General features: G+C 32.6%; 2 protein-coding genes across 5 annotated transcripts; one reads left to right on the top strand and one right to left on the bottom strand.

The window, feature by feature from the left end:
• Positions 1-61987: 61987 nt before the first annotated feature.
• Positions 61988-123089, bottom strand: LOC134725135 (uncharacterized). 4 transcript variants are annotated; one of them, XM_063588696.1, is made up of 20 exons: positions 122054-123089; positions 119815-119929; positions 114938-115152; positions 103454-103507; positions 100824-100959; positions 94687-96452; positions 93505-94653; positions 91850-91936; positions 90875-90943; positions 89557-89643; positions 88844-88930; positions 86341-86437; positions 84886-85004; positions 83916-84088; positions 81961-82054; positions 79520-80896; positions 78410-78511; positions 67255-67413; positions 66777-66818; positions 61988-66061 (listed from the first exon to the last, which is right to left on the bottom strand). In XM_063588696.1, exons 1-20 carry the CDS (start codon positions 123042-123044, stop codon positions 62835-62837), a joined length of 10146 nt encoding a protein of 3381 aa, XP_063444766.1. In that variant the 5' UTR covers positions 123045-123089; the 3' UTR covers positions 61988-62834. The 4 variants fall into 4 exon arrangements, with proteins under 4 accessions (XP_063444766.1, XP_063444765.1, XP_063444764.1 ...); XM_063588695.1 differs by having other exon boundaries at positions 83946-84088; positions 93505-96452; XM_063588694.1 differs by having other exon boundaries at positions 90875-90940; positions 93505-96452.
• LOC134726067 (uncharacterized) lies at positions 69156-70211 on the top strand. Its single transcript, XM_063590463.1, has one exon. It carries the CDS (start codon positions 69417-69419, stop codon positions 70209-70211), a length of 795 nt encoding a protein of 264 aa, XP_063446533.1. The 5' UTR covers positions 69156-69416.
• Positions 123090-124526: the final 1437 nt, after the last annotated feature.

Here is a 124526-nt window from a genome sequence, read left to right as displayed (position 1 = left end):
CACAGCTTCGATTTAAAATCAAAACAGATGAAACTCATTTTATCGTATGATTGAATGTATTATATTACCAATAAAATAATACATAGTATATATATATCCATATTTTCGTCTGAACCACGTGTGTTTATATTTGTATACTATGTCCCATTTAAAAACAATATCCTACAAAATATGGTCCAACAAAATCATAATTTCTTTTGTTTTCTAATACTATTAAAGTGTACTAGACAAAATTATAACTGCGATGAAACTGTGCCCTCATTTTGAAGCCGGTCACAGTCTTTTTAAAATGTTTTCATTAAATAACAGCCCTGGCATAATCTAAAAGTTGTACTTGTGAAAAATATGAACGGTGCTAATACTATGCCCTTGTTTTTAGGTCAAACATGTAGTACAAATTATAAACATTATAAACAATGATTTGCCAATTTGTAATGCATATCATTGTATCTTATATGAATATGCAAATGTAATGATTTTATTAGATCGGAATACTACTAAGGCTATACAAACTTGTATAGGTATGTTCTTTAGGTTCGCTCATCCGGATTTATTTAAGTTGGAGGTTTCCCCCTTTATATCCAAAAGGAGAAAAAGGGGGATGTCTACAGTATTTCAAAATTAGATTTGTATAAAATATATTGTGTGTTATAGTAGTCTCGGAACTTATATATTTATTAACATGACCTTGGTGGTCGAATGGTCTTAGGCACAGTTGGAGTTCACTCAGTATCTAAAAGGCATAAATAGATCCTCGTTGGCGAAAGAGAAACAATTGTATTTCAGATTTAACAATGTTAGGGGAGATTTAAGACAAAATATTTATAAATATATATGATCTATTAAGAGATATTATTGAAAATTTAATCTAAAACCAAACCAAATCATTTCTGGCCTAGCATTACGAACTTGTAGGAAGTATAGAAAGATTGAAAACAAATTTTAAACTGTTTTATTATTAATTGGTCATAATCTATTCATTGATAAGTTTAATAGGATTTTTTATTTCATCGCTTGAAAAACCGCACAAATTCAATAAAATAATATTGGTTTGACTGAATCTTTATTCTTGATAAAAAAAAAGAAGATGAAGAAGAAGCTCAAAGCAACAAGAACAAGAAAAACTTAACAGAAAAAAATAACTGTATGAGGAGTCAAATAAACAAGAGAACCATAAAAAAAAACCATTACATATAAGCTGGGACTATAAGTATTATATATAGTCCCAGATATAAACTGCACTTTGACTGAGTGAGGAAAGATCCAGTGACAAACGTATCATGCATATTCTGGCCAAAAACAAGTTAACAATATATACAATTGATAAAGGCTCTCCGAAGTGGGCCAAAATGCAACGAAAAAGAGTAATAATATGTTGGATAGCAACAAAATTTTGCTTTAAAACAGACCAAACTACATGCGGCATCTTACCAATGACGACCAGTGGCTGTATATATCGCGAGAACTAAACGCCACACATCTTTTAAATGTGTTTGACTATACTATTTGGGAGAGGTCATAGTGACCCTTTCTGGTCATGCCTTTCAAGGGGGTATTGTATAGTTTGCTTATGGACACCAAACTGGCATAGAAAACCTTTCAGGCCGTACTTATTGTTGTCCACATGTACGTTATATATACAATCATTCATCGTTTCCTTATTTTTTCAAACATCATACAATCTAGGATTGAGACTAAAGCTAAAAGAAAAACTGGCCATGCCAAAGATGATAGAGCCAGAATTGTTAGATATCAGTTGTATAACTGTTACAGTTTGCAAAGTTGGTGAAGCGGATCTTTGGGCTAGGCTGGATATGCAACTGTACAGATATACCTCCAATACACTTATATGTTTCATTCTTCTGTTGAACAAAGATTATTGATACATGGATATAACCTGCTACAGTGCACACTTAACGTTATTCTTTTTATCAGTTGTAAAGTGTTAAACACTCAAAAACCCTGTTATGGAGTGGTGGAGGTTTATTGTGCAATATTACCATTTTGTTATTTTGATAACGGTTGTTTTTGGTACAGTTAAATGTGAATCAGTAACTACAGATAGTAGAATATCAATATTTCTGCATTTCCCACTATGATAACATTCCGAATGAAATTTGACGACATTCTTTACTGTGAAGACTGAGTCTAAATGATCAAATGTAAGACAGTTATTAACTGTAAATTTATCCATCAACATGCCAGTTATTTTTTTCTATCACTATTTGTTTTTGTCTGGTCTTAATACACAATATAGTGATGCGATCGAGTTGGACTTTCAATTGACCTCATTTTAGTGCATTTTATCAGACAGTCTCTCGGGTGAGACTTTTATAATAGAGATTAATTAGTTTGTCGGTCAAATAAATATCGCTTTAATACTTAGACAATATTGGCTATCTTTTAAGAACATTAAATTACAATCAATTGTATTTATTTGTAATCGTGTCATATTTGGAACAATTAAATACCACAAGTTAACACGAAATCCCGGAACCAGCGCTAGTCTTGGAATTCTCTGTGTACATATACATCAAAGGAAAACAAAAGATCAAAGATGACGAACAACAATACACATAGATAATACACATACTGTACTTCTTCAACTAAACAAGGTCAGTTTATGCAAACGGAAAACCCCATTTGATTTCCCTCCTATGTAAAACACGTTTTGGTCCATACATTTGTTTGGGTTGTTGTCTCTGGGGCACATTTCTCATTCCCAATTTCCATTCTCAATTTTTATTTATACAGCGAATGTGTAACCAACAATACTGCATTTTTAGTTTCAAATTTAGGTCAACATCGACAAGTGTGCTAGTAACCTAGCTTATACTATATATATGAGCAAATATTTGGCAGCCAATGATGTACAAGAACCGAAACATTTGAAGTGCAATCAACATATGACAAACAAAAACTAAAATAAAAGCCAAATCTATCCAAGGTCACACCAAAGTTTCCCAATAATTTCTAAATGAATATTTAAGAATCACATTGCAAAGGAAACTTTGCCTCTGTTTTATACATCTGAGCGCACCAACACTTCAGACAGTCGGACCGCAACCTGGATGAGTAAACTGCAATATTGTTCCAGTGATTGTGCAGAACTTTCAATAAAATAATGCAAAATAGGAGAAAAGGAACAGATTCTGAGTAACAAAAAAATGTACATCTAAACAGAGTTTTTACAGATTAAGATGCATTCGCTAGTTCTATTTTTGGATGTTTAAGTTAGACACTTGCGCCTTCAGTATTGAGTTTTTAATTTTTTTTGAAGACGTCTAGAATTTAAGAATAACAGTTAAAATCACCTGTGTATATGAGCACTTTTACAAAATAAGGATTTCCATAATTCAAAAGTCATGACATGGTAACAATGTAATTTATGATAAACAAGAGGTGTCCATAGTACACGGATGCTACACTCACACTATATATTTTTATGTTCATTGGACCGTGAAATAGGGGTCAAAACTCTAATTTGGCATTAAAATTTGAAAGATCATATCATATAGGGAACATGTGTACTAAGTTTCAAATTAATTGGACTTCACTTAACTAGTACACATGATTTTCTAGGGATCAGCTGAAGCCTGACTCCGAGTGCGGGATTTTATTCCTGTGTTGAAGACCCACTGGTGGCCTTGGACTGTTTTCTGCTTTTGTCGGTTTTACATATGACCCATTCTCAATTTTATATATTCGTCTCAAAAGTGCAGAAAATCACAAACATTAAGTAAAATTAAATATCAAAGAACAAATGCAATTCAATAGACATTTCCGATAACAACTATCCTTCATCAGTATGAACTGCCTGGTGTAAATTGGTGTCGTTATCTTTTCTAATGGATAAACAAAATAACGAAAAGACGCCATTTTGCTTCAGATAGAACCATTTTGTATCTAAACATCGCGATCATGTTACTTTCACTACCCACTTTTGTGATAATACCATATGATATTTACTGCTTTAGAATTATTTGCTGTTTCTGCTTAAAGGTCAAGTAATGAAATTATACGGAATAAACAATTTGTCATATAGAATTTTCTTAGAATTGAGCGTCGGTGATGATTAAACCGAATATAATGGTTCTTAATGCACTATTAAATACTCGAAACTAGCCCTAAAATTAGTCAATATTGCATGTTTTCTCATAATGGACATAATATCTATTTTAATTCGATTATCATGTTGTTTACTTTGTTATGGATATTAGCAACGACAACAGCAAAGCCAAACATTACACAAATCAAACACTGCCATTCAAGGAACTCATTAGATGACGTTTCCAAATTTGTTGCGTCATTTTTAGTTTTACTCCCTCGCGTACTCTTATTTCCGATGAAAACTGAGGAATGGGATGACGGAATGTTTAGATACGGAAGCATGATACATGAATATTCTAAAAAAAATCAAAATATTGGCTATGTAAGAAGAAACACCAATCAATTAATTTACAAATGCATTAAAATAATATTTTTAGCAATACAACCATCAAGGAGCCGACAAAATGTTCGTGACCAAAATGACGTCAACACTAATGCTTTCATCGATGAATTCCACCCTGTTTAATGAATGAATGGAATAATGTTATATGAATGAATCTCCGATATTGACTTAAGGTTTATATGTACAAAAATCAAATTAAAACTAATTAATAATCTAATAATTCAATGCGATTTATATGGATACATTCCACATTATAATGAGACAATGAAGGAAACGTGAATTTAATAGCAATTGGCAAACCTTCAAAGTAAAGATTGAAGTCACCCGGAAGTGAAACCTATCCTACGCGATTTCCAACAATTTAAACATTATTAGAATTTACGTAACACATCAGATGCTATAAATGGTATCAAAATGATTTAGCAAATCAACATCAAAAGACTTAAAACACTTCTGAAAAAAGAACATATCTCCTTAATGACAAAAGTCTTCTAAATCTAGTTTAAAATAACAAAAACTTAAAAGACACAGACATTTGTCGCCTACTTTTTTCTCGAATTCATGCAATAATAGCTGGGTAATTATCCGTCAGCTTCGTTCACTGAAGTCATCATTTATATAACAACTGCAGGAAAAAATGCATCGGTAAATAAGAGGTGTAAAAGGTTATCGATGATCAAAGTTTGTTATACAAAACAAGAGAACAAAAGTTCGGGAAGCGTATGAACTGCAATGGAAAGACATATTCTTGAATATTATTTCAGAGTGGAAAAGCATATTCATATATATAGCTTTTCGTTAGAAGACATATTTCAGTACTGTTTCGAATCAACTACCATATTTAAACGATAAGCCACTCTATTTAGATGCGCACTTTATTTAAATGCGCATCATATATAAAACGCGCGAAAAAAAATGATTGATGGTTATTTGTTCTACATCCAGTGGCAACTATTTCATGTTCATATATCATTTGTTGAATCATTTTGGGTTCTGTTATCTGTAAGGTAGTGATCGACTGAAAGGAATCGCAGAACATGTTGGTGTCCACTGAAAAAATGAGGGTGTGTTGTAACCCGAATTGCTTTTCTCTCAATCGATCAGTTATGACTTTTGAAACAGCAGTATACTATTGTTGCCTTTATTTCGTCTGGACAGCAAATATGCTTTGCATCAGACCAACTTTGAAACCAATATAAAAGTTTGAGAAGCGGATCTTAGGTGTAAAATTTCTGCCGAGACCAAATTAAGTGTTTAAAGTAGCAGTGAATCAGATTTAACATCACATTCGGACTGGACGTGACTGCGTATTTCTATATCCCACAAACTGAAAATTAACGTCCCACAGATTAGGAGGTTTCAACTACCTGAACGGATTAAGTGTTGTTATTATAGATTTATTGAGGAAACATTTTTTTTTCTGTTGGTGTAATGTTGATTGCTTTTTTAATACTTTAGGGACCTCGGTAAGTGATATTGTTGGGTTTTTTCAAAACTACCTCTTCCCTTTTTTATTGGGAAAATATGCGTCATTTTTATCAAATTAGGAAAATTATAACAAAGCATGAATTTGACTGGAACTTCAATTTGCAGACCCCCTTTCAAGAGGTAAACCCTCATTTGAAATAAGACCCCCTTAATGTCAGTGATGATACATAAATAGACCTTCAAATCTGCACACATATAGTCATTTTAGGCATGAAGAATGTTAAAATGAGTGTTTTTTCAGTTTGTATTCATGCACAATTACCACTGAGACTACATTGTTTGGGAAAAAAGTTGTCTTTTTATGAATAATTTTAAGCCATTTTATTTTCTAATTGGGATCCTTCTCCAGGGGAAAAAGCCTTTATTCTCTGGTAATTTGAGGCAAACAATATCACTGTCGGTAGTTTTAGTATTTCACCTGCAGTATCACTATCCTGTCAACACTGTGGTCATAAGTTGGACTGAACCCCCACACGTGGTAGGTGTGTTCGACTTAATTAGTTAGGATAGCCAGTTTTCACATTGAAGATCAACCATTGAGTTCTAGTCGCATATATAAAGCCATGAGAACTGAAATTGGCGCTGAACACCAACAATCATTTATTTGGTTTGAAAGGAGATGTCATGTCTGACGGAGAGTCTTCATAGATGTTGCATTTTATCGGGAAATAAGACATCCCTTCAGATCATCATCTGAAATTTGCTTTAAGAATTCCTTATCAAACTGTTTGAAAACTATATGGAATCAGGATTAAGATTTTGGAATTGTTGCAATCATTCCAAATCTAAAACCGTTACGTCCAATTGCATTTTATTATGACTGTTGGCTAGATTTTATTCGAATATGGTTGGCCAATATTGGAATAAAATAAAACGTTTTTTATTTAATAGTTTAATAGTTAGTCTTGGGGAGTTTGTTTTTTTTGGTTATAATTATGATTGTTCAATGCATTTTGTTTAACAATGTTCAATTACAACAAAGGTGGATAATTATTTGGGAATCGTGATACTTAATCTTCTGTGTTTGCTTTTATTATTTTTACCTGCACGTTTCTCCAAAAGTAGACTAAGGTATATAACTATTATATCAATATAATCTCAGGAATTCGTCAGTTAAAACCAATCATGACGCTGAATACGTTTTGCTGTTGCGTATGTATAAATACACAGAAGCGCCCAGTCGGAATGCGGTCGTGTTAAATCCGAATTTTCTTGTAGTGGAAGTACCAGTAATGAAATGATTTTTGTCCTGGAACTTAAATTGAGAAAGGAAATGGGGAATGTGTCAAAGCGACAACAACTCAACCATAGAGCAGACAACAGCCGAAGGCCACCAATGGGTCTTCAATGTAGCAAGAAATTTCAGCTGGCCCCTTAAAAAATATGTATACTAGTACAGTGATAATGGACGTCATACTAAACTCCGAATTATACACAAGAAACTAAAATTTAAAATCATACAAGACTAAAAAAGGCCAGAGGCTTCTGACTTTGGACAGACGCAAAATTGCGGCGGGGTGAAACATGTTTTTGAGATCTCAACCTTCCCCCTATACCTCTAGTCAATTTAGAAAAGTAAACACATAACAATATGCACATTAAAATTCATTCCAAAGAAGTCCGAGTCCGATGCCAGAAGATGTTACCAAAGAAAATAAACAAAATGACAATAACACATAATTAATATCAGACTACTAGCAGTTAACTGACATGCCAGCTCCAGACCTCAATTAAACTGATTGAAAGATTATGTCTTCATCATATGAATATCAGACACAATCCCTCCCGTTAGGGGTTTAGTGTCATACTATCATAAAAAATATGAGAAGAACATAACCCGTGTCACGACAAAAACTTTTTTTTAATAAATGTGTTTAGGTCCGATGCAAAGACCCTATAAGTGAATCAATATAAAGCCAAAATATGCAATCTTTAATGAATTGACAACAGTATCGCATCTATATCCCTTCTGAATAGGTATATGTAAAGGTTTTGTAAGCTTTTGAGGAGAATACTGACATTTTTGCGCTTTGTAAAGAATATTATCATAAAATATTGGATGTGAAATACCTGAACGTATAAGATGTCTGCATGTTGAGTTATATTTAAGAATTAGTTCCTTATACCGATGATAAAATTTAGTAAATGTTTTGACTAGTTTGTGATATCGAAAACCCTGGTGTAATAATTTTTCAGTAATACATTTCTCTCGCTAAAATCTCATACGTTGTTACATACACGAGCGAATCGTACAAATTGAGATATATATACACCATAAGATTGTGACAAAGGAACGTCACCTTAAGCTTCCCGTTAATGATATAGATATGAAGATCGAAGAAATGGCAGTGGTCATATTTAGTATTAGCTTTATTTAAAAAAAAGTTAGTTCAACAGGATAAATTTCTTCTGTATACATACTGAAGTCGTAATTATTGAAAGCTTATATATCATTCAAATATCTAAAAGTATTGCTAAATTTTTGTATTAAATGTTGTTTCGATGGGTCTTTGCTAATTTTAGTCATAAATTGTAACTCATAACAATACAAAACAGGTCCATCATAAGTGGTGCACAAGTAGTCCCCATTCGAATTCCAATAACTTGACCATATACGGAATCTCCAAAAATATATATATGTAATAATAATGAGTTTTACCGTATTACAGATTGAAAGGTACATCCTATTTGTTGATTCCTCGATCTTTTATTAAACCGACTGAGCGTGATATGAAAACCAAGTTCGTTAATGCAGATAGTGCGAGTATACTTATTATATTATTCTTTTATTTGTCTTTAGGAATATTACTTTTACTTTGTAGTATGGTTTATTTTGTTAATGTGCTTCGTCTATTTGCCTTATTATGTTACTTTGATTCATATGACGTGGCTCTGTACTTATACATCACCTCATTATGTTACTGTGCTATTATAAAAGTTTGGTATTTTTGTCTTTCACCTTTGCTTATGTGCTTTGACTATGTGAAGGCAACAGTAGTATATTGCTGTTCAAAATTCGTAAATCGATTGAGAAAAAAACAAATCCGGGTAACAAACTAAAATGCATTTTTTTGTTTCTTTTTCATATATGTTTGTTTTTATAATGATTAAGATTAAAACATATTATTTTAGTCATTTATTTTAACGGACAAATTGTCATGTACTTTTATGGCAGGAGACTCCGAGTTGGCGTTTGAAACGAAAGAATTGACATTTATTAAATAAATGTAGTTTTTACGTCATTTTAAATTTGATTCTATGCTAGACTATTAAATACGGCATCATCTCGAATAGGGATTTATCTGAAATTTGACTTCAAAATCGTCGGATAGGTTCATCTATCTTGCAGTAATATAAAACTGCAGTAAAACTAAATATACTAGTCTATAGTTCAATGTTATAAAATAAAGGTAAGAAAATCAAAATCCGTTTAAATTAAAACAACACGTTATGATATTTCATGCGTCCGAAATGCTCAGTTTTTTCTGGATTTACCTTCATCAGAAACAGTCAGTTTTACCTTCATCAGGAACAGTCAGTTTTACCTTCATCAGGAACAGTCAGTTTTACCTTCATCAAGAACAGTCAAAGCCGATTTATTATAAGGATGCTTAAAACTACGTCAAGAAAGTCCATGTCTATGGAAAGGAATATGCGACTTTAGCTTTTGTTGTAACATTGGGTGGCAAGTATTTGCATATTCAACATGAATGAACAACTAAAAAAAAATCAAAGATACCAGGCTTATAATTTTAATCGCGTGTTTAGTCTTCATAAGACTCATCAGTGACACTGAAATACATCAAATAAAACAAGTTGTAAGGCCAACTGAAGTACGAATTTGAACAGCACCAAGGACCTAACAGATACATTAATATAGATAAGTTAATGTACTTGAAGAAGTCAGAAAATGAGATTAATAGACATTGAGTAGAATCTAAACGAAAAAAGGATCCAAACTGATAAGAATGTGTTATTTTTTACTTTTAATTATTGCCAAACATTTTGATGTTGAATTTATACACATTCGTGTTACACTGAATTTTTATTTTCCTGCGTAGTGATTGGGTTTTGATTTTTGTCTTTTCGTCTTTTACACCTTCTTTTTTACAATGGCGTTGTTTATATCTATATCTAATAATAAATTACTGGACCTTCAGCTTCATATATTATTATAATAAAAAATAAGAAATATAACAAAGAAATTTGAAAAGCAATTATTTTGCTGCACGACAAAAACAGGCTTGACTTTTCTCAAAATATAATCTACTTTCTTCTGAGCACATGAATTCATCCCATTTTCAGTAGTATTGTCGGTTAAAATTATCAATGGCTACTTTTCTCTTTTGACAATACGTTATTTAATTCCATTCTTAAAAACAAATGTTGATTTTACTAAAACATTTTCAAATTATCTCAAAAGTGTTAAAACGTGCATGTATGCTCATGTTCTATACAGAAACCGTGATGTTGTGTTTGGCATTTGCAGCAATAATATTAAAACAACACTTGCACAATTAGATCACCTCTTGCTATTCATGCGTGCTGCAGCCCTGATTCGATCTAAATTTAGCAACTTTTCAATAAGGGAGATGCATGTTTAACACAACATTAATTTAAGCCGTTAAAACTAGCATCGTGTCCACCTGTTTTGAAATAAACATTTCTAGCTTACATTGTATATATAAAGTGCATACCTGGTGCAATTTAACAGCACATCTTGAAGTTTTAAGAATAAATCTGACAAAATTATAAAATTGTCTTAAAACAAAATTATCGTTGAATAATCATGGTCATTTCGAATAAATTTCAAGGATGTCTTATCTCAATATCGATATAGAATCATTTTCATAGCAGCGTAGACAAGACCATTTCTTTGCGCGCTCAGGTTATCAATTGACTGGTTCAGAATAGGTGAACGTATGTCTCTTACACCCATTGTCGTATATCGTTCGTGTTATAGACGTCAAAAGTTCTAAACGCCTAAATCAAATACTAGTAATACGAATAACTAGCAGAGGACTAAACCTTGTGTGTTGATTAAAATGTTGAATACTTTTTTAAACTTTCTTTTTTTTTCTCGTGCACCTGCATGTAGTTTACTCTATTATTCTTTTTAAATTTCTATCCTGACAGACTGGGTGAGCGTGCAATTACTGTTATCGATAGCCGATGACAAACAAGTTCAATGTAAATGATTCAGTATAATTACCAACATAAGTATTGCGGTTGTACACGTAGTTTTGAAAATGATTATATTTTGATGGTCATAGATCTTTTTACCAGAGATTTCACTATTGCAATATTTTTTAATGAGGGTGTTCTCATAACGAGATGGACGCATAGAAAACTGGAAGACGTTTCCGTACTCTGTCTAGCTCCACTACGAGTTCATGCGATCCCATCCGGTTGATATTGATTTGACTTGTATGTTTCAAAACATTCACGGGAATAGGAAATGGGCAAACTACTGTTACTTCAAATTTAAATTTAAATTAGGCATATATGAACAATAGATTTACAGATTAATGTCCCTAATCAACGTCAAAATAACGAAAAGAAAAAGACATCGAGTATATATCAGAAGAAAGGCAATTCAACAACACACTCAACCAAAAAAAAGACAATGTCAGGAGCATGTAATTCAGTGGTTGTCGTTTGTTTGCTAGTATGCGTTACATGTTTGTTTTTCGTTCATTGTTTTAACATAAATAAGGCCGTTTGTTTTCTCGATTGAATTGTTTTACATCGTCTTATCGGGGCCTTTTAATGCTGACTATGCGGTATGGGGTTTGCTCATTGTTGAAGGTCGTACGGTGAACTATAGTTGTTGATTTCTGTGTCATTTTGGTCTTTTGTGGATAGTTGTCTCATTGGCAATCATACCACATCTTCTTTTTTTATAATGACAGGTAAATAGTCTTCTTTTGAAATGTACCAATACCAAATGTCAGTGTTGTATTTCAGATTAACAGGTAAATCAACAATATATTTGTTTTCGAAAAAGAGATTAAAATGTATCTAGGAATTTTATTTATATGTAAAGAATATTATGTCTGCCGCGTTATACAAGGAGCCATAATTAAAGATTTGAAGGGTTTAATTAACTCCTAGTAAGTATGACACTGTAGTTAATGGAAGCCTTCAATTGATTATTTTTACTTAACGCCACTTAAAGCACTATTGGCTATTTCGTACCGATAATTTTTTATTGGTGGAGGACCCAAAGATAACGACCAACCGCCGGCAGGAAAACTGAAAATCCTAGTCAATAAAGATTGGATACGATCGTGCTTACCATGTGCTGGCTTCGAGTGTTGGCAGTCTTGTAATACAGAAATTGAACTACTTTATATAAATCATTTGGACACCGAGGCCCTGGAGGCTTCGAGTGTTGGCAGTCTTGTAATACAGAAATTGAACTCCTTTATATAGATCATTTGGACACCGAGGCCCTGGATGCTTCAAGTTTGCACGGAATACATCGGATTAAACTACATTTACTTCGCCAAACTGTCAAACTCTACAATTTTATTGAAATTGCATTGATCATGCTGTGAGCATAAACTACCTACGATAAATGATATATCACTAACTCAACTATGTTAAGTGTAAAATATTTGAAAGAAATGATATCCAAGATTGGAAAAATCACTAGTCATAATGACATAAGTGTCAAATATATTGACTTATCTTTTATGACGAGTTAAGATATTTCCTCGTTTAATACATGTAGGTAAACTTGTTAAAAGGAATTCAAGAGCGAAAATAAAAATATGAAATAGTTTTCCCGTATAATTTACAACTTGGTGTAACTTTGTGCGATGATAACAAGAGTATTTACTAATAATCTGTGTTAATATAACAAAGTTTTATTGCAGTTATTTGACATAAAAGTATGTTTACCATATAATTTCAAACAAATCACTTAGGACTGTCGGTAATTTGGTAGACAAAGAATCCTTCCAGGGGGTCATCCGATAAGCCAGGTAAGTCCCATCTTCATTCGGACATGCTGGGTTGCTCTGTGTATGTCGAGTTAAACTACTTAAAAGTAGGAAGCCTATGTAATAACTTGTGTATTTTTGGATTAGGCCCGAACGTTGAACTATCCGGCAAAGGTGATTTATTACAAATCGAGACGTTCTCTAAAGAAGTCAGCGAAATCAACAATTGTTAAAATAAGAGATACGTAAAGTTCACAGTTCTCGAGTACAAATTGTTAGTAAATCCTTCCTATGGGGTAGCTATATTAGACTTTAGCGAACTTCAATCAAGGCGAAAGTTTTGTTGTACCTTCCTACACGGGATTAAATAAGACATTCTTGAAATTTTGGAAGATTTATTGGGTTTTAACTTTTTAAAGTTTTATTGAAATTTAATTGAAAATTGACGCAATTTCACCCAAATCATCTTTGTCATTCCATTAATGCATAATGTTATCAGAGCTTCTAAAATCATATTTATATTTGAAAAGGATATTAAAGTCATACTTCAACTTCTATTTATGTTTTACGTTAATCTTTGTTTTGATACTTACGTTCCTGACTTTCATTTCAAATTATTTGTTTTCATTACTCTTTTTATCACTATTGTCGACATATTATAGATAGCATATATCCCCATCTTGAAATAAGAGGGTTAATGTGTATGCATTGCTTGGCAGCAGTTGTATTAATTGTAATAAAACCTACTATAACTATACCAATGCACATGTTTCTAGAATTGTTTTCATCAGGTAAACACTCGAGACAAGGAGTTTGGAAATTCAAATACAAGGGTGAACGAAATCAACAAGGATTAGATAGAACAGTCGACATTGACATTCTTCCTCTTATTGCATTGACAATACATAAGCGCAGCATTTGTTGGATTGCAGCTACGAGGTGCGATAGTCCACTACAACGGCACCTAACAAATTGAGGCTTTACATTAAAGATGTATGTGCTGTTTGCTAAACGTCCAATGTCAAATATTTTATTAATCTTTAGGACGGAATTAAATTAATAATGCAGTTCACGAGATAGTTTTTTTTAGTGTAGTCCACGTTGACTCGAGGTCGAGAAAATTAAAATGTTGCTGGAAAACGGTCATATTTTTGTATTGGGGGAACCTAATGCAACACATCACTAGTCTAGTAGAGTTGTTTCTTAGACGTACGGGGAGCAAGATGTTCTCCCTACACGAGTCATCGGTTTAATATTCCAATTCTATCGTACGTGGCTCCATTACCAAAGCCTAATAGTCTCCCCTAATCACTATTCTCGGCACTACAGGACTCAAGAAGTTGAGGTTACTGTATATACCCCCTATCAACCCCGAAATTGCACTCGTGAGTTCTGCTTAATGAAAGTTTCTTTAGTTCATTTTTCTCGTCTCAGATTTCGATTATTATCGAAAGTGACTGAATTAAGCAGCACGCACAACCAATCGGTTGCTCTTGCAGTATTATAAACGACATTACTGTCGAATGGTAAAAATTACGGATACTGTTTTTCTATAATCCAATTGCAATTAACCTTTGTGAGTTCGAAATTCTAGTAGATACTTGTGATAATCTTTATATGGATTATGATATTCGGTTTTTTTTAATAACTGCTTTTTTCTCACTCCTTAAACAGATTGTTTATTAAAACGACTTTGAAGCTTATCTTTTTTTTCTTTTAAATATATGACTCCAAAAATCTCCTGTTTAATGGCGTCACACGTATAAATTCCAACTCAGTTCTGTTAGTGTTGAAGTTAATGATTTGGGTATAAGTTTTAAACAGAAAAAACAAAGGATATTATTGAAGTATCTATCCGACACAAAATTAATACATGCAACACTAAAGGCAAAGGAACAGCGCTTTCTATATCTAGAAGTTCTAATAAGGCCTTCAACACGGAGCAAACATACCCTTACCTCAAGACAGTCACAAGCACCAGCTTCAGCAGGATTATTCGCAAAAATAATTTGGATAGACTTTTTTATATATGAAACACCACCTTATCAGGCCCGGTCAAAAAAGAACATGCATATCCTTTCAATGTATACATGAAGTACAATGCAAAACTGAACAAATGAATTAGTTTTATTTAACAAAATTAAAGTGAATGGAAAATTTTTGACATATTAAGATGTTTGCTTTACATTGAAACCACTCGAAGATACTTTATGCGGCAAAGTGTTCTCTAAGAAGACTCCTTATCGATCTGCAACTCGTTCATGCTGATCATTTTTCAGATTCAAACTTACAAATGTGGAGTATGCGGAACAGCTGGCATTTGTAATCTAGTAGAATAGCAAGAAGTAAATGAAGCATTGTGTTGAAATCTTTTTTAGGAAAAGTGTGGTCGTAAAGAATTTTGTGGTTTAAGGATTTTCGCTTCTCTGTTTCAAAATAACAAGCTTTTATAAAGACTGATATAAATTGATTGTTTGGAATAAAGGAACTAAAAAAGCATAGAAAAAGATAGGGTCGATGTTATAAAAAAGTAGATGTGGTATAATTGCCAATGAGACGACTGTCCACAAGAGACCAACATGACATAGGCATTAACAACTATAGGTCACCGTACGGCCTTCAACAATGAGCAAAGCCCATACCGCATAGTCAGCTATAAAAGGTGCCGATAAGACAATGTAAAACAATTCAAATGAGAAAACTAACGGCCTTATTTATATATAAAAAAATGAACGAAAAATTAATATGTAACATATAAACAAACGACAACCACTGAATTACATGCTCCTGACTTGGAACAGGCACATACATAAATAATGTGGCGGGGTTAAACATGTTAGCGAAATTCCAACCCTCCCCTAACCTTGGACAGTGGTATAACAGTACAACAAAAGATCGAACTAGTAAAATCAGTTGAAAAAGGCCTTTTTAAAACACTATGTCAATTGGACATGCTTTGATATTATATCTGCCCTTGAATTTTTACTAGATAACATTTTTGTTCGCTTTGGAGATTCTGTATATCGTCAGGTTATCAGTCGGAATTCCAATGGGGACTAACTGTACACCACTTATTCCGTACCTGTTTTTGTATTGCTATGAGTTACAATTTATGACAAAAATCAGCAAAGACCCATTGAAACAACATCTGATACACAAATTTAATAATACTTTTAGATATTTGGATGATATTTTGGCTCTCAATAATGACGACTTCAGTATGTATACTAAAGGGATTTATCCTGTTGAACTTACTTTAAAAAAAAAAGCGAATACTAACAATGACAACTGTCCATTTCTCGATTTTGATATCTGTATCATTAACGGAAAGCTTAATACTATTTATGATAAAAGAGATGATTTCTCATTTCCTATCGTTAATTATCCATTTTTAGATGGTGACGTTCCTTTGTCACCATCTTACGGTGTTTATATATCTCAACTTGTACGATTCGCTCGTGTATGTAACAATGTTTTAGATTTTAACGAGAGAAATTTATGTATTACTGAAAAATTATTAAACCAGGGTTTTCGATATCACAAACTTGTCAAAACATTCACTAAATTTTATCATCGGTATAAGGACATCATTCGTAAATATAGCTCAACATGCAGACTTCTTATACGTTCAGGTATTTCACATCCAATATTTTTTGGAAATTCACCTCAAATACTAACAAAACCTTTAAATAGACTTATTAAGAAGAGATATAGTTACGATACTGTTGTCAGGTGATTAAAAATTGCGTATTTTGGCGTAAAAATTGATTCACTTATAGGGTCTTTGCATCGGAACTAAACACATTTATTTAAAAACCAGTTGTTGGCATGACACGGATTATGTTCTTCTCGTATATGTTATAATGGTATGATACTAAACCCCTCACGGGAAGGATTGTGCCTGATATTCATATGATGAAGACATAATCTTTCAATCAGTTTAATTGAAGTCTAGAGCTGGCATGTCAGTGAACTGCTAGTAGTCTGATGTTTTTGAATGTATTATTGTCATTTTGTTTATTTTCTTTAGTTACATCTTCTGACATCAAACTCGGACTTCTCTTGAGCTGATTTTTAATGTGCGTGTTGTTACGCGTTTACTTTTCTGCATTGGCTAGAGAAATAGGGGGAGGGTTGAGATCTCATAAACATGTTTAACCCCGCCGCATTTTTGCGCCTGTCCCAAGTCAGGAGCCTCTGGCTTTTGTAAATCTTGTTTTATTTTAATTTACATTTCTTGTGTACAATTTGGAGTTTGGTATGGCGTTCATTATCACCGAACTAGTATATATATTTGTTTAGGGGCCAGCTAAAGGACGCCTCCGGGTGCGGGAGTTTCTCGCTGCATTGAAGACCTGACGATGACCCTTTGCTGTTGTCTGCTATATGGTCGGGCTGTTGTCCTCTTTGACACCCGATGATTCCCCATTTTCATTCTCAATTTTATTAACTCATCAGAAGGACAAAAATACCAGTGGACGTGGCCGGGTACTTATACATCCCGACACAAAAAGACACAATGAACATATCTGAGAGTACTCGCATTTATCTGACAGCTAGTTCAAAGCCACTAACTTTACATTGGTGCGTTTTTTCTTTCAAAACTGATGAAAAATTATCAAAGATTTTATAAGATTTTCATAGAAGACCTTTTAAACTATATGTTATCAAATTGTGAAAAAAAAAAAGTAGAGGTCAGTGGGCAAAATGTGTTAATGGTACGACATGGATAAAACCAGAGAATTCCGGAAATCCGACATAAAATCAAGAGCAAGAGGAGTGAACATCCTAAATATACAGTAACTCACACTATCTCCGACCTATATGAGACACGTGCTAAGATGTAGCTCGTTTGGCTGTGCATGATGTATAAAGACGCAGTGATGCATATATCCAAATTCAATTGGAATACAATTGAGAATGGAAATGAGGAATGTGTCAAAGAGACAACAACCCGACCAAAAAGCAGAAAACTGCAGAAGGAACAATCAATCAACTGTCACGTACTGGTACATTGTCATTGGCTCTGTAATTTGGGAATTAATGCACTTATGCTTTGACGGACCCGAAGGTAACCAACTATTGCTACATGCAACTTTTCTGTCACTAGATAACCAACATGCATGCCCTACTTCCCTGTTAACTTTCCGGCTTACCCGTCTCCTAGGTCGTTCGTATCATTTAACCGAACCTATTTTGTTAACTGTTTGATCTCGTTTTAAATATGCATTGCATATTTGTCAATTGATGTTAAACATACTAACAGTAATTATCATACTTTTGAATTTTAAAGGACTTTCCTTTGACTCTAGTTTCAGTCATTTTCTCAGCTTGAATTCCATATATTTTATTGTATATTAAGAAAATTAGGTCACACTTACCTAACATAGTGTTGTTGTGTCGTCTGTTGTATGTTTGATATCATATATTTCCATAAGTATAGAAAGACTATTACCGATTCACAATTATGCAAACTGTTAACTTTTTGAATATGTTAAAACTAACATATTAAACTTTCCCACAAACTTTCACAGAAATTAAAGATATTCTGTATGTGGTTGTTTTCTTATTTTTACTACCCATTTATGCCGCCAAATTTTTAAAACTCTTGAAATTTTTAAACGCCTTCAATCACGATATGTTAGTCTTTAGGGTAATAACGATGTGATTATTTACAGAAAGTGTATAAGTATAAAATGCAAGTTGCAAAACAAATGTTACCAGGCGTCATCTTTTAGATAAATCGGTAGAGATAATTTAATATCAAAGTTTTCTGTGCAAGCTTTAGGCACTATGTGATGAAAATTAATGAAGCCGAAAATTGTGAATTGTCATTCATGTTTTGATTGCACACGATAAAATAAATAAAAAATAAGGAACAGTTTATACTTTAAACAGTCTTTTCTCATAGGTCATGCTCATATAAATAAATAGAGTGTTTACTTATATGAACCTACATCTGGTCAACACAATATTGATGCACAAACATATGCACCGGAAGACACCTCAAACACGTGACATAGCACTTTCATTGAAATAATTTTAAATGAGAAGGTGGACTGTAAAACGGTTAGGGTCAGAGGGTTGAGGAAATACGGAGGCAAATAACAACGAGATTAGCGAACTAAATGTTTTGCGGTAGTTACTAATCCCTTGAGACATACATATGCACGAAATAACGCATAAAAGGTTAGGGGTCGCATAAATCATGTTACAAGGATTGAAAGCAGTATCATTATACACCCCCTCTCAAATCAGACAAATTTATAGCGAACAGGAAATCTCACATGTACATTGATTTATACAGAAACTGCATTTAATTCACATAAAACATGATACGTCAAATGTTAATATAAGTTCGACATACTGCTTTATACATTTTGTTCTTGTCTACTGGTTTGAAGTTTGTTTCAATTTAAATGTCGGTCTAGTCTTATTGTGTTTCTAATTTTCAGTGGTTATTACTATTCCGGGGCTTCTCACATCACCAACCTTTACTTTTCTATGTAACTTATTTATAAATTGTCCATTTATAGTTTAGTTTCTTTTTCATTAGCAAACTTGACCTAAGATTGATTTGGCTATTATTTTAGGTCATTTAGGTATTCAACTGTTTCGGTTCTTACGTATCATTGGCTCTCATATTTTCGGCTTTGAGGGTATATTCCGCTTCTCTTAGATAGCTGCATAATTATGCATCGCGTGGGCGAAAGTCGGAAACGGAGATGGATTGAATTTTCCGAGTTACAAGTTGCATTGAAATAACCATTGACCTTTGTATTGATACGAAAGACTAAAATACAACAGCAAATATTTAGTAATACTAATTCATCAATTATGCGACAGTGCAATGATTGAACATACAAATGAAGATACCTGTATCAATTCAATACTATAAAAGAAACACCCTTAATCAAATATCGCCTACGTGTGATATACACATCAATTTTCATGACTGTTTTACATTTTTAGGAACAGATTTACATATATATTTTATTTTATTTGCGCTGCATTCGATCTATCAGAATTTAAATTCGAACTCTTATTCATAACTTCAAATGTTATTCATTATACTAATTTTGTAATTTCTGATAGAAATTGCTGCAATAAATTATATTTTTTTAGATTTTATTTAATAAGAATGAGTGCAATAATAATATCTGATGATCGTCTGCTGTCTGTGAGGTAATTAATTGTCGTAAAATAAAATCAGATATTACTTGCACCAAATGTACTTGCAAATATATATAGAACATACTATGGAGCATGGGGAAGTCAAGATGTAAACAGGAATTGGGAAATTGACACATTTAGATAAATGATTTTAAAAAAACCCTTTTATTATGTGTGACCTCTATCCTATTTTGTTTCCAACATTAAAATGTTTTCACTGTTATTTTTAACCTAGTTTCACCTGAAACTCGGATGTCTCAATTCTATTGAATTTGTTTCACTGCAATTTTGCAGATATCAAACTGGAATTTAGCGCTACATATTGCTAAATATCAAAATCAAATTTAGCGCTACACATTGCTATATATCAAACTGAAATTTAACGCTTCAAACTGTTGTAAGTCAAACTTGCATTAGCGCTTTATATCGGACTGGAAATTGTTATATATCATATATATATAAAAAAATTATACCAAACTAGAATATAGCGCTTGACATTCTATACATCGGTCTGAAACTTATACACATTAGTCTAAATTATAAAATATTGCACACAAGTACACCTGGCTAAAAAAATAGCTAATTGTTCAAAAACATGCATAACCATAAAAATCGCATTTTCCCCCATCATTCGGCGTATGAATGTTTATTGTATATTGTATATATAGCGTGGAACAAGCTCTTCCCTATAGGCTCGCCAAGAGAAGAGAAAAATACCAATCATTTCTAAGATAGATTGCAGACGGAATTCTAAACTAAGAAATACTATTGCTGTTTATGAGCCTTCTGCTGAGGATTGAAAAACTGTTAAACATTCCTTCATTTTGTTTTAGAAGTATCCTCAATTGAGGCTATTATTTATTTTACCTTGAATCTATTTATATACATTCGAGTGATTGACAGATTGAACATCTAATAGACTCTAAATAAGATCATTTTCACGTTGAATTTTAATATATGTGTACATAGTACATACATATCATTTTTCCTTTATCATTCCGTTGTATAATCACGGTTATTGGAATGTTTGTTTTAATTTGATAAGCACTTTAAATCAAGATTAAAATAACTACTGTTTAATGTTTTTATTAGGGATAAACAGAAATGTCGAGTCATGATTAATTGTATTCTATCACACGCTTATATAGAAGTTCATATTATATAATACCCAAATAAAAATACCTTTAAGATAGTTTTCAACACTTTAAGGCCTTGGTATGTTCTTTTGAAAATATATACAAGAAAGATTCAAATCTTTAAATTTTACGATACACAGAATTGATGGAATATGTACTCTAATAAATCATAAATGCTTGTCATAACTGTATTTACCTCCAAACTGAAGACCACTGGGGAGGGTTCACAAGTGCTTGGAAGTATAAACATAGGTTTTAAGGTGAAAAACTGCTTTGTCTTTTTTTGAAACTCTGTTGCAACTTTTGCATACTTTTAAATGACTTCTAAATGTGCATGTTTAATGTACATGTACTAGCTTTACTAGGTCAAATAATACAAATAAGTTATACATGTATATATAAAAATAAGTTTTAACTTAAAAATTAAGGTTTTGTAAGACATTTTTTTAACGAAAGTTTAGATCTCTTAACAATTTGTTTACTCGTCAAATTGGTTACAATTTCAGAAACATAAAGAAGACAATGTTACAAAATTCTAAAAAAAGGAGAACAAAAAGCAATCACCTAAACAAAGAAACGTTGACTACGTTAGAAACAACGGCCGGCCCAAATGTGGAGGAAATTATCCAGTAATCTATAAGATAGAAACTGAATACAATATCACATCTGTATGACAAGACTCAATCAAAAGGTATATAATTGTTAAATTAAAGTTATGGTTTGTTTTTATTTCGTTTTTCTTTATTTTTACTGTTTGTGGAGCAGTTATCCTCTTTAAACTATTTTTCGTTTGATTCGTCTCGCCTTCGCTTCGTCTGTTTGTTTTTGGCCGTTAGTGTTATTTTTGCTTGACTTTTGTTTTTGGTTTATGATAAATCTTGTTTTCTATGATCGGTCATGGTCTTTCTGTTAATCATTTGTTCTAAAAAAGACATTATTTTCCAGCGTTCATATTTGGTAATATGCTTTACTTTTACCAGTTCGTAAATGAATAATGTGTTGTCATCCTTTACATGTATTATGATACAGGGTCGAATAGAATATTTATTTTTTTGAATATATACAAGCTTAAGCAACTGCTTAACAAACCAAACCAGTAAAACATTGTTAATTGTGGACCCGAGTTTAATCATTCTGCTAGTTAAGTAAGCTGGAAAGGAAGTTAGTGACTATACAAAAGATAAAAGATAACAAAAGGAAACCAACATCATTATATAAAAAAAACAGACAATATCATTATTAAAAAAGGCCCCCCTACCCCCCCCAAATAAAAAACAAAATGCTCATACGTAACTAAAACTTCACACAAATAATCAAACAAGAAACAAGGCGGACTCAATGCCCCGGAGTGTAAAAAATTAAGGTTCCACCAGCGGCAACTATCCGATTCTTATTGCTCATGCGGCAAGTAAAAATTCATATTACATTGTATTAAGTAATTTGTATATCATTTCTCAGTAATCGTGATGCCAATTCTCATAAATAAGGTTATATATACCTTTAGTCTCTTAAAAAAAAGTTCGACTGTTTTAAGGAGTCGTAAAAAAAGTGATCCCCAATTTGATGAAAAAAATATTCTGGCCAAGCAGATGACAATTTTTCTTTATGAAAATTTCACCCATATCTTATAATGGAAAACTAAATAAATTGGTTTGCGCATAGCAAGAAAAAAAACACAACCTTACGTTAAATGGTTGCTGACTTACTGATGATTGCCTCGAGATCTAGCTATCCAGTGCTGGATGAATGAAAAAAACACTTTTATAAATTTTGTGATTTCGAAAGTATTTTCTTGATAAAACTTCATCAGGAACCTTGAACCAGAATGTTTATAATGTCAGTGATATATAAACACGTAGAATTGGTAGGGCCATAATACCAATACGTAACTAAAAAGAAAAAGAGCTTCATCTACGACTCACTTTGCATGAGTGAGTTGGTTAAATATAGATACATATATGACTTCGACATCGATATACTTAATAACGATTGACAACTGACATGTATTTATTGTAAAAACAAACTGTATTAAGTAACTTTAGATCATACCATTTTACTCTTTTCATATTAATGCTTTTAAAAAGTAAACGAAATTGTATAAGTTTATTTTTTATTATGAAATAAAATCTGAAAGTTGAATAAAAGATCAACTATGCACATAGTTTACATTTTCTCCGTGATACGAATTGCAGTTAAATTTATTGTATATATGCTGAAGGATTACTTTTCTCTAAATTCAAAGCAAATGAAACTTGACCTTTCATCATTTCTCGCATACTAAATTGAAAGTCTATTATGAGTCAATATAATAAAATATTCGAACTCCACCCAAACCCACACAATGCAAGACGGAATGGTACGCATACACTGTTTTAAGTACTAGCGTTTTATTTTTTTATATTTTTTTGTGTATCAAATTACTTGTGAAGTAATCGTACGATATGTCTTAACTGACATTACATTAAAAAACAAACAAATTATACAGTTGCGCTGACAACAGATAAGATGAAACGAGAAACAGACCATATCGCTGCTTTTGCGTGGTTAAATCAGAAATGGGGCTTCGGAAATAAATTAGAAATACGCTATCAAATTCGGTAAATCGGTTGGATCGGAATCCGCAAACATTGACAAATACCACATGAAATTCTAAAGTAGGCAACATATCCCACATTTTGTCAAATGTTAAAATCGCCAATGACAATACTTGTTTTCATTATTTGGCTGTTAAAACTGTTGGTATGTGAGATAAACAATTTTTGGAAAAACCTACCATCTGTATCTTTGGTTTCATTTTAAATAGAAAAATTGAAGGTTAAGGAGCTCTAACAAAATTGGTTCGCAATAGGAAATATTCGATTCTATTATATGTTTGTTTGAGACTGAGTTCTTGGTGATGGTAACACTTCTGACGCTATTTTCATTGTCATTACCTAATTTAGACTGATGGTATATCCTAAATTCTATAATGAATCAGTAAATCATCAAAATATTTTAAAAACCTGTTATCCCAAGGGATTTCCTGGTTTATACATTTTGATACAAGCAACACATAAGGACTAACTTTTGACAATTAAAAAACCTGTTATCCCAAGGGATTTCCTGGTTTATACATTTTGATACAAGCAACACATAAGGACTAACTTTTGACAATTAAAAAACCTGTTATCCCAAGGGATTTCCTGGTTTATACATTTTTATACTAGCAACACATAAGGACTAACTTTTGACAAACATACGTTATAATATAATGATGTGTTTTACTCACAGTACTAAGTCTTCCCAATTGTCATGGCTATGTTTCAATCAGTTATCAATGAGCACTCAAAGTTCCAGTGTCAATATTTTAGACCTATAAGCCATTGCACTTGTAATATAATCATGAATCCCAAGTATATTCCACTTAAACCGATATAAAACTGGCACGAATTTTTTTTTATCGTTAAAAAATTCAAAGCATTCCATATACATCGATTATGTAACTGTGAGTTCAAAAACTATAGTACTAATACAAATATTATAAAGAACACCGTCAAGGATTCTCCAAATTCCATCGTCAACTTTGTAAACAGTTGAACATTTTAATATACGGCTATGAAAATGGTCCTCCACTTAAGAAATACCGATATATTGTACATATACAATTTTCAAATTTTTTATTTTATTTTTTACAAGATGTAAATAACGTGATTGTAAAATAAATATTTGTAAACATATGATTTCACAGACCCAATACACCAATCTTCAAAATCAAAGTGTATTCGAGCCGTTTAATAGATAAATAAATATTATAACAACTTCATGTTTAAAGTCTAGATACATTTACAATAGAAAAGTAAATAACACAAAATTGTAATATAGCTAATGCGATATGATCCGCCTTCAAGTTCATATGTTTGGATTTCGGATTTAAAACTAGACAACAAAAGTAGAGTATTAATATTAAAATTTTCTCGTAGCAACTTAATGCCCGAGATTTGAAGATCTTCAGTTTTTAGGTATTTTATATTCAATTCATTATATAGGGGGAACAGTGATTGTATAAATTATCTTAAAGATGTATTTAATTTATTTGTGCATTTAGTTTTTTCCTATCAATTGCAAAATTTTGTATTAAAAATAGGTGCATTTACGCGTTTGTTCACATATTTGCATGTCATAAAAAGGAGTAGGTCCGTTAAGAGCCCTTTTTGGCCCCAAAATATAGCAGTTTTTAAAAATTGTTAAAATGTAAACTTTTAGTTATCTATTGGATAGTAGAATGGTTATACTACATAAATAATGGCTGTTTTTGTCAATACAATGCACATATATTGAGTACTATCACCATTAAGTCATGCTAAATTACTGAAATCATCAAAATTCAAGCATTTTAGTTAAATTTTAGACGGTTTTCGTGTAAAACGAAAGTGGCCGCATTCGTGTTCATCCAAAATATTAAAATGGAAGTTGTAATTGATGATAATACATAACATATATAAAGATTGAGGATGAACACGGATGCGGCCACTTTCATTTTTGACAAAAACCATCTGAAAAGTGACATTTTTTCGCATATTTGGTAGATTTTTCATATTTTAGCTTGAATCGGATCGTCTTTTATGACTAAATGAGTTAAAATCTTTCACAAAAAATAATTGAATCAAATGAAAAAGACACTTAAGTGTTTAAAAAGTGGTCAAAATCTTTCGTCAGATGAAACTGAAATTTGAGGCCAAAATCGGTCCTTACCGGACCTACTCCTTTACTATATTGTAAAAAAACATAGAGGCCATCACTTTGGTTTCATAAAAAATAAAGTGATTGTCTATGGTGATAAGATAAGCTCCATCTATGCTAGGAGGAAAGTCCATTTTGCTGAGCTGGATGTAAAGTAGACATACCTTCCAATTGATATTTTATAGTGTATTTTTCTATTTTGTGATGCTATACTATTGTTTCAGAAAAGGGAGAAGGTTTGATACTATCAAAATGTTTGCACCTGTCCTAAGTCAGGAATCTGATGGACAGTAGATGTCGTTTGCTTATAAATGTAGTTAATAAAATTGAGAATGAAAATGGGGAATGTGTCAGAGACAACCCGACCATAGAGCAGACAATAGCAGAAGGTCACCAACAGGTCTTCAATGCAGCGAGAAATTCCCGCACCCGGAGACGTCCTTCAGCTGGCCCCTTAACAAAAAAATAAACTAGTTCATACTAGACTGTTGGTTTTCCCGCTAGAATGGTTTTACAATTTACTAATTTTTGGGGCCCTTTAGAGCTTGCTGTTCGGTGTAAGTCAAGGCTCCGTGTTTAAGTCCGTACTTTGACCTATAATGGTTTACTTTTATAAATTGTTATTTGGATGGAGAGTTGTTTCATTGGCACTCATACCACATTTTCTTATATCTATATACGCAGGGTCATTCAGTCGAAAGAGGGGAGTTGAATCCGATGCCACGTAAAATAAGGTAGGTACTGAGCTCTCTATTCCAGAAAATGCACTCGAAACATCTCTGTGAGTGTTCGTTAGTTGAACTGCTGCAAGGCAAACATTCGTTCTCTTGTCTAAAATATAATCTGTTCTTGCTTTAGATTATTTGTGGCAGTTGAACTTCTTTTTGTATCTCTATCAATTTGTACTCATGATTATGTATGAAATATTTGCCACTAGGTGTTAATCAAACAACAACAACCAATCGTAAAGATGTCTGGATCACACTTTGTCTAAAATTTAGCTCAACAATGTGGGATATAGCTAATTTACAAGTCATGTATATTGATATACTTAAAAAACCCACAATTCAACTAGACTAAGAGCGTCAGAAATTTAGTACTATCCGGTGACAAAAAAAAAGTAGATTTTGCACCAGCAAAAAGAAGGAGATAATGCGCGGGAAATGTTTCCCACTATTGGGAACAGATGGAGTGATGAGGATGTCAACAACTGACAGATTTACAAAAAAGGAGTTATTGCGAGGCCCAGGTTATTCGTTTATTTTATATTTAAATGTGCATTTATGTTTCTACTCTATAAAATGATTTTAATATATGCTATGAACAGACAAACCACCGACTTTAAAATATGTCAAGGAATCCGTCTAAAAAAACGTAAAACTTTAACTTAGTATTAGTTCTCAAAGGTTGACGCATTCTAATAATAAATTCTGTCTGGTTTAATAATTTTGCTTTTTTTCATGGAGAAGTCTGTACTTGTGCGATGATATAAATGGAATTCACAAAATATTTGCAAATTGACAACTTCAAATTAATTAACAAAAAATTCATGTCATTCAACAGTTAGTAACTACCACAATTACAGATCAATCAATCAGTTTAAAAATATGCAACAAGAGACAAAACTATTTAGTATTTAATTACAAAGACATTCATTGTTTTAGACCCTATCTACAGACTTTTAAATTGAACCAAAACATATTTGTCGCACTTCAGACGAATTTTACATCGATAATTATATTTAGTTTTCCAGATGGCATTTCTAACTGAACTTCCAATTCTTGCAATAAAGGCATTATCGGGGCCTTTTATAGCTGACTATGCGGTATGGGCTTTGCTCATTGTTGAAGGCCGTACAGTGACCTATAGTTGTTAATATTTTTGTCATTTTTGTCTTTTGTGGATAGTTGTCTCATTGGCAATCATACCACATCTTCTTTTCTGTATTAAAATTTATTTGCTATCTTGTATGGATAACTGGTATTTGTTTTCTGTAAAACCACTTAGCCTCTGAATACAATAAAATCATTTGCCGATATTTGATTGACGTAATCATTTACACGTGTATGCAAATTTGTTTACATTACGTAAAGCTGGGACATGCATTAATATGTTTGTATAATAGTTCCAGCTTAAAGTCAAACAAGTTCCCATAAAATTTTGCGTCATAATTTAAATCATTTGACGTCATAATCAAAAGGTGATTGTTGCCTGACACTTGAAGGTAATTCTGAGACAGATCTCGGGTCATTTGGAGCAAATTCCTATAGTATATCTATAAAGTAACAAACTTATGTTGATAATTTTGCAAATATTATATATAACCAAAGTTCGTGACAGCAATAGTTTAATCCCCTAACGATTTACTATTTATGTTTTGTATCGCGTTTTTCAAAACAAATACAATGCATTTCATATCTTCTGATTTATCGCAAATCTAGCGCAATTTGGGCGTATGACGTTTGCGACGATTTTGAAATTTTTCATTCTTTCATTTGCGCCGATTTATATTTTCTTCTTATTGGATTTACAGGTAAGTTACAGGTTATACTTTCACATGAAAATTACAGGGAATACAAAGAAAGCCACAACAAAAGATAGAATACTAATGTGGGCCTACCTGTTACAAGCAACTAAAGCTATATTTAATATAGGATCTTCTTATATCTATTCACCTGTAATTTACCTGTGAAAAAAATCGGCGTAAATGGGGGGAAAAATCGGCGCAAATGAAATGCAGATCGGCGCAAATTCAAAACGCCGCGCAATTTATTTGACGTGGCTGGGTACTTGTACATCCAAACAACGAAAAGACACCAAGTACATATCTGAGAGTTCACAACCAATAACAACTAATAAAAAAGATCATGCATTTAAAATATCAAATTGTACACATCCAATAACTAGTGGATATAATGTAAAGACGTCATAAACAGTCAGGGAAAATCATAAACTTTTGCAATGCCAAAAAACAGGTATCGACAGTTTGTGGAGCCATGCATGTGCATACTTATATGACAATACTATTTAGTTTGCTTTTAATTTATTGATAACAAAATCAATATTAAATGGCAATTGCGCATGATTACTTAGTTCTTGATTAAAACATATATGACTTTACTCAAAGCAATATTTAGCATAATTATCATCTTTTCAAAATACAAAATATATTTTAGAAACCACTGTTGCTCATATCACAGAATCTCAAAATAAGTCTATTTTGACAGTGTGTGTTGTTTAACATAAATGCAAGAGATCAGAAGCCATAATGCCAACGTGTATTAAATCAGTATTCAAAAATATGAATACAGATATCCAATATGCTAATGTCTCTGAAGGATGTTATCAGGTATATTAATAATATTTTTTTTTCTTTATTTTTATCAAACTCAAGGTGTCATACCATCTCCATCCTAGCCTGCATAAACATGAACTTGTGTTGTTAAAATTTAGACTACCCAAAACGTGACCTATATAAATTAGACCTTATTAACGGGTGTGTGCTGACATGAGCAACACGACGGATGCCACATGTGGAACAGGATCAGCTTATCTTTCCGGAGCGCCTGAGATCATCACTAGTTTGTGGCGGGGTTCCTGAGACTTGGTCTTAAGTTTTCTATGTTGTAATACATGAAATAAGGTTCTGAAAAGTTCGTGTTTGATAAGGTAATTCAACAAAATACAAGAATAAATACAATTAATACAGTTCAAAATAAGAACAAATTATAAAAATCAGATGAAGAGGACTTAACTCATCAGATCGATACAAAGCAGAAAACATCTAAAAAAAATCATCACATTGAACGGACGTGGCTGTGTATTTATACATCCACACAACAAAAAATACTCTAAAGCACAGATCTGAGAGTGATCACAATTAGTTCAGAGCCAATTACAACTAATGAAAGAAAGAAAATCATCTAAAACTAAAATAGTAATCAGTACAAATCCATCCTTACATTCGAGTTGTAAGCAAAGGTACAAAATTGACATGCATATCTGTGGTATTATTTATTCATGTCTAGAAGAATATTCTTAACTTTTCATTTAAAAGAAATTATGATTTTTGCAGAATTCAAAACTAAATTTAAAACTAAATGGATTATACTGATGCCCTTTTTAGCTCACCTGACCTGAAAGGTCAAGTGAGCTTTTCTCATCACTTGGCGTCCGTCGTCCGTCGTCCTGCGTCCGTCGTCTGTCGTCCGTCGTCCGTAAACTTTTACAAAAATCTTCTCCTCTGAAACTACTTGGCCAAATTTAACCAAACTTGGCCACAATCATCATTGGGGTGTCTAGTTTAAAAAATTTGTCCAGTGACCCCGCCAACCAAACAAGATGGCTGCCATGGCTAAAAATAGAACATAGGGGTAAAATGCAGTTTTTGGCTTATAACTCAAAAACCAAAGCATTTAGTGCAAATCTGACATGGGGTTGAATTTTTTATCAGGTCAAGATCTATCTGCCCTGAAATTTTCAGATGAATCTCATTATCTGACTACTCGTTGTTAGGTTGCTGCCCCTGAATTGGTTATTTTAAGGAAATTTTGCAGTTTTTGGTTATTATCTTGAATACTATTATAGATAGAGATAAACTGTAAACAACAATAATGTTTAGCAAAGTAAAACCTACAAATAAGTCAACATGACAAAAATTGTCAGTCAACCCCTTAAGGAGTTATTGCCTTTTATAGTCAATTTTATAACAAATTTTCGTCAGTTTTTGTAACTTGTACAAAAATCTTCTTCTCTGAAACTACATGGCCAAATTAAACCAAACTTGGCCATAATTATCATTGTGGTATATAGTTTTAAAAATGTGTCCGATGACACCGCCTTCCAAACAAAATGACTGACATGGTAAAATGCAGTTTTTGATTTATATCTTTAAAACTAAGACATTTAGGGCAAATCTTTCAAGATTTAAATGTCAATCAGAATAAGATCTATCCCCTCGCAAATTTTCAGATGAATCTGACAACTCGTTGTTGGGTTGCTGCCCTTAAATTGGTAATTTTAAGGAAATTTTTCAGTTTTTGGTTATTATCTTGAATACTATTATAGATAGAGATAAACTGTAAACAGCAATTTTGTTCAGCAAAGTAAGATCTACAAGTAAGTCAAACATGATAAAAATACCCCTTAAAGAGTTATTGTCCTTTATAGTCAATTTTGAACAACTTTTTGTCATTTTTGTAACTTGAAATCTTCTTTTCTAAAACTATGGGTCATATTAAACTAAATGTGGCCATAATCATTACTATGGTATCTATTTAAAAAAAGTGTCTAATGACCCCACCTACTAACCAAGATGATCGACATCAGTAAATACAGTAACAGGTGAGCGACACAGGCTCTTGAGAGCCTCTAGTTTTATCATACGATTACAAGAGACAAGAGGCACACTTAGTACCAATGAAAAATCCGAATTTTTGTCTGAAAAAAAAAACCCAAACTAAAACGCCCTACAATACAATTAGAAATAATACTTTAGGTGGAATAATTTGTCGTAAGAGCAAAGAAAAATGCAATTAAAGATGTTTTTTTTCCATAAGAAAAAAATAATCTGTGAAATCAAATATTGTACATGTATTCATTGAACAACTACAGAATTTTTATACTCCCATTTATGAAGGCACAGGTTTTAACTTTAAAATCAATGAAATATTGTCTGATTATCAAATAAGCATAACTGTATAACACAAACTTCTTGAATTCTGTATTTGCGGTATCAAAAAAACGCGTATTTAGTACCACCATTGTGCAGTTTTGTTTGTTTGTTGTTCGTATCTGTTCTCCTTAGAAGTGCATTATACTTTAAGACATATGTCTGTAACAGTTGGTGTAATGAATGTTTGATATATCTTTCTCTCCTCTGAACATAAGAAAACGGAAATAATTATTGATATTCCTAAGGGAAATAACAAAATAAAAAGCAATGCAGACAATTTTTTCCTAGCTATAAAAGAAAGAGACAGATACTCAAGGGACATTTAAACTCAAAAGTCGAAAACAAACGGTCAACACCATGGGCAAAAACCAAAAATCAAAAACCAAAAAGACAAAGTATACAAAACACAACATAGAACACGTGAAATGTTGAACAAGTCTTACTTTTTGTCATATTTTTGAATTCCGCATGGCAAAATGTGACCGATGAACTTGGTATATATTTGGTATGTTCCTTTTAATCATAACACTCCTCAGCATATTTCAAGCATACACTTCTTTCAGATTATAGAATTCGAGCACCTCCAGTGAGCATAAATCAAGAAAAGCTCTGTGCACGAACGAATTTATGATATGTTATTTTTCTTTTTCGGAAAAAAAATATCTTTTTTTTCTTTTTGTTTTGTCTGTAGTAGTCCGACACGTGCAATCATATATATATATATATATATGTTACTATATAATGTTCTAACAAAGCAATACTTTATGAGACGTATTGTTAACAATTTACGCAATTTTTACGATCACATATAAGTGATTTACGACAATTTTATTACACAATCAATCAAATTTTAAGTATTTTAAAAATTTATCAGTTTTTTGTTTTGGTTAAAAAAAAATAAACTACTTTAATTAAGTATGATCTATTTGACATTGTATGTCATACCTAGAGAATATCTACTTTTTGTTTTTAAATTTATCAAGCTCGTGGTAAGAAAACCGTACTTCAAGGAAAAACCAAGATTCGTTTTTTCTAATTTATTTTCATTTTTTAAAGATGCTAAAGAATCAAGTGTTGAATTACAGATATTTGGTCTACAGTCATACTTCGTCATAATTAAATAGATTTTAGCAATACAAAAACTTTGTATTTTGAATATGAATGACTTTTTAATTATATATCTAAATGTCAATGACAAATTATATCCCAAAATGACCTTGCAGTATGGGTTTTCCTCTTTGATGAAGGCCATACGGTGACCTAAAATTACATATCTCCGTAATTTGTTCTCTGGTGGATAGTTGTCTTACACATCTCCTGATTTTTATATTTTCATGTTTAGATTATCACCCAAATAAAATACAATGCCAAGGTCTTTTTGTGGTATTTTTACTCTGACGTATTATATTTGTATATATAGATGATATTAACATTATTATAAATTTAAATGATATTCATATAAAAAAATAAGAAATCTAAAAGTCAAAATGCAAACCGACAGTAAGTTTAAACTCTGCCCAATCCTGTACAAAAATGGTTAAATGAAATCATTTAGGTTCTATTCCATATATTGTATGCATCTATTGTCTTTTTAAGTCATGTTGATTTTAAACTGTTTGTCATAGGTACCTGTGCATCATACGAAGTTAATCTTGAATTTTGGTTGAACCTCTATGAACGGATTCGGGTGTCTCCTGGTATGGTGTTTGCTTCGAGTTCAAGAGGTCGTGGATTTAAACCACGGTCGTGTCAATCCAAAGACTGCAGAATGGGTATTTCCTGCTTCTTCGCCAAGCACACGACATTAAATAGTTAGAGCAAAGACCGGTTTGCTATATATCTATATCTATATCTATATTCATGTTTATACCGCTTATATGACACTCGGAGGTTTTCGGAGGTCAACTTGATAGTTTATTTGATGGAGACAAGACTAAAATACACACGAAACAAGGCTACATATTACCGAGCCCATGCCCTATAAATAGGTTATTTTAGACTTTTCATAATTTGGATAAAGTATAATATGGTATGAATCAAATCGGGGAACATGAATCTGACAGCTATATATAGTGCCCCTTATCCATCTCTAGCTAAGGGACTAAATTGACTTTTACATCAATACGGATTAAATGAGGTCAAATTATTTACTGACAAGTGAATAGATATAGGAAGATGTGGTGTGAGTGCCAATGAGACAACTCTCCATCCAAATAACAATTTAAAAATTAAACCATTATAGGTTAAAGTACGGCCTTCAACACGGAGCCTTGGCTCACACCGAACAACAAGCTATAAAGGGCCCCAAAATTACTAGTGTAAAACCATTCAAACGGGAAAACCAACGGTCTAATCTATATAAAAAAACGAGAAACGAGAAACACGTATATATTACATAAACAAACGACAACTACTGTACATCAGATTCCTGACTTAGGACAGGTGAAAACATTTGAATAGTTCATATTAATGTTTCTTTGCTTACCTTGACAAAATTAAATCATACTGGCTGCTAAGACGTTTTTTTATTTCAATATTTCACTTTCATAACTGATTGAACAAAAACAAATTATATTTTAGATTTTTTTTACATAGATCTCGTAGCGTGTGCCCCTTTAAAATGTCAATGTACTTTCAAATTATATACATGTTTTATCTAAATGGCAAATTAGTGATACTAATATAATTATAACGACATATAAAATGTTATATAATATTCCATCCTGTTTCTTGAACATTATTTCTTGTTTCCTTGCTTATTTTATACAAAAAAGTTTTGTAAAGTACTTTTATAAGTTTTCTGTTTTCCGGTATTTACTAAGTATTTACATATCTTGATTTTTTTTTTCAAATTTCGTTCAAAAATTCAGCTAATGTTGAACTTCGTAATTTAACTTTTATGCAAATTAATCTAACTCCATTCTCTTTTTGTGCATGGATATCGGATTAATGCGTTTTTGATAATTCTGCAGAAAGTGTTTATGTCTCAAAACATGACGATTAATAATTAAACTTTTATTGTGAAAATGTATAATAAAGAAATAAATCTTTAACATTTCAAATTTAGTCATTACATATTTTGAAGATTAGATTTCAAAGACAATTTTCCAACTATAACAAACTATGAAGATATATATCAAACAATGTAAGCGACAGAAGAGCATGTTACGCGAGACTAATAAAGCCGTGAAAATACAAAAAGGGTTTTGTAAAAATATTTTTACTATTATGAATTTATAAAAAAATATATAAATTAAGAATTTTATCAACATTTCGATCAGTACCTAATGTTATATTAAAAGATATCTAAAGAGGACAAATCCTTATGGAAAAATAAATCAACCACCCTAATCCATATCAAAGAAAGAATTTACATTGCTCTGAAAAAGAAATTAAATTACTCTTTCGACAAATATGCAAGTGTTAGTTATCTTTTAATATTTTTTTCTCCGTGTGTGTCAGTTGTCGTTTTTTTATAGTTGAATATTTTTTTTCTTTTCTTATCGCGGTCCGTATTGGACCCACAAGGCTAATTTAGTGACAGGATTCAAGGCTTATTACAAGCTTCATATTATGATATGTGGTCCATGATTGCTAACCAGTATTTCTGCATATTTCATTTTAATCATTTATCATTCACCCCCAAAAGTTGAGTTTTTTTGTAAAAATATGGTCATCTGTTCTTCTTTATCCAGTAGTTAACCCTATGCATAAATGTTTCATTTAAAGTGTACATGTGAACGTACATCAGCATGTAGCCTCGTTTAAAATTGATAATAGCTAACGAAGCTTGAGAAACGGCAACAGCTCTACCTAGCCTTTATCAACATGATACATACTATTGTTTACAGTACCAGTTAAAATTACAAATCCAACTTCCTATTTGACCTATAAAAACCAGTAGAAAAATATTGAACTCGTCAGATCGATACAAAGCAGAAAAACATATATCAAACATACCGGACGTGGCAGGGTATTAATACATCCCAACAATAAAAAAAAAAGACAACAAGTACATATCTGAGAGTACTCGCAGTGTTTGACAGCTAGTTCAAAACCAATAATAATGTATATATATCTTCTGATATGTCTTATCATCGTATTTTTACAGCTGCAAGAAAGACAGCAGTAACAGAGTGACGTCACTTGTAGGGCTGGATCTGCAGACCTTTAGAAGCACGTGAGTTGAGTTTCTGGTAATTTTCGTGAAGCTGGAAGTTAAATGTAGTTTATGTGGACTGTTATTCATCTTTTTTCCCCCTTTTTCTTTTTCCTTTAAGGGACAGCTGACCTTTGTATTCGACTTCATAAATTTTATTTTTTTCCAAATCTAAGGTTACACCTCCCGATGCCATATACATGTTAATCTAATACGGTTCTTGGTTTATTTATGCATTCTTTGATTGTATACCTATTGGCTTTTGATTGCTGCGCTCAAGGACTAAACAACTCAATTCAATCAAATTTATTTCTGCGTTTGAACAAGTTTCTTCGCCTTCCTAGACATAATAGGAACCATTATTGAGATGAGTAACCATGCATGTACATTCTTAAATAACGAGAATCTAGAATATTTCTTATTAGTCTAACACTATATATCAATCCATATGGGTAAAAGACATAAATTTATGATATTTTGAATAATTTGAACGTACTTTAAGGTTGAAATGGCCGTATATAACGTAAATGTGTGACTCATTCAGACATTTATCTTGGAATTCCTTCAGTAGTCTGACTTAATCCCAGCCAATTTGTTTATAGTCTGTGCTTGCTTGAATTAATTTCAAATTCAGTTTGGACAATCTATTGCAATGACATGACATTTCGGTGCAAGAAGTAAATAATATTGGAGATATTGTTTTCTGAGTGTAAAAATTGCTCCTTTACATTCTTTTCTCGAAGATCATTTCAAAAGCTGTAAAGTTGACGTAATGTTGCAAGCACTGCCGGTTTGCTGCAAAGCAAAATTATAGTATTGTTGATGTTTTCTAATGTAGCAAACATTCCGATCACATTTTGTTGTCAAGCCTTAATGAGGGTTAAGATATATTATACAGAAAACAGAATATAAAGCCAAAAATAAGAATATAGAATGGAATAGTAAGATTTTGAAATATAAAGAATAATGAGAGAGAAAAATAGAATAAAGAAAAAGAAAAATGGTATACATATAAGAGGTGTCGGAATGCAAAGGGTTTTTTTTAATATATAATCCGAGCTGATTACAGTCAATTAAAAGTGGTCTATATAAAAACAATCGCTAAAATTTCATAAAAACAAACATTTCTTGAAATTTTACAACTACATATTTTCTGTAAAATGACTATTCCAAAGTATTTTAGAATTTAAAATGATAAAAGAGATAAGTTTAGATCCCATAGTGAACTTTCCATTTCTATGTAGCACCTGGATATGACGTATGCATCTTCTAGACAATACGATTATCAGGAGCTTTAATTTTCTGTCATAGAGGGTTTCTGTTTACAAGTAAGCCTTTGAACCTAGAGTTAAAAAAAAGTAAAATAGCAAAAATACAGAACTCCAAGAAAATTAAAAAAGTTGACGGACGTCCGCACGAGTTGGTTGACCGTTATGAAATATTTGTGACGAAAAAATGTAAACAAATGTATAAATGGCTCATGTAGAGGAGGATCTGGTTTCTTAGAAGCAACAGAGATAGCCCTCATGTTTTGGTGTGGTTCATGTTTTGCGAAGTCTTTAGTTTTCTATGTTGTGTTTTGTAAACATGTGTTTGTATTTTAGTTGCTTTTTGTTTTTTTGCCATGGCAATGTCAGATCGTTTCCGAGTTTTTTTCTTTTGTAACCTCCGCAACTCTTTATCTTTTTTAACCTGTTTATAGCCATTTGCTACTGAAAGGCTTTGGAATCACGTGGTCTGGTTGAATATTCAAGTGTTTTTAGATTGTGTAATGGTCATGTGATACTAACCGTTTCACTCCTAAGCAAAATTCTTGAACTTCCGATATTTTAAACGAAATCGGTACTCTCCTTGCATAGTTGACATTTGACTTGTTACAAACGTAAGTATACGTAGAAGTGGCTGTTTTAACAAATTTATTGATTTTTCAATGATTTTTAATAGGATTCCAAAAAAAGTAAACTAAGTCTAACTTTTATTTTTTTCATTCTAACAGTGCCTTAAATTGATGTGATTGGTAAACAGCGCTTGAAAAAATCATACTTAGAATCGAATCCAAGACTTAAAGATTTAAGAGGAACGGACAGTCAATAACCAAACAAAAAGAATAAAAAGAAATACTCAAAACTTTACATGCAATTAAGAATGAGCAAAAAAATCCGATTTAAAACAGTTTGTGAACAAGAAGCTATAGATCAGTTCATGTTGACTTGTTGCATTAGGACTGCTGATTGCAGAATGCGTTTCCGAAGGGTTTATAAGTAGCCTCTTGCAAAGTTAAGTGTTTGGCCTCTTATAGCTTCCTGTTCGGTGTAAGCCGAGGCTCCGTGTTGATGGCCGTACTTTGTTTTACTTTTATAAACTGTGGCTTGGATGGAGAGTTGTCTCATTGGCAATCATACCTCAGCTTCTTAAATCTAGGTAAAATTTGCCGCATGAAGTACAGCATATACAAATCCGGCAACGGCGTATCACATAAAACATCTCTATTTACTCTATTAACAATCTTAATAAATATATAAAGTACCAAACTCCATTCCTTTCTTCGAATGTACAATGTGCACTTGGGGCTTCTTAGTCAAAGGAAAATGGCCTCTGAAAACATAGCGCTCGTTTACATATTTATTGTCCCCTTTATTCTTTAGTAGTCGGTAGATTGTACACACTAAAAGAAAAATAAATATATTTGCACTTAGATGCATTTTAAAGTTTGCTTAATAGATGCATTTATCTTGTAAGTTTTTGGTACTTCAGATTGATCTATATCACTGTTTCACGACATGAAGAGATGTCCGTTGTTCGGCAACATAAATTCGTAAGTCACTACGGAAAATCAGCCTAATTTGAAGTCAATTAAATACACACAATACGTCTTTGTACTATACTTTACGCACATTATGAAAGTACGTGCTAATCCTCCGTGTCTTTCCTGTTAATTAAATAGTATTTAATTATAAGAAAGTAGCTCCGTACAAAGTCCGAGTATTTCTTTATAATACCTAATTTGATAACAGTTTTGGGAATAAAATTAGGGCGGCTTTTTCAAATGTAAGCATACCAGGAACGCGTTGTTGTCAATTCGGTCGCCTTTGAAAGTTTCGGGAGGGGTCGGAATTAAATTTAATTGATTTAATAATAATCATGATGGTTTTGATCGTATTTCATTTGAAGGTAGTAACACAACTATTAACACTGTTTGTTTACACCGATCAAAAGTTAAAATTACATACAAATATAGGTAAGAATATCAAACATTCTAATATTTACTATCAAAATCTGGTCCTTTTATAGATGAATTAAATTAATGTGTTAAAAGGATTCGTTTTAGAATATTTGCTCTTATTAACTGAACTCATCTCCACCTATCTTTTCATAATAAATAACTTAGCATAACAAATGGCATTTAAAAATTGTTTGATAGAATTTATGATATTTCAAATATTAAATGTATGTGCATGTAGATTTGCACCGTGACATACTCTTAAATTAAGCACCATAAACGGTGAAAGACGGGTACAATAGATGACGTTAAATGTACACATGTTACTGCAACAAATGCGCTTGTCTCTTCAGTGATGACAGAGGCCAAAATATTTGAAAATCCAAATCCTAATACAAAAGGTTCAGAGCTAATCAAAACTAAAATGAACAATGATATAGCCAAACCAGGACAACAAATACGTGATTTGCATGAGGAAGATATATATATTCCGAAAATTTAATTGATTCCCAAAAGATTATAACTCCAATTTCCATTAGCTATATATCCTTATATTCATACCGAGATACTGACTTTTAGGTCGCTGACAAGTTCATGACCATCAATCTAAAAACTATTCACTGAAACATTTTGTCAAATTAGCCATTCTTTTTATTATTGGTCTGTAGTAAAAAAAAAAAAAAAGTGACTGGCGGCGATTCTCGTAGTTGCAAGTATGGTTGGGTGTAATCTTGGATACGAATTTTAAAATTGAATACCGTATGATCATTTTACTGATTCCGTTTTGCATGTGCACTTCTGTTTCCGGGCCAAGCGAGGTCATAATGGTTTAAGTGTGGTCCATGTTGCTCACCCTGTACTACAGATTACTGTATAATGTTTCGCAGTGATACATTTTCCGTTCCTATCTTTAAATGTCAGAGATCAGCAAGTTAATTATTCGACTTGTGTTTCTCGTATTTCGTTAGCCTTGATCTACTCATCACCAAAATATTACTGCTGCTAGTATCAATGTTAGCCGTTTGTGGGACGTTTTAGTTTGTCACGCGATTGCGTTATACCGTTTCTATCATTGTTTTGATGTCACGCAACTACCGGTATTCACATCTTTTGTATACGCTGACCAAAACATTGTAATGTGGTAAAACGAACATAAAATAAACATGTTTTTTAAAGATCATCATTCAATAAATAATTTCAACAAAAAGATATATTTCCTATACGAATATTTAAACATAAACACTGCAAATAAATCTTTTTGTATTATTACAATGTTTGTCGAGCTGTTACGATATGGATATTATTGCGGCCGGTGGGGTGGTATATTTAAACCAATTTAAATAAGGTTATTTTGTTCAAAGTGTCAATAATTACAACGCGTTTAAATTGAGTTTCATGATCAATTTCATTGTTTTCCCAAGTTTTTATCCCAGGAATAAAACATTATTTCTTCCATGATTTGAAAAGAGTAAATTCATTTATTATCATTTTTATTTATTCATTATTTTTTTTAGAAACATCGATTGGGCATTCGTCTCAACCCGTCCCCTCGTCTATAGTAGCGGACTCTACCAAGGATTGCCGAATGTCGATTGGGAGATTTGACTGATAAGTTTTGATTGCAGATTCAAAATGAACGGACGGTAAGTAGTGTGATTGGATTTTTATCGCGCTCCTTCGTCCTTTACTTTCAGTTGATTATATTTCTAATATCATAATAAACTGAGGTAACAATAAGAAAATATCCAAGTCATCGAGAACAGTTACGTGTGGTAAATCCAGATCATTTACTATATCACAAATACTATTGTTATTAAGTTTAAATGCAAACAATTTTAATTTAAATTGCAACATGTATAAATGTTCATCAATTAATTTACTTCATACATTGTACGACGGTCATGGCGGGAGGTCTCACGGGTTTAATATGCATGTTGACGCCTCGCTTTTGTTCTAGCAGATATCCCCTGCTGGAAAAACCTCGTTCTAGTAAAGCTTTCTGGCATTGCGGTCCTGATATATATAAATATTATGAGAAAATGATATATATATTGAGTCTAAATTAAAAAGTAATTGCTTGACAAAGTATAATCCAATCTGATTTTGTCATATACAATTCGTTATATTGCATTATTATAAGGTGAAAAAGATTAATTATAAAAAGTGTAAAGATTGTTATTTCGCCTAAAGTGGACCGTGCGAATATATTTGCAGTTTATAATTTCGTTTTCATTTGTACTTTTACACATTCAAGACCATAGTAGGGACTATTTCAACTATAATTTGCTACACATATACCACAATAACCACTGGGAAGTATTATTTTGAAAGTAACTCACGTGAAGATAAAGAAAAGACTCGGCTCGTAGCAGTACACATCTTGAGGGTACTTCCATGACACTTAAACAAAAGCATTTTCCTAATATATATTTTGAAGTTGAATATTTCTATATATTTATTACTTGAAAAATGCAAATAGACTTTTATCTTCAAGTGTAAAATTTAGTACCTTTTCAAAGCATGATATTTTTGAGGACACATTGACATTATAACTCTCATAAAAGATAGATTTTAAAATACGTTTGACAGCTATAGTTTTAATGCTTTTGTTATGATTTTACTTTGGGTATTAATATCGAAACTCGCACGACTGTCCAGTGACCATCTATTAATTTAGAAAAGAACACATATTATACATTTATTTAATATGTAACTATGCAGTAGATCAAAATATATTTCCCGATGTTGAAGATCAGCTCATTGTTCTATTACCCGAGACCAACGGCTGAGGGTAATAGAACAATGAGCTGATCTTCATACCGAGGGAAATATGTTTTCATCTATTGCACTGTTTCACATTCAATAACTGTTTTATTACCTAATACATACTGAGTCAGTTCTAACAAATTCTTAGAAATAAAACACATGAAAGTAACAACTGTATTAATTATAATGTGTAAAGAGCATACATGTACAACCAATACTTTAAACATTCAATAAAACGGACATGAAACAATAAACCCAAAAATGTTTTAAAGACCCAATTTGATTGGACAACATGAATACCTTTCAACTAATCAGTTTTCAGAATAAGAGGTCATAACAGGTCAGTGCAATAGACTGCACACAGGTGACGTTACGCACGATACTGGTGTCACTTCTTACTTTGACGTGTATTAACATTTGGATGGCGAATATGTACTTCAGTTAGTAAAACAAAACTGTATCATTATATACCAAAATATTCCGTTTTAATTGTGTTTTATCATTATTAAATAGAACGTTAATTCCAGTGCAATAGACCATGGAACAAAAAAGGGAGAACAATAGCAAATAATATAGAAATATTGATAAAACAGTAAAATACTCTTTATTAGGTAATACACATGTGTATCTAGATATATCAGCATCGTTTGAAAATTGTAAATATGTCTACTACCAACTATTATGTCTTGTATATCATGTACTAGTACTGTGTTACGACGCTGGAAAAAAAAACTGAAAAGGAAAGTTCACACCCGGCTACTGAAAGTTTGAGTTTTGTCGAGCCTAGATGATCGAGTGGTCTAGCGCACCGGGCACAGTGCGAGGCGATTTGGCGCCACGATATTTCAGTTTAAGTTTAAACATATTTTATTTGCATAAGTATCAAAATGGATTAGACACAAGTTACAACAACATTGGTGACGTCCTCTCCCTACTTTCTCAGTACAATCAGCAGAATGAGCTCGAATTTCGGAGAGGAAAGAAAAAACAATTTGCAGATCTAACATTAAGGGCTGTTATTTAGACGATTTATATATACAGAATGGGTTGTATTACCATCACTGGTGATCTGATGGATAAAATATGTCGTTGTCACCGGATCAGACGTACTACCAACTATTATTTATGTTATATCAAAGTTGATGCGATTTGAAGAAGGGCTTTACTAGATAATTTGTTGCCAAAATGATAAGAATACTCCGATTCAAAGTCTGGAAAAAACAGAAAGAAAATTCCGTTACAATTAACGTAAAACATTCCGCTAAAAAGACATGAAAATACAAACAAAAAAAGAGAGGAGAAGGAGTATAGCCGGCAGTATAGCTGCCGTTAAAACAACTATGCATATAGTATGATTTAGTAGAAATATAAGGATATGCAAAAGTATTGCTAATGAGAAATATTTCAAAAAAAAAGTAAAAGTGCCGTCTACATGTTATCGAACGGATTTGAAAAAATCCAATTTCATTTGCAAAACCCTCTATTATCCTTGTTTGGTTGGCTGAAATTGCAACATTGTTTTTAGCATAATTACACGTAATACTAAGTATGAACTATAAGCTGACTATTCACAGTTAACATGCGCTGACCGAAGTAAAAAAATTACCAAGACCATCTTCAAAAAATGCCGTCGAAATAAAAAGTACCCTAAATTGTAAGTTACCAACAATCCAGACCAAAATTTTGAGAAGCCATTAAATACATAAGTTGTAGAATCATAACCGCAAAGATGGTACTTGTCAGACTAGTCAATCCCCTTAGAGATCAACTTGATGCTCGTTAATTTTAGTTATCAATCTGAATGAAAGATGACGAGGTTAACGTCAACGATAGAAAATTGTGTACTGTTAGTCGCAAAATAGACGGTTGCTGTTTGAAAGGGTCGCCATAATATGTGTCGAGGTTGAAGTCTTTCACACTTCCGATAAGGATATCATTGACAACAAGTAAAACTAATTTTATTTACGCATCACTATTTAAAACGAAACTCGGAAGTAGAACAGCAGCCAACTGAAATACAGAGAACTATATCTTAATACAAAGATACTCCTATTCCCACATATAGTAACAAGAACTTTTCAACAGTAAGGTTACAGGCACTTGTATCTATCCATAGGAAGGTCGACTATCCATTCTATTTATATGGATAGTCGACCTTCCTATGGATAGAAACAAGTGCCTGTGAGTAAGATATAGAGTATGATTGATTGATGCTTGCTTTACCAAATAACACCTAGAACTCAGCAAAATAATTTGTATTTGAAAATAAAAAATTGGGTACAATTTTTGGTAACTATTTTGTTTTTGGCTTGTAATTCTCAAATTTAAAAAAAATGACATAATATTATCAGGTCTCGGAGTCGGTTTCACAAACAAAATTAGGACTAAGATCGGTCGTAAGTATACTGAATTGTTCCTGACTTAAGATCACACAAATGATGCTTAGGAAAGTGCTCAATAGTTTTTAAGAACCTATTACCATTGACTCGTCCCAGTCCATGAAATCTGTAATTTTATTCTAAATTGGTATGTAAGTCAATTCCTTGAACCGATTCTACGACATATTATAAAAAAAAGAAGATGTGGTATGATTGCCAATGAGACAAATGTCCACTAGAGACCAAAATGACACAGACATTAACAACTATAGGTCACCGTACGGCCTTCAACAATGACAAAGCCCATACCACATAGTCAGCTATAAAAAAAAACCATAAAACAATGTAACAATTCAAACGAGAAAACTAGCGGCCTTATTTATATAAAAAAAATGAATGAATAAAACAAATATGTAACACATAAACAAACGGCAACCATTGAATTACAGAATCCCGACTTGGGAGAGGCACACACATAAATAATGTGGCGGGGTTAAACATATAACTTTATTTGCGAAACAAACAGAAACACATTTTGGTTACAGCAAATACATAAACAAAACAAACATAAGGAAAATTCGACACTAGTACAATACATGTTGCTTGCAACAAGTGGCATATGTTTTATACATAATCTGAATGTGGACTTGGTGTTATACCACTGGTTAAAACAGAAGAGGGTCGAACACAGGCACTTGTCTCAAAAAAAAATTCCTATATACCTTTATGTGTTATATTAAGGTATATAGGGGAAAAAAATTTGAGACAAGTGCCTGTGGGGTCGAAAGATACCAGAGGAACATTAAAACTCATAGATCAAAAATAAACTGACAACGCCATGACTGAAAAAGACAAAGAAAAACAGAAAAATAATAGTACACAAGACACAACATAGAAAACTAAAAACTAAGCAACACGAACTCAATCAAAATCTATGGGTGATCTCAGGTACTCCGGAAGGATTTCGCAGATCCTGCTCCACATGTGTCACCGTCGTATTAATACAGATCTCTGATTGCAAAGCAATCTCCAACAATCATCCAACAGAAAACCACATATAGAAACAATTGGAAAATGAAACCAGGTGCTCCGCAGGGCACAGCTTTATACGACCGCAGAAGTCAAACCCTGAATAGTTGGGGCAAGTATGGACACAAGATTCAAGCTTGATACAGCTCTGATTTGGATTGCGATCAAATGTTTGACATAATATGAGTTTCTGACACAAAACAAATGGCAAGATCTTACAAATCTATTGCGCAATATTGTGCAATTAAAGATGTCTTCTTTTAACTTTTAAAAAATTGGGAATTTGAGAAATTTAAAAACAAAAAAACTGAAAACAACTACATGTACCACCCCACTTTTTTTTTGCAATTAGTCCAAAGCCTGACATTTCTTTATACATAATGTACAAGTAGTGTAAGGGAGATAAATCCGAATATACCCAGCATTGTATGTTAAATGTTTTAAAATTACCTCCCTTACACTGCTTTTAAATTGTCAATTGTCCATTGACAAGAAATACCTAGTTTCCCCCCTTTTTTACCCCTAATTCCGTATTTTGAGCCATAACCCCCCCCCCCCCCCCCCCCAAGTCAATGCTAACCATCCCTTCATGATATGGAAACTTATGGTTTAATTTCAGAGAGATTCATATACTTAAACATAAGTTATTGTTTGAAAACAACAATAATGATTATTTTGAACCCCTTTTTGGCCCCTAATTCCTAAACTATTTGGACCATAACCCATAAAATCAATCCCAACCTTCCTTTAGTAGTATTGAACCTTCTTGTAAGAATTTATAGAGATCCCATACACTTAAACACAGGTTATTATCTGTAAACTAGAAAATGCTTTTTTTTGGCCCATTATTCCTACATAATCGGCTAAATTACCCCCAAACTGAATCCCAGCCTTCCTTGTGTTATATGGAAACTTGTGGTACAATGTAAGATTGATCAATGCAGTTACACACAAGTTATTGTCTTGAAACTAGAAAAATGCTTGTTGTTGGCCTTTTTTTTGCCCTTAATTCCTAGACTGTGTGTCCAATAACCCCTTAAATTAATCATAACCTTCTACTTATGGTACTTAACATTGTGGTACAATTTCAGAACAATTGAAATGCTAATACACAACTTTTTGTCCTGACAGTAGATAAATTCTATTTTTGCCCCGTTGGGCCCCTAATTCCTAAATCTTTGGGACCATAACCTCAAAAATCAACCGCAAGCTTCCTTTTGTGGTATTTCAATGTGTTAAAATTTTAGAGATTCTATTAATTTTCTTTTACTTATTCAAAAGTTATTATCCGGAAACAATTTATCTTCGGACGACGATGACGACGACGCAGACGACGCAGACGACGCAGTCAGACGACGTGTTACAAATATACGACCATTTTTTTTTTAATTTTTGCGGTCGTATACCAATAAAATAAAATAGAAAAAAAGGAGTTCTGGTAAATCAACCTTGAATAACATTATTTCGTCTTGTCTTTGAAACAAAACGAGACTTTAGTTCTTTCTGTTAAGAAAATATACTACTTCGTACGGGGACGACCATTTTGAATTTTTAAAGGAGCAGGGGGTTTGTTTCAGACGAAATATTAATTTTCAGAACACTACGGGTGCCACATATGGTTTATCTGTTGACCTTTTTTCTTTTGTAACGATGACGTTGACAGTTTATTTTCGACTTCTTAGTTTGAATGTCGCTCTGGTATCTTTCAAATCTCTTTTATAATACTTCCTTCGAATACTTCGCTCCGGCCCTACAAATTCGCTAGAAGTTAGATAAAGCAAGTAAGTAGTAAGTGACTCAGATGTTAACACATTATGCTATTCAATAACAGTGAATCAATTATGACGAATTATTGTTGTGAACCGATGAAATAAAGTTTATGTATATCATATATACATTGTGTGAATTAGTAATTTCACATGTAACATATGGACATTCTTAAATAACAATACAGTGGCTTAAAAGTTAGTCTAAAACGCAGTATCAATTAATTGCCAATTTACGATTGATTCAATAAAATTCATAAAATGATATCATAATACTCTGTTATGATCGAATGTTTTTCTGATGAATAAGTATTAAGATTTTAGTGTAAATTACTAGGATATAGATAAAGAGTCATCCCTGGACCATTCCCGTTTTAAGAAAAAAAACACATGATTAATGGCATAAGTTGTGCGTCCATTGTGCTATGAGGGATGTACAAATACATACCCACGTTCTGTCAAAATGGGAACGTTAAAAACGATGCCTGGGTTGAATATCGTAGAAACTACGTAGCTGCTATCAATATTTATGTAACAACTAGTAAGTAGCTACGCGTTCAATAGTCAAAATCTACATAGCACTACGTAGCTGCTACGATATTGAACTCAACCTTGGTCTTGCGGTCATAAAACTTTCGAGTCAGTTTTTTGTACTGGTACGCGAAAATGAACCAATCAAAATGTTGGATTTCATGATTCGAGCATGATTTTTGTGCTCTTAGCACTGATAAAAGTTTTAAGACTTCAACCCCTGGTATGATAAAGAACCCTGGAAATATATCTCTGTGGGGTTTCTTTAAATGTCCTATTGCAATGCACAATTTGTGTCTTTTATCTTAGGCCGCGTCAGTCAATATCTTAGCTGCTTCGTACATTTTGACTATTGAACGTGTAGCTATATACTAGTTGTTACATAGATATTGATAGCAGCTACGTAACCGTGAACTCAAGCCTGGTATAACCCTATAAATTAAAAAATAAGAAGATGTTGTATGATTGCCAATGAGACAACTTTCCACAAGAGACCAAATGGCACGGAAATAAACAACTGTAGTCGCCCAGTACGGCCTTCAACAATGACTAAACCCCATATCGTATAGTCAGCTATAAAGGCACGTAGCGTCTACGTAGCTGCTATCGATATCTATCATCATGTAACAACTAGTGGTGTATAGCTACACTTTCAAAAGTCAAAATCTACGTAACACCACATATAGGTGCTACGATATTGAACTCAAACCGGCAAACAACTTGATAGATTTTAATGTGAAAAATAAAATGTAAATTGGGCAATTATTAGGTTATGTTCACTGTTTTTAATTATAATGTGTCTACAAAGATATATGTTATCAACTGAAAGTTCAATGAACAGTTACGGTTCGTTGACCTTTATACGAGCAAACAGATTTGGTCTAATTGCTAAAGATTCAACAAGCAAACGAAAGATAAAAGTTGTGAACAATTAAAGGTAGCAGAATTATCACCAACAGGGACAAAGCCCATACCGCATAGAAGCTATATATTTAACTCATTAATGTTTAAGAAAAAAAGAAAAGAATAGAAAAACAGCCTAAAAAACAAAAGACAAAGCTTTGAACAATCAAATGTAGGCGAATAATCGCCAACAGTGACAAAACCCATATACCACATAGTAAGCTATGAATAGAAAATGTGAGAAAATAACACAAAAAAGGCCTGATTAAGACTACAACAAAAAGTAACACGTATCACACACTGAAATGTCTCGCCTTCTTTACTAATCATTGATATTATGTTGATAGTTCTAATGTAAAGCTTTATTACAACTGTCATATAAACTTAACATTAACCAAGCAAACTAATCATTGATATTATGTTGATAGTTCTAAGTATAAAGCTTTATTTCAACTGTCACATAAACTTAACATTAACCAGGATAGCTAAACAAAGACCAATGAACCATGAAAATGAGGTCAAGGTCAGATGAACCATGCCAGGCAGACATGTACAGCTAACAATGCTTCCATACAACAGACATAGTTGACCTATTACTTATACTTAAGAAAAATAGACCAAAACTCAAAAATTTAACACTGTGCAATGAACCGTTAAATTGAGGTCATGGTCAAATAAACCCTGCGAGACTGACATATAGATCATAATATATTTCCATACACCAAATATAGTTGACCTTTGGCAAACAATATTAGATAAAAAGACCAAAACTTTAAAAAAAACTTAACTTTGACCACTGAACCACGAAAATGAGGTCAAGGTAAGATAACACCTGCCAGTTGGATATGTACACCTTACAGTCCTTCCATACACCAAATATACTAGCTCTATTGCTTATAGTATCTGAGATATGGACTGACCACCAAAACTTTACCCTGTTCACTGATCCATGAAATGAGGTCGAGATCTAGTGGAAACTGTCTGACGGGCATGAGGACCTTGCAAGTTACGCTAATACCAAAACATAGTTACCATGTTACTTATAATACGAGAGAATTCAACATTTCAAAAATTCTGAACTTTTTTATCAAGTGGTCACTGAACCATGAAAATGACGTCAAGGACATTGGACATATGACTGACGGAAACTTTGTATAAACATGAGGCATCTATATACAAAGTACAAAATGTATGAAGCATCCAGGTCTTTCACCTTCTAAAATATAAACCTTTTTTAAAAGAAGTAAGCTAACGCCGCCGCCGCCGGATCATTTTCCCTATGTCGAGCTTTCTGCAACAAAAGTTACAGGCTCGACAAAAATAATGATTGCAGACGGCAACCAACAACAACCACTGGATTACACTCCTTGATAGTGACAGAAATATAAATAACGTGACGGAGTTGTGAGCGCTCAACCATAACATTAACCTACATGGGACAGCGGTGTAACAACAAAACGCAAGACATGTGTACATATATTGAAACGGAGAAGACGCATTACGTTGTTCATAAGGTTGAAAAAATTAACAAAACAGACAAAAGACACAAATTGCAAATCAAGGAGACTTCGCAGTTTCCAATGGCTATAGTTCAAAGCTCAATTTCAACTTATATATTGGAGATACTATATAAACAAAGACCTGCCCAAACATACAGGAATGATAAACGCTGTGATTTGTGAATTTTGGATCCTCAATGCTCTTCAACTTTGTATTTGTTTGGGTTTATAACTATTTTGATATGAGCGTCACTGATGAGTCTTATATTGTAGACGAAACGCGCGTCTGGCTTACTAAATTATAACCCTGGTAACTTTGATAACTATTTGCTCAGGGAAACCCCACAAATAAAATCAAGACAAACAAGAATATGCAATCTTATTAAAATATTGATCTCTGATTACGTTATACTGCATATGCAGTATAACGTAATCAGAGATCAATATTTTAATTAGATTGAAGAATATGTGTCCATAGTACACGGATTTCCACTCGCACTTCCATTTTCTATGTTCAGTGGACCGTGAAATAAGGGTCAAACCTCTTTAGTTAGCTTCAACGTTATCAAAAACTTTAACCTGAAGCGGTACAGACGACCGAACGAACGAACGGATAGACCAGAAAGCATAATGCCCTCTACTATCGTATGGGGCATAAACATTACATGGTTCAGACCGTATTAGGGGGGTTATGAAGGAAAGCATATACAAATGTTTATTAAAATAATAAGTGTTTGTATATACGTACATGTGACGGATGGATGGATCAATGAGCTGGGTACAACCCTCCCCCCCCCCCCCCCCCCCCACCACCAACACACTTCTGGTCTCATAGAGAGTGCATAAGTTATAATTTACAGACTAAGATGAGTACACCTGCTTATAGGTGCACCTATAATTAACAACGTGGTGCTGGAAATCTATTATAAACTTTCCATATGTTCCATTTGAATTCAAATATTTCTTATAGACAAACAGTATACGGTATTATAAACAAGACTTAACAAACTAGATATAATCAGGTCACAAAATTGGGTTAATGAGCTACAGTTACAACTTACTTTTTTTTATTTGATGATGGTGATGGATGGATGGTAGATGTCCAATGGCAAATTAAATGCATATGTAGGACGATAAAACGTTAATGTTATATGAATATGAGCACTGCTTTGTTTTGACAAGCCTCAGCCATAACACATTGTCCTGATTCCGGAATGTTGAAGAACTTTTCAAAGATTTTTGTTTGACCTGACCGCTTAACGTATTTGCTTTTCTGGTCAGACACTGGTTGTTTTTGTTCTCTCCAACATTTAATTTGTTTTCTTATTTTCTTTGAATTTTATGCATTTTTTATGGATTTTTTTTTATGTATATTATTTTTTTAACTTCTCTGTAACCTTTGTACTTGCATGGTTTTATGAGAATAAACTATCTATCTATTTATTTTCCAATCTTTTATTTTTTAGCTTACCCATGGAAAGTTGTTCCAGTATGTTGTATTGTACACAATGCTGCTGCCATTCGGCAATCCTCGGTAAAATCCAGTACTCTTCTTCTTTCTGTTAGATGAGGGTACGGAATCGGCCGAGTTGAGACGAATAGGCCGCTGCTAGTGGATTGTCAGTCTATACCTGTCTGGTAGCGAGTGCCTTAACATTGCAATTATATATCAAAGATACGTTTTGTCTCTTAGTCTAAAAGAGGGCGAGACAGTCAAACTCATAGATCGAAAATAAACTGACAGCGCCATGGTTATAAAAGAAAAAGACAATCAGACAAACAATAGAACACAACACACGACATAGAAAACATATAAGACTAAGCAACACGAACCAGTCCAAAAACTTGGGGATCTCAGGTGCTCCGGTTTCTAGTTCCTCTAATTATGTTATGTTGTGGTAAATTGAATTATTTGTTTTTAAACATCTGGTCTTGAGTTAACCTGTTGAGTGTTTCCAGCACATATATTGAATACGAACCAAGGTCGTTACCGCTTCAAGTAAGCGATCGTCAGTTTGCGATTTTACCATTCTCCAAGAATATCCAGTAATTGAGTTGGCATTGCAATTTTATAAAAGCAAGTCGTTGTACTTCATTCGGCAATCCTCGGGATTCTCCGCTGCTCTCCTTCTATCCTATGTTAGATGAGGGTACGGAATCGGCCGAGTTGAGACGAATAGACCACTGCTAGTGGATTGTCAGTCTATACCTGTCTGGTAGCAGGTGCCTTAAAATTGAAATTATATATCAAAGATACGTTTTGTCTCTTAGTCTAAAAGGAGTCGAGACAGTCAAACTCATAGATCGAAAATAAATTGATAGCGCTATGGTTATAAAAGAAAAAGACAAACAGACAAACAATAGAACACAACACACGACATAGAAAACTAAAGACAAAGCAACACGAACCACACAAGAAACTGGGGGATCTCAGGTGCTCCGGTTTCCAGTTCGTCAAATTATGTCATGTTGTGGTAATTTGAATTATTTGTTTTTAAACATCTGGTCTTGAGCATACATTTTGAGTGTTTCCAGCACATGTATAGTACCGTAGCCAGGGTCGTTACCGCTTCTAGTAAGCGATCGTCAATTTGCGAGTTTACCAATCTCCAAGATTATCCAGTAACTGAAATGGCATTGCAATTTTATAAAAGCAAGTCGTTGTACTTCATTCGGCAATCCTCGGTATAATCCGCTACTCCCTCCTTCTATCCTATGTTAGATTCGGGTATACGGAATCGGCCGAGTTGAGACGAATAGACCGCTGCTAGTGGATTGTCAGTCTATACCTGTCTGGTAGCAGGTGCCTTAAAATTGAAATTATATATCAAAGATACGTTTTGTCTCTTAGTCTAAAAGGAGTCGAGACAGTCAAACTCATAGAACGAAAAAATTTGACAGCGCCATGGTTATAAAAGAAAAAGACAAACAGACAAACAATAGAACACAACACACGACATAGAAAACTAAAGACTAAGCAACACGAACCACACCAGAAACTGGGGAATTATATTATGTTGTGGTAAATTGAATTATTTGTTTTTAAATATCTGGACTTGAGCATACATTTTGGGTGTTTCCAGCACATGTATAGTACGAGCTAGGATCGTTATCGCTTCTAGTAAGCGATCGTCAGTTTGCGATTTTACCATTTTCCAAGAATAGCCCAGCAGTAATTGAGTTGGCATTGCAATTTTATAAAAGCAAGGCGTTGTACTTCATTCGGCAATACTCGGTATAATCCGCTACTCCCTCATTCTATGTTATGTTAGATTAGGGTACGGAATCGGCCGAGTTGAGACGAATGGTTGTACTTAACTGATTGTTTATACCTAGACTATTCAAGACTGGGACAAATGAACTATAAAAACATAATCAGTTAGATCTGAAGCGTTGATCTTTCTGGAGAATAAGAAAAGATATGTTTGACAGAGTTAACATTTTACCTTTCAGCAGGACACCTACTTCCTTCCTAGCAAAAAGTTCTTAACGTGCAATGCAATTCGTTATATGCATAAAAGAGACATTAATAATGCTTAATCAAAAGTTTTCACATGGTAAGTTTTGAATGTTTAGCAATCTAATTAAAATATAGGTCTCTGATTTCGCTATCCTCATATAAAAGTCGAGCACGCGAGTTTAAAAAACATTGAAAATGGAAATGGGGACTACTAGTTCGTAAGTCAAAGAGACAACATCCCGGAGGCAAACAATGGGTGTATAACAGATGGAAGAAATCTCGCACCGAATGCGGGCTTCAGCTGGCCACTGACAAAAAACGTGTACTAATTCATCAAAAATGGTAGTCAGATTAAACTCCGAAACATATAAATGAAGAAAATAAACAACGAACAAACAAACAACAAACAAATTGAAGACCAATAAAAGCCAGAGTCTTCTGATTTGGGACACGAGCAAAAATGGTTTCCAATAGCAATGCTTACACAAAATATTTTTATTTAACAGATAAATATATTTCTTTATAAAGTGTTCTATAATTACATTTTTCATATCAAATTCCACCAGATTTTAATAACTTTAATGCGAGTGAAACATATAGAATATAATAGGCATCGTTGAAAATTATATTATAAGGCAAACTTTAAAGGTATCTACTAGTATACTATTAAACGAGAAGACCTCATTTTTGGTGTCGCTTCTCTTCTTTTCACAATTAATTTATCAACACGCCTCTGTGTCCTTTAGGTACAGTGCATCGAGCCATTTGTCATCCATTCATATGATTATTCAGATTGAGTCATTTTTGGAGAAAAACGAGAAAAAAGTCATCCTGATATACCTTCATTGGACGAAATTTTAAGTCAGATTAGAATTCCGGTTTGCGTTTTTCTGTATACTTTGAACATACATATATACAAAGAATATAGTGTATTTTCAGAATTCTATCTGCTATCATTTTCAAATTTACTATCCACGGCAGTCACAGAGTTTATTCAATAGAGAGGGTCTGTATTCTATATCAATGACCACTATGGATCGATTAGTAAACTTAGAGTTGAAAGTTAATACACATACCTTTTCTGAAATTCTCCAGTCATTAAATGTTTTACAAAATTCATTGATTACAAAAAAAAGAAGATGTGGTATGATTGTCATGTTGAGACAACTCTCCTCAAGAGACCAATATGACACAGATATAAACAATTATAGGTTACCGTACGACCTTCAACAACGAGCAAAGCCCATATCGCATACTCAGCTTTAAAAGGCCCCGAACTGACAATGTAAAACAATTCAAACCAGAAAACTAGCGGCCTTATTATGTACAAAAAAAAAAAAGAACGAAAAACAAATATGTAACACATAAACAAACAACAACCAATGAGTTACAGGCTCCTTAATTGAATGTTGATAACGTACTAAATGTATGTTCATACTAAATTGATAGAAAACCAAAAAAATGGGAATATTGGAAGTAAAGGAGGAGGGATAAAAAAAAAACAACATTTTCCTGTCCCCAATAACCTATGATACTTTTGCTGAAATTCTCCAGTCATCCAATATTTTACAAAATTTTTCCAACAACACTTTACATACTTTAAACTACGCTCTGAATGCCCGCGATTTCGCGGGTGTGTTCTAGTAATATATATATATATTGCGAAGCAAAACACTACTTAAAGTATCAAAAGGAACAAAGCGAGACCACTCTAAATCGGTTAAATCTGAATTTACACGTGTAGTTTATTTGGTAGTTTATTTAACAGTATACGAACTGAAATAAATCGGTGATCAGAAGGTATGAAGGATGCCAACAGAATATTAAAACTTCTAATTTAAAAACCGACTAGCAGTGCCATGTCTGAAAAAAAGAAAGAACGTATAATCATTTTATACACCAATGTTGAGTCTGTAGACTAGTTGGCTTATTGATTATAATATACTTTAGTTATAAGAGCACAAAGATTGTGGAGTCCTAGATGACGAATTTCATTTATTTTTGTATTGTGACATTTACATATCATTGCCTTCTAATCTTTTTGCCCATCTTAAAGAATATGTACAATTATTTCAACATCTTAATACATTTAATAAACTAAAACACATTCTAAACCCAATCCATGAACTTGTTTGCCATATTGGAGTCTTTAATAAGCAGTATTTAGAACTTTAGACCCATGTTAGACTAGCTCATGCTTGTGTTTTATACATCAATTTATAATTTGAACTCTTAAAATATGTTCTATTATTTTGCATTGTATTTAAAATGTATGCCTTGTTTGTTTGTATTGCTTGACCCTTATGGGTGTAATTTGCAATACAGATATCTACCCATTTACAGTGAACACGAGGTCAAGGTCAAATGATATACAGAAACTTCGTAACAAAATTAAAGCATCTTTATACAAAAACAAGAGTGCACACGCTGAAATGTCTTGCCTGTTTCATTAACCATTGATATCATGCTGTATCTTAAATATAAAGCTTTCACTCTAAAACTTTCCCGTACGCTTAATTAGTTATCAATGGTACCAGGATTATAATTTAGTGCGCCAGACGCGCGTTTCGTCTACATAAGACTCATCAGTGTTCCAAATCAATGAGGTCAAGGTCAGATAAACGAAATAAAAAATACATGTAGACTTAACACTCATTCAACACAAAAAATAGAAATGATCTATTGCTTATAGTCTCTAAGAAATATTGACCAATGAGCCACGAAAATGAGGTCAAAGGTCAGATGAACCATGCCAGGGAGACATGTTCACATTACAATCTATACATAGAATATAGTTGACCGTTTACTTATAGTATACAATTAATAAACTTAACCAAGAAAACTTAACATTGACCAATGAACCACCAAATTTAGGTCACGGTCAGATGATAACTGCCAGACAGACAAATACAGCTTACAATCCTTCAATACAACAAATATACTTTTTGAGTTGACTTATTGCTTATAGACTAGTTGAAGAAAACAGACCAAAACACAACCAGGTGCTCCGCAGGGCGCAGCTATATAACGGACCGCATAAGTCGAACACAGAACAGTTGGGGGCAAGTATGGACACTACATTCAAGCTTGATACAGCTCTGAATTTGGATTTTTCCCCCTCATAATTTTCACAACTTACAGAATGTTGAACCTTTTTTGAATGGTGCATCACATGTGTCTTTTATAAACTGTTTTCAAAATTGGATTGTATCGTCCCGAACATACATGAACTATTTGCCACTGAACGTTAAACAACCATCAACCAGATGCTCCGCAGGGCGTAGCTTTATACGACCGCAGAGGTTGAACCCTGAACGGTTGGGGCAAGTATGGACACAACATTCAAGCTGGATTCAGCTCTAAATTTGGATTGTGATTAAATAGTTGACACAGCATAGATTTCTGACACAGAATGAATGTGTTCTAATGAACTTAAAATTTTTGTTTTCTCTTAGAGCAATTCACTATGCTGTTGAATATTAATCCTCTCAAAAAAATGTTTGAAGAAATTTTCTTTTATTTATGAAATTTCAAATGAGAAAAATTGAACCCAATTTTTTAATCACATCCCCCTTTCCCTTATTCCAAAACTAATCTCAATTAAAATATTCTAATGGAGTTTGCAACAATAACTACTCATTTAAATACATCATAAAATATTAAGATGTAAAAAAATGCTTGTTATCACTGAATGGTAAAGATCATTTAAATTTATCAGTTGGTAGTAAAAAGTGAATATACATTGTATATTGTATATAACAAAGATTTAAGTTGATTCTGGACAAAGAAAGATAACTCCAATTAAAAAAAATTCTTGCAATAAGATATTTCTTGCTTACTATTCTGGACAAAGAAAGATAACTCTAATTAAAAAAAATAAATTGCTATTTCACAATATTGTGAAATTAGATATTTCTTGCCATTGCACAATACTGTGCAATTGAAAAGACTTGCTATTGCACAATACTTAATATAATAATTTTAGATCCTGATTTGGACCAACTTGAAAACTGGGCCCATAATCAAAAGTCTAAGTACATGTTTAGATTCAGCATATCAAAGAGGCCCAAGAATTTAATTTTTGTTAAAATCAAACTTAGTTTAATTATGGACCCTTTGGACCTTAATGTAGGCCAATTTGAAACAGGACCAAAAATGAAGAATCTACATACACAGTTAGATTTGGCATATCAACGAACTCCATTTATTCAATTTTTGATGAAATCAAATAAAGTTTAATTTTGGACCCAGATTTGGACCAACTTGAAAACTGGACCAATAATCAAGAATCTAAGTACATTTTTAGATTCAACATATCAAAGAACCCAACCGATTCATTTTTTGTCAAAATCAAACTAAGTTTAATTTTGGACCCTATGGACCTTAATGTAGACCAATTTGAAAACATGACTAAAAGTTAAGAATCTACATACACAGTTAGATTCGGCATATCAAAGAACCCCAATTATTCAATTTTGATGAAATCAAACAAAGTTTAATTTTGGACCCTTTGGGCCCCTTTTTCCTAAACTGTTGGGACCAAAACTCCCAAAATCCATACCAACCTTCCTTTTATGGTCATAAACCTTGTGTTTAAATTTCATAGATTTCTATTTACTTATACTAACGTTATGGTGCGAAAACCAAGAAAAATGCTTATTTGGGTCCCTTTTTGGCCCCTAATTCCTAAACTGTTGGGACCTAAACTCCCAAAATCAATACCAACCTTCCTTTTGTGGTCAAAAACATTGTGTTTAAATTTCATTGATTTCTATTTACTTAAACCAAAGTTATTGTGCGAAATCCAAGAATAATGCTTATTTGGGCCCTTTTTTGGCCCCTAATTCCTAAACTGTTGAAACCAAAACTCCCAAAATCAATCCCAACCTTTCTTTTGTGGTTATAAACCTTGTGTCAAAATTTCATAGATTTCTATTAACTTAAACTAAAGTTATAGTGCGAAAACCAAGAAAATGCTTATTTGGGCCCTTTTTGGCCCCTAATTCCTAAAATGTTGGGACCAAAACTCCCAAAATCAATACCAACCTTCCTTTTATGGTCATATACCTTGTGTTAAAATTTCATAGATTTCTATTCACTTTTACTAAAGTTAGAGTGCGAAAACTAAAAGTATTCGGACGCCGACGACGACGACAACGACGACGACGACGACGACGCAGACGACGACGCAGACGACGACGCCAACGTGATAGCAATATACGACGAAATTTTTTTCAAAATTTGCGGTTGTATAAAAACCGAGCAATAATAAAACTTAACTAAATCCAATTTTCAAAGTACTCTTTTTCTGCATGGATGAAGCAACAAAAACACCATTATCTTAATTGATGGAGTAAAAAACTAAGTAAATCAAATGAATCACACATGAAATTTGTCATATTATTTTCACGTGAACTATACAAAAATATGAAGGTACATGTATTTTTCTTGATTTTAATTAAATTTTTGAATGAAGATATCATTTGAATAATCTTATTTTAAAAATTAACGTGAATTTTACATGAGTTTGTTCCAAATCCCGGTGATTTTTCATGAAGTATTATCATAAGATTCACGTATCAAGGCAAGCACGTTTCAAGTATATGCTCGTTTGGTATGAAAATCACACGAGATTAATGTTAACTCATGTGAGTGAAATATTCATGCGCAGGACAAAAAAAATGATATCAGTAGAATTTCATATTGCATTACTAGGAAATGTACGAAACCCGACAGAAGATGAAAATAAAATGAAAACCATTCAGATTCACACATATATTTTGTTTTCCATATCTCTGAATAGTAATAACATTATATTCGGTATACTAATTAACGTCACACGTGAATATAAAACAAAGGATGCAGATGGATTCATGACAAAATTGTGTTTTGGTGATGGTGATGTGTTTGTACATCTTACTTTACTGAACATTATTGCTGCTTACAATTATCTCTTTCTATAATAAACTTGGCCCAGTAGTTTCGGTGGAAAATGTTAGTAAAAATTTACAACTGATTATTTCGGTCATGTTGACTTATTTGTAAATCTTACTTTGATGAATATAATTGCTGTTTATGTAAAGCAAAATTATATCTGGGTGAAATGTGATCCGGAGGAAAAAATGTCACAGTAGTTGTTGTTATTTTTTTATCCGGAGGAAAATATTTCCCTGGGATTTTTTTTCCTTTGCTGTGAAATTCTATCTAGGTAGTTAACTTATTGAATAGTTATAAGAAAAAACTTATCCTTTAAAAATACTATGAAATAATAATAGTGTATTTGAATTAAAGCGAAATAGTTAAAAAAAAAAATGTATTATATAAATGGGAAACAATTTCACAAATTATCATTGAAAACAATTCTTGAAATATTCAAGTCAATATCATCCTTTTAAAAAGAAACTTTTCATGAAACATAGGGAAAAAACCAGAAGTATTTTCAAAGATCGTAATTGTGAAAATAATATCATGATTAAATAAGTTAGTGAAATACATGTAAAAGTGAGTTGTTTTCACATCTCAGTACAAATATAAATTTAAAAGTCAGGTAGAAATATAGTTGCATTACTACTGTTAACACTTAAAGAAAAATTTGATTATGATGATATTTTTAACTATATAAATAGTTATGTCTGGGGACAGAGATGTATTTGTTGATTATATGGAAATCAGATAAATCATACCATAACAATATATTGGAACAAAAGCATGTTTAACAGCTGGATAGTATTTACCTGTGAAATGTTATCTGTCTTATCAAATCAAGTTGTAAGTCATCTTTTTTATATAAATGAATATATAAAAAATAAGATTCAAGGAAAATTTCACTATGAAATAGATTCAGAAATATATTATAGTAATATCTTAAAAATATAAATTCCTCATAATTACCTCCCTTTGATAAATTATGCAAATTTGTTCTACCTTTGTGAAACATTTTATAATTATAGTCAGGTATATATTGATTGCGAATAACTTACATAGTAGTTAATGGGACTCTATTTCACACAGTTTTGTGAAATATAGTACGGCACACATATACCGGTACATACTATCCGCATAACACAGATAGATTTTCACTCCTCTGGAAAAAATTGACCTGTGAAATACCATGCCAGGAAAAAAATTACCGGGACAAATTATCCTCAGGATAAAATATCACAGAGGAAGAAATAAACCGTTACATTTACAGTTAAACGGCAAAATTTCCTTAAAATTACCAATTCAAGGGCAGCAACCCAACAACAGGTTGTCTGATTCATATGAAAATTTCAGATTTGCTCTAAATGCTTTGGTTTTTGAGTTATAAGACAAATACTGCATTTTACCCCTTTGTTCTATTTTTAGCCGTGGCGGCCATCTTGGTTGGTTGGCGGGGTCGCGCCACACATTTTTTAAACTAGATACTCCAATGATGATTGTGCCCAAGTTTGGTTTAATTTGGCCCAGCAGTTTCAGAGGATAAAATTTTTGTAAAAGCTAACGACGACGGACGCCAAGTGATGAGAAAAGCTCACTTGGCCCTTTGGACCAGGTGCGCTAAAAAAGGAAAGCCGAAAAAAGGCATTTCCCCTATATACCTGTGTAAATTTGTTGCCAAAATTGATGTTTTCCTATGAAAATACCAAGAAAACAAAAATGGTGACCCCTATTTTTTTTATTACATATTCCGATGTAACTCGATTCAAAGAACATGTGTGCCAAAATGTTAGGAAATCGGGAGATATGCCATTCGGTATGGTGTTACCTTAAAGATTTCTTCTTTTAACTTTTCAAAAATTTAGAATTTTAGAAGTTTTGGAAAAAAAAATTGAAAACAACTACCACCCCTTTTTAATAATTAGTCCAAAACTAGACATTTATTATACATTATATAAAAGTTTTGTAAGGGAGGTAAATCTGAACATACCCAACATTGTATGTAAAACGTTTTAGGATTACCTCCCTTAGACTGCTTTTAAATTGTCTTAGTTGTCCATTGACCAGAAGTACCTAGTTTTCCCCCTTTTTTGCCCCCAATTCTGAAACATTTTGAGCCATAAGACCCCCCCCCCCCCAAGTATAACCACTGTAGCATGAAAATGAGGTCAAGGTCAGATGACACCTGTCAGTTGGACATGGGTCACCTTACAATCCTTCCATATAATAGACCTATTGCTTATAGTGTCCGAGATATGGACTTGACCACTAAAACTTAACCTTGTTAACTTGTCAAGTGAAACCTGTCTGACAGACATAAGGACCTTACAACATATGCACATACCAAAAATACTTATCCTATTACTCATAATAAATGAGAAATTAACATTACAAAAATATATATAAACTTTTTTCCATGTAGTCCCTGAAATATGAAAATGATCTCAAGGACAATGGGCATGTGACAGAAAGAAAGTTTAAAACAAAAGACATCTATAAACAAGGTTTGAAGCTTCCAGGTCTTCCAACTTCTAAAATATAAAGCTTTCAAGAAGTTAGCTAAAGCCCTCGCATGATCAATATCCCTATATCCTACTTTCTGTGACAAAAGTCGCAGGGTCAACAAAAATCATACTTCTTCTACCATCTGAAAGGTCCAGAAATAACATTGTAAAACAATTCAAAAGAGAAAATAACATTCAATTGAAGGCTACATTTTTTCTCAACTAGGTTGGAGAACAAACGATGAAATATTTTGTTTAAGAGATTTATACATTGTCATACTTTTTATATAACATCATCAAATCACAAAAGTCAGCTATAACAAAATCAATCCACAGTACATGTACATGTACCGTTTTATCAAAATATCAGTTCTATAATCTGATGAAAATATATGAGAGATTGAACATTATTAAATTCTACAGGTATTATTTGGTAAACAAAAAAGTAGATCAACTTCAATGTAAAATGTCTATTAATACCTACTTATTGCACGATCATGTAGATATCTTAAGAGATGTATAAAAACATTACTCTTTTGGCGAAACGTCTTGCCTAGGAAGGTCTATATCAATGAAATGTCTTGCCTAGGAAAAGTCTGTATCAAACTTGATAAAATTTGGATCTAATATAAAAAGGATATTCACGAGAATATATGACTAGAACTTTACTGATGAAATGTTCGTTTTCGCAATGCATTAATACTTTTAAAAAACTGAATAATTTTTTTAATGAAAAAATCCTTTGTGAATCTATGTTAAAAAAAAATCCATGGAAGAAAGGGTTAACCAAGAATGAGCAATTAAGCACTGACAATAGCTCAAATAACCTATCAAAAAAAGACATAAAAACAAAATATTGTATTTTAAAAATACATAATACAGGAATTATTCAGTGTTCTAAGGAAACGATAATTCAACTTCAAGAGAGGGCTATGTTTTTACTAAAAAAGAATTAAAAATATTCTGAATCCAGATCCATTACTTAAAGTTTAAATTTTGGAAAAAAATAAAGCGATTGATAGCATTGGAAAAACTAAATAAACAAAATTTACTACCTGATACAAAAAAAACATACCCCCCCTTGGAGTTGAATGGTTGCTGCCTAATACCTTAGTGATTGTTTTTCATATGTGAAGTAATAGCATTCTTCATATAGCACTTGTAGTTACATATATCACAACTGTATGGTTTGTAATCCTCATGAATAAATTTGATATGCATTTTAAGCATGTATTCAAAAGCATAAGTCCTCCAGCACTTTGGACATTTAAACTTTTTTTGTAAATGCTTCAGTTTGTGATGTCTTTCAAGATGTAGCACATCGCAAAATGTTTTCAGACATATCTTACACTGCGTTGAGTGATCGTTCTTACGATGAGAAGCAAATTCAGCCACAGTCACAAAAACTTTTCCACAAAGAACACATTCTCGAGGTTTTCGAGGTTTTTTATCACCTGAATGATAATGTTTAATATGATAATTAAGACTAGTCCATTTATAGAACTTTCCTCCACAGTATTCACACAGTATTACTTTCTTTGTTTTTGTTTTTTCAACAACTTTCAATGTATAGTGTTTTGTTTTTTTAACATGTCTTCTTAACATATGATAGGATCCAAACATCTTATGACAAATTTTACAGCGATTTCTTTCATCAGGGTGGTCTTTTAATAGATGATTTTTGTATTTCACAAGTCGACTGAACCCCTTATTGCAGTGTTTACACTTGTAGAAACCATTGTCATTTGCCAGACATTGTTCATCACTAACGGTATGCTCTCCTTCCTTCTCTAAATGTAAAGTATTGCTGAGTTCCCCTCCTTTCTCCTTTGAAGGAGTATATCTAACATAGTGTCCTGCGTTTCTAACATGATTTTTTAACAGTTGCCTGGATCGAAACATCTGTTTACAAACTTTACAGCGATTTTTTTCATCGGGATGTTCTTCAAACATATGATCTCTCATTTCAGCATAGTCACTGAACCCCTTATCGCAGATTTTACACTTGCACATATTATTGTAATATGTCAGAGCGAGTTCAACCTCATCAGCTGTTGGCTCTTTTTCCTGCTGTTTACGAACAGCATGAACATTATGCTTTCTTTTTATTTGTTTATGAATAGTTTCTACAGTATGCTTTCTTTTCTTCTGTAAAGGTAAAATATCTACTTTAAGCTCTCCCTCCTTCTGTACAGGTAAAGTATCTATTCTACGCTCTCCTTGCTTCTGTAAAGATAAAACATCTACTCTATGCTCTCCTTGCTTCTGTAAAGATAAAACATCTACTCCATGCTCTCCTTGCTTCTGTAAAGGTAAAACATCTACTGTATGCTCTCCTTGCTTCTGTAAAGGTACAGCATTGCCGAGTTCCCCTCCTTTCTTCTTTAAAGGAGTATATCTAACATAGTGTTGTGTATTTCTTTTATGATCTCTTAACTTTGGTCTGGATCGAAACATCTGTTGACAAACTTTGCAGCGATTTTTTTCTTCGGGATGTTCTTCAAACATATGATCTCTCATTTTAACATAGTACCTGAACCCCTTATCACAGATTTTACACCTGTAAAATTCCAGAGCAACTTCAACCTCATCAGCTGTATACTCTTTTTTCTTTTGTAAATGAACATTATGCTCTCCCTCCTTCTGTAAAGGTAAAGCATCCACAGTTTGTTCTCCTTGCTTCTGTAAAACCTTCTGTGCTTCTTTCTTCTGTAAATGTTTACCATTAAATTTTTCTATTCGTTTCTGTCTGATTCTAAAACTGTTTCTACTGCCTTTTGTCTCAACTTCAAAGTTGGCCTTTTTCAGTATAGTGTCTAGCGGCTCTAAATAAAGTGCAATATCTATGTCTGTATAAAATACAATTATTCTAAGAATAGATTCTATCATTCGATGATTCAATCCCGCTATCTCCCATTTAAATACATGATGTATAAGGTAATCTTTTTCTTGATGTTGCTCACTTCCCTGAACAATTTCGGTCTCAGTATTTTGGTTTTCCCATGTACTCAATTGGTTGCGTTCTTGACTTTCTGTATTTATGGCAGCTGTGGGCGGTTCTTTGTGCCCTTGACTTTCTGTATTACTGACAGCTGTGGGCGGTTCTTTGTGCCCTTGAATATCTGTATTACTGGCAGTTGCAGGTAGATCTTCATGTTCTTGACTTTCTGTATTACTGACACCTGTGGTCAGATCTTTGTGCCCTTCATGTTCTGCATGACTGACACCTGTGGGCAGTTCTATTTGCCCTTGACTTCCTGCAATATTAACAGTTGTGGGAGGTTCTTGGTGCCCTTGACTTCCAGCAATATTAACAGTTGTGGGAGGTTCTTGGTGCCCTTGACTTTCTGTATGGCTGACAGCCGTGGGCCATTCTTCAGGACATTGACTTTCTGCATTTCTGACAGCTATGGGTGGTATTTGTTGAAAAGACATGTGTTGCAAATTTTTTTTGTGCAAGAAAAAATTGTGAGCTTTTAATTGCAAACCGGAACCCATACCAATTTTGCAAATATTGCAATAACACACAACAGTAGCTTGTGGCAAGCAGGAATGACTCTTATAATCATCTAAGATAATTTTTGTTTTACAATTAGGACAGCTTACTTCTTTGATTTTCTTAAATAGCACTTCCATGTCATATTTTAAGGAGAACTCTTTTCGGAACTTTTTTACCATTCCATCAACACTTTTTTCTTCTTCAAGACAATCTGTGCCATCATAATTCAACAGGAAACATACTGGAACAGATCTAAAATGACACAGTTCTCTTTTTGACCAGTCCTTGACAACTGAGAAGAAAGGTCGTGATAAAAACTTTTTGGTAGTTTTAGAAGGACGGATGTAAAGTATTGAATATTTTTTACCACAATCATGATCCTGAAGCTCATTGATAAAATTTTTAGTGTAGAATTTTCTGTTGCATGCTTGACAAAACCAATCATCGATAGTGTAAACAAACAGTAGTAACGCCAAGTCTTCACATGTAACATCAGTTAGAATGATCTTGATATTGGATGCATTAGTTTTTGGTTGGTTTTCTTCATTTTTGTTTAACGGATGTGTGGTGTTATTACTGGACTGTGGTGCAGCAAGCATGGTCTTGTCTTCCAGTGCACGCTCAAGCTCTCTGCATTTCTTATTCAAATCTTCTGTTATCTCATGAAGATACCTGATAAACTTATTATCTGTTATCTTTTGATCACATGATCTTTCTTCGAGATGTGACAATTTTAGGTGCTGCTCTAGATACTTTTCATACCAAAATGTTTTTGTACAAAACCTACATGCCAACTTCCCAGTAGTCTTGCTTATGATAGCTTGGAAAATAAGTAGCCCTAAAAATAAAATAAAAACAAAATAAGACATAATTTTTCAATGCATGATACTGTAAATTCAGAAATTATCGCGAGGTTTTTATCATAAATGCGAAAAAATGCAATAAAGATGTATTTTTAAATATTTTATATGAATTTAACAGGGTTTTTATCAAAATCATAAAAATTAAAATAGCATTTAAGTCTTAACTGACAAAATAGCAATAATAAATTCACACCTGATTTTTTTTATATAGGACTCATTTTAGTATAAAACAGTGGCTCCAGAAATTTTCATAAGTGGGGCCTATTGACTGCTCATACCTGTCTACTATTCAAAATGCCCATGGGGGTTTTATGTGCACAATGGCTCTTATAGTCCTACAAAACCTTACAGGGGGCCCTGAAATGCATTTTAATATTGTTTTTTATGGCTTTTTCATACTTTAACAAGCCTACAGTCATTGTAAAATTAATTGTTTTGTTAAAAATTGTTGAAAAAATTGCTCTTTCAAAGTTTCCATTTTTGACCCTCCATGCATGGGGGAAATCCCCTGCAAATAGTAACAGTTGGCAGGTATGACTGCCTAAGAGGGGACCCACTCCTGTCATGCCTTAATGATTCCCTATATAATCAACAAATGTTTTTCAAAGAAAGAGGGGAGAGGGCAGGGCCCCCTTGAAAAAAAACCTCTAAATCCGCTCTGTAAAAAAAATATTAAATATATTTTCTTACTCATTATCTGTTCAGCTGGATCATCTTTGTACCATTTTTTACCTGAATAACAATACAAAAAATGTGTATTAAAGGTTTCTGCAAACTCAATAAAAATGAGGGAAAAAACAATTAAAGTATTTCTCTTGATACTATCTTTTGATTGTAAGAAGCTTCGTCCAAGTTTGGTAATAATCCAGAATAGTTTTTGAATCTAATATATGCTTTAAAAACTTGAACTGCAGACTGTGTGTAATGTTAACTGGAAGAAAATTTCAGTTCACTTATAAGTAAATTACTGATAAACAGGTACAAAACTTTAATAAACAAAATTTCCTTCTAGATACTATCTTTTGGTCAAAATTCTGTCCATGTTTGGTACAAATCCAAGATAGCATAAGAAAGTTATTAAGTTAATGTGATGTTTCCAGATTATTATTAATAAATAACTGTGTTTTGCAAGTTACTACTCTTCTTAAATAAATAAATTATACTTTACCATGAATTTTTTTATAAGCAGCATCAGTAATTTTAGCGTTGATTTTACTGAATTTCATACACCCTATCAAGGCACGTGTCTCCTCATTCCAAGAACTCTTCCAGGTACTTGTTTTAAGTGTCTCCTCAGCACCTTTCAAAGAAGTTGACATCTCATCACCTGTAATTAGATATTACAACTGTTAAGGAAGTTTGCTGCTCAGTTTCAGAATAAATAACTTTCCATGAAACTAAAGTATATATATTGATAGGGGATTAATTGATGAATAAAAAAATGCAAAACAAATATAGGGGTCAATGTGCTTGTTTTCCAGATATTAGCCATTTACCATTGTCAAAGTTCTCTAAAACTATTAAAAAATAAATATGATTTTATAAGACTTTTACAAACGGCTTATAATTATACATGTAAAAGATTAATAAAAAGAAAATAGGGGTCCATGGGCAAATTTTTTTTAGGCATTCAAATGGATAAAACCAGAGGATTTCAAAAATCTGACAAAAACTTCAAAAAATGAGAAGCAAACATCCTTAAAACCTTGCTACAACTTAGCTTAGTGGTGGATCACAGGTTGTTCAGGGCATTAGAAACCCCCTTTTTTATGATCAATGCATTTTTTTGGCACATGGAACCCCCTTTTAATCAAAGCCTTAAAGGCTGTAGAAGCAATTGCTGCATAGATCTTTTATTTTTCATTCATATGTATAATGAGAATAATCCTGACAGTAGTTTTGTCTAGAGGGTAAGAATGTTTTAACTTTTAAGAATTGATTGCTTTTTTTTGTAACTTTATTGGGGTGAAAAAGCGTTGACCGAAGTACATTTTGTATGAAGCACAGAAGCGCTTCATTCTAAAAATGTGTGCACAGTCACACTTTTACAACCCTATGAAGTTAAAAAAAGAAGCATTTAATACTTATAATTGCATTTTTTAAGCTAGGATCATGATACTACGATTTTAATCAAGTATTTATTTAATATACCTATGCACTTTATTGTGGGACCTCATGTCATCATGAATAATAAAATTTTATTGTGTAATGCAATTGACTTAGAAATAACGCAAGATGTGAAGTTAGCCAATCAGAATAATGTATTTTAATGAAACATACATCTAATGAAATTATATATCAATAAAATTGAGAATGGAAATGGGGAATGTGTCAAAGAGACAACAACCCTACCAAATAAAAAAATCAAAGCGCTGTAAGCACTCTAGGCAGTTAACCAAAAACCAAGGCAAACATAATTATGAAAACTGTGGCAATGTTGCTTCAACTTGTTTTAAAGATTTAAAAGAACAAGCATTTAGTAAGTCCAATCTACCTATAGAATCACATGAGTGAACAGATAATCACATGATGCAAATCAGAACGAGGTTGATCCTTTGTAATGCAAAGTTAGACTATTTATTTAGGAGATAAAAAAATAAAATTTCGTATATGTTAGTGTTTGGATAGTCAGGAATTATTCGTAGTTTGAAAGTTTTACTATAGTGATGTTATTCATAATTTTCATTTGACATGAAATTATGTTTGTAAACAATTTTCTTTGTTAATGTGTTTGCGCTGATAGAGAGGGCACGTGTGTTTAGGAAATTCCGAACAATGGCAGAGGAATTTATTATTTTGGATCCAGTGGTGGAAAACTGCAATGTTTTCCAAGACCAGGCAATAGTGGTGAAGGATGATGGTTCTCTTCAGTTGATTCATACTGGAGCTCCATCATCTTCACAGCCTGCCCGTTTACATTCTGTTCCGAAGCGAGCGACAGTTGAGAAAAACAAAAACGGGGCGGAGCCTAATTATGTACCTTTTACCGCAAGTGTCGAAGTTAATCAACAGAGACCGGATTTGTTAGCTCAATACAATGAGCAATTGATTAACAATCAAAAACTTTATTTTGAACAGCAGAAAGCTATTAATGAGTTAACCTAGTCCGTAATTGAAATTAAAAACGCGGTTCTTCACAAAACAGCTGATCCGATTGGGCCTAGTGCGCCGACGCAGTTGAGAAACAATAGACGGGGCAAATCTCCGTAAACTTTTTATGACAGTGTCTCGGAGGAGGAATCGGAACGGGATTATGAGTCTTCTTAGGAAGATGAGGAGGATCATGTGGCGGAGGAACCACCTCAAAAAAGAATAAAAGTTACGACGAGTATGTCCAAAATGGAAAAAATGAAAAAAGTTGAGAACATTTTGTCCAAGAAACCAAGATTAGGATCGCCGGTACACGATGAGATAGCAAAAATTGTTAATCAAGGGGCGGAGTCTGCCGTAGATCATAAAAATAAAGAAGTTCAGGAATTAGTGGATAAATTTGTTCGGCCAGAGAATTGTGAATTTCTAGAGGTTCCTAAAGTGAACAAAGTGCTGTGGAGTTCTAAGGAAACATCTAAACGTCTGAAAGATAATGACAGATCCTTGCAAAGAACCCAGGGGTATCTTGTTAAAGGGATGATACCGGTTGTTCAGCTAATGGAAAAGTCTTTGAAAAGCTCATCGGAAGAATCGGAAGAAACGTTTGAACTATCCCTGGACTCCCTAAATTTGTTGTTGTATGCTCATAGAGATCTGTCTAGTCAAAGAAGGAAGTTGCTAACGCCAGCTTTAGACAAAAAATATTTAGCCCTGAGCCACGAAGATGAGAAAATTTCGCCGAACTATTTATTTGGGGACAGAGAAAATCTGGAACAACGGATGAAAGAAATAGACGATAGTACTAAACTGGGCAATAAAATGAAAGTTAAAAGTACATGGAACAGGGATAAGGCACATGTACCTGAAGTTAAGGACACTTATTCTCGGAATGATAATTTTAAGTCTGACAATGCCAATGGAAGTTTCAAAGGGAAAAGTGGTTTTAAAAACAATTTTTTAGCCAAAAAGGCCCAGATTCGACGAGAGCAGAAGAAACCCTACAACAAGAAAGGAAAGGGGAATCTGGGTCATTAGAAATGGACACAGTTATTAATAGTAATGTAAGTACATGTACATTATTAAATCTTAATTGTCTGCATAATACTACTGACAACTTTGTTGCGGGAAAAATATTTCAGTATAGTGAGACATGGAAAACAATTACAAGTGATAGAAACCTCTTGAATATTGTATGTCAAGGTTATCACTTGGAATTTGAATGTGAACCATGTGGTAAATGTTCACGGAAAGAAATTAAATTTAATGAAAGTGAACAAATAGTTATCGACAATCTGTTAACAAAATTTTTACACAAAAAGGTTATTGAACCTGTAATTCATCAGTATGGGGAAGTATTATCTAGTATTTTTATTAGGCCTAAAGCTGATGGATCATTTAGATTAATATTAAATTTAAGTAATCTAAATGAGCATTTGGAATATAAACATTTCAAGATGGAAACTTTCAAGTCTGCATTAGAATTAGTAAAAAATAAAAATTTCTTTGCAAAGTTGGATATAAAAGACGCATATTACAGCTTAGGAATAAAAAAGGAAGATAGAAAATTTTTGAGATTTACTTGGAAAGGTCAATTGTATCAGTTTACAGCTATGCCTAATGGTTTATCACCAGCTCCTCGCATTTTCACAAAGTTGTTAAAACCTGTGTTATCTTCTTTAAGGAAAGAAGGATATGTTAATTGTGCGTATATTGATGACATTTTATTGGTAGGGGATACTTATGAGGAATGTCTAAATAAAGTTCAAGAAACAATGAAATTGTTTGATAGCCTTGGATTTACTATACATAAAGAAAAATCAGTTGTTGTGCCTGCTCAAAACATTGAATTTTTAGGATTCAGTATAGATTCTGTGAGCATGGTAGTGAAATTAGCACCAAAGAAAGTTGCAAATATTGTGGAATTATGCAGAACTTTGTTAAGGAAGTGTTTTGTTACCATACGTGAATTTGCGCAGTTAATTGGAAAATTGGTTGCTAGTGAACATGGTGTCTTGTATGCACCAGTTTTTTACAAAACTTTAGAAATACAAAAGGATGTTGAATTAAAATTGAATAAAGGAAATTTTGATGCTAAAATTATATTATCAAATGAGAGTAAACAATGTATAAACTGGTGGATTGAAAACATTCATAATAGTTATAAACCAATTGTTTTTAAGCCACCAGATAGAAAAATTGAATCTGACAGTAGTATGTTAGGATATGGAGCTCTTGATGTAACAAATAATCTTACATTATCAGGTGTTTGGAGTTTGAGTGAACGTAATAAACATATAAATTTTTTGGAACTGAAAGCAGCTTTTCTTGCATTAAAAGCCTTTTGTTGCAGAACTCGTAATGAACATGTACAATTATTTCTTGATAATACAACTGCTATTAAGTATTTGAATAAAATGGGAGGAAGAAAAGAAGAGTTAAATAATTTAGCTAAAGAGATATGGTTGTGGTGTATACATAGACAAATTTGGCTTAGTGTTTTTCATATCCCAGGGAAGTTAAATATAAAAGCAGATGCGTTAAGCAGACACAAGTCTAATTCAGATATGGAATGGATGATTATTGATAGTATTTTTGAGTGTATAATGAATAAACTTGGTCCATGTGACATTGATTTATTTGCATCAAAACATAACAATAGATTAGAACAATATGTATCCTTTGGCCCGGATGTGAAGGCTTTGGCTGTTAATGCATTCTCTTTAACTTGGAGTACATTTTATGCATATATATTCCCTCCTTTCAGTGTGATCAGTGCAGTGTTACAGAAAATTTGTCAGGAAAAAGCAACCGCATTAGCCATAGCACCTTTATTTTCAACACAGCCTTGGTTTCCGCAGCTACTACAAATGATTTGGGATCAACCATATATTTTGCCAAAAGTGGAAACGATTCTGATGAATCCCAAAACAAATCAAACTCATCCTTTGAAAAACATGAGATTGGCGGTTTTCAAGATCTCAGGAATAAAATGTGTGAGGGAGGAGTATCAGCAGAGGCTGCCGACATCATCATCAATTCCTGGAGAGATTCTACCAAAAAACAGTATGGGACATATATCAAAAAGTGGCTGTTTTTTTGTGACAAAGAAAAAACGGATCAATTTGATCCATCTGTAAATAGTGTATTAAAATTTTTGTTAGAATTGCATCTAAATGGCTTAGGATATAGTGCTGTTAATACTGCTAAATCAGCAGTATCTAGTTTTGTTTATCTTATTACTAATGTGCAAATTGGAAAACATTTTCATGTTAAACAATTTATGAAGGGAATATTTAATAAGAAACCTGTTTTACCTAAGTATAATTGTACCTGGAATGTGGAAATGGTGCTAAGTCTTTTTAAGACTTGGAACAAAGATATTACATTAAAAAACATAACATTCAAATTGGCTATGTTATTAGCTTTAACAACAGGTCAGAGAATGCAGAGTATTTTCTTAATAGATATTAGGAATTTGGAACTTGATACATACTCAGTTAAAATTAGATATGGCGACTTGCTTAAGCAAACTAGACCTGGATATCAGTTACCAGAGATATTTATAGAAGCATTTAAGCCAGATTATAGGATTTGTGTGGTTCATACATTACATGAATATTTAGAACGCACAAATAAATTAAGATTAAATAACACTCAATTGTTTTTGAGTTTCCAAAAACCGTATAAACCTGTAAAAAAGGGTACCATTGCTAAGTGGATTAAACAAGTTTTAATTATGGCTGGAATAGATATGACAATCTTTACACCTCATAGTACTAGAGGAGCTGCTACTTCCTATGTTAGTGGACGAATTCCTATAGCTACAATTCTTCGCACAGCTGGATGGAGGAAAGATAGTGTGTTTCGAAAATTTTATCAAAGACCAATTACTAATGACAGCTCCTTCAGTAATGAAATCTTATTGGCCAAGAGAAAATAAGATAGTTTGTGTATATAAGGATGTATATAATTCCGAAATTTAGAATTAGTAGAGTTTTCCAAGTAGTGGAATATGTAGTGTTTTTAGTATAACTGTTGCTACTTTACAAAGATTTTTACTGAAAGTGCAGAACTGAACTCTAAAGACTCATGTGATTCTATAGGTAGATTGGACTTACTAAATTAACAAATTAAACAAAACTTACCTAAGTTGTAGTTTGATGTTAATTTGGTAAGGTCCAATCTACCAGAATCACATGCCCGCCCGAGTTGTGATTTGTGCCCACCCTCATTATGGAAGTTTCAGTTCCTGACTTTCTCCACTCTGAAGTCTGATTTGCATCATGTGATCATCTGTTCACTCATGTGATTCTGGTAGATTGGACCTTACCAAATTAACATCAAACTACAACTTAGCTAAGTTTTGTTTAATTTGTTAATTAAACATTCATATATAAATGTACATTTATGTTCATTGAATGAATTAATCATTAAGGCAAATAATTCATATTTTATCAAGGTTTTCAATAGCAACGCACATGACCACGAATCGTCATGAGTCTTTCATGAGTCAGCAGTGGTACAAATTTGAAATGATTGCAGTTCTTCTAGTTGATCTTAATTGTTCGTATTAGTTGACTGTTAGTAGTTCAAGATGACTTTAGTATGAGCTTGTAAAAGTATGAATGGACTTGCTTCCCTGGAAAGAAAACTGAGTTTGTGTTGTACAGTTCAAAAGTTATGAGACACAAATCAGGCAAATGTTTACTACTACAGGGATCAATGGTGAGGTCTGACTGACCTGTCCATAGTAAATGTAAATGACTACCAACTTCACCCCAAGTCCATCATGTCTAAGTTTGGAATAAAATGACAGGTGTTAGGGTCTAGCAAAGTGATATGCATTCAGTTGAACTTATATACGTAGTTGACTACGTATTGATGACAAACAATATTCCTACGACTTTTGCAATTTGGAAAATCTTAACTACTTGTCTTTAGAGATTTTCGGCGGTTAGATATTTCATATATTTGTTCTTTGACATCTTAGCCAAAAGCTCAGGGGAAAATAAACTACATAAGGATTCCTAAAGTGCTCTACTTCCAATGTGCAACTTCAAAACTTTTGGGAAAATCGACGATCATTTAAGGTTTTTCTGGTCATATTTTTTGTAATCTAGAATGAAAAGTATAAAAAAACTGTCCAATAAGTTACAAATAATATAGTTGCCAGCTAGATGATAACAATGGCACGTATTTCAGCATTTATTGGTTAGCACACAAATCCAGGGTGCTCGCATAAGGCAGCTTAACTGCCGAACAACAGCAGAAGGTCACCAACAGGTCTTCAATGTAGCGAGAAATTCCCGCACCCAGAGGCGTCCTTCAGCTGGCCCCTAAATAAATATATACTAGTTCAGTGATTATGAACGCCATACTAATTTCCAAATTGTACACAAGAAACTAAAATTAAAATAATACAAGGCTAACAAAGGCCAGGGGCTCCTGACTTGGGACAGGCGCAAAAATGCGGCAGGGTTAAACATGTTTGAGAGATCTGAACCCTCCCCCTATACCTCTAACCAATGTAGAAAAGTAATCGCATAACAATACGTACATTAAAATTCAGTTCAAGAGAAGTCCGAGTCTGATGCCAGAAGATTTAACCAAAGAAAATAAACAAAATGACAATAATACATAAATAACAACAGACTACTAGCAGTTAACTGACATGCCAGCTCCAGACTTCAATTAAACTGACTGAAAGATTATGATTTCATCATATGAACATCAGGCACAATCCTTCCCATTAGGGGTTTAGTATCATACCATCATAACATACATGAGAAGAACATAACCTGTGTCATGCCAACAACTGTTTTTAGAATAAATGTGTTTAGTTCCGACGCAAAGACCTTATCAGTGACTCAATATTAACGCCAAAATATGCAATCTTTAATGACTTGACAACAGTATCGTAATTATATCCCTTCTTAATAAGTCTATTCAAAGGTTTTGTAAGTTTCTGAGGTGAATACTGACACTTTGTGCTTTACAAAGAATATTTCCATAAAAAATTGAATGTGAAATACCTGAACGTATAAGAAGTCTGCATGTTGAGCTATATTTACAAATGATGTCTTTATACCGATGATAAAATTTAGTAAATGTTTTGACTAGTTTGTGATATCGAAAACCCTGGTGTAATAATATTTCAGTGATACATAAATTTCTCTCAATAATAATTATCAAAGGTACCAGAATTATAATTTTGTATGCCAGACGCATGTTTCATCTACATACTTGTAAGATTCGTAATATTTATAAAGCCACACAAGTACACAGTTGAAGAGCACTGAGGATCCAAAATTCCAAAAAGTTGTGCCAAATACGCCTAATCTATGCCTGGGATAAGAAAATCAGGAATTCCTTTTTAAGTATGTTTTACATTTCACAAGGAGACAATACTTTTATCAGGCTAAAGTTTGAGACAATAACTCAATAAAGAAAGAAATAAGGATTATCCCTGGTAGTGTTTGTGACTAGGCAATAATTATAGAATTACTAATCGAAGAATTCAAATATTCAACGAGTGACCTAATATATAAAAAAGAGGATTTGGTATGATTGCCAATGAGACAACTATCCACAAAAGACCAAAATGACACAGACATTAACAACTATAGGTCACAGTAGCACATTAATACACGAATGCACTTAGCGAATGAGTTAATTATCCGTATTGTTCGGTCAAAAGTTGAATATTTTTCGATATTTGAATTCTTTAATCATGTTAATTAGTTATTCTTTTTATTACTTTGGCAAACGGCTTTTTTAAAGAAATTAATGTAAAACATTTAAGGAACAATATCTTTTTTCTACTCATTCACAATTTGTTTTGATCCGCCGTTATTGACATCTTGACAACGCCTATTGTTGTATGAAGTTAGAGAGTGAAATAACCATGTTTATTTCACAAGTGAAATTATCGATTCTTATTTAACTGGGAAATCAATGTAATTCATTGCAACCAATGTAATAATTTCCTTTATTGATAATTTTAAGAATTATTATAACTAGAACACACCCGTGATATCGCGGGTCCATGACTGAATTAAAGTATATAACTATGCGCAAGACTTATTTTTGTATTAGTATTGTCATCTGATAAAGTCATGCCGATTATAAGATAGTTATCACAGTTTTCTCTGCTTTCAAATCTTTCTGTTTGAACCCGTCTCATACCTGTCAACCTCTGAAAATGAAAAGTCAGGTCATGACCTGCATTGAGAAAAAAAATCTCAGGTCATAACGCGTACGACATTTTGCGGGCTCAATTGAAGAACAAAAATATGTTTACATATAATTTATATAGTCAATATGTATATAAAACAGTTAGAACATGTATACCAGTTTATTTCAGACTATTGTTATATTCCATAGTAGCAGACTTGGCATTCTTTAAAAGAACTGCACTTGGTTTCAGTTCATAGCAATGCAAATGTGTATTCATTTTACAAGAAAGAAGAGCACACAGTGTATCCTTATTAAGATCAGCCCTAAACTCTGTAGCTATTTTCTTTACTAAAGAAAATGCCCTCTCACTGTCTGCATTGCTGTTTGGCAAAACCAGTAATGTTTTAGCAAGTTTTGACAAAACAAAAAATCTTGGCTTGTTAAGAAAAATGTCATGCAACTTGGACATTTCTCCCCAAAATGTACCAATGTCAGTTTCAGGGGAAGTGCAAAGTGGAAGTTCATCTAATGGGGTCAACTGATAGTCACTGAACTCATCTTGTAGCTTGTTGAAAATATCGTTACGTAGCTCAGGTAAACAAGTCCTACATTTTGACTTTTGGTTACATTGAAAAAGACCGATAAAACCGAAGGTCGTATTACTTCTAAATACTGGAAACAATTTCGGTCAGAAATCCGGGTGAAACAGGTAATGTTAGAAATTCCCGGGACCCGCCGGGTAAAGAAAAACTCCCGGGTGAGAGGTGAAAATAACGGGTGTCACCCGCAAAAAACAGGTAAGTTGACAGGTATGCCGTCTAACTGGGACTTATCAATTATTGGAAATATTAATTATTTGGAAAACAAAGGTTCTGGGATGGAGTATTTTTTTAATTAACAGCATTGTCCTATATTAGTTATAAAGAAAGTTGAATTCTTTGATTCTCTGTTTTACGTCATGCCAGCTAACAAATTGAAAACTGTACCTATACGCCTTATTTTTAGTATTCGTCTTGTTATCTTATAAATACTACTATAGGTAACAATTTGACAATTTAGTAGTGTCAACCCTGTGATTATGACCCGTGTATATAGCATATCCTGAATACACCGTTTGGTGGTGCGCCTGTCAAATGCGGAACGTACAGATAAGGTAAAAGGTAACAGATGAATATACTATTGGTATCAGTATCGGGCTCGACCCGGAACTTCTTAATCATTGGCAATATTAATTACGTGGAAAACAAAAGGGCCTGGAGTGGTGTAATTTTTAATCTACACCTTTGTACTATATTAGTTATATATAAAGTTGAATTCTTTGATTCGTCGTTTTTACGTGATGACGGCTGACAAATTGGACCTCGTAATTTTAGTATTATAGATTTATTTAAGTTAAACCATTCAGTTAAACATTTCAACTATCATCAGAATCAGATATCAGCTGAATTAAACATGTATAAATATTCAGTAAAACATGTTGTCTATAATTTGCCAAGGGAAATAATCTGGTAGCTTTATGATAGGAAATATTGATTGGATATTCTTATTCTATTCTTTTAAAACTTCCAAGAAATCATGATTCCTTTTTTTTAATTGAGTAAAGGAGCTACCATTTGATTTTTTGTAATTTCATGTGTCCCGCTTCACTTCATTTCCCTTTTTCACGGCACAATAAATTGACTTTCACAAATCAGGCTTACAAAATATCGGCAATCCTGCGTCAAGTTTAGACCCCAATGAGACACACTTCAGGGACAATACCTCCTATAAGGACTTGGTTGATGATTTTTCTTATAGTAATCTATATATAGATCTTATTGTGATTATCATCTTTGCTATCAACAACTCTCTATCCAGTGGCAGATCCAGGGGGATGGTCCCAGGGGTTGGACCCCCCCCCCCCCTTTTCTTGAGCCGATCAACGCATTTGAATGGGGACATATGATTGGAACCCCCTCCCTTTTATGTTACATTGTAAATATATAGCAAATTAATTGCAATACTTGCATACTTTACACTGAACCTAGACATAGATTATGTAATATTTGCAACTATACCTTCAATTGTCACGATTGTTGAATTTTCATTTTCAGTCATTTTCCTAGACTTTGTTCTGCATCTTGTAGAACGTTTCAAGGGAGTTGTCTCCTCCTTGTCACCTGTAAAACAATGCTAGGACTGTTACAAGATTTCATTAGCTTAGCTTAATGACCCATCCCGCTGTTCAAAGACTATTCCCATGATAATCAATCAGATAAATTCAATAATTATTGCTTTAACAGCTTAAATTAGGACTGAATCAACTGATGGCAGAGCGATTTAGATGTTGTTATTTATGTCATATTTCAGGTAAAAAGAGGATTGAAATGTTATAAAATTTATTGTGTTGACCCTACAGGTGCCTACCATAGATTCATAATTATTTTCGTGGGATACAAGTTTTTGTGAATATCTAAGTTCACGGTGAACTACAAATTTAAATGTCCAACAAAGTACAAATTATCTATAAGCTTGTATGCAGACTTAGACAAAATCATGAAATCATATATCCAATTCCAAGAAAATGTATTTTTTTCTACAGAATATTTTACCCATGAAAACTAAACATCTCCAAAGTTACTTCCCCTTTCAATACATTCAATATGGGTTTGGCTAACCTTTTTAATTTTTAATCTCCTTGTCATTTGGTCATACATCTCAAATGGCAATCATACCACTAAATCTCAAATGGCAATCATACCACTAAATCTCAAATGGCAATCATACCACTAAATCTCAATGGCAATCATACCACTAAATCTCAAATGGCAATCATACCACTAAATCTCAATGGCAATCATACCACTAAATCTCAAATGGCAATCATACCACTAAATCTCAAATGGCAATCATACCACTAAATCTCATATATGGCAATCATACCACTAAATCTCAAATGGCAATCATACCACTATACCTTTATTTCAATGTTTGTTAAGTAAGAAGATCATCATTGCCATTTAACAACATGTGAATTCAATTTTATTTGTTTTGTGCCAATTCTAGTAGGTAGATATGTACCAGGGCTTTCCAATATAATTCAAATTTCAAAGACATGTGTGTATACAGATTTTTTTTTAAACCAGGAAATTAAATATCTAAAAAAAAAAAAGAATTCAGATAACTACCTTTAGGTTGGATAGGACTTTCTGTTGAAGCTAGAGTACTGTCTTCAGTTCCCGTCAACTTATCATCAGATGTAGCCATAGTATTGTCATTACACTTGATAATGTCTTCCTTTGTAGGCTGAATTACTTCTGTATCAACAATATCAGAATCCATTAATGATGTATCTTTTGTTCTAAGTTGAACTTCTTCTGAATCAACAATGTCTGAATCTATCAACAATTTATCCTCTGTTCTGAGCTGAGTCTCTTCTAAATCAACAATATCCGAATCCATCAATGATGTATCTTTTGTTCTAAGTTGAACCTCTATAGAATCAATAATGTCTGAATCTATCATTAATCCATTCTCTATTGGATATTGAATATTTTCTGAATCAACATTGTCTGAATCCATCAAAAATTCATCTTCAGTTTTGTTTTGAACCTCTTCTGTATCAACAATGTCTGAATCTATCAATGATTTATTTTCTGTTCCAGGTTGTATCTCTCCTGGATCCACAATGTCTGAATCCATCAAAGATCCATCTTCAGTTTTGTTTTGAACCTTTTCTGCATCCACAATGTCTGAATCCATCAATGATTTATCTTCTGTCCTAGGTTGTATCTCTTCTGAATCCACAATGTCTGAATCTATCAATGATTTATCTTCTGTTTCAGGTTGTATCTCTTCTGAATCCACAATGTCTGAATCTGTCAACAAGTTATGTTCTGTTCTATGTTGAACTTTTTTAGGATCCACAATGTCTGAATCTATCAATGATCTATCCTTTATCTTATGTCCAATGTCTTCCTTATAATTTTTTTCTGAATATATTAATGTTCTATCTTTGCTTCTATCAAACACATCTGACTCTACCAGTGAACTACCCTCTTCTCTTTTATCAACATCAAAAACTTTCAGTGATTTATTCTTCTCTCTTCTATGTTGATTTTCTTCTGAATCAATAACATCAGAATCTGTATACAAATTATCCTCTTCTGTATGTTTAATCATTTCCATATCAATGTCTAGATTCATATGCAATCTATCCTCTCTTCTATCAAAAACATCTGAATTGTTCAGAGATATATCCTCCCTTCTATGTTGAATCTCTTCTGAATCAACATCATCTGAATCTATCAATGGTGTTTCCTCTTCACTAGTTTGAAGCTCTTCTAAACATGCTAAATCAACATCATCTGAATCTATCAATTGTTTTTCTTTTTCGCTAGTTTGAAGCTCTTCTAAACATGCTAAATCAACATCCCAATTTATAACAGATCTATTTTCTTTCTTCTGTTGAATATCTCCTCTTTCAACATTGTTTGATTCTAAAAGGGTTGTATCTAGATCATCAGTTTCATTTTCGTTGACTGCATCACAAACACTTTCCATTTCTAAAATTAAATGTGTAGGACATTAACAAAAGATGCACATTTTTACAGTAAAATGGATAAGGAAATGAACAATGTATTTTCTATTTACTTGAAAATAGATCTTTTCAAATGTTGAGCCAGAAAGTGTGACCCAAAGAGCAATCCTAGACTAGAGCAGGATCTGGTAACCTTTCCTTGAGCATAGAAGATCAACCCCAGTTTTTAAAAGTGGGTTTCATGTTGCTCAGTCTTTACTTTTCCTTTCAGTGTTTTGTAGACCACTTGTCTACATAGTTCTACATGTTCATAGTTTCTTGTATGATGTTGTAGGTTTTTCTTAGTCTGATGAATTTTGATTGTCCCATATGCATCGTTTGTGCCCTTTCTGCAAATATAACCCCTTTTAGAAACTGAAGATAAACAACACTTTTTCTAAGTAAACCTAGTGAGTTGAATGACAGTTTTGGGGTCAAACAATACTCCTTACTGTTATTTGTCCACAATTACTAGACATCACAAAGATTACTGTAAAATTTTGATATCATGATACAAAATATCTGACGCTACAATGAAATAGAGATTGTTACAGTATGATGTCAATAGTTCAAGCCAAGCAGATTTCCAAATAGCAATAAAGTGTTTACAATAACTATGTATTTGTAGACTTTTCAGACACCATACTATTACAAATGTACTATGTACACCAAGTTAACTAAATTACACTGATTTTGCCATCATACAGTACTATTTCTATGTATACTAATATAAGTTTACAGAAGACTTATATCAGTTGGTTCATTGGCAATCATACCACATCTTCTTTTTTATATGGCTTGACATAACAGAAGCTTAGAAGTATTTTTGAGTACTGTAAATTCAGAAATTATTGTGACATATATATATTATTGCTAAGAATGCATTAATCGCAACAATTTCAACTCGCATTTTGAAATTTTTCATATGAATTATTAAAACAAGATTTTTCTCAATATCCCATTTAAGGACAAAATGACAAAATCGCAATTATAATGGACGCAATAATTTCTGAATTTACAGTATTTTCACTTATAAAATTTTGACATTACCGATTTCTGGATCTTCATTTTGCCTCTTCTTTCTAGTTTTCATTATTTCACACCACTTTACATATTGATCGTATTTATTACCATTCCCTTTTTCCTGTAATTAAAAGAAAAACCCTTAATTGAGCCTAACATATGTATATAATTCAACTTATAACCATAACAGCAACCAAATTATTCCGCCTCTTACTTTAAGATATTCAATGCAATTTTATCATAATTGATTGGCAGATAATTTATTCCTTATATCAGACTGCAGAATTTTAATAACTTTGTCATACTTTTATGAGTGAAAACCTTAATAAGAATTTAAGAAATTCTCAGAGCACAGCTTGATATGGCTGCTGATGTCTTACCCTGAAAAGTTTGGGCCAAAATGGACACACTATTCACATTTGATACAGGTTTGAATTTGGATTGTAATTAAATTTTTGACACAGAATAAATGTGGTCAAAGAACTTCAAATCGGTTATGTGATTTGAATTTATATTTAATGTTTGCCTTTGTGCAAAATACTATGATGTTGCAATGTTGCAAATTGATCCCCCCAAAACTAAAATGAGAAAAATTGGCCTCCCCCTTCAATTTTTTTCACCTCTCCCCTTTCCCTTATCGAAAAAAAATCTTTTCCTCAAGATAAAGTCAGTATTTCAATTCAAATTTCTAATGGAGTTTGCAACCATAATTACCCATTTAAATACATCATAAAAGTTTTAAAATATAAAAAAGACATAATTACATAGTCATGGCTAAAACAAATGTTAACTAATAGTAACCGCTAATATAAATTGACAGCTAATCATCTCAAGACAATCATCATTTCTTAATACATAATTTACAAGCAGTGTAAGGGAGGCAATTAAACATTGGTTTTTTTTTTAAATGATTTGGATTACCTCCCTAACACTGCTTTTAAATTGTCTCAATTGTCCTTCAACCAGAAAAAAACTTGTTTTTCTCCTTTTTTTGCCCGTAATTTTAAAATGGTTTCAGTCATAAATAACCCCCAAATTCAATCCTGACCATCCCTTTGTAGTATGGAAACTTGTAGTACAATTTCAGAGAGATTCATACACTTTAACACAAGTAATTGTCTGGAAACTACAAAAATGCTTATTTTTTGGTCCCTTTTTGGCCCCTAATTCTAAACAGTTGGGACCATAACCCCCAAAATCAATCCAAACCTTCCTTTAGTAGTTATATATAAAGATTGTGTTAAAACTTTATTGATTTCTATTTACTTATTTTAAGCTTTTTTCTGGAAACCATCAACGCTGACGACGCCACCGCCAGAAGACGACAACATGATACCAATATAAGACCAATAACTTTCAAATTTTTGTAGTCACATAAAAATGATCCAAAAATACTAAAGCTTCTGGCAAGGCAACAACAAAATGATAAAGAAGGAACAAACACATGGAAAAGCCGAAAACATTGTACCTATAACATCAAACAACTATGTTGCAGGGGTATAATAACATTATCATCTAATTAATAGGGTATGTGTCCATGAAAGTTGATGAAACACAGGTGATGCCCCCCCACTTGAATAAAATATTATCAAGGGACATAACTCAAGAACAGGGAAACTAAAGTTTGTACTTGATTACAATTTTCTAGTTATGAGTATTGTGTATCAGTTTCATAACATTTGGTTGAGAATCACTTAAGCTAGAGAACAGAAATGAAAAATTCAGCAATTTTTCCATTAGTAAACGGACACAACTTTAAGAAACTTGATCTGTGTTTAGAGGTAATAAGCATTCTGTATATGTTTCATAATATCAGTTTGAGTCAGAGAATGGAAACAACTTTGGGAAACAAGGAAATAAGTACGTAGGTACGGACAGACAAAGGTAAAACTTCATTCCCCCTCCACTACAGCAGGGGCATAAAAATCTAACCAGCAAAAATAAATGCAGTCAATAATTTCTAAATTTACAGTATACTGTACCTTTTTCTTAACCTTCATATTAGAAGACACCTTTTTCTTAACCTTCATATTAGAAGACACCTTTTTTTTAACCTTCATACAAGTATCAGAAGACACCTTCATATTAGAAGATAAAATATTAGGTAATATTCCTCTGCCTCTTGATTTCTTTTTTTCCTTATTTTTTGGCGAACCTGTGGAGAATAATATAAACTGAAAATAAGTCGTTAAGAAAGTGAATGCCTAGCATATAAATAACATATATGCAAATCTTTGCCACACATTAACCTTGGAATAAATCTTATCAATCAATTTTCTCTTTAAAGAAATGACATCTTTTCAATTTCAGACTAAAATCCATTTATTTATGAGAGTTAATAAAGATTCCTTTTATTTTTTTATAAACTCATTAACTATTTAAAGTAAAGTTATTATCTTAAGATTTTGTTAAAGTAAAGGGGTTTGTTGAGGAGAAGTTTAATTCAAGCATAACAAATGGCATATAAAACAAAACAAAATTATGTGAATTTTACTTTTTTGTTTATAGAATTATAATATTTCTGTGTTTTGATATTTGTAAGTGGAATACATCAACACTTTGACAAATTATAGTTATGGAAAAGGGATCATAATAGAGGGTGGTAAAGGGTTATTTTCGTGCAACATGTTTTGCCATTTTCATTTCACTTGCAGCCGTGAAAAAGGTTGGCTATTTACTGCCTGTGGTTCAGCGGTTCTTTCTTTGAGTGTTACATATTTGTTTTTCTTTCATTTTTTTACATAAATCAGGCCGTTAGGTTTCTCGTTTGAATAGATTTACATTGTCATTTTGGGGCCTTTTATAGCTGACTGCAGTATGGGCTTTGCTCATTGTTGATTACATACAGTACGTGACCTATAGTTGTTTATTTTTTTGTCATTTGGTCTCTTGTGGAGAGTTGTCACATTGGCAATCATACCACATCTTCTTTTTTATGTAAACAGTACATACCTTGTGTATTACTACTACTTTCTGTACCTTCTTTATCAGTTGTTGGACCTGACAACAATGGCAGGGATACAAAATTGTCCTCCTGATTTTCTTTTGGATTTAATACATTTTCTAGTGGTCTTAAAGGAAATAATAAATAGTTATTGACCAAAAAATGTTACTACTGTGGTTTCATTTATAATTTTTGTGGTTACCAATTTTCAGGGAATAATGAAAACATACATGTTCATGGGTATTTAATTTTATTGTTTTGGCAGAGTCTGCATACAAGCCTGTAGAAATTTTTTATTAGTTGAAAATTTAATTTCGTGTTTCACCTGTATCCATGAAATCCACAAAAATTGGTATCCAACGAATAATAAAAGTATGTTCTCCAGTTAATGAGCCCGTGAAATAGAAATCATACAGGCCCAATAAACTTATACCGTACAACACCCTTAGCCAGGGGGGGGGTTTGAGGGATTCTCACTTGAAAACAAATAAGCACTGTAAAGTCGACGTTCTGTTTGAATTTAACTGTTAAAGTGAGCTTCGTGAGTCCATGTAAACACCCATTGGATAATGGCTGGCTACTGGCCAGATTATCATAATTGAAAGAACACCAATCTGCATGATAAGAGTAGGAATGCTGAAGGTTCTCATTTTCCAATTTAATGTCAACTATATATATTTCATGATTAAAGTGTTATGAGCCAATGCAATAATATGTGAGATAATGATATAGAAACATGATTGCTTTTCATTTATTGTTCTAATGTCAATCAGACCATAGGTTTTCTCTCTAAAATTGTTTCTCCGTTTTGTTATTCCAGAGCTGTATATACCAGTGTTTTACTCATTGTTAAAGTCCAAAAGGTGACTTGTAATAGTTAACATCTTTTTCATAAGTCCAAAGAAAATATGCATATGTATCTTTTGAAATTGGACATTTATAGATTATTGTTCATCATCTTAATAAGATTTTCTCAATGGAGCTGGACCCGCAAAAGTAAGAAAAGCAATCCAGTTGAGATGACCAATGATAATTTTTCTATGACTATTGTACAATTGTTCATTGACAACGGGCATGTACTTCCTCAGTTTTCTAGCAATAATTTTTCATATCACGTGACTCCCCTGAGAAGGAAATTATCAGTCAACAAGAACCAAAGGCCAATTTGGTAAAAAGTAAAATAACAAAAATACTGAACTCAGAGGAAAATCAATTTGGAAAGTCCATAATCACATGGCAAAATCAAATAACAAAACGCATCAAAAACGAATGGACAAGAACTGTCATATTGGTAAAATAGTGATAAATAAAAATGAGATATAATTGAAGCTGTTCACACAAAATAAATTATGTGGATCAATTAAAAGCATTTGTAAATAACCTTTGAACAAAAAAAATTCTTTGAAAATACAATTTATCTACAGTGCTTTTGTAGGCAGAATAAAATGAAAAAATCCACCTACTTTAAACACAGTTTTATCTGTATCTTTCCATCTATCAACTCATATACAGGAGTAATAACTAACTGAGTTAGTCCAGGTGTTGACAATGGTGCAGCACCTTAAAAATACATAAAAATAAATGAGCAGAGTAAGACAAAAATAACATGTCAATTACAGAAATGTTTATAAAATAAATATAGAACTTTACAAATTCAAAAATGAAATGCAGACACAATATCCCATATATAAATATAAGGAATGCATTGATTTTAGATAAGAATTTAATAAATATTTCAATAACATATGAAAAGTACAAGATATGCAATATTGATTGGCAATTTTCTATTCACCAGTTACGTGGATGTGAATATTAGATTATTATCTAGTTGTCTTGTATAAGCTTAATTTTTAAGTTTTATTCTGTTTATAATGTACGCCATCAAATTAATGTAGCTAATTGATAACCAGGTGCTCCGCTGGGCACAGCTTTATAAGACCACTTGTGGTTATAAACATTGTGTTAAAATTTTATTGATTTCTTTTTACTTATTCAAAATTTATTATCCGGAAACAATCTTCTTCGGACAACGACAACGACACAGACGTGATAACAATATACGACCAAGTTTTTTTTAAATTTTTGCAGTCGTTATTTATAACTTATGAAATTGTTGAATTCATAGTTCCTAACAAGGCTTCCAAAACGGTCATATATATTCCGGACAATTGTATAATGTCCGGTAAAAGTCCGGCTGGGAAAAGCATGAAACGGTCTTTTGCTTTTTAGATATCAAGGCTTTTTCGGTCATTTTTACATAATTCACGATCTTTTTGACCCAATATTTTGCCTTTCACAGCCACACATTTCCGGTCATAAAAGTGACATGATGATTAATTACTATCAAAACAACCCCTACTTCAATACTTTCCTTTAATCAAGGCTAATTAGTTTGTTGGACAGCTGAAATCAGTGAACCCTGAAATCTACCTGTTCAGGTGACAGGTAAACTATTTTCAGTACCGGACATCATATAAATTGATCAGTCTATTAACAATTATTTTTAACATTTCAGCAGTTTGTATCTTATTGATTTAGTCCAAAAGATTAAAATTATAAGAGATACATTTATAAACATGATTTGATGAAAAATGGTTTTAAATGAAAAATCGTCAGAACTACGTAGTATGAACTAGAACACAAGTGGGCATGTGCACAGGTGGGAAGTTTAATTATGCATCCTACATTTCTTCATAAATGCTAAAACTATCATTGAAACCTGTATCTAAAGTTCATTTGAAGTATTTTGTTGAAGAAAAAACGTGGAAAGAGCTTCTTCACTCAGTCGTGCTTTGTAAATGTACACGGATTTTACGTACCCATATATGGTCCATGTTTTACCATTTTCATGTCAACATCCGGTTTAAAAACGAAAGTAAAGTTTTTGACAACATCATTTTGCCCAAATAAAGAGACTAAGGCAGATATGAGCACGCTGATGTGCACACTTTAAATTATGCACTGTCAATTTAACAGTTAACGTCAGAACATCAAATTCATATCAAAGTAAAGTTTAATAAACGTTTTTTTAATTCAATGTCAGTCATTGGGATGGCCATCTGATTTACTATAATTCATTTAAATTGCCTTTTGGGACCTAGTCTTAGGGATTAAAATTGGGATCAGATATAAAATGTCCGGCTGGCATAAATATTTTTTGGAAGCCCTGGTTTCTTATGATTAAAAGGTAGAAAAAAATGACTTAAAAAGTTTTGATTGGTTAACATTAGCATGTCATGTTGATTAAAGATAGTATGCAAAACTGATATATCAAATTGTTTTATACAGGGTTTATGAAAGGAGTAGGTCTGGTAAGGTTCATCTAACGAAAGATGTTAACCACTTTTTAAACACTTAAGTGTCTATTTCATTGGAATCAATTAGTTTATGTGAAAGAATTTAACTGATTTAGTCATTAAAATCGATCTGATTCAAGCTAAAATATGAAAAATCGACCAAATATGCCGAAAAATGTCACTTTTCAGATGGTTTTTGTCAAAATTGAAAGTGGCTGCATCCCTGTTCATCCTCAACCTTTATATATGTTATGCATTATCATATAATGCCACTTACATTTTAATATTAAGGATGAACACGAATGTGGCCACTTTCGTTTTACATGAAAACCGTCTAAAATTTAACTAAAATGCTAGAAGTGTGAAGATTTCAGTAATTTAGCATGACTTTATGGTGCTACTTACAGATATATGTACATTGTATTGTTAAAAAAAGCCCATATTTATGTAGCAGAAGCATTCTGCTGTCAAAAAAATAACTAAAAGTTTACATTCTAACAATTTTGTAAAACTGCTATATTTTGGGGCCAAAAATGGGTCTTACTGGACCTAATCCTTTAAAACTCTCATTATTATTTTATGTTGAATGTTTAGCAGGGTTCCACAAATCTTGATATCATGTGCAGCACATTGATAAGACTTTGTAGGTATTCAAGCTGAATCTTCATACCTGGTGATAAGTTTGCATTTAAAGGTTTTGGTATTTGTTGAACTGCTTTTTCTGTCTCCATTGAAGGTTCCTCTGTTTCGTGAACAACTGAAAATAGATAATAAAGTAATATATTAGCGGTAAAAAAATTTGCCACATTAAATTGATTCATAACTAGTCTGACTTCTTCTGTCCAAAGAGTGGAGCAAGTGAGAAAAATTGAATTTTTTAGAGGCAAAATTGATGTGGATGTAAGCACTAAGCTAGTATAAGTTACCATAAACTTCAACAATGAGCAAAACCCAGAAATTCACGTAAAAGGCATTAACATGAAAAAACATGAAATAATTTGAACAAAAAAATCAACAGCCAGATTTATGACAAAAAATTTAAAGAAAATCAAATACATGTATAATAAACTGAATTAGAGGGTCCTGACTTGAGACAGACATGCCCTCAACATATTGATCTGAACAATGCCTTGTTCTAAGAGTACTTGTAGTATAAATTGAAAGCTAGTTTAAAGCAAATTACAAAATGTATTCTCTAATCTCAAGTTCTTGATAATTTTTAACTAAAAATATGTCAAATACCCATTTTTCTTTTAAAAACCTTTTATTAGTTCTAAATATTCTTAAAAATCCATCAATGTTCTTGAATGAAAGTATTTCATGAATGTCTTAAACAAGCATTTGCAAGTGACAAATAATGTTACATAAAGCTGAATTTCTCACCTGGTGGTAAGATTACATTTAAAGACTCTGAAATCTGTGGAACAGGTTCATCTGCCTCCATTGGAATTTCTTGTTTTATTTCAACCACTGATAATAAACACAAAGTAACATGAAAGTTTTTCTGCATACAGAAAGTAAGTAATTTTACAGTACACATATTGCATATGTTGATCTCTAGATTTCCCTTTTTGTTATGTTGGATTTCTGTCTAATTGTTTTTTTTCTCCACAACTTCTTTAATTCATTCAAAACAAAATTGTTTTGTTTGTATCAAGCTTCCTATCTAAAGATTATTGAGATCTATCAGATATTTTGTTACAAAATATGTGTTTGCATGAAGTTTACATACATGTAGTAATGTTATCGAATTTTGCCACAACAGAATATCTATGATGCATGATGGTAATTAAGGAACTTTTGGTCCTTAATGCTCTTTAGTTTTGATATTTGTTTGGCCTTTTGCCTTTATTTTCATTTAAATGTTACTGATGAGTCTTTTAAATAGGAAATGTATGTCTGGCTTATAAAATTTCATTCCTGGTACATTTATCTATGATGAGTTTATATTCCCTTTTTGGTAAGTTAGTTCATTCATTGTCAAGATAAGGCATAGACCGTTGGTTTTCCCGTTTGAATGGTTTTACACTTAGTCTAGTAATTTTGGGGCCCTTTATAGCTTGTTGTTCGGTGTGAGCCAAGGCTCCGTGTTGAAGGCCGTACTTTAACCTATAATGGTTTACTTTTTAAATTGTTACTTGGATAGAGAGTTGTCTCATTGGCACTCACACCACATCTTCCTATATCTATAAATAAATTTACAGGTTGAAAGAAAATAATTGGACTTATATAGAACACAATTCCTATCAATCAATTATTAACAACCAATGATGTCTTGTGGTTACTTGCTCTTGTTAAGTACAAGAGTTGTATTATCCGAGGAATGTTACCTGTTGGATTTATAAGCAGAATGGACAGCTAAATAATTTGGTTTTTTTAATGGAAAATCATTAATTTCTTTTTAAGTTAAAAAATATTTTCTCAACCTTTTTTTTCACTTATATGATCTGTATATCATCATGTAAACAAAGACGTTAAAATCTATGTGAAAAATTAAAGGGGTCTGATGGGTGATTTTCATTCTTCGTGATATGCATTTTTGCTATGAGAACCTGTTTTTCTACAGATTTTTTTTTATATTTTCGTGATTCATGATCATGAAAATATGGAAATTTGTTTTTGTATGAATCGTGATTGACAAAAAAATCAACTTGTGAATCAAGGATGAGACCCCCCTCCCCCATCAGGCCCCTCAACTTACCATTACCAAGCTGTTGTGTATTTTGTTCACTTTCATCTAGAATTGGATTCTCATTAGGCACACTATCTGCTGAAACAAGAACATAGATACACAATCTTAAATCAGCCTTGTGTGTAATCAAGGAGTTGGTTCAAAAAGGGTTAATATTGGCCCTGAGAATTTGATGATTTTTTTTAATCAGATCAAGTTCTACAAATTACAATAAAGAGTTGTAGTTTAGTTTAAATAATATTTTAGTCAAATAAATTGAATTAGATGTTGGCAACAGGTGAGCCTATGAAAGCCCTCCCTACAAATAGTTGTAATATTATTATTAATATGAAATAACTTCATTTTAGCACATTACCTAACATGACAAAGTATTGACTCCTTTTTAATATATAAGTATGCACTATTTTTGTTTGAGGTCGGTTTTGGTCTTATTTTAATAAGATTTACATTTATTTTTTTTGGCTGCCAGTGTAACTATTGGGACATATGATTCTGATGATAATGTGTTTTTCTAACATTAATTAGCAAATTTTGTGATGAAGATTTATTTGTTTAACTTTAATAATAGCAAACATTCTTTTTTTCATTGAATTTGTGCACAATTTGAGGTATATTCTCACAAAATAAATGCAATCTATGGTGATATGTTCTATAGACCAACAGCTATAATATATTCTGTATTAGAAAACAACTATTAAATTTTTCAGTATGATTTTATTTTAAAATTTCATATGAAAAAAAAATATCAACATATTAACTTTTTTAACATACAGTCAAACTTGGACCTCCTTTTTAATATACAAAAACATAAACCAAAGTTTCTTTTAAACATAAAAAATATTTGCTGCACAGTCTGTTAGAAATATTAAAACTTCAACAGGAATACACAAAACTATGTTGGTTTACATTATATACTATCAAAATCTAGCTGTTAAATATAAAACATCATGAATTTGAAAAATAATGATATATTTTGACTGGTACCTGTTGATACTGTATTATTCAATGGTTCTGGAACCAGCTGTCTAACTATGTCCGTCTCATCTAAAGCTTCTTGTTTCACTTTACATACTACAATCATATTTCTTAAACATTATAAATATTTCAAAGTTCAAAAATAAAAAACTGTAAAATTTTCAGGATCCTGCAAATGTCACAGATTAATAATTTATATAACTAGAGGCTCTAAAGAGCCTGTGTCGCTCATCTTGGTCTACGTGAATATTAAACAAAGGAACCAGATGGATTCATGACAAAATTGTGTTTTGGTGATGGTGATATGTATGTACATCTTACTTAACTAAACATTCTTGCTGCTTACAATTATCACTATCTATAATGAACTTTGGGAAAATGTTACCGGTAGTAAAAATTTACAAATTTTATTAAAAATTGCTTAAAATTGACTATAAAGGACAATAACTCCTTAGGGGGTCAATTGACCATTTTGGTCATGTTGACTTATTTGTAAATCTTGCTTTGTTCAACATTATTGCTGTTTACAGTTTATCTCTATCTATAATAATATTAAAGATAATAACCAAAAACAGCAAAATTTCCTTAAAATTACCAATTCAGGAACAGCAACCCAACAACGGGTTCTGTGATTCATCTGAAAATTTCAGGGCAGATAGATCTTGACCTGATGAACAATTATACTCAATTCAGATTTGCTCTAAATGCTTTGGTTTTTGAGTTATAAGCCAAAAACTGCGTTTTACCCCTATGTTCTATTTTTAGCAATGGCGGCCATCTTGGTTGGTTTGGCGGGTCACGCCACACATATTTTAAACTAGATACCCCAATGATGATTGTGGTCAAGTTTGGTTTAATTTGGCCCGGTAGTTTCAGAGGAGAAGATTTTTGTAAAAGTTAACGACACAGGACGACGACGGACGCAGGACGCCAAGTGATGGGAAAAGCTCATTTGGCCCTTCGGGTCAGGTGAGCTAAAAAGCACTTTTTTCAATAAATTTTGATAATTCCATTATGGCTTTTTGTGGAGTTGATACATTTGTGTGACGCATATTTACAATAGTACACAAATACAGCAAAATAGAAATTCTATTTTGCTGTATTTGTGTACTATTGTAAATATATTTTAGGGATTCATTGTTATTCTGTGGTCAAAATGTTAAATGTACTTTCATATTGATATATTTTTATGTCCCGAGTGTTCTTGCATTTATTTGTTCAGTATTCCTGTCACATATGTTGTCATTTAGCATTATATTCAACATTGCCATATAATTGGGAGGTTTTGCTAGCCATAAAACCTGGTTCAACCCACATTTTTTTTCTTAAAGTCTATAAGTTAGGGTTTAGTAGTTTAGTTAAATAGCATGTTGATTAAAATCAAAATATGTCTATGTACACTTAAGAATGCCCCTGAAAATATTTGATATTTTGATAATAAAATTGAGAATGGAAATGGGGAATGTATCAAAAAGACAACAACTCGACCATAGAAAAAACAACAGCAGAAGGTCACCAACAGGTCTTCAATGTAACGAGAAATTCCCACACTGGAACAATGCAAAATTTCATGAAATCACATTTAATTTTTTTTTTTAAATCAATAATTACTAAGGCCTTATTATAATTTCTGAATATATAGGACAGCTATTTCATTTTCTTACCATAAATATCCTGTGTTGATTGCTGTTGTCTGTTGTTGAACAATCGAGCAATTGTTTCTCCAATGCATGGATTCTGCATCTTGTTCTCTCCTTCAACATCTTCCCATTGTAATAGTTGGTTCTTTATCAAATTTATTCTATGATCTGCAGGTTCTGTCAGAACCTCAGCATTGTTTCCTTCTTCTTGGAAGTCTTTACCAAATGGAAAATTTCTCACCAACAAAGAACTATCAACACAATCAACATTAGTTGTAGTATTTGATAGGCCAATATTTTGAACTGCTGATCCAATATTCTGAACTAATGGGCAAATATCCGTACCAGATTGGCAAATTTCATCATCTGATGGGTAAAAACCATTATCTGACGGGCAAGATTCTGTTTCAGATGAATAAAATAATCCTGAATTAATGTTGAAGTGTTTACTTTTTACACTTTCTGTTGGAATATTTTCAAAAACCACCGAGTTTTTCTCCATTGGAACAAATTCATCTTTGATCTTCATTTTTCCGAGCAGACATTCCTCACTAGATGAACAAGATTTAGTATGTGATGTGGGTTTCCCATTATATTCATTATATAATTGGTAATAATCATTGCTCTCAACATTCTCTATTACAACTTCTGGTCGACAAAGTTCAGTCTGGAGATATTCTTTATCCAGTGGCTCAATCTTAATCTCAGTATTGTGAGATTGAGTAGGATCTTTTTCTATGTTTGCAAAAGCATTCATATAATTATCTCCCTTAGAAATAAGATGACCATCAGGTACTGGTTGCATCTGGTCAATCGCAGAAACCCCTGTTTGCTGTTTAGTCCATAATATTCTTTCTTTTTCTCTCTCTCCTGTGTTAGCAGGAACAGAAGCATTGCTCATATGTGAATTAGCATGAACAGAAGCATTGCTCATATGTGAATTCTTGACAATGACAGGATTATGAATATAATTTGATGCCCTGTTTGAAGGTTGGACTTTATTATGTAAAGATTGGAGGATATTTCTTAGTATTGGCACCATCTGGTTGATTGAATAGGATACTTGACTGACACCTGATTGTGGTACATTATTGTGTATAGATTCACCTGATTGTGATACATTATTGTGTATAGATTCACCTGATTGTGATACATTATTGTGTGTAGATTCACCTGATTGTGATATATTATTGTGTGTAGATTCACCTTGCTGAAGGTCATTTCCTTTGTTCTGTGATGCAGCTACATTAGGAAATATTACCAATGGAAATACTGATCCTGTGCTCTCAGGCATTGTTAAGCTTTTAGACCTTGTTGATGCTGAGTTCTCAAACCTTGTTGATGCTGAGCTCTCAGAGCTTGATGATGTAGAATCCCTAACTAATTCTTTTGATACTGGCGTTGTCATTGGTATGGTGTCCCAAGATTTTGCATTGATCAAGTTCATAGCTTCATTTAAAGGGACCTTTACAGGTGTTCTTGAAGATGTTGATACTCTTGGAGTCAAATTCTGTTGAACAGTTTGTGTTGAATAAGAAATATCAGTTTGAATTGAATTTTTACCATCATATTGAGTTGAACTCGGAGTTCCAGCAGGCAAAAAGGCTGTAGATAAAACTGACGCTGAATCATTGGGTCTAGTTGGAGGATACATTGTATGAACTGTTGGATCAGATTTTTGAAAATAAGGTCTTGGTAGATACTTTCTAGAGTAAACTGGAGCTAAATTCAAAAGTTTGGTAGATGGTCCCATTGTAGAAACTATTGACGATACTTGTGTAGCGGCCATTGTTGTCCTGACAGATGGACACGGAGAAAAATTTGATTTCTTTAACATTAAATCTGTCTTTTCAGATTTGTCTGATTCCCGTTGCATTATTTTTTGTTCTTGATTGTCAAATTTGACAATTGAAGTATTTCCAGATGTCGTATTCTGAATGGTAAGAGTCATTGTATTCTGATCTGACCTAGGTGGCGCTGTCAGTACAGGTGCTTCACGATTGGTTGTGGTAGATGTTGTTCCAATGGGAAAAAACAAGACTTCCTTTTGCCCTTTTTTCCCTGGAAGTACTACTATAAAACCATGTGGAGTTGAAGTGGATGAAGAAAGTGTCTCATTGGCTGTCTTGTTCTGATCATAAGAGTTCGAAGGAAGTGTTAAGCTCACATGTGTTGAAGAAGTTGAGGTCTGTTTTACCCCAGTGGGATCTAGAGTAAGTCTCGGTGCTTTGGGTTGAAATTCCCATTGCATCATATTTTGTTCTTGATCGTTATATTTGGCAGTTAAAGCATTTACAGAAGCTGTATTCTGAATGGTAGAAGTTGTTGTATTTTGATCTGACCTAGGTGGTGTTATCAGTATGGGTGCTTCACTATTGGTTGTGGAAGATGTTGTCCCAATGGGAAAAAACAAGACTTCCTTTTGCCCTTTTTCCCCAGGAATTATTTTTATTACACCTCGTGGAGTTGAAGTTGATGAAGAAGGTGTATCATTGGCTGTCTTTTTCTGATCATAATAGTTCGCAGGAAGTGTTAGGCTCACATGTCTTGAAGAAATTGAGGTCTGTCTTACCCCAGTGGGATCATGTGTAATTTTAAGTCTTGGTGCTTTGGGTTGAAATGTCTTTAGTGGAGCTTTTTGAGCAATTTCAGATGAAGTGTTCATCTGTGGGTCTGCTGCTATACTTCTTACTTTAGGAAAATGGTTCATAAGTGAATCTACTACAGACACCTCTGAAACAATTCCTGCAGATTGTAATTCTGAATCATCCTGTTTCCCAATAAATGCCAATTCATTATTCTGAACTCTGATTGAAGCTTTGTGATTATTTATAAAATGACTGCTTTGACCACCTTTGGCGGCTGGAGAACTTGAGACTGTTATAGGCACATCAGATAATTTCGTAGAAATTTGCTTTTCATGTCCTTTTGCAACATTCAGACTATATTGGTCTTTGAACTGTGGATCTAACCTGCAAAGCATTAGATATAAATAAGTTAGAGATGTGATAATGATAGTAATCTCATATTTTTTCAGTGGACCATAACATTACACTAAAATTTTAAATAATTTAACAAAGCAGTTTTACTATTTAATATCTGGAAAACAAAGTGTCAGTGACAGACACAGACAGAAAAACCCAAGCAAAGGCATCACAGTGCAATACATTTTGCTTAAAGTAATGTTTTTTGCAACAATTTAAGGGGGTCTCATTGGGGGTTCCAATCACGGATCCCACTTACTGTTTTGTCGAATTCCCGTATCCCGCTTACACTATATGGACCATAATTTGGTATTCGGCCTTTGGTTTCTTTTTGTATCCTTTTTTATAAGTTCTAAAATTTTAACTTTTATTTTGTGGGTTGTGTTGGTGTTAGAATAGTATGAATGGAACAATTGAGTTTTACGTGACATGAAACCAAACAGGAAACCAATCTTTATTTTCTTTATTTTGCACAATATAATTCAAAAGGCATAAAGAAGCACCATTACTAGTGTTACTTGCTTCATGTTAATATTTAAAATTTATTTTCAATGTTATATTAAAGTTTTTTTTAAACCTGACAGGAAACCATAAGAAACATAAAAAAGCATTTTTTTAGTTTTATTTTATTGCAAAATCTGCTTAAAATAATCTAAACAGTATACTTTTTCTTAAAATCCATCTTAAATGTAACAGTATTATAAAACTCCTAAATATGTGCTTGTTTTGAAAACAATCAGTACAATTTATTCAGAATTTTCCATATTTTCTTCATTAATACAGGATACCATATTATATAATCGTTGTATCTTGATGTTTAAGCCAAAAAAATGTATTTATATTTGGTTTTGATATTCCAGTTATATACAATTTATTCCAAATCATTGGCAATTTTACATTCTTTAAATCCAGTAAAGAAAAAAACTTTTAACTTGGAATTAAAATCTTTAAAATAGGCACAATGTGATACTTGTGACCTGTACACTACCTACATGGTTTCCACATTTTAACCTACTTTAGTGGGCTAAAATCAATAAAGTACTTCCTTTCAAGTCATGCATGGTAAAAGTTTACTTCTCCTTTGACAAGTTTATTGCGTTTCTGATAAGTGTTTGCAGAACATGAATAAAAAATATTAACTAAAAACTGTGACAAAGATTCCAACTTTGTACATTCCATGTGAAACGGTATATTAACATGTATTTTTTATTAAATTATATTTATTCACCTAAAATATCCAGTAATATTTACTGCTGAAGTTAAATCAATCCAAAGAGCATTGGTACAATGATAAGAGACGTAATTTCGATTGATTTTTCCAAGGACTCTTCACGTCATTATCGGGAAACGAAGTGTGTTCTAACGTCTGTCAAATATGAAATCGATTTTGTCAAGTCATTGGGCATTTATTTTCACACAGGATCGTATGTAACATTATGCACATAGGAAAAATAACAGACCACCGGCGCAATCTCTTTGACAATTGTATTTTCCTCTTTTAAACAAGACGAAACAAGTCTACAGATTATGTTTGCTAACATCCCGTTGGAAACAAAAACAATGTTTAGACCTAGTATTTCGTACATCTGGCCGTAATGGCGTTATCACATGTTAGTCACATGTTTCACGTATGACAGGAAATGGTTAGAACTTAAGGACAAAAACAATTTTAATAAATAAATGGACTTCTGTTTTGTGTGAAATGTAACGCATAACGACAACGTAATTTTCTTACTTAATTATTAGGAAGATCAAAACAAAAATGTAAATCATTTCGGATTTACCTGTTTGAACATCTCGCGAGAGTTCATATTTGCATATTGTTTTTAAGAATTCTTTTACAACAAAGCAGATTACATCATTTAAAAATTGCGTTATGATATCAGACACAAAAATCACGCCACTGTTCTTACATCTGCTACATAAATACTTATAGTTCTCGGCATTTTCTTCTCACTATTCTTATTGGTCGATGTTCTTTGTTATTTGAAAGCAAAAGTTACGAATTTGCCGGTGACGATTATCTATAAATTAGTCAGCGTTATGCTCTTCGGAAGCAACAAATAACGCAAGAAACGACACAAAAATACGGTTGTAGAATCTTTGAAATTCGTATATTTTAATTTTTTTTCTAGGGAAGAGTAGCATACACTTGTATGTTGATAAAAATAATGGCATCTTTAGATGTAGTTGCATCTTTTCTTACAGTAATTCACATTTTATCACTTTTCTATAGTTATAGGAAACGGAGCCCAATAGCAAATTATGGTCCATATACGTAAGCAATTCTCATTTTTTTGTCATTTCCCGGGTCACGCAAGACCTCATTTCCCGTTTTCACGACACAATAATTTGACTTTCACGTGTCATGCTTATAAAAATAGGCAATCCCGCGTCATGCTTAGACCCCAATGAGACCCACTAGAAAAATACCACTTTAGAGAAAGGCAAATTGTTTAAATTTGACTTTGTTGGAATTTGATTATATCTTTTATTTCCTTTCATTATATATTTATCATACATTATTGCTGTCAAATGGCAAATGGGCCCTCTTCTCATCATTATCAGAACTCATAGCCAAATGTATCCAACCCAATCAATTCATGAAAAGAAGTTGAAATAGTTATAATGTAAATATAAAGTGTCTGTATGTAAATCCATCAATTCATATTAAGAATTAATGAATGGCTATTATCTATTTTGAATTTATTGAACCATAAAACTAATTTTTGACTCTTCACATTGAATAATCTGCGAAGCAGATTATGTAAAATGTAAAGAGTCAAAAATTAGTTTTATGGTTCAATAAAATCAAAATAAATTATTGCCATTCATTATAAATAAATTTCTATAAAAAAAAAAACCAAAGAACTTTTTATATTATTTATATTTTACAACGTACACTCATGTAAGCGTATGAATACACAACATCAGAGGGGCGTGTCGCCATCAAAATTGACAACATTGAAAATAAAACTAATAGTTTTAACCAATCAGAAGACAGTAAATACACCAAATTTATTTATTGTGAAATAGTTGTGATGTAAATTTGAAGTTTGTGTAAATTAAATTGCCTCTGGAGTGTATAAGTTTGTTTATGTTAAATTGCCACTAGAGTGTATAAGTTTGTGCATGTTAAATTGCAACTAGAGTGTAAAAGTTTGTGTATGTCATATTGCCACTAGAGTGTATAAGTTTGTGTATGTTAAATTGCCACAAGAGTGTATAAGTTTGTGTATGTTATATATATTGCCACTAGAGTGTATAAGTTTGTGTATGTTATATTGCCACTAGATATAAAGTTTTATAAAGTGAATTGTCAAAATCAGTGCAATTACTTATTGTCATTAATAAAATGTACATCTTATGAACATGCAACAAAAATTGGTGTTAACGTCATTTGGCAGGATTTTTTTATTGTTATACACCTTATCACTAATCCCAGCTGACCCAGCTGCTTGAACTTTTGACGCATACAACAATCACTTTTCCATTGTGGCGTCAGATATTTTGTTTCATGACATCAAAATTTTACAGGAACCTGTGTGATATCCAGTAAAAGCGGACAAATAGCAATAAGGTGTATTGGTCATGAAGGTACCCCATTAGGACCCACATTTTACCCAAACATATTGTAAAATCAACATTTTTTTTCTCACCTCTTCTGTTATGATTTGAAAATATGACAGATCATTACTTGTCGTGTTTTGACTCCGAAGTATACCAATTATCACGTTCAAGTAAAGAACAATCAACAAAGAAGCATGGATATTGAGCACATGTTCAACATGTACAATCAGATTATTGTTTATTCTAGTGACAGATCCATGCATATTGCGATCACCAGATTTTTATGAGAAGGGTCATGCTGAAGTCACTTTCCATATGGAAAATATGTAGGTCAATTGCTTCTTGGAAGCAAGCAATTAAAAACAAATAAAACTTCTTCTTAATGTGGACAAATTTAAGAAATTTCTTCACAAAAAAGTCTGTGTACATAATTTGATAATGAAAACTATTGATATTCATGATGTTGTTATGAGTATTTTTTTAGGAGAAAACGGGTAAAAAGGGTACAGTTTGTTTGTTTGCCAAAACTGAAGTACCCGTTTCGATACAATGAAAGTTCCAGGGACCTGTCCTTTCTTATATGCCATTAAAAGTATGTTGATTTTTTTTCATTACAAGACACCATAAAGTGTTGCTTTGTTGCTTTGACATGCAATGATTGTCACTTAATTTGAACTTATAACAGAAGAGGTGCACCTGGATGAAATTGAAGAATTTAACATAGAAAGAAATGGGACCATGAATTAGTGTGTACTTCCTATTAGTTTGGGAGCATATTTCCCTAAATACCTTTCATGTGTCTGTACATATTGAACATCTGTTGTTATATTTCTTTGTACTGGTTCCTCTTCTGGTGTCATTGTATTGAGTGCTTTTGCACATTCACTCATAGAAATATTCCCAAAACTAGCCACAGGATACATATCTGAAAAAAAAGAAAATGTGTACAGGTGAGTAAAGGTGTGCAAAAATATTCAGTGAAATCATGAATAATCAATTTATCAAAAATGTCACTCAAGTCTTCAAAACTTTATTCTTTTATTGAGAAGACTATCTGATAGACATAAGGATCAATGGACTAGCCTGAAACATTGAAAAATAAATGGAGAATGGGTCCGGAGGACACAGATGATGCCCCTGCTTGCATACAATATTATAATGGGACACAACTCAAGATCTGTTGAAGTGATGCTACCCGAATTCAAACTTGATCTAAGTTTTGTGGAATAAGCATTTTGTTTACACTGCATAACACTTAGTTGAGGCATACTAAAATTAGAGAATGGAATTAGATAAACAGCCATTTTTCAACTTGTAAAGAAGCATAACCCTAGAACAGTGAAATTTGAATTTGATCTGTTAGCGGTAATTATATATAAGTTTCATAACATTACAGGGGAACTAGCTAAAAGATAAATAAAAAATTAAAAACATTATGTTTTTTGTTCAATCGATCATTAATGAAAATGAAATAGTAAAATAATAATTCACTTTTAGCAGCCAGGACAGGTTAATTTTGTCAAAATAAGAAAGGAACATTGATAATGTATTATCCACTTGCAAGTGAATAATTTGACCTCATTAAATCAGTATTTATGTAAACTTCAATTTAACCCCTTAGCAAGCGATGGATAAAATGTGAATTGTGTGTGTATGATTGTTTAAAGGAAAAGAATGTCAACATTGAAAGTGAAACAAAGGCAAATCATTTAACAGATTTATTCTATCCACAAAAACTCATTCTTATACAAGTAAGAACGATGATTTATATATATTTCTAACTTATAAAATCAGTGTAAGGGAGGTAAAATAAAATGAAACACATAGCAAAAATGCAATTACATGAGTTCACCTTTCTATTTATATCTTTATTTATGATTATATGCCTTATATGGTTATCAGAGGTATTCTGAGGCGAACTCGATAATTAATAAGATGGCGTCAGGACTATAAAACACACAAAAGGAAGCTACATATTCTCACACTAAGCCATGTAAATTGCTTATTTTATACTTTTTAAGATTTGGATAAAGGTTTTACATTGTTATTAATCAAATACTAAAATTTGAGTCTAATCCATGACCATGAATTTGACAGCTAGTGCCTGTTTGAGTTATTACAAATGAAGTTAGTGAACAGACACCTATTTTGGGGCATAAGGACAAGGTGACATGGCAGGGTCATTAAACCAGATGCTCTGCAGGGCACAGCTATATATGACTGCAGAAGTTGAATCCTGAACAGATTGGCAAGTATAAACAAAACATTCAAGCTTGATACAGCTCTGAATTTGGATTGTGATTAAATAGTTGACACAGAATATATAGGTTTCTGACACATAATGAATGTGGTTTAATGAACTTAAAAAATAAATTTGCAATTTATCAATTAAATACATCATAAAATATCTAAAATATAAAATATCATACAGTCATGGTTAAAATTAATATTTATTAATAGCCACTTCTGAATATAAATTTACAGCTAATCATCTTAAAACAATCATCATTTCTTAATACATAATTTTCAAGCAGTATAAGAGAGGTAATCAAACATATATATATATATATATATAATAACAGTATTCTTTTAATTTGAATTTGATTACCTCCCTTACACTGATGTTAAATTGTCCAAATAGTCCTTTTACAATAAACACCTTTTTTTCACCCTTTTTAGCCCATAATTGCTAAATGATTTGAGCCATTACCCCTTGTAAACCATCCAATTGTAGTATGTAAACTTGGTTGTATAATTACACATAAACACAAGTTATTAACTGGAAACTACAAAAATGTTTATTTTGGTCCCTTTTTGGGGTCCTAATTCCTAGACCTTTAAGATCATAACCCCCAAAATCAGTATCAAACTTATTCAACTTATTTTTGTGGTTATAAACATTGTTTTAAAATTTTATTGATTTCTATTTACTAATACTAAAGTTATCACATGGAAACCATCTGTCTTCGGATGACACTTTAGATGACGCTGACAATGATGCGATACCAATTAATTTAAAAAAAGATAATGGTCTACTTCAATGGCAGCTCAAATACATTTGCACAAATTTAATAAAATCTTACCATCAATGAACTTTTTTTATATGACAGGAACAAAAGTTAATTAACTGAATGCAGATTTGTGGTTGTCATAACTCATAGGAGTTAATCAAAAAGCTATTTGAAAATTTTGAAATCATATGACAATGTACATGTCTTACAAATCTTTAGCTTTTCAGAAAAAAATTCAGCAATTTTAAAATTTGGTGAAAAAATCCTTCCTTTTACATGTTTTAATCATTTGTTCATTGTATAACTAAAATCAATGCTCTACATAACCAGTCAGTCATTCAGAAATTCCAAATAAATTCTCCTCTATCTTGAAATTACATGTGAAAAAAAATGAGAAAATGAACCTACCTCTCATAATTAAACATGTCTGATTTCCAACCTTACAAGTAGCCAAGTGATCAGCTGAAAAAAAAAATATATTCTATCCAATGAATACTTCTTAAATTTACTATATGCAACTCTTACTATAGAATATCTTTATATCTTTTTAGCACAACTTTTTGGAATTTTGGATCCTCAATGCTCTTCAACTTTGTATTTGTTTGGGTTATACCGCGTCACTGATGAGTCTTATGTAGACGAAACGCGCGTCTGGCGTACTTAATTATAATCCTCAGCTAGTACCTTTGATAACTATTTACATACTTGTTTGGTAATCATTAATGGCAGTCAGCAGGGTTTACAACCATCAGTTGTTCAACCTGTTAGTCAAAGGTGTTTTGTTAAATAATTCTTTTTCACTCTTTTGGTCTTTTTGGAAAATATTGTTTATGTTGTTTTTAGACCCCTCTACAAGAAAATTTGTATTGCATGCAAAAATGCGGTTTTTATCCAACGCAAACATTGGTTTATGTTTTCAGTTTAAACTTGTTTTTTAACATACTTACATGTATGTTGGATAAAAAAAAGAATAAATAACTTACTGTTGTGCGGCTTTTGTTAATGTGAAAAATGCGACTGAGTGAGTATCACAATAATAAAAAACTCACATTTATCGATCTGATACTGTAAATTCAGAAATTAATGCAAGGTTTTTATTATTTGCGATAATGCGACTGAGTTGTAACCGCAATAATTTAAACTCGTATTTTGAAATATTTAATATGAATTTAACAGTATGTTTCTCAAAATTGTAAAAGTCAAAATCGCATTTAAGTCAATGTAAGTCTAAAATTACAAAATCACAATAATAAATGCATGCAATTGTTTCTGAATTTACAGTACATATATGTATGCAGATTTTCCTGACATTGCAATATTGATCTCACTTTTTTGTCAATTCTTAAAAAATTGCTATTATGAATGCATGCAATAATATCTGAAGATTTGAATCATGCACAGGAGGGACTGATTAATTCATTAACAAAAACATCACTTTGTCTGGGTATGAAACATTTTCCTTTTTAAAGAATTTAATAGTACCTAAGTCAGTCCTAGGTCAGGAACCTGTTGTTCAGTGGTTGTTGTTTGTTAATATGGTTCATATATGTTTCTCCTTTCTTGTTTTTTATATAGATCATTTAGATTGGATCATTTTTTTTTCTTGTTTGATTTGTTTTACACTTGTCATTTTAGGGTTTTTTATCTTGTTTCTAGCTTGCAGTTCAGACAGATGAACGCCATACTTTAATGTTCATATAATTGTTTACTTTATACACACTGTTATTTGGATATTGAGTTGCCTCAGTGGCACCCATACTTCTTATTTCTAGTAAAAAAAAAAATATTTTTAATTATTTTTCTTTATTCTTTGTAAACAAAAATTCAAGCCATACAATTGGAAGATTTAGCTCTAAAGCTCTTACACCAGGTTTAAACTCATACTGTGAATTCATGTATTTTCTAGGGTATCAATTTTCGTGGATTGATGAAAACTTGCATATTCATGGATATGTAAATTTGTTGTTTTGGCAAGGTCTGCATACATTCCTTTTAGAAAATCTGTATTTCGTTGAAAATTTAAATTCATGGTTCCCCTGTCCCTAAGAAATCCATGAAAATTGGTATCCAACGAATATTAATGAATCCACAGAAACAGACTATTATTTGAACTTGGAATTTTTTTTAATTATGGAATTTGTTTGATTTCTTGTTATTGAAATTTTTAATAAATTCCATGTTTATTCTGTACTGAAATGTTCTGTGCTGCGCACAACACTTTCTTTTACAAAGAAAATAGTATATTTTCAATAGAATGTACTGTGCTGCGCACAACACTATGTAACCAAAATACATTGTATGGAAAGTGTTATCAACCGCTCAAAAGATTATAATACAAAATAAACATGGAATTTATTAAAAAATTTAAACACAAGAAATTATGCAATTCCATAATTAAAAATAATTCCAAGTTCAAATAATGGCCTGTTTCATGTTAATTCATGTGATAGTGATGAATAAGAAAATCTTGTTCACGAGAACCAATGCAAAGTAGAGCAACTATACATGTAAAAAAATTTGTAAGGGTTCCGCGGAACCCAGTGTCTCGTCTACTTTTGCTGTAAATTGCGGGCTCAACAAAGATGAGGAAAAAAATCAATAAAAATTTTCCTCTTGATACCATCTTATGATTGTAAGAAGCTTCTGTCTAAGTTTGGTAAAAATCTAGGATAGTTAATAAATCTAATGAATGTTTTGAAAACTTTAACTGCAGACTGTATGTAAATGTTAACTTAAAGAAAATCTAAGTCCATTTAAAAATAAAATACAGAAAAAATGGAGTTATCTTTTTACAAAATTTACTTCTGGATACTATTTTATGATCATAAATAAGCTTCTGTCCAAGTTTGGTACACACCCAGGTTAGTTTAAGAAAGTTATCAAAATTTTAAAAACTTTAACCACAGAGTGAATGTAATGTTTCCCCGCAGAAAAACTAAGTCCATTTAGGCCGTTTTTATTAAATAAGTTGGTTTACGGATCCGCCGACCCGATTTTTCGCTTATTCAAATAAAAATAAACGCACATTTGCCCTTATAAATTATTTCCGCCGACCTCATATTTATCGATTTTCTAAGAAAATTTTAAACGGTATTTTTGTGTTTACGTTTCGTAGTTCTGGTTCCTATTACTGCATTAAAAAATCGTGAACCAGTGCACCGGAAACGTGACTGGTTAGCTGTACACGTGTTTGCGCATCCTTAAACCCTGACTTCCGTTTAGGAACCAGACGATATCAGGGCATGGTTTGTTTACTATGAATGAACCAGTGTACATCCATCTGGATGTGGACGTCCTAAACAATTCAATATTATCAGACAAAAAATTTGTGAAATGCCTTCGTCACGAAACCATAGGTCAAGTCATTAATGAACAATTAGAAAACTTTAATGTTGTGATTGAAGAAATAAGGGCCGGCAGTTGTGACCACGGCAAAATAAATGGCAATGGAACCGTTACACCTGAAACTACACCGGTGGACGTTCTAATTAACTTTAATACCAAGTACCTTATGATAAAATGCCGGGAAATTCAAGAAACACCGGATAAAGAAAAAGTCCTTAATCCTCCAGCCCAGGATGCATTCCATATTCTTATGAATGCTAGGAAAGTTTACAACACCTTGCCAAAAGAAAGGTATGTTATTCAATGAAGGTGTTATGAAAAGGGGGTTTGCCCATGCTGAAAGGAAAATGTATTTTTTTTTAAACTGTTATTTTTTGTCTTTCTGATGAGTTAACTTTTTTTTTTATAGTTCGTTCCTATGTTGTACTGTTATACCACTGTCCCAGGTTAGGGGGGGGGGGGAGGGGCGGGATACCGCTAACATGTTTAACCCCGCCACATTATTTCTGTATGTGCCTGTCCCAAGTCAGGAGCCTGTACTTCAGTGGTTGTCGTTTGTTTATGTGTTACATATATTTGTTTTTTGTTCATTTTTTTTATATGAATAAGGCCATTAGTTTTCTCGCTTGAATTGTTTTACATTGTTTTATCAGGGCCTTTTATAGCTGACTATATGCGGTATGGGATTTGCTCATTGTTGAAGGCTGTACGGTGACCTATAGTTGTTAATGTTTGTGTCATTTTGGTCTTTTATGGATAGTTGTCTCATTGGCAACCATACCACATCTTCTTTTAATATATTTGTTTGTTTGGTTCTATTGTCTTGAATGGTTAGCACCAAATAGTGATTCAGTGTCTGTCCATTGATACAAAATCTGTCCATTGATACAAAATTTTTCTATGTCATATAGGATACAAAAAATTCTTTGAACATTTTTACAATATTGTAAAAAAAGAACACTTGTGAAATTTTTGGTTTTTGGGCATATTTTCTTTTTTAATTGACATGTTCTACTTAGATTAGCTGTGCCCTTCATGGTGGTGACAGTTTAAAATGAATATTCATTTTCTTTTAAACATTTATTAAAAGGATATATATGACCCAAAGGTTTTCTCTATAACTGTAGAAATTAAGTTGCTTTTTCTGACAGCTTTCTATTAAAATCAAATTATAATTTTTAATATAGAAATCAATCAATTATTATAAAATGTTTTTTCAGTTTGCGATAGGATTGATATAGTAATATAGTCAATTGCCATTGGTAAGTATGTTGATGTCAAAACTGCACTCTTTATAGACTAGTATATATGCACCTGCCAATGTTTTATCATAACAATTATTTTTGTGGATCTTTGAACTGTATTAAATACCTACTAAACCCATTTCAATACTGTATATCAGGATTTGTTTGTATGTTTAACACTTTCACTCTATATTTACGGAAGCTAGTACAAAATGTATACCGTGAAAAAATACTCTATGCCATCCTTTCATCATTTTTTGGATTAAACATCTTAATCAGAAGAGAATTGAAGGATAATCATGTTTCTCCCAGGATTTTATTTTCTCCATAGTGTCAAATTTGCAGTTTTGTTGACATCTTTAAAAAAACATCGCCATGTCATCAACAAATTTCAACCAGCCAGTCATTGCCTGAGAAGTATTTGAAAATGCTCTAGAAAATGTAACTACCGCTTTAAATATGGATTAAATAGTTTAAACCTTCTGGCTGAGCTGTGTGTAAAAGGCCACAGAGTTGGAGAAAATAATTAAACTGCCAATTTCGATTCCAAATTGAAATAAAAACAACCTGATATACAGTTTTTGAAGAACTGTACTTTATATATACTCTGTATATACTCTCTGACATATATGTATTCAAATTTAACCTCATATAATATGTTCTAATTTGGTGGCAGGAATGCTTAATATTAACACAGCAATAATTCATTTCAGACTGCTTTTTATACACCATTTACTAATTTAATGGCATGCTTAGTACTATGAGTGAATTTATTCTTGAACATATTTTCTTTCTATAATATTTACATGTATAATAGAAACTATAAAAATATGCTTTTCTTACCAATTCCATCTTATTTGTTCTCCTTAGAAGCAGGAATAATAATTTTCAAATATATATTTTGTACTTCATGACAAAATGACAGGAAAAATGTACAAATGTCTGCCTGCTTTTTATAATTTAATATGATTTCTGGGCAGTGAAGTCAATCCTTTGGAACTACTAGACAGAAAGCTTTATGAATATTTGGTATGCTTTTTTGTTATGATATGTAGATGTGCACACAAGACGACTGTTTTGATTAAAAATTTGGGACATACTGCTGATGTCCATGTAGCAAACATATTTGCGCTTAAAACTATATAAAATATAATGTATTTTCAGGGCTATCATTAATGCCAAGGACAGACTTTATAACCATTTGTTAGTCTGTTTACGTGGCAAAGGTGTAGGTTTTACACCGATACAAGTAGAGACTACAGGGAACTCTATAGTAAAGACTCTTACTAGTGGACTATGGTACATTGACCCACACTTGCAGAAATTTCTAAACAGGGGAATAACAATTCCAAAGATGTTCAGCGACTGCAGTGGATTTAATGATTGGAAAATCCACAAGAAGAAGGAACCTATGGTACAATTATAATATACTACTATACTATTATACCCGCACTATTACTTGGTATATTAGAATACTCTTTCTGTCATTCCATCAGTCCATTTCCCTTTTTAGGTGTAAGCACAATCCTCCCAGCGAATGTCAAAAATAAACATACAAACATACAACCAAAAAATTATCAAAGTTATAAGAAGAACAATGATAATCTAGACTTGCCATTGCGAGCCATAGCAGATGCCACCCATTCTCCCATTGCCAGGAGATCTGGCCGTTGCCAGAGTAACAGCAGTTTAATATTTTCAAATTTCCAAAGTCAAAGAACCTTCAAACTATAAAAAAAGTAGGAGCTGTTTCAAAAAGCTGTAATTTTATTGTGCGTTTTGAACATTTTCCCAATTTTGTTATTTCCATGGCAATGTTGGCCATTTTGAAAATTTCAGTCTAAGTATATATATGTCTCTTAATATTTTCACCAAGTTTTAAAAAGTTTTGGGTATTTTGAAATTTTCCACATTTTCGATGTTCCATTTTTTTCACCTTTGCCCAGTTGGGTGAGCTGGAGTCAATGAAGTATTTCAAATTCATATTTTTCAGATTATGCTAGAAGATCTTCAAGTTCACATTGCCCACATGGTTGATATGGTGGCAATGCCTTGGTTTAGGAATGAGAAATTTAAAGATTTCAAACGTGAAATTGAGGAGTTGATAGAAGGATTCAGTAAATATGCCTCATTTTTAAAGGAACAGAGGAATAGAACAGCCAAGGTACATGCTTCAGAAAAGCCAGTTCGATCATTAACAGATAGTTGGACAATACATGTAGATGAAGGAGACCCAAATGACTTAAAAGAAGAATATGCAGATTTGAAGTTAGCTCTAGATCTAGTAGATATGTATGTACCAGTGTTTCTAAATGATTTTGAACCGAGAGACCGGCTTGACAGGAGAAATTGGCTGAAGCACTTAAAATTACCATTCCCTTGTAAAGTGTATACACACCACCATGGTAACTACTTTGGTAATTTTACTTTTGTTTGGAAATTAGATATAAAGAGTCATGGTGAACGAGATCTTGAAGCTATTGACATCATTAGACAAGATTTGCCTGTATTTTCGACGCGTGCAATGAGACGAGAATTCATAGACAGATATGCAAATGCTCATACATTGGTTAAACCTGCTATATTCAGAGATGTATATCGTTTCCTCACACAAGATGCATCAGCCGCTGAAAGCACAAAGCAAAGTCAAGTGGATGATCGAGTAGTACAGTTTCTTCTTAACGCAGACGAACCTGGTCTCTTTTATGATCTAAGACATCAAAATGGTCGCCTTGCTGATGAGAACCTCAACCCCTTTTGGGATGAACTGAAAAAATATTTAGAAGAAGTGACAGTAGTACATGAGAGACGTCATACTCAACATATGTACATGCCTTTTGCAGCGTCCATTGAAAATCTTATAAGTTTGGTTCGTCAAAGACTGGAACCTGGTTCTAGATGTCCGTCAGTTTCTTGGGTCAGGCTGAATTTTTGGCCAATGAACTCTTACACAAGAACCGCTATGTGTTACACAGGAAGGTTTGATGTCAAATACTCTGTTCAGCAAAGGTTACTACGTACTAAACACCCAGACTCTGACTTTGCTTTTAAACAGTTTGGATTGATGAAAGAGATGGCTGTTCTTTTAAGAGACAAATCTGACTTTATTTGCCTAGATGACAAGGCTGTTGTCCCCATGGGGGAACCAGGAAACCCTGTATCATCTGGTGTACGACCTAATCATCAGGCTTTAGTACCAGCTGGAGTTCGTCTTGTTGCTTTGGACCACGACTTTCATGTTCATGGGGCTATACCTTCAGTCTTATTTCATGTGGACATACCTGAACATTCCTCTGACAGTTTCTATAGTGGGAGATTACATGTGACTGTAAAAGACAAGGTTTTTGAACCTTCCACAGCTATGCGTCATTCAAGCGAATCTGTCTCAATATTGCGATCTGTTGCATCTGATGATGGAATAAATTTGACAAACCCAATTTTATTTATGTACACAGATGGAGGGCCAGACCATAGATGCACCTATTTCAGTGTCCAAATAGCTTGTATTGCCCTCTTTATAGCTTTTGACCTAGATCTACTGGTTGCAGTGAGAACAGCACCATGCCAAAGTTATAACAACCCGGCAGAGAGATGTATGAGTATTTTAAACATGGCCTTGCAACATTGTAGTCTGCAGCGGGAGAAAATGTCAGATGCTATTGAACTGAGAGTAAAGTCACTTGGTTCTCTTAAGAAAATTAGAGAAAAATCAGAGAGAGAACCTGCTGTAAAAAATGCCCTAAAAGAATCCCTAGAGCCAGTGCTGGCGAAGTTGAAACAAAGATTCTCACAACTGAAGTTACATGGTGAGAGTGTTGTAGTCCATGATGCTGCAACAGATGATGAAATTGCTAGTTTAACAGACATTTTAGACATTTTTAAAGAGGAAAATCATGCCGAAGATGAAAAGGTCTTTAAAGCTTTGAAGAACAAGAAGGACATCCAGAAATATGACAAGCTGAAAGACTTCTATGAGCACCATGTCAGAGAGAGACACTACACATTTCAGGTAAATTATTCCTCCACTTCAAATGTTTACTTTTGTCCTTCCGTTCTGTACAAAACAAATATTTTCTCAGCAACTACAAATAACAGCTTCAAAGAATTTGGTTAAAATGCAACTTCAGTTTATTATAAATAGAGGTCCCATACATTGCTTACCGATTTCAGGACTGTCCCACATCTACTACTTATTTAAATACTTTAATAGTGTATTTTTCAAATGAATGCTGGTGGTGGATTACCTTTTTCAGTCATAGCACTTACTGTTCCCTTGTTTTGCATGTCCATACTATAATATCTCTTAAAAACAGGTCAAGGGTGGTTGCACTCATCATGTCTGTCAGTTTGTATACTATACTAAATTCTGCAGGTTCTACTGAAGTCACTTTAAAATTTTGCAGATTACATGTACTGTATCTCCTCTTTATAGATGTGTCAGTGGAACATTTTCTAAGTATGTGTTTGCTATTATAAAAGTAAGATATTCTAAAAAAAACATGATCAACTTGCAATATTTTTATGTGTTTAATTTATAGGTGAAAAAATGCAAATCGCCATGTTGGTACTGCAGCATAAATGGTTGGAGACTTCAAGATGAAGAATATGGGTCTGTAGACTGGTTACCTGATCCAACGCTAGAAAACAATAACTATCTTCCATTTTCTGATTTGTATGGTAAAAGGCAGACCTCAGACAACAACCGCCCAGGACTAGAAACACAAAAAGTTACCAAGAATATTGACAAGGAGAACGCAAGAGTTCTTGTAGCTGGTAAGTATGATCATGAATAGCATGAACTTATATAAACATTACATTTTATTCCATTTTTCCATTTATCTGCAGTCTTTTATATAAACATTGTCACTGTATGACCGGAAAAAATGGATATGGTGAAACTACAAAAATGCAACCCGCCATTACCAAAATAAAAAATTTAAAATAGAGGTCCCATACAATCTTCATCTGGGTAGAGGTCCGCACCAAGTAATGATCTCTAAAAGCCCCAAAACTAGACGTGACCAATCATCAATATGACCAGAGCAGGGCCAATTAACATTATTAAATTACATGACTTACAAAACAGTTATTGAATATTTTATATTTTAAATATCATATTCATATAACATATTTTACATTTTGATCTTTTCCAGGCAGAGTAAGAGCATTCATTATATGCTCTGAATGTGGGAAGAGAAGATGTGTCTACTGTAGCCAGAGATTTTCCCGGCAGATGTGGACAGCTTTTGAGCGTGTCCAGGAAGAGCTAGTCTACATCTGCGGGAATGCCTTGTACCCACCTGATCACCAATATACAAAGGAAGTTATAGTTAGAGAGTGTTTCATGTTCGTCACCCATTGAAGTGACATATTATGCAGGTTTGTTTTATAGAGAATTTTTTTATGACAGACATAGTTTTTCACATGAAACTCAGTATAAAAGCACAGGAGGACAGGGAAACAATTTTTGTCAATTTTTTCTCAGCAAAAATAAATCACAGACACTTTATATTTTGATATGAAACAGGAGTTTAATTTTGTTGGATGCATATTCATGCTTTTACAAATCCTTTGCTAACCAATTTTCCCAGTATATGGGTTTGTACATATGTCCATGTTCATTGAAGACTGTTGCATTGTCCTGTGCTGTATTTTTACAAGCTGGATGGGTTGTTGCCTCTTTAAATCATTCCCCATTTCCTTTCACTTTCCTATTTTGATACATTTAATACTTTTTTCTCTCAATACCTTGTAAAAATCGTATCTATATTTTTGAATATTTATTTGCAGCTGTTCGAGAAAAATTCACCGACATATGTTTTTTCTGTGGAGACATGGAGGTGGTAATAAATGATCTGATTAGACAACTGAGGACCCAGTATGGAATTGTTCGTCCCATATGCCAATCATGTTTGGACCAAGGAAACATTCCAAATACCAGAAATGCCCTCAAAGTCGGGCAAAAAAGAAAAAAATAACAATTTACATTTGTTTTTAATCATTAAAAACATGTATACTGCTTTCATCAATTGCATATTTCAATTATTATACAAATCTTTGTCTGTCAGATGTATGTTTATACGGTTCATACATATAAAAAAGATGTGGTGTGTTTGCCAATGAGATGATTTTTCATAAAGAGACCAAATGACACAGAAATTAATAACTATAGATCACTGTACAGCCTTCTTCAATGAGCAAAGCCAATACCGCATAGTCAGCTATAAAAGGCCTCAAAATGACAAATGTAAAACAATTTACGTGAGAAAACAAACAGCCTAATTAATGTTAAAAAAAATGTACTAAAATTAACAAATATGTAACACACCAACAAACAATATTAAACCACTGAATTACAGGCTCCTGACAGGAAATTTCTGTTCATACTTTTAAATACTGTCTGATATGCTCTGTTCTTAAAGGTGTTGACATGCAATATACTCTTAGATTTGCCTTTGTCTTTTAATATTGACTTGTTCTATGTGATGTGTTTTTGTTGTCGCATTTATTAATTCCACTAAACCTACAAAAGATGCTGAATAAAAGGTATTATCAAAAGGCTTTTCAAGTTTTACAGAACTATAAATAAGTCTTTTCAATCAAGTTTAAATTATTTTTATTTTTTCCTCCTACCCTATTTTTTTGTGGCTGATATCCGTAAACCAAGTAAAAAAACAAAAACTGGAAAGATCTAGTTTAAATTTATTTTTTTCCCCTCCTCCTACCCGAAGTTTTTTGGGCTGATGTCCGTAAACCAACTTATTAAATAAAAACGGCCTTAAAAGTAAAATACAGAAAAAATGGATTTATATTTTTACAAAATTTACTTCTGGATACTATCTTATGATCATAAACAAGCTTCTGTCCAAGTTTGGTATAAACCCAAGATAAACCCCAGAGTGAATATTTGTTGACGCCGCCGCCGACACCGACGACGACGGAATGTAGGATCGCTTAGTCTCGCTTTTTCGACTAAAGTCGAAGGCTAGACAAAAACAAAAAGAAACCATCAACAATGACACATATTGTAAACCAACTTATTTTTGTGAAAGATTTATTTTCATGATTTTAGCGAGTAGAAAATTTCCAGTAAGCAGAATATAAATTGTCCTGAAAATCATATTTTTTTTTTTATCTTTTCTAATCTATATGTATCTACATCAAGTTACTTAAAAAAATCGTGAAATTAAATATGTGCAAGGTTGACTAGAAAAGACTAAATGCAAAAATAAGTTGATTTCCAGTATACTAATTTTTTTTATGAGCATAAATATCTATTGATAGAGTATCATATATAACATACCCATTTCCGTTGAACTGTTAGTAAGAAACAATTCACATCTGCATCCCAATATGAAGTCCAGTTTTTTTTCATTTATCATGTTTATTCTTGTTTTTCCTGGTTTCTTTTTAACATTTGATGTTATTTGATGGAATATAGAACTCTTGAAATGCGACATGAATGCATCTTTACATATACTACTAAAAAAACATTCTCTACACTGATACATTGGCAACCTACAATACATGATCATGAGAAGTCTATGCTTAAAACATACAAAACATCAAAGTTTTTTTTTATAAAAGACATGTAACTTACTGTATAGAGGACCTGCAAGGTATGCACATACCAAATATAGTTGTCCTATTAATTATAACAAGAGAGAATTTACCATTACAAAAATCTGAACTTTTTTTTCAAGTAGTCACTGAACCATGAAAATGAGGTCAAAGAAATTGGACATGTGACTGACGAAAACTTCGTAACATGAGATATCCATATACAAAGTATGAGGCATCTAGGTCTTCCACCTTCTAAAATATAAAGCTTTTAAGAAATAAGCTAACACCATCCCCTCCAAATCACTATCCCTATGTCGAGTTTTCTGTTTGGTACAAATCCAAAATATTATAAAACCAGATGCTCCCCAGGGCTAAGCTTTATACGACTGCAGAGGTTGAACCCTGAACAGTTGAAGCAAGTATGGACACAACATTCAAGCTGGATTCAGCTCTTAATTTGGATTGTGATTAAACTGTTGAGACAGCATAGATTTGTGACACAGAATGAATGTGGTCTAATGAACTTTAATTTTTTTTTTGGCCTTTGAGCAATTCACTATGCTCATGATGCTATTGAATATTAATCCTCTCAAAAATATGTTTGAAGAAATTTTCTTTTTATTTAATTTATGAAATATGAATTGAGAAAAAATTACCCCACCCCAATTTTTTTTTTCACATCCCCCTTTCCCTTATTCCAAAACTGATCTCAATTCAAATTTATAATGGAGTTTGCAACAATAACTGCTCATTTAAATACATCATAAAATATTAAAATGTAAAAAAAGTGCTTGTTATCACTGAATGGTAAAGATTGTTTTAATTTATCATTTGGTAGAAAAAGTGAAAATACATTGTATATTGTATAAAACAATGATTTAAGTTGATTCAACTACTATTCTGGACAAAGAAAGATAACTCCAATTGAAAATTTCTTGCTATTGCGCAATACTGTGCAATTGAAAATACTTGCTATTGGACTATACTGTGGAATTGAAGATTTCTTGAGCACTATTAAACAATACTGTGCAATTGAAAATTTCTTGCTATTGCACAATCCTGTACAATTGAAGATTTCTTGCTATTGCTGATTACTGTGCAATTGAAAATTTCTTGCTATTGCACAATACTTAATATAATAATTTTGAATCCTGATTTGGACTAACTTGAAAACTGGGCTCATAATCAAAAATCTGAGTAAATGTTTAGATTCAGCATATCAAAGAACCCAACAATTTAATTTTTGTTAAAATCAAACTTAATTTAATTTTGCACCCTTTGGGCCTTAATGTAGACCAATTTGAAAACGGGACCAATAATTAAGAATCTACATACACAGTTTAAGATTTGGCATATCAAAGAACCCCAATTATTCAATTTTTGATGAAATCAAACAAAAAAAGTTTAATTTTGGACCAACTTGAAAACTGGGTCAATAATAAACCAGATGCTCTGCAGGGCGTAGCTTTATACGACCGCAGAGGTTGAACCCTGAACGGTTGGGGCAAGTATGGACACAACATTCAGGCTGGATTCCGCTCTAAATTTGGATTGTGATTAAAAAGTTGACACAGCATAGGTTTCTGACACAGAATGAATGTATTCAAATGAACTTAAAATTTTTGTTTTCTCTTAGAGCAATTCACTATGCTGTTGAATATTAATCCTCTCAAAAAAATGTTTGAAGAAATTTTCTTTTTATTTATGAAATTTCAAATGAGAAAAATTGGACCCAATTTTTAAATCACATCCCCCTTTCCCTTATTCCAAAACTAATTTCAATTAAAATATTCTAATGGAGTTTGCAACAATTACTACTCATTTAAATACATCATAAAATATTAAGATGTAAAAAAACTGCTTGTTATCAATGAATGGTAAAGATTATTTAAATTTATCAGTTGGTAGTAAAAAGTGAATATACATTGTATATTGTATATAACAAAGATTTAAGTTGATTCTGGACAAAGAAAGATAACTCCAATTAAAAAAAAATCTTGCAGATATTTCTTGCTTACTATACTGGACAAAGAAAGATAACTCTTAATTAAAAAAAATTTGCTATTTCACAATATTGTGAAATTAGATATTTCTTGCCATTGCACAATACTGTGCAATTGAAAAGACTTGCTATTGCACAATACTTAATATAATAATTTTAGATCCTGATTTGGACCAACTTGAAAACTGGGCCCATAATCAAAAATCTAAGTACATGTTTAGATTCAGCATATCAAAGAGGCCCAAGAATTTAATTTTTGTTAAAATCAAACTTAGTTTAATTTTGGACCCTTTGCACTTTAATTTAGACCAATTTTAAAACTGGACCAAAAATTAAGAATCTACATACACAGTTAGATTTGGCATATCAAAGAACCCCAATTATTCAATTTTTGATGAAATCAAACAATGTTTAATTTTGGACCTCGATTTGGGCCAACTTGAAAACTGGGCCAATAATCAAAAATCTAAGTACATTTTTAGATTCAGCATATCAAAGAACCCCAAGGTTTCAATTTTTGTTAAAATCAAACTAAGTTTAATTTTGGACCCTTTGGACCTTAATGTAGACCAATTTGAAAACGGGACCAAAAATTAAGAATCTACATACACAGTTAGATTCGGCATATTTAAGAACCCCAATTATTCAATTTTGATGAAATCAAACAAAGTTTAATTTTTGGACCCTTTGGGCCCTTTTTTAACTGTTGGGACCAAAACTCCCAAAATCAATACCAACCTTCCTTTTTATAGTCATAAACCTTGTGTTTAAATTTCATAGATTTCTACTTACTTATACTAACGCTATGGTGCGAAAACCAAGAAAAATGCTTATTTGGGTCCCTTTTTGGCCCCTAATTCCTAAACTGTTGGGACCGAAACTCCCAAAATCAATACCAACCTTCCTTTTGTGGTCATAAACATTGTGTTTAAATTTCATTGATTTCTATTTACTTTAACTAAAGTTATTGTGTGAAAACCAAGAATAATGCTTATTTGGGCCCTTTTTTGGCCCCTAATTCCTAAACTGTTGATACCAAAACTCCCAAAATCAATCCCAACCTTTCTTTTGTGGTCATAAACCTTGTGTCAAAATTTCATAGATTTCTATTAACTTAAACTAAAGTTATAGTGCGAAAACCAAGAAAATGCTTATTTGGGCCCTTTTTGGCCCCTAATTCCTAAAATGTTGGGACCAAAACTCCCAAAATCAATACCAGCCTTCCTTTTATGGTCATAAACCTTGTGTTAAAATTTCATAGATTTCTATTCACTTTTACTAAAGTTAGAGTGCGAAAACTAAAAGTATTCGGACGACGACGACGACGACGACGACGACGCCAACGTGATAGCAATATACGACGAAAATTTTTTCAAAATTTGCGGTCGTATAAAAATCTAGGTACATTTTTAGATTCAGCATATCAAAGAACCTCAAGGATTCAATTTTTGTTAAAATCAAACTAAGCTAAATTTTGGACCCTTTGGACATCTATGTAGACCAATTTGGAAACAGGACCAAAAATTAAGAATCTACATACACAGTAAGATTCTGCATATCAAAGAACCCCAATTATTCAATTTTTTATGAAATCAAACAAAGTCTAGTTTTGGACCCTTTGGGTCCCTTATTCCCAAACTGATGGGACCAAAACTCCCAAAATCAATCCCAATCTTCCTTTTATGGTCATTAGCCTGGTTTTTAAATTTCATAGATTTCTATTCACTAATACTAAAGTTATTGTGCAAAAACCAAGATTAATGTTTATTTGGGCCCTTTTTTGACCTTTATTCCTAAACAGTTAAAACCAAAAAAAATCAATTCCAACCTGCCTTTTATGGTCATAAACCTTGTGTCAAAATTTCATAGATTTCTATTTACTGAAACTTAAGTAATGGTGCGAAAAACCAAGAAAATGCTTATTTGGGCCCTTTTTGGCCCCTAATTCCTAAACTGATGGGACCAAAACTTACAAAATCAATCCAAACCTTTCTTTTATGGTCATAAACCTTGTGTTTAAATTTCATAGATTTCTATTTAATTAAACTAAAGTTATAGTGAGAAAAAGTATTTGGACAACAACAAAGACGTCGCCAACGTGATACCAATATACGACCAAATATAATTTTTGCGGTTGTATAAAAATTATTAAAATTTAAAAATTTTAACCACAGAGAGAACATGGTGAAGTCCATAAATTTTTAAGTAAAATACTAAATGGAATCTTATTTTTACAAAATTAAATTTGGGATACTTTCTTATGTCCCAGTTGGGAAGAAATCCAGTATAGTTTAAGAAATTTATCAAAATTTCAAAAACTTTAACCACCTAGTGAATATTTGTGGTACAGCCACTGCCACCACTGCAGACCGAATGTAGGATATCTGTGTCTTGCTTTTTCGACTTCAAAAAAACAAAAAGTGTTTTCACTTGGTTCAGGAAACCACTACTGACTAAACAAGTGTATCCTATTTCTGACTAAGAAAGTTCTAAAACAATGTTGTAATCAATTTATTACATGATGGACAACATACATGACATACATTATTTGAGTCCGAAAACATTTTTTTTGTTTTTATTTGAGCTCTGACAAATTGTAATTTAATGAAACCAACCTTTGATAATTGTAAGCAACTAGTAACTTGTTACACTCTTTACAGTCATATCCAGTCTCTATGGCATCATTTGGTAGCATTACAGTAATTAAACTAGAAGTGTACTTTGGAAGCACTAGAAAAAAAGACATTATATATTATGATACATCACAAATATCCACACCAGCAGTTTCATTACATAAAGTTAACCATGTAGATCTGTAAACTGACTACCATGACCACTGTGAATTCATTCATTTTCAGTTATCAATTTTTGTTGAATGAGGGAAACTTGCATATACAAATGTATTCATAGGTGAATATCTTGAATGCTATTATATATAAAAAGAAGATGAGGTAACAGTATGATTGTCAATGAGACAACTACCCGGTATCCACAAAAGACCAAAATGACACATATGTGTTATAGATAGTCTATTAGATTTAAACTGTAAACAGGCATAATATTCAGCAAAGTAAGATCTAAGCATAAGTCGACATGACCAAAATGGTCAGTTAACTACTTAAGGAGTTATTGCCCTTTGTAGTCATTTTTGATTAATTTTTCAGAAATTTGTGTTATCTCCTACATTTTGTCCTATGAAACTACTTGGCCATATTTAACCAAACTTGGCCACAATCATCATTTGGGATATCTAGTTTTGTAAATATGTACAGTGACCCAGTCAGTCAACCAACCAAGATGGCCGCCATGGCTAAAAATAGAACATAGGGGTGAAATGTAGATTTAAATTATAACTCTGATACCAAAGCATTAAGAGCAAATCTGACATGGGGTTAAATTGTTTATCAGGTCAAGATCTATCTGCCCTGAAATTTTCAGATGAATTGGACAACCGGTTGTTGGGTTGCTGCCCCCCAATTGGAAATTTTTAAAGAAATTTTGCCAGTTTTGGTTATTATCTTGAATACTATATATATATTATAGATAGCAATAAACTGTAAACAGCAATAATGGTCAGCAAAGTAAGATCTACAAATAAGTTAACCATGTGTTAAAGTGACCAAAATGATCAGTTGAACTCTTAAGGAGTTTTTGCCCCTTAGAGTCAATTTTCAACAATTTTCATTAATTTGGTAGATTTTTGTAAATTTTTACCAAATAATTTCCTCTGTTACTAATGGGCAAAGTTCATTGTAGATATAATTGTAAGTCATGTAAGTAGCAAGAACGTTCAGTAAAGTAAGAACTTCAAACACATCACTACACCAAAACACAATTTTGTCATTAATCCATCTCTGCATGATCTGTGTCCTTTGTTTAATATGCATGTATACATGACATAGACCAAGTGAGTGACACAGGCTCTTTAGCATTTTTAGAGCTTCTAGTTTATATTAACTAAACATTGCTATTTTAAAGCAGAAAACTTTCAAGTTAAAACATTGAAAATTGCTAATTAGTTCAGTCACAAAACCATGTCCTATGGGTCAGGGCCTCAGCATACATCATGTACAAAAAAATGTACATGTAGTTTTCACTTCATACGAAACATCATCATTCTACATGTACTGTAGCACAAGTAGATCATATCAAACTAACTTTTAAAGCAGAAAACTTATAAACATTGAAAAAGTTAATTCCTGGACCATGCCATAGCTATAGGGAGACAGACCCACGAAATAGTCATCAAGTGATACATGTATGTACTGATATATATCAAAGTAATGCGATTTTCAATTAAAATACCATTGGACCACACTCAAAAATATATTTGTTTGCCCAAAACCCTACCTACCTAGAGACAGATGGTAGATAGGCAGTGGCGGATCCGGGGGATGGTTCCTGGGGTTGGAACCCCCCATTTTTTAGATGATAAATGCATTTGAATTGGAACATATAGTTGGAACCCCCCTTTTGTCCTGGTTGGGTCCCTCCTTTTAAAAATGACTGTATTTGGCCCTGATAGGTAGGAATTTTGCTTATTCAGCAAGGAGAAATTGAAAAGTCAGATTTTTTTTAGTCTTCATGCCCCCTTGATTTTTTTTTTACATCTGACCGATAAAAGAATTTGACAAAAATGATTGAGAAGGCACCTTTTTCTAGGTAGGGATCTATCATGTCTATCAAAAGTAGTTTTTATCAAACTAGCTTTAGCATAAACTTAACCATTATCTATGCCAGTGCCATTGCTGGAAAATCAGTCCCTATATGTATGTCCTTTTTTGTGCGAATTTCATAGTGTCAATTTAATTTGTAAATCGGATTTATAAAATGTATTACATTTTGTACACTTACCCTTTTTTCTCAGATTTCCCAACACTCCACCTCTGAAAGGTTCATTCTTTTTCACCCATTTACCATTGAATTTTGTTTGAAAGTTGTTCACTGCATGCACTATGTTGACTGTCAATGGAATATCCCTTGTTCTATCATTTTTATTTTTTTCACAAGAAAAACTATCTGAAGATTGGTTACAATCATTGAAATTTACTTGCAAGTTTTGTAAGTTCTGAGGTGCCGTAGTTACTGAAGAAACCACTTTGTCCGACTGACCATGATGACAACTGTCATTATAATCAATTTTATCCATTTTGTCATCGTTGACATTGGAGTCAGGTTTTCGTATATATCTGATAACCCGTTTAACTACATGTGGTTGAGGTTTTAATATATGAGGTTGTACTGTCTGGTCTGTCAAGGTACTGAGTGATTTATTGGAAACAGCACCAATAACCTTTATAGAATGGGATTTTACAAAATCTTGCCCAGCATTACTGTTAGTATCTTTTGGTTGGCTATTTATAGCATTACTGTTGAGTGTATTCTCTGAAATATTTGCAGGAAGAGGTACATCTTTAGCGAATTGCCTTGTACTTAAAAGTTTTCTAAGATTTTCATAAATGATTTTGGTCTTATTTGTTGGATGCACAACCAATGCCCCTTTTTCCACAGATGGAGGCGTCTGTTCTGAAGATAAATTTGAGGGACACACAACTTTCTCATTCATTTTTTTGTACATTAGTTTGGTTTGCATTGGTGACACAACCATTGCCCCTTTTTCTATAGATGGAGGGATCTGTGCTGGCAACAATTTTGATTGACAAATATTTTCATTATCAAGAAACTGAGGAACTTCCATTGTATCTTCATCTTTAAATGTGATAACTGACCCTAATATTTCAAATTGGGAATTAAAATCAGTATTGGTCTCTTCTTTTTCACTTTTTACTTCAACCTTTTCATTTCCTTCAACTATTGGCTCCTTTTTTACAACAATGTCACACATATTTGTTGTCAAATTTCCAGCTTCACAAGACTTGTTGTTACTCAACATTTTGCTCAATATGTTTGACTGTGACTGTATGTTGTCACTTAAAACATCATTGTTAATGTTTGGCGTATTTTTTTCATTTTCATCAACAAATGCCTCTGTTTTTATAACAGTATCCTCCATTTTGCTTTCTTGCTATCAATTATGTCATCTTCCTTTTCTTCTGACAAATTCCAGTAAAATTGATAGTAATCAAAAGATAACACTGCTCCAATTTTAAACGTTATGGAAAAAACATTTCTCCTTTTTTTTTTTGATAATCAAATCATTTTACCACAAGCATGTTTATGATGTTAATTTTAAGTCACATTTTTCCTTTCACTTTGACCAGTTACATGTAATCACAAAATTTCTCTTCAAACAGGTCAAACTTTTAATAACTTCTGTTTTTTTTTATTGTGGTATTTAGCATTGTTAACCACTGTTTTTATATATATTTTCAATATATACATTGTAGTATACCCATGCAGATTTAATTTTCTCTTTTTAGAATTTAGTTGATGAGGACACTATCATTTATCATGACTATCTTTCTGCTGCAAAAACCTACAAAAGATAAGGTGTATAATCAGTCAAAAGTTTAAATTTTAATTCTACATGCATGTTAAAGAAGTGTCTGAGACACATGATCACTACATCTGAAAAACAATAAAAAAAAGAAGATGTGGTATGATTGCCAATGAGACAACTATCCACAAAAGACCAAAATGACACAAACATTAACAACTATACATTGCCACACAACTCCAGATATTAAGAATTCACAAATTGGGTTTTTTACCCACTATTTTTTATGTAATCGCATGAGTGAAATAGATTTTTTCAATTGCATTATTAATTCCAATCCACCCCTCAAGCCAATATCAAATGTGTGTTTTAACCAACAAACTCCTTCATGCATTGTTTTTTTTCATCAACAAGTTATTGAATTTTGGCATGTTATAATCATGATAATGTCATTATATCAAAACGAGATGATCATGCTCCTCCATCTTCAAAATGTATCTTTTATTATTAAAGTAAAAGCTGTTTCATTTGGTTTATTTATATGCTATGGAGCAATTATATGTCAGATAATTTGTGTCTGGGTTCAACTATTCTTCCAGTTTAAAGTTTGTATTTTCTCACAACTCATAAACTGGTGTCACTAGTCAATGCTTGTTGGACAGTAACTATATGTATCTTTCTAGAAAACGAATATGTGTGTGCACTGATCATCAAATAAATATGACATGTATATATACTCTTTTAAAACTTTAAAAGTTTTTGTTTAATTTTGTTTACATAAATCTGGGTTTTAGTTCTCCCTTGTAAGATCTTAATGTTTCCGATGCTTTTCAACTACATAATTGATTTGGCCTTTCACTGTTCCAATGAATAGTCCAAATAATTGTGATGTCTTGGAAGGCTATATAAAAATTTTGCATTGACACCTTC

The sequence above is a fragment of the Mytilus trossulus genome, chromosome 7, assembly GCF_036588685.1.
Source record: "Mytilus trossulus isolate FHL-02 chromosome 7, PNRI_Mtr1.1.1.hap1, whole genome shotgun sequence".
In the NCBI taxonomy this organism is placed as follows: domain Eukaryota; kingdom Metazoa; phylum Mollusca; class Bivalvia; order Mytilida; family Mytilidae; genus Mytilus; species Mytilus trossulus.
Note: the sequence above shows the minus strand (reverse complement) of the source record. Positions and strands in the feature narration are given on the sequence as shown.

Excerpts from the sequence above, each read along its gene's own strand:
- LOC134726067 (XM_063590463.1), top strand. The coding sequence starts at position 69,417 with ATGTCCAAAATGGAAAAAATGAAAAAAGTTGAGAACATTTTGTCCAAG.
- LOC134725135 (XM_063588693.1), bottom strand. The coding sequence starts at position 123,044 with ATGTGTGACATTGTTGTAAAAAAGGAGCCAATAGTTGAAGGAAATGAA. Across the intron at positions 89,644-90,874 it reads TACACAACAGCTTGGTAATG|TGGTTGAAATAAAACAAGAA; the intron begins GTAAGTTGAGGG and ends GTTTATTATCAG. Across the intron at positions 84,089-84,885 it reads AAGTAGTAGTAATACACAAG|GTTCGCCAAAAAATAAGGAA; the intron begins GTATGTACTGTT and ends TATTCTCCACAG.